The sequence below is a fragment of the Puma concolor genome, chromosome A3 (assembly GCF_028749965.1).
Source record: "Puma concolor isolate L17-30 chromosome A3, mPumCon1.1.hap2, whole genome shotgun sequence".
Classification (NCBI taxonomy): domain Eukaryota; kingdom Metazoa; phylum Chordata; class Mammalia; order Carnivora; family Felidae; genus Puma; species Puma concolor.
The window spans coordinates 15,571,066-15,715,244 of NC_141669.1; the positions used below are offsets into that span (position 1 = coordinate 15,571,066).

Sequence of the window (144,179 nt, forward strand, 5' to 3'; positions counted from 1 at the left end):
CACTGGAGATCCACACAAGAGTAGCCAAAGGTAAGGGTATTCTGGAGGCAAGATGGCAGAAAAAGAAAGTTCTCCATGAATATACCAAATGCTTCCCTTCCTAGGATGAGTCCTTCACCAAGTTCTACAGTGGGGAAATGACACCATGAGTCAGCCATTGGAGTTGGTATTCTTTGAGGTGGAACTAATGAACTTTGTGGATGCCATGGCAGAATTACTCCTGGACAAGTGCTGTCAGTGTCACCAGAATTTGACAGGAGCCCCAAGTGGAGCATCATTGTAAATGGGCAACACACTCACCTAAAAGCTGAGGGGAGCAGAACTAGAAAGCCAATCCTAATGGATATGATAGCCCAAGATTCCGTAAGGACATGTCATGTGTCAGAGCAAGACCCCCAATCTTCCAGTGAATCTCAGTGCCACCTGAGCCTACCAAAAGACCTATCCATTCCTTCTGAGCAATTTCTCAATCAAGATCTTCCCCTGACTTCCAAGTTGTTCCCTCCAGCCCTGTGCAGGCTTCCTTGAGTGAAAAGAAGGGGCCAGGATGGACTGAAGGCAAATGCTGATGGATGCAAGATTTCTCCAGAGTGCCCCACACCTTGTCTCCAAATTCTTCCTGGCAGCTGCAGAGAGTAACCTGTTGGAGGTAGACTTTTACCCTCTTTCCCAGAGTGAGAGTCCTACACCCCTCCTTGGTCAGGAGGCTAGTGGTAAAGCATGTGGCATCTGGACCCAGAAAGGGGAATTCTGGGAAAACCACAAGGGGCCAACCAAGAATCTAGACTCCCAGTTATATGGACAGTTTGGTAACACTGAGGAAAGTCCCTGTGGAGCCCCAGGTCCCGTGTACTTTCTAGGTTTTCTGTAAGAGATCTGGCTCACACATACTGCTTGTGATTTGGCATCAATGTCCAGAGGTCAGGTCCAACAGATGGTAGGTAACTAGTAACTAGGATTAAGCACGGTGGGAGGCAGTCTGCCATAAGTTGGACTTCTAGGAGATCTGCTTACCCAGCTACTACCTGTGTGACCTGGAACAGTCATTTCTCCACTTTGAACCTTACCACCTCCTTCTGCAAAATAGTAACTTGAACCTCATTAAGGTTACTGAAGACTTTAGAAGTGTTGGTAAAGCATTCAATACATTGACTTTCTGTTAGGGAGTCTCCACTGTTCTTCACTCTTGTTCTCGCATATGTCTACACTGCCTGGCCCCAGTCTGCCTATACCTGAACCCTATGGGGCATTTTCCGGGCCAGTGCTCTCCTCAGGGGAGAAGAAGAGGTGAGAGCAAAGCCCTCTCATGTTGTACAGTGGTGACACTGAGAAGTTCTGTCCACAGTCCTCCCACAAACATCTCCCTCTCTCCCTTCCATCCTCCCAGATGAGCCCAACCTTCTGAGAGCTGCCTTGAGCCCTGACTGAACTCTGAACTAACCTTTCTTCAGAGCTCTCTGAATAGCACTCTGCATCAACGCTGCATCTGCGCAGGCCCATTTTGTTCTATCAGCCCAAGGAACTCCTGCTTGAAGGGGGCTTGCATGCTGATCCGGGTGAGTTCTAAAGACTCTTTGGCCAAAACCACTTGGCTCGCACCCATCAAGCTTGTCTAGTGTCTGGCTATGCTAATTTTCAGGCATTTTATGAGACGTTTAACAAGTCTGGTTATCCATCTAGGAGAAGGAAGTCCTGCAAGAAAGTCCACATGAGTCCAAAATCTGTCTTCCTGCCTCAGTGACAGCCCCACCCCACATCCACCTTGAACTCAGGCCAGGAAAATGTACTTGACTATCCATCCTGGGTTCAGTGACTGTGGGGGCAATGTGCCTGCTAGCCAGATGGTCAAGATCTGAGGGGGAGACTTTAGAAAGCATGTCACCTGAGACCCCTGCCAACCCTGAGACCCTGTCTTTTGCCTCTTCACAGAGCAGCACCCAAAAGTCCTGACCGTGGTCCTGGCTGGCTATCTGCTTCCTCATCACAGTGGTGGCCACTGTGCTGAACCTATCCAAGATGGCCTGTAAGTCATTCCATGGATGACAACTGATTTTAAGTATGATAAACATATCTATCCAAGCACACAGTGGCCCCGCTACACCATAGGGATCTTGCCTCCTTCCTTAACAAAGGAGAGCTCTCCATGCTCCATAGCAGAGGCCCTCCAAGTGGGGCTCATGGCCTAGAGGCCATCAGCAGGGGAGAGAACTGCCCAGGAAACATAGCTTCCGATGAGAGTTTTCAGCAGCTTGGTCAGCCTGACCCCACTTTCTCACGACTCTGCCCACCTGTGAGGGACAGTCATGTCCTATAGAGACTACTTATAAGTCCAACTATCCCACTGTTCCACAAGAGTGTTTGCCAGGGGTGCCCACATGACCATCCTCAACCCCTAGGGTCAATATTTAACTCAACTCTGGGAGTTCACGGCACACAGTCTAGCTCTGGAGATTACCTTTGGCATGGCTCTCGCTTCCTGAACATGTGATCTGGTGCCTGAAATGTGGGCCTATTGTTTCTGGGGCCCTTGCTGGCCAGGTCCTGGAGCAGTCTCAGAAGAGAGTGGTAAGAACGTCTCTCTGGGGCCCATTCCAGAGCTTGTCCCACTTCCAGATGATGCTGTAATGGACTGAGCCCTCAACCCGGCCCCCACTCTGCTTCCTGGCTCACGTAACTTTCTCAGGAGGGCAATGTTTCTCACTGTAAAAATGGGTGGTCCATCTTGTTAACCCAGCTGAGCATCATGTGTTGGTTAGCTATAAGGGCCAAGGTGGGATGGCTGGGGGGCAGCTCTTAGCCTTGGCGATTAAGAGCCCTGGCCTCAGAAGTCCCTACTGGGGCTGCAACCCCTGCTGGGCCATAAGGGCTTTAAGAGACTGGCTTCTCCCTGGTGAGGACCTCAGGCCCCCAGGTCATGATCAAAGTTTTAGAAACACCAAAAGCATTGAAGAAGAGAAAGAAGACAGTTTAAGTACAAATATTAGTTTATATAAAGGAGATTCTTACAGGGGCCCTAAGAAGACAGGATTTGCATGTGGTCACTAACACTTGAAGTGCTTTGAAAAGCAAAAGGCCCTAAGTAGCGGGGATAAACCGACAGGTATAAGAACTCAGAGAAGGGAGAAGAGCTCTGAGGAGCACAAGAAAGGCTTCAGCAAAGAAGTAGTAATCCAGAGCCTTCTCGAGGGCGGGGGGGGTGGGGGGGGAGAAGGGGGCTCTAAGCCTGAGGAGGGCCAGGTGAAGCACACCCTGCTCCTGGTGTGTGGACGGTGGCCACGACCCAAGGCTGTTGCAGCCAGACTGCTGGGAGGGACAGAAGAGGCTTACTCCCTGGCTCCTGAGCCCTCCTCCCAGGTGGGTGGGGCCCGCCTAGCAGTGCCCTCCTCACATCCTTCTCCCCGCTAATCTCGTGCAGTGCCCCCACCCCTCAGCCACCTCCCTGAGCAGTGGTGTCTAGAGCCCAGCCATGTCTTCCCTTCCCTCACTCTCTCGGGAGAAGCCCACATTCAGCCTGTGCTTCTCTCGGCCCTCCTCACTGTGAGTCTCACCTGGGACCATAGCAACCTCCCCACCACAGCCTGGCAGTGCAGTGTGGGCAGGTGAGGCATCCTAGTTCTAAGGCTCCGTTGTCGGAAAAGCATTCCACTCTCTCTAAACTAAATCCTCCAACCTAGTCCCTCTTCCAAAGAAGCCCAGCATCCCCTCTGAATGTGCCTGTCTGTCTGATTCGAACCCCAGTGCTATTTACTGGGCCCTTCGGGACACCAGGGATGCTGGGCTGAGAGAACTGGAAGGCAGGCAGGCTACTCCCACACCTCCCCTTCCCCAGGCCCACTCAGGCAGCTTGTTCTTGGACCCCATGAAACTTGTATCCTTAAAATAAAGTCCCTTTTGACTTAAGCTGAATCTGAATAAGTTTTGATCCTTGCACCTAAATTTGTCCCAAGGTGGAAACAGCAGGGGTTGTCTTCCCCAATGGCTGAGTTACTTGTCTTCTTGTTTGTCAACCTCTTAGTCTGGGCTAAAGCACAACCAGACAACACTCTACTCTTGGAGACCAGTGTTCTGCATTAAAATGCAGGGTGATGGCAAAGATTAGTTGGCCATACATTTGCGGGTCCAATTCTAGGTTCTCTATTCAATTCTATTGGTCTATGTGTCTGTTTTTGTGCCAATACCATACTGTCTTGATGATTACAGCTTTGCAGTACAGGCTGAAGTCCAGGATTCTGATGCTTCCAGCTTTGGTTTTCTTTTTCAACATTACTTTGGCTATTCAGGGTCTTTTGTGGTTCCATACAAATTTTAGGATTGTTTGTTCTAGCTCTGAGAAGAATGCTGGTGCTATTTTGATTGGGATTGCATTGGAAGTGTAGATTGCTTTGGGTAGTATCGACATTTTAACAATATTTGTTTTTCCAATCCATGAGCATGGAATGTTTTTCCAACTCTTTGTGTCTTCTTCAATTTCTTTCATAAGTTTTCTATAGCAGGAAAGAGTATCCAATGGAAAAAAAGACAGTCTCTTTAGCAAATGGTGCTGGGAGAACTGGACAGCAATATGCAGAAGAATGAAACTGGACCACTTTCTTACACCATGCACAGAAACAAACTCAAAATGGATGAAAGACCTAAATGTGTGACAGGAAACCATCAAAATCCTAAAGGAGAAAACAGGCAACAACCTCTTTGACCTCAGCCACAGCAACTTATTACTTGACACGTCTCTGAAGGCAAGAGAAATAAAAGCATAAATGAACTACTGGGACCTCATCAAGATAAAAAGCTTCTGCACTGCAACGGAAACAATCAACAAAACTAAAAGGCAACCAGTGGAATGGGAGAAGATATTTGCAAATGACATATCGGATAAAGGATTAGTATCCAAAATCTATAAAGAACTTACCAAAATCAACACCTGAAAAACAAATAATCCAGTGAAGAAATGGGCAGAAGACACAAATAGACACTTTTCCAAAGAAGACATCCAGATGGCCAACACATGAAAAGATGCTCAACATTGCTCATCATCAGGGAAATACAAATCAAAACCACATTGAAATACCACCTTACGCTGATCAGAGTGTCTAAAATTAAGAACTTAGGAAACAACAGATGTTGGTGAGGATGTAGAGAAACGGGGACCCTCTTGCACTACTGGTGTGAATGCAAACTGGTGCAGCCGCTCTGGAAAACAGTGTGGAGTTTCCTCAAAAAATTCAAAATAGAATTACCCTACAACCCAGCAATAGCACTGCTAGGAATTTATCCAAAGGCTACAGGAGTGCTGACTCATAAGGGCACATGTACCCCAATGTTGAGGCAGCACTGTCAACAATTGCCAAATTATGGAAAGAGCCCAAATGTCCATCTACTGATGAATGGGTAAAGAACATGTGGTTTATATCTACAACGGAATACTACTCGGCAATGAGAAAGGATGAAATCTTGCCATTTGCAGCAACATGGATGGAACTGGAGGGTATTATGCTAAGTGAAATAAGTCAGTCAGGGAAAGATATCATATGTTCCCATTCATATGTGGAATTTGAGAAACTTAACGGAAGACCGTGGAGGGAGGGAAGGAAAAAAAAAGTTACAAACTGAGAGGGAATCAAACCATAAGAGACTCTTAAATTCAGAGAACAGGGCGCCTGGGTGGCTCAGTCGGTTGAGCATCTGACTTCAGCTCAGGTCATGATCCTGCGGTTTGTGAGTTCGAGCCCCGCATCAGGCACTGTGCTGACAGCTCAGAGCCTGGAGCCTGCTTCCAATTCTGTGTCTCCCTCTCTCTTTGCCCCTCCCCTGTTCGCGCTCTGTCTCTCAATAATAAATAAACATTAAAAAAAAATTCAGAGAACAAATTGAGCGTTGATGGGGGTGCCAGGGAGAGGAGAAAATGGGTGATCGGCATTGAGGAGGGCACTTGTTGGGATGAGCACTGGGTGTTGAACAGAAGTAATGAATCGTGGGAATCTACTGAAACCAAGAGTACACTGTATACTCTGTATGTTAGCTAACTTGACAATAAATTGTATTATAAATAAATAGATAGATAGATAGATAGATAGATGGATGAAGGCAGTGTGATGGGAGCTGGCCATCAGCAGGCAGCCTGGGGCTGTGGACTCCATCCCATGTCACCAAAGAATCAGGAGGCAGCCACCTGCCCTGGGGCCAGCACAGTCAGCTGAGCAAAGCAGGCCTGACTCAGGCCTTGTGGCAGCCAGAGTGGTTCCTGTCAAGACTGCCTGTACCCTGGGACGAGGAGGAGCAAAAAGAGGAGTAGTTTTGCTCAGATTGAGGGGGTTCCAAGGATGCTGGACTTCCCGTCTCAAAATCAAGAAAGTCCTGGGCAAAGCAGCACAAGCTGGTCGCCCCAGAGGCAGCTCAGGTGCAAGGAGAGGAAGAACCTGGGACTTTCTAAAACATTGACCCCTGCCTAATTAAAGGCTAATTGAAACCTAAGTTAAGTCAGGACTCTTCCCTTTTTGGTAAAATAGAAATACCGTCAGTTTGGAAGGGATATCATGAGGCTTAAGTGAGAACCAATGGAAGATGATAGGCATTTGTTTACTAGAAGTTTCTCTAACTAGTCCTTGACCCTAATCCCAGTAGCATTCCTCCTCTTGCACCTCCAGTTCTATGTGAATTTCCATTCTCCTTCCCATGTTCACAGGTAAAATTATAACCCACATTGACATGGGTGGAAACACCATTAAGTCTCTATTATCCTTTCTCTTCTACCCTCCCGAAGTTCTTTATAGCAGCTTCCTTTCCCGCAGTCCCCAGCTAGGGCCCCACAACTTACCTGGGCCTTGGGGCATCCTTTCTACTCAGGGGTGTGAGCTGGGTCCCTGTGTACATAATGCTTCTTTGCATCGCGTTTCTGAACTCTTGCACGACTCATCACAGGGCTGGGCCTATGGGCTCCCACTCTGGGGATGGCCCCGGGCAAAGAATTGCATCTTGAAGCAGTCTACAGTTGGCGTCAGGATCAGTGAAAGCAAGTATAAACAGAGGTGCTTCACTAACTGCAAGTCACTGTTATTCTTTTAAAAAAAATTTTAACGTGGGCGCCTGGGTGGCTCAGTCGGTTAAGCCACCCACTTGGGCTCAGGTCATGATCTCGCGGTTCGTGAGTTCAAGCCCCGCGTCAGGCTCTGTGCTGACAGCTCGGAGCCCGGAACCTGCTTCGGACTCTGTGTGTCTCTCTCTCTCTGCCCCTCCCCCACTCACGCTCTATCTCTCTTTCCTTCAAAAATAAATAAACGTTAAAAATTTTTTAACATTTTTTTAGCAGAGCAGAGCATGAGCTAGGTTCATGCTTGGTAAAAAAAAAAAAAAAAATTTAAAATTTAAAATTTAAAAAGGCACCATCCTGGTGAGTGATGTCAATCACGAGGGATGCTGTGCATGTGTCGGGGTAGAAGGTTTATGCATCATCTCTGTAGTTTCCTCTTAATTTTGTTGCAAAGCTAAAACTCTACAAGATAAAGTCTTTTAAATAAGCAAATGATACATAAATAAAAATAAAGAAGTAGATGATTTCTCAAGTTCCTTCCAGCTCAAGTGTCATATGACTCCGATTAAAATTATATGCCCATTAAGCAACTCAAAAGGAATGATGTCTAGAAATGTGAAAGCTAGCAGACGGAGGAGGAAGAGCACTTGAGGCAAGGCCCGCCCCCCCCCCCCCCCCAAGGCCCGGGACTGCTGGCTGTGGCCTTAATTGATGATGATGGAACACAGCAGTGTTTTATGAGAGCCCGTGAGTAGGGAGCCTGAGGAGGCTATACATTAGTCATGTCTGAAAATCCTTCTCGCTGATGCTGGAAGCCAACAGAACTAGCCACTGGTACTTGCCCAGAGGAAGGACTTATTGATCCAGTAAAAGGAACAGTTAGCCAGCATTGCTTTATTTGGTCAATAGCAATGACCTTTTTTCCAGAGAGGAAATCCCACATAAAACTATTGGAGACAAAATTTTGGATCAAGGCAGGTCCCGACGTGATAACTCAATATTACCCATTGTGCAAAATTCTGTGGTACCGATTTGGTCTCCAGTTGGAGACAGGAAACAACACCCCACCCTCTCCAAAAACCTGAAATCCGTGAGAGACTCAGCAGAACAAAGGGAAGTCTCCCTCCTCTGTACTCTCCTCCTCTCCCCTTCTCCACATGCTTGAATAGAACAGATGGGGGAGGCGACACTGATCAGTCACCTCTGGACATCAGGCGTCCATGCTCACACCTGGGCCAAGTGCCAGAGACACACACACAAATACAGTTCCCGTCCTCAGGGGCCTCCGCTTGAAGGGGGAGAGAAACACCCAGAACATGAAAGAGCAAAATTAAATGCTGAGCTGAAGGACATAGGCAAGTGGCTCTCACCTTGAGTGGGCAGCAGCCTCTTCCGGGGGTGCCAGTGAAACACAGAAGGCTGCCTACCCCCTGACCAAGGGAGTCGGGTTCAGTGGGCCTGGGGTGGGGTCCAGATGTTTGCTCTCTGACAGGTTCCTTGGTGCTGCTGGTCTGGTGAGCACACTCTGGGAACCCTGAGATACAGACCCAGTTGATGCCAACACCACGGCTGTGTGGGCCACATTCAGTGGCAACGATGCTCCGTCTAGACCATAATGAAACACTGGAGAATAAGGAGAGGAGTCTGGGCTGATCTTGGCAGGGAAGGGCTAATGGTAGTTCTCGAAGCTTAAAGAATGGGCAGGATTTGAATAAATGAGGGAAGCAACACTGAGAGAGAACACTGTGAGCAGAGACAGACAGGTGGGAGTGGGAATAACAAGGGGAGAGAAGTAGACACGGGCCATTGCCACATGCTGGCATCCGCGACAGACACAGGGTCGGGCTCCGCATGCAGACGCCTCACTCCATTCTCCCTCCGCCTCTCCTCCCCATTCAAGAGGCTGCTCCAATTCCAAGCAGTCCACTGGCAGCTGGTCTTCATAATGGAAATGATTATCGTTCTGCGAGCCCCACTGACAGCTCCCAATCCTGCCGGCTCAGCCAACTTGGATGGCGTCTCACCTGGCTTGTTGTAATGGCTTGTTGCTTGGCAGCCTGAAAGGACTCCCACTTTTGTGTTCAGCCTCAATCCAGAGGAGCCTCTGTCCTCCAAGAGTTGAGTGTCTTGAAGGCACACGGGGTGCTTATGGACTTCTCAGCAGACAGCCAGGAAAACCCAGAATGTTTTGGAGGGTGCTTAGTCACGAGCCCCTGTCCTGATACAGCCTGAAGAAAGGGAAGGAAGGTCCCTTTCTTCCCTCCCCTCCCTTGGAAATCTTTACTTTACAGGTTCATTCCAACAAAATGTTTGCTGCTCCTTCTACAGAGTAGAACACAAAGGCATATGTGTAAAACACAGATCATTTGGAAACTGAACTAACAGTCATTAGGTGCTGGCTTAGTTTCCCAGGGTTTTGGTAACAAAGCACCACAAACTGGGTGGCTGATAACAACGGAAATGTATTCTCTCCCAGTTCTGGAGATTCAGCGTCTGAAATCAAGGTTCACCAGGGCCATGCTCCCTCTGGACACCCTAGGAGAGGATCTTTTCTTGCCCTCCCCCAGCTTATGGTGGCCCCAGGCGGTCCTTGGCTTGTGGTCTCTGCTCCCATATTCACACGGCCTTCTCCCCTGTGTCTGTGTCCAAATTCCTTCTTCTATGGACATCAATCATATTGGATTAAGGGCCCACCCAGCTCCAATATGACCTCGCCTTAACTAGTTACATGTGCAACAGCCCACTTCCCAAATAGCTTCACATTCTAAGGTACTGATGGTTAAGACTTCTGCATATCTTTTCGGGGGACACAATTCAACCCATAACAGGTACCTGTTATAAAGCCATATTAAAACATAAAGTCCCTGCTGAATTAACCTTGCGTTCTAGAGGACTTCTTCCTCTAAACTAGAACAGTGAGCTGTTTTAAATAAAATAAAAACAACTATACATCAGGCTCTTTCCAAGATCGGGAAACAAGGGATCAAACACTTGTTCACGCCACACCTAGTAGCCACCAACGAATCTGTGAGAGCTAAACAGCAAGTGAATTAGCAGATTTGATAAGTAATGCATTCGTCCATTCAACACATTGGAGACCCTTCCGTGTGCCAGGCTCTGTTGTAGGTGCTGGTGATAGAGCAGTGGGCAGGGCAGACAAACACCCCTACCCCGGAGGAGACTTACCTTCCAGTGGGAGAAGACTGGGAGGCACAAGGAATCCACACACGGTGCCGGTGCCGGCAGAGAAAGTGAGATGAGGGGGTCAGTTGGACGTGCAGGGCAGATGAGGGCCACCGTGAGGTGAAGTGATCAAAGGCCTTTAGGAGGGGAGGGCCTCAGGATGAGGGGCGGGAGGGAGCCGCAAGCACAAAGTGCCTTTGGGAGAAACCTGCTTTTCTACAGACAAGCCACTGTGGGGTGAGAGCCAAGGCAGACCAGTTGGGAGACCTGCACAGAAAGAGGGGGCAGTAAGGGGGCCTGGAGTGGTAGCAGAGGAGGAGGCGAGAAGCACGTGGCTCAGGGTCTGTGCAGCTGCTGGAGCTGGGGTTCTGGGGTGAGGGATCTGGGGTGTGGGGCGGGGTCTGGGGCGGAGGCGTCTGGAGCGGGGGACGGTTCCAGCACGGGTTTTAGGGCAGGGGCGTTGTGGGGCGGGGTCTGGGGCTGGGGCGTCCTGGGGCAGGAGGGGTCTGGGGCAGGAGGGGTCTGGGGCAGGGGTCTGGAGCAGGGGAGTCTGGGGTGAGGGGGTGGGGTGAGGGAGTGAGGGGGTAGGGTGAGGGGGTGGGGGGGTGGGGGCGGTCTGGGGCAGGGGTCTGGAGCAGGGAAGTCTGGGGTGAGGAGGTGGGGTGAGGGGGTGGGGTGAGGGGGTGTGGTGAGGGGGTGGGGTGAGGGAGTGAGGGGGTGGGGTGAGGGGGTGAGGGGGTGGGGTGAGGGGATGAGGGGGTGAGGGGGTGAGGGGGGGTGAGGGGGTGAGGGGGGTGAGGGGGTGAGGGGGTGGGGTGAGGGGGTGCGGTGAGGGGAGAGGGGGTGGGGGGGTGGGGGCGTTCTGGGGTTGGTGGAGGTCTGGGGCAGGGGTCCGGAGCAGGGGAGTCTGGGGTGAGGGGGTGGGGGCGTTCTGGGGTCGGTGGAGGTCTGGGGCAGGGGTCTGGAGCGGGGATAAGGGGCGGAGGAGTCTGGGGCTGGGGTCTGGCTCCAGCAGCAGCGGGGAGCGGAGTGGGGAGGCTCTGGAGCTCAGACTCGCGCAAGCTCAGGTGCGCCGTGGCAACTGTAACCTTAAAAAGAGCGCTCTGAAGAAGTGGAAATAGGTTCCGGCAGATGTGGTGTCAAAAGGATATATACTCAGAGGTATTCTTGGTACAAACTGGCCAAAACCGCCTCGAGGGCACAGATCCATAAAGGTGGTGAAAAGAACTAAAACAAATGTTTTAAAGATGTGAGCGGCAGGAACAGGAAAGTGAGCTGTTCAACACTGTTTCCCGTTGTTCTGGTTAAGGCGGTCACTTCTGGAGGGGAATGCGGAGGAGAGGGTCTTATTCTCCATTTATCCCTCCGGTGCGCTTTTAATTTTTATTACCATATGCATTATTAATTTTATAACAAAAAATTGGCAAGCATTCTTAATGTGATTTTTTAAAATCATGGGTCCAAGCAGAATGAGGCAGATCTCTGTTCTTACAAAGAAGAATGTCCAAGACAATCAATAATTTAAATTACCTTATAATGATACGTAAGCCGTAATTCTGTACATGCATATGCATACGTGTGTCTGTGTGTTTATTTGTACAACCAGAAAGGTCTGGAAGGATAGATACAATGTAACAGTGGCTCCTTCTGCAGGGTGAGAGCAGGAAAGGACCTGGGGTTGGGATGGAGGATGGGGGGGGGGCGCTTTCCTTTTTTTTTACAACACATTCTCTGCAGCTTTTGCCTACTTTTAAAGGGAGTACTTACATGTATGTGAGTTAAGGTTAGGGCCTTCCCTATACTCCACTTCATTCGGAGCTCACTTAAACCTCAACATAATCCAAACAAGAATTATTGAAATTTCAAATAAGCAGGCAGTAGAAATTTCCAGTCCCTCCTTTCTCGTAGTCCTGCGAGAAATAAGAGACTATATAATGGCAAACTCTATTAAAGTTGGTTTTGTTTTTTCAATAGAAGTGCAAAAATATAAATTGTTTAAATCTATGCACAACTTGGGGTGCCCGGGTGGCTCAGTCGGTTGAGTGACCAACTTGGGCTCAGGTCATGATCTCACAATTTGTGAGTTCAAGCCCGGCGTCGGGCTCTGTGCTGACAGCTCAAGAGCCTGGAGCCTGCTTCCGATTCTATGTCTTCTTCTATTCTTCGTGCTCTGTCTCTCTCAAAAATAAATAAACGTTAAAAAAAAATTTTTTTTATAACTATGCATGACTCTTCTAAGAAAACAGAATGAACACGTGACAAATGTCTTTTTAACTCATGAATGAGAGAAACACCAAGACAGTAAAAGAGCATTTGAGGAACTGAGTATTTACAGTCAATGAAGAAAGAATTGGGGAATAAAGTTACTAGGTTGGAATCAAAACTGGTTAATGTCCGCCAGGGCGATAAAACCATGATCTTTAGGGTTATCATTTCTACCAGACAGAAATCATTTACTTCTCCTCTGGACAGAGATCTGTAAATTACATGTAATCCCAGAGAATTAAATAGTCCCTGGGTGGGTCTGTTAGGCTGTGCTCAGTGTGCTATTGAAAGGACATGCAATCTTCCTTTTGCCTTATTTATAGATGTTGGATACTTTTTCTTAACATAAGATACAAATTTACATATTGGCAGCTGTGGCTTTCCATTTTCCAAATGCAGTTTGCTCATAATATTAATCTGCTTTTCACCATCTTTTGTGTCTGTTTTCAATCAAGAAGGAAAATTACCAACAAGGAACTCTAGAATTGCAGTAATGTTCCATTGTAAAAACCAATGTTAATATTGGTTTGGTACTCACCTTGATGGACACTAAAACAATTTACCAGCGATTTAAATTTTGTAGCAGGCAAAAAAAAAAAAAAAAAAAAAAAAAAAAAAACAAAGAAAAAAATTCTCATGTCTGCTTTGAGTTGATGCTAGCAACAAAAATCAGTTGATAACTAACTGCAGTTTCGAATGTTTACATGGATTTTGGAACATCATTTTGAGCAAGTTACTGAATTTCTCAGCCCCAGCTTCACCCTTTATGAAAAACAAGACCTCCTTCATTGTGTTGTTGCACGTGAGATTATATGCTGACAGACACACAAACCTGGGAGGACACTGCTGTGCTCTGAGTTCACTCTGTTTATGCGTATTCTCAGGTCAGAATTTGTGGGCTTCCCTTTTGGGTTTCTTTTATCATTTGTCTTTTGCTACATCTTTATCATTTGCCTTTTGATGTGTCCTTTCATCTGCTTGTGATTTTAAAAGATACAAACTGTGTTTTTAAATGTTACCAATTGCTTTGCTTCTCAAAAAAACACAATTGTATTTCTCATCTTCTTTCCTTTTTGTAAAGAATGTAATGGCGTTTGTTTGTTTTTAAGCCCTCTGACATCAGATGTGAAATTCAACAAATCTCTCTGTCTCTGACCAAATGCCATTTTAACTGGAATCCCTTTCCCATAATTTATTGTCACATTTTTGAGAAGTATGGAAAACACCAAAACATGAATTCATCTAGAAGCTGTTATAATAACACACTTAGCTCATGTAGCGACTGTTGGCTTTTCACTAGGGTCTTGAAACGTTATACCATGTGTTTGTCAGCACTTTTTAAAAATAACAACCTGTTCACTCAAACACGGTAAATGTGCTGCAGAAGTGAAATTCCGATGTCAGCTTCGGGCAGAGCCACAGCCTCCCATGTACTCAGTTGGCATTGTGCTACTTAGGGGATGAGACGATCCTTCAGGACTCCCCATCTGTTTTGTGTGTAAGCTCTTAGGTACTGTTTAGCCCTTCATTTGCCCAAAAGTGTTTTTCTGTTATAACTTCAGTAAGTGCAGTTTACAAGAGGACCATGAAACCCAAAAATGCTGAAAACTTGCTTTTAAAAGCGGGACAGAAACGGAATATATTCAAAAAAAAAAAAAAAACATTGAATTGTACACTTTAAGGGGGTGAATTGTATGCTATGTGAGTTATGTCTCAATAAAGCTTTTAATAGTACAGGAAGAAAAAAATGAGTATAAGTCAACATTCATGACGTAACACTTGATGTAATTGTTGTAAATGTAATTATGTGATTTCAAATTCCTATTACTTATATAAACTTGTCTTCATTGCTCAATTAATATATTTTTCTACCTGTGAAAACTATTTGGGTATCTTGGGCTAAAATGGAATTCATCATTTTTCCAGTTAAACTTAATGGAATGGATTTTTTTTTTTATAATAGCTTTTCAACTAGAAACATTTTCAGGGACAAATAAACGCTGTTAAGCAAGAAAGAGGCTTAATTAATTACTTGAAACTGAGTTAAAATTTTAAGGGGGATTAGACTTGGTACTGAGATGAAGATCAGTGTAAATGCCAAATTGATTTGCCCTGAAGGCAGGTTGACATCTATCACACCCACTGAGAAGAGACTTAAGACCTGGACGGTGACAGGGGGCCAAGATTTATGTTGAGTGGGGGAAGGGTAGAGAGGCCAGTGAAAGAAGGAAACACCAGAGAAGAGCCAGGAGAGGGCAAAGAGATAATGATTAAAAGCTGACCTGGAAATTTAGTTTGCTGTTCCACTAGCAGACTGTAGTTTGTTGTCGGAAAGTTAAGTCCTCAGGCTTCATTCGGTTCTAGATTTCAGCAAAAATAAATAGTTCCCCGCTTTCAACTGGTGGAAGAGTTATTTTCTAAGCTCAAAAGTAACTTACGTCCATTTATTCTATCTTACCGTACTTTGTAACATATCACAATTTTCTGCCTTGTTTTTGCAGAGAGAAAAACTGGAAAATGACATCGTTTGGGTACTTTTCTAGTAGAAATACTAAAATACGAGAAATCTGAGTAATAGCATACAAAAAAGAATATCTTTAAGGCACATAGCAAAGGTATTATTTAGTCAATCAGAAATTTACAATCTGGATGCATAATGCCTGAAGTTTTGAAGTGATAAAAATACATTATTCTTCAGTTATTTCCAGTAACAAGAGAAAAAGCCGTGCCTGGGTTCTAATTAGCAAGTGCTGATTCAGACCTTCAGTGATTTTCTTTTCTTCCGATAAAGGATGAAGAAATGTTGAATCTAAAAAACCAAATAAATTCTTTTACGGAGTTGGGCGGGGTGGGGGGGGGGGATTGGTTTTTGTTTTTCATATTACTTCTGACCCCAGTCAACAGTAGGGAAAAGAGAATAGAAGCCAAGAGAAAACAAAGTTACTGGAGCGTTATATAAATATTTGATATTCTGGATAGAAGGGCTTGAAGTTCTCCCAAGGCCTACGGACTTTGCTTTTTAAATAAAAGTTTTAAGAGAGATTTTTTTTTTCACATTTTAATGCAACTTTACAAATTGTTTTAAAGACATTTCCAACAAATGGAAAGAGAAGCCACGCTGGAAAATGTGAAGAATTCCAGAGATATGGATACTTTCAGTTTCCTTTCAAACTTCTTTTCAAAAATACGCCTTCACCTGCAGCCCAAATTCTCCGTGTATTTTGTCAGATATTGTTTATGAACTACAAGCTGGGCAATGACTTCTTCTGCTTCACGAGACCTCTTGAACTCGAAACAACCCTTTAAGGCCGATCCGGTGCTTGCCTCTGGGCCGGCCGGAGAACTAACAGCACATCTTCCTCGAAAGCCACCGGGCAAATGCCCTGGCCTTTCTCCTCCCAAGGGTCACTGCCACCCCAAAACGGTTTTTCCCACGGCAACAGTGAAACAGTGTGGGCGATCCCAAGCTGGAGGATATGGATCTTTGAAAGTCAAACCTCAACAATAAAAACAAACAAAAAACGTAGAGGAGATACGGCATTGTCTTGTCTCCCCCTTCTTGCCCATTCTAGACAGCTTTATCAGCCTGTTTATTGACAGCACCCAAATAAATCAGATTTTTTTTTTTAATTTTTTTTTTCAATGTTTATTTATTTTTGGGACAGAGAGAGACAGAGCATGAACAGGGGAGGGGCAGAGAGAGGGAGACATAGAATCAGAAACAGGCTCCAGGCTCTGAGCCATCAGCCCAGAGCCCGACGCGGGGCTCGAACTCACGGACTGCGAGATCGTGACCTGGCTGAAGCCGGACGCCCAACCGACTGCGCCACCCAGGCGCCCCTAAATCAGATTTTTTTTAAGCCTTATGTTTATGAAGTGCTTTTCTCAGTTCCTCACCTCTCTATCCACTCCCTTCCAATTCCTAATTCATTACACAGAGTCTGAAGAGTACTTGGCTTGTAGTGAGTAGTCAATAAATGTTGATGACGATAACTCCTGTCATTATCCAGAGACAGAAGACTTACGTATTTAAATATCAACCTATCTTATCAGTGATTTCTGGAGAAAATCTAGACTGGTTTCAAATTGTTCGCATGTAGAACATGTTTGGTTTTAAGTCCCAATGTGGCATCTCTTTAGCTTAGCTGTATAAAAAAGCTTTGCTCGTAGGGGCGCCTGGGTGGCGCAGTCGGTTAAGCGTCCGACTTCAGCCAAGTCACGATCTCGCGGTCCGTGAGTTCGAGCCCCGCGTCGGGCTCTGGGCTGATGGCTCGGAGCCTGGAGCCTGTTTCCGATTCTGTGTCTCCCTCTCTCTCTGCCCCTCCCCCGTTCATGCTCTGTCTCTCTCTGTCCCAAAAATAAATAAACGTTGAAAAAAAAAAAATTAAAAAAAAAAAAAAAAAAAAAGCTTTGCTCGCCAGGTGAATGCCACGGGGAAAAAATGGCAGGGAACTATTCTAGATTAGAAGAACTCAAAGAGATACAACAACAAAAGGCAACGTAACTTGATTCATTCCAGGTCCAGAAATAAAAAGCTACGTGAGAGGGGTGCCTGGGTGGCTCAGTCGGTTGAGCGTCCGACTTCGGCTCAGGTCACGATCTCACGGTCCGTGAGTTCGAGCCCCGCGTCGGGCTCTGGGCTGATGGCTCAGAGCCTGGAGCCTGCTTCCGATTCTGTGTCTCCCTCTCTCTCTGACCCTCCCCCGTTCATGCTCTGTCTCTGTCTCAAAAATAAATAAACGTTAAAAAAAAAAATTAAAAAAAAAAAAAAAAAAAAAGCTACGTGAGACACGGTGGAAGCAATCAGGTAAATTCGAACATGGGCTGGGTATGGACGATATTATAGAATTATTAATTTTATGAGGTACTATAATGGTATTGCAGCTGCAGTGGAGGATGTCTCGATTCTTAGAAGCTGCAGACTGAAACATTTAGGGGTAAAGTATTGGGATATCTGCAACTTCTTTTCAAATGGTTCAGCAAAATTTATATGTTTAAATACAGAGAGAAAGCAAATGTGGTCCAATGGTAACAACAAGTGAAGAGTTTATAGATGTTCGTTGTATTGTACTTCAACTTTTCTGTAGATGCCAAATTTTTTAAATACAAAGTTGAGAATAGAAAACAACAAAAAATATAGTTTTACTGAAGAAAATGCCACACTCTTCTTTAAATATTTTACTGTAATAACACACTATACCTTGGTATTATTTATTTACACTTTATAAAAAGCAACTTATTCAACATAGTTACTCAATCTGAAATTAACTACTTTAAATACATCACTTAACTTTCGGTGCTAATAATGAATCTCTACCTTAAATATAAATCGAAATAGCTCAACACCTAACTTGACATTACAAGCAACGAGATGCCAGGTATAAGGATCATGAGTTAATATTTCAATTATGCTAAAACTTTCAATAATTTTTTTCATTAATTCTTCTTTGTTTTTCTTCTTTGTCTAGAATAGTCTGTTTTAAGCTCAAGGTAGCATCTTGGAATCCAGGATTTAAGTCTAATACCTTCTTGAAATCTTCCAAAGCATCATCAAAGTATCCTGTACCAGAACGCAAAAAATGAAAAAGAGTAATAAAACTGAGTATTTCTATACATTATTCATAGCAGAGTTCAGAGAACACACACTTTGGCTTTTATATTTACGAGCTTTCAACCACTCCTAGTAAAGGATTGTTTTTCTCTTAGTAATGACATACACATGTGTATATCAAAGTAATTTTGCATGCCCTTATGCCATCATTAAAATTAAAATTTTAAATTCAATTTAAATCAACACTTAAAATTAGCTCTGGGTTTATTTATTTATAGCATAAATCATCATAAAATCTCAACAAAATCCTAACACCGATTTTACACAATGACAGTAAAATTAAAAACAGGAAATTCGTATTCTTTTTAACACTTTAAAAGAGAAACAGTACCTACAGTCCCATTAATGCAAGGATCTAAAACCCTTTCACTTTATATTGTCTCAGGTGCCTTTAAAGACTTTAACTCAGAGGCTCAGTCGATTGAGTGTCACCTCAGATCATGATCTCACAGTTCACCAGTTCGAGCCCCACATCGGGCTCTGCTGTCCGTGGCGCACAGCCTGCTTTGGATCCTCTGTCCCCTCCTCTCTGCCCCTGCGTCACTTGCACTCTCTCTCTCTCTCTCAAAAATAAATAAACATTAAAAAAAAAATAGATTTTAACTCAGACAAGTTTCCCAGGTGGCCGTCAGCACTGCCCTCAAGTAGCAGTTGGGAAGGCACAGGCGCCCAGTGACAGGCTCACCCTCACCGGCCTAGGTCCAATCCCCACCCCAGGGCTCCACTGCGGTCTGTAAAGCCCACCAAAAGCCCAGAATAAAAGCTTTCTTTGTTCCAGGCCCTAAGCCTCAATTTTAACATAAATTGGAGACTTGGTGTTTACTACATTAGTTTCACAACATCTGAGAGCTCTGAACTCACAGAATACAGTCAAAGACAAAAGGGGGAAAAAATTCTTACCCAGCCTATACAATATCAACCCTCTGTTGTAATACGGAACTTCGAACGTGGGCTGGACTCGTATGGCAGATGTGTAGTCATCCATGGCTTCATAAAAATCAACCCTCAAGTACTTGATTTGCCCCCTGTTGTTATACGCAGTAGCCAAGTCCTCGGGGCTGCATTTGCTTTAAACAAAAAGTTCGCATTAAAAACGTGTGTTACCAAATGCCTCCCGCTTCCACTTTCACTCTCTTTTGGGTATTGTCAAACTTCATCGCCTATAACATGCAGTATCTAAACTGGAACACCACGCTGAAGAAAGGAAATGCGAAGAAATAAAGCAGTGGAATCAGTTTTTGTTTAATCCCGTTATCTACGTTGTAGGGAGGTAGCGCTACCCGGTCAGTCTGAAAAAACACATTAATTTCATAGTATGTTCAGAGACCCTGTTCACTGACTACTTGTTTTGCAGAATGTAATATTAAAATCGTTGTTCATTTTCTCAGCACATACCAGCAGGGCAAAGACGACATGCTGAGCAAGGAGGAAAAGCCAGCCTAAAGTTCCAGTCTGCAACAGACATACGGCAGATTGAATCATCAGTGTTACTCTCAAATTTTTAAGTGATCCCCCCAAAAATGAGATTTCTAATCATTTTTCACCAATAAAGAAATACACGTTGACCCTGACCGGAGATTCAGTATGCTGTCCCCCAGGGAGGGCTTCTCAGGACAAAGCTGCCTTCCCTCCCATCTTAGGTGGGATCGCCCCCAAAGCCACACGGGCCTTCTGCTAGGAGGGCGTCAGCCCCCAGAGCTCTGGGGGTCCTGTGTGCAGAATCGGCTCTGCTTCTGAAGCCTCCAGAGGCTGCCCAAGGGGCTCTGAGTGAGCAGACTTTCTTTAAGGGCTTAGCCGAGGCAGCCAGACCAGCCACCAACTCAGCGGGTCACCCCTCCCCTGCCAGAGGAGTCACTTGCACAGAGAACATTAATGGACGCTGCTCCGTGTCCGAGACAATTCTGTTTTCCTTTCTTTTTTTCCAAGGGAATTCTCAAATTTGAGCCAAATAGAAAAGGCACAGGGTACACTCAGCTCTCATTTCCTTGTGATGCCCCACGGTGCAAAGTACAGTCCTCAGAAAACACTGTGACTGCAGTCAGTGATATTAAAAGTGACATTCTCTTAATATCGAGATCCTTGAGATCTGACAGGCATGCAACCACGGCTTCCACCAGAGGTCCTCACGGGGGTCTCCTTCAAAGTCTAAATTCACTAACTATGGACAGAAACACTGCAACATGAGAAAACTTCTGTTTCCGTGAACTATGACAGAGACTGAGTGTGAGAATACTCTGGATGCCACCAGCACCATCGCTGAAACCTGGGGAACAGGAGGGCACGCTCCCTACAACTATCTCTGTTACGATACTCAGTGAACTGCCGCCCAGTAAAGGGTTTCTTTTTAAAAATGCAGCCTCAGGACTCCAGGAAGGTTTTAGTCATTCCATTTTTAAGCTTTAAAACTTTGTTACAAATTTCTTATATTCAGAGGTCCGTAAAATGTTTGGTTCAGAATTAGATCTCATTACAACAAATTCCAAAAATGTACTTTTCATGTGGAAATTGCTTCATATTTTAAACACACGGGCTAACAGTTAAAGCCGAAATTTATTTTCACAATATTGAGATTTTAGTAATGATAGTATTTATCATACTAGAATTTAATTACCTAACACAAATGTGGATTTTTTGCATTTGCACACTTTAGCAAAAATAAAAAAATAAATAATAATAATAATAATACATTTGGAAGTTAGGTTTATGGCTAACACTGCACTTTGGGATATGAAAACAAAATGTTGTAAACCATTCAGAGTGACAGGAATGCAAAAATTGCAAATACTTTTTCAAAATGGTTCAGTGACCTATTATTTTAAAAAATAAATTGAAGCTAAAAGATATATTTGATGGAAAAAATCTGAAATGACAGAATTCATTGTAAATTCATGAGATCCTAGAAGATTTTCAGAACTGTAAGGAAATAAGGTTCATTCAGGCACGCTGACCACCTTCTACCAAATGTTGGCAGATGTTCTGTCCTGCCCTCATTAAGACGCAGATACTACATTTGCTACAAACATAGTCAGTGCTTTTCAGGTTGGATTTGCCAAGGAGACTAGATGGCCCAATATTTCTGTTGCTGATGAGTACTTTTTGAAACCTACTAGGTAAGTCTATTCTTTGAGCTTGAAACAATGATAGAAAACTACATTTTCTATGTTTACTAATCTTTTTTTTTTTTTCCTTGGCTGGCGGGGTCGGGGGAGCTCAGGGAATGGTGCTACTGTCTTCCTGCCTGTTCAGAAATTTCTATTAACTATTACCTTGGTGTGTTATCAAAACAAGAAAGCAAATTCATTTTTTCTGGTTTCATTCCATATGAGTTTAACAACCTGGAGAAGAATCATAAGGCTCATTCAAAAAACAAACTGGCATCCTGTCAAGAAAAACCAAATCCCTGAAGGGAGAGACGAGTGATGGTGCAGAAGACACAAAACTGGCAAAAAGCTGTTCATTCCACCCGTCTGTGTTCTTTCTTTTCTCATCCTCGTCCACCCCACTCCATCAATAAGAACACAGACAAAATTTGGAATAACAACAAATGCTACACATCCAGGTATAAACCCAAAGTATTTGGGGCAAGCAGGTATTAGCAGGTGAGGATGGTAACATCACAAAAAGAAAAACATTATATGCTTTCTGACAGAAGTCCACACCACCACCTGTGACATAGTCTTGCCATAATACAGGATCTGAATTGGATCGAGCCTCGGGATTTAAATGCCAACTCACAAACAGTGCAGGAGACATCAGGGAGATGAATTCAGTAAACACTCAAAACACACAATGGCTTCCTCGACAGACTTCGAGGGAAAAAAAAGAAGAGGAGCCTTATAGATTAAGAGACCTGGTGCATCCTGACTTGAACCAAATGCTATAAAAAACAAACCAACCAAGAAATCAAACAAACAAACAACAGACGTTATTAATCAGGACACAACACTAACTGTGTATTTCACATTAAGGAATTTTGTGACAATAATGATATTATGGTTGTTTAAGAACCCTTAATATTTAGAAATGCATTTTGAAATATCGATGGATGAATGATGTGTGGATGAAATAATATTTAGGCCGAGTGATCTCCAACACCCCCCCCCCCCCCCCCGCAACACACACACACACAAGTGAAAAAGGAAACACCCTCGCTGGGATGTGGCGGTTGGAGTCGCAGTCCCACGTACTCGCGTGGCACTACCCAGTCGTGTCCAATCGCCATCACAAGGTCTCCAATATCCGCCTGTTAAAATGACAGGCGGAAAAGCGTAGCTGCCGCTCTGGGTCAGAGTGAGTAACACAGAACTCCCAGCGGCGGGGGGAGAAGGCAGCGGGTGCCCCGGGTGTCCCAGAAGAACGCGACCCTTGCTGCCCTTCTGAAAAGGCAAGCATCCGCCCCCAGCATCCTCGGTACCCCAAAGTCAGGCGGCTGAGCGCCGGGCTTTGACGACCCCTGCTTCGCACCTCCCCGAGGTGCAGCTACCCCACCTCTCGCGATAGTTACCTCCCGGGCGCAGCTCCCTCGGAGCCTGCACAGGCGCACTGGCGAATGTAAGCGGAGTACAGCGTCTCGGCTTCCGCGTATTCGCCCTTGTTGAAGTGAGCTTGGGCGAGTGCCAGCGATGCTTGGCTTGGTTGCCCTTGCTGCCCATCCATAGCGGTCTGAGGCCTAGCTTTTCGTGTAGAAAAGGAGTTGACTTCTGAACGGTTAGAGGCAGCACCACGGGGCCACTTCCGCACTCCCGGAATTTGACAGCAAAACCTTGGCGCTCGCAAAGGGGGAAGTTTGTGCCTTTCGAGGACCCATCATCTCGCGAGATCGATGACCCGGTGATAGCGGGGAGCTCAGTCGTACCGGTAAAGTTCGGACCGACTGCGGTGAAGTGCGGTTCTGGTGTTACTGCTGGTCCTGCCTGCCTCTTTTTCTAGAAAGCAGTAGACGGATGGTTCCAAACTGGTTTCCAAATCCGTAGACTTATGTTGCGAGGAGCTTGTCCTTTGTTACAGCGAGTTATGGGGGGAGAGAGCCTCACTGTGCCGGAAGCAGAAGAAACCTTGGTTTGCTTTACGAATGGCTAATTGGCCAGCAGATTTATTGTAGCACGCCTTTGGGGTTCCAGCGACCACTCTCAGCCAAACACCCGGTAGAGGATGATCTGAATAGGCTGCGGCCATTCGGACACACTGTCGAGAAGGTGTCCGAATTCAAACTACCATTTATTAGCTCCAAGATCCTAGATTGCAAACTTCTTATATCTGTGGAATAGTGTAAGAATTCATTAAGTAATATGTTGTGCTAAAAATTTGGTCTGTTATGTTAGTTTACATTCTCTGGCTGTTGATGCCAAAGGGAAACCCAGATTGTAATTGATTAAGTACAGTAAATGTTTAGTTCAAGTAAGAATTATGTAAAGTGAACACTCCAGAGAGGAGACTAAGAAAACAGTTCCATTTATAATGGCATCAAAAATGGATAAAATATTTAGGAATTAACCAAGAAGTGAAAGACTTGTCCAATGTAAACTATAAAACACTGCTGAAAGAAATTTCACATAAATAAATGGAAGGACATCCCATGTTCAAGTTAAAAGGACCTACAGATACAATGGAATCCATTTCAAAATGCCGATGATACTTTTGTAGAAATAGAAAAAATCCATCCTAAGATTAATAACGAGATTTCAAGGGATCCCAAATAGCCAAAAACAATCTTGAAAATAACAAAGTCGGAGTACTCACATCCTGTTTTCAAAACTCAGCTACAAAGTTATAGTAATCAAAACACTGTGGTATTAGCATAAAGACAGCCTTTTCAATAAATGTTGCTGAAAAAACTGGATATCCACATGCAAAAGAATGAAGTTGGACTGAAACGCCATATAAAAAAATTAACTCCAAATGGATTAAAAACCTAAACGTAAGAGCTAAAATATAAAATGTTTAGAAGAAAATATAAAGCAAAAGCTTTGTGACACTGGATTTGGCAACTTCTTGGATGTGACCCCAAAGACAAAACATAAATTGGACTTAATGAAAATTTAAAACTTTTGTGCATTAAAAGACTATACAGAGTAAAAAAAACCCAGAGAATGGGAGAAAATATCTGCAAATCATGTTCTGTGAGAGATGCTGGGCTGATGTGTCCATCTACTGATAGGACACACAAGATTCTGAGTTGGTGTCTCTGTCACACTTGAGAAGCTCTGGTCTACATGACACTGGAGGGCCTGCCCTGTAATTTCATTGCTGGCGCTAGGCTCAGTTGCTGTCCCTCTCTGACGCTCAAGTCCGTCTTCCACAGAGTCCACCTGCATGTGGTGCTTTGCTTGTGGGGTGGCATCAACGAGCCTCCTCACCCAGAAATACAACTGCAACATGATAATCTGCTGAATGTGTTATGTTCCCCTGCAACTTCATACTGTCAACTGTTGAAAAAAGTATGGCCACACCAACAACCCAAGCCCTGAGAAGAAAAGTCAAATAAGGTCCCTCAATGGGCTCCTCCTTCCCCTACAGGGCAGCCTCTTGCCTGACCCTATGATCCTGGGGCCTCAGTAAAGCTTCACTTTCATTGACTGGACCAGTTAAAAATATATATACACACACACAAATACATATGTATACATGCATACACACATACACATACATATTTCCCCCCCAAAATATATAGAGAACTTTGGAAACTCAACTCTTCCCAAATGAGTGTATTATTTTGCATTTGCACCAGCAATATATAGGGGTTTCAGTTGTTCCATATCCTGACCAATACTTGGCAGTTTTAATTTTGGCTATTATGGTATCTGTGAGAGGTATCTCATTTTTCTCTAAATTTTACTTACTAGAAATACAAGCTATGCCAAATAATTAGTAGTTACATAAAATATTAACTCCAAGCCTCTTAATGGCTACTTTTTCTCTTAATTTTAGAGAAATTTCTTAAGAACAAGTAGTTCTTATTATGAAGAAAACTTACAATACAGTGATTTCTTCAGTTTCCCCGTTTTTTCTTCTAAATTCAACTAAAATATAAATTAATGCCTCTAATTTTAAAGAGGTTATTAAGACCATTTTCATTTCCCATCTCTCATAAATACCCTTTATGTATTTTTGTAGTTTTCTACCAGGGATATATGTTACTTTTCTAAAAATATGTTTATTTTTTTAAAAAAAGCATTAATTTATTTTTAAAAATGAATTAATCCTAAGAATAGACAGTAGGGGGCAACATAATATTGTCATTTTCATTTTAGAAACTCAGTAGCAATATCTTAGAGCTATAAAATTATCAAATAAGTACTTCTGATTTTCTCTTAAAAATCTGGTAAAAATTTCCCCCATTTCTAAATGAGAACTCTATATGACCTCTAGAGTAATTCACTGCAACCTCCAATCATCGGACATTTGCCTAGTACCTGTCAAAGTTGTTTTTTCTGTTTGGTAGTAAAAATGATATTCTACATCTATTGTACCTCCTGTCCCTTTCTCCTCTTATCCACTCTGGAGCCCAACACCCTCCTAAACAACCCCCACTGAAAAATTTAAATCAAAACAAAACAAATACCACGTTACCCTTAAGTTATACATAGAGGAAACTAGGAATAAATACAAGTCAATATTTAGTCTTTCCTTTTTTTTTTTTAATGCCATGTAAAACCTAAAATCTCAGCTCTTGGAATACAAAAAGATCATTTCAAAGTGTATTTAGCAAAAAAAACAAAAACAAAAAAACAAAAAAAGTGTGTAATAAAATTAGCATTTGTGGCATGATAGCAGGTCAACAATCTTTGTTGCTTGTTAAGCACATTGCTTATCACCATAAATTTTATCAGTTGGTCCCATCATCTCAATACTTTGGCCTACCAAAGTATTTTCAAACTTTGAAATGTAATACAATTATACTTTGAAACCTCACATAATTCAGGCCAAGTTTTATGATAAAAAACAACAGCATTAATTAAATGGAGTCAGTACATGCTTATTACAGGAAGAGAAACAATATAACTGCTTCATTATACTGTTTTCATTATATGCTTCATTCTGTCCAACTTCTCTCCAAGTACTTGTTACATATAGACAATTTTGCTTCTCTTTGCTCCTTTCATCAGGGGAGAGTTTTTTGGTGTTGTTATTCTGAAATTTCCTTCATGCTGAATAAACCAAATTAAGTCAGTTCATACTGTGGGTCTTTAGTCTCTAGTACTATTTTTATCCAAAACAAAGGTCCTTAAGACATTATGGAAGATCACTAAAACTTTCCGAGATATAAATCCCAAACAGGCATAAGATTTTACAATAGTAGAAAAGATATGTCTCTCTCTCTATATATATGTATGTGTTTACACATGTATGTATATATGTATGTATACACATGTAGACATATGTGATAACTAGGTCTACAAGGTATAATGGTTGTTTTCAGACATTGTGGTAACTAACCTAAGTATTATAGCTGCAATAGTAGCGTGGCATATTTCTCTTTATTTATTGCCTCTACTAAACATGAGCCAAACTTGAGCAAATAACTGTGATGAAACAGTGCTAGAGTCTGGCCTGCAGCCACAAAATGAAAGGACATAAATTCATGAGAAAGAAGTGGAGAACACTTCTAGCTATATAAAACAGGTAAGCAATTACCCATTGTAATGCTTGCAAGTTTTTCTTTTTAAATTAATGATAAAACAGACACATTATTAAGAAAGGATCATTGCCCACAGCCCCAGAGCTGTTTAAATGAAGGGCCCTGCTTGGAGACAATGTTTCAAATAAAACTATAACTATAAAATGGATGTTTTTGTATAAATTTATATCATTATAAATACAGCCAATTTTTCTGCACAATATAAAGAGTAATGCCAAATGCCATCTTTCAGATGAGGCTAAAAGGGTAGATAAAAAAGGAAAAACTATATAAAAAAATAAGGCTATTAGAAACAATTCAAATTATAAAAAATATCTTTAAGTGTCTTCTCATTTCTGAAAATAAAATACAGAAGACATTCAATACTTATTTAATTAAATACAGCTAGCAATAGAGCTAATTTTAGTATCACAATTGTTTAACATTCTTCTAATACAGGTTATGTCAACTCCCTAAATTCAACTTTGCCCCACTCCCATGCTTCCCCCACCTGCCCCCTGCCAAGGTTTCTTAATGAATTAGTAACCTTGAAACTGTGAGAAAAATTTCTTATTTGGAATTTTTTCATAGTATTATGTAACCATAATTTATAGACAGATAGATATAGGCAGGTAGGAAATAAGGCTGATTTCCATACATTTTATATGAAAATCAGCATGATTATTTCATAGTTGTATTTTTACACAAAATTGTATGTATACATAATACATATATGTATATATAATATAGATGTTATACACATAATTTGTAACTTTGTGTAAATATACAACTATGAAATAATGGTGCTGATTTTTATATAAAATGTATGAAAGTCAGTTTTATTATATATCCAGTTAGAGCTATGTATACATGCTACATGTATGTTACAGTTAGATACAATCTGTCATTTCTTCATCCCACTGAACTATGGCATAAGGGACAGAAGTTGTAGTTACTGATTTCCTGAGCCAGAACACAGTGCTTGCACACATTGCACACCCAGAACTGATATTCTGTGATTGGGCTTCCCGTGGCAACACATGTTGGCAATTTCCCTTCCCCTCTGTAAAAACAAGAGGAAAAACAATTAATTATACTTTAAAACTTCTAATTACTTAAACTACTTATCACAATTAAAAAATTAAGGAATGAAAAACATCTCAAGGCAACTTTCGATTAAAAACTTTTCTTAAATAAGAAAATAAAGCATTAATATACTCACAAGACTAAATAAAATAGGTTGTAATATTAAGGTAAATTACTTCAAAATTTAGTGCTTAAATTATTATATCACACTACTACACTTATAGAAATCTCAGCTTCTAATAGGGTGTATAACATATCCTAATGACAATTAGCCTACCCTTCAAGAAGGCTGTCCAATTCAGATTTTCTATTATCTTTTGGAGTATGTTTGGTGAAGATTTCCAAAGCAAGATCTTCATATTGCTGTTTCTGCTCTGAACTGAGGGTCTCTAAAGATTCAAGTTTAATAAAAGCTTTTGAACAAGTACCAAAAGCTCTACCGGCACACGCACAGAGTGCTAACAGAGAGTAGATCTCGACGGCAGGGATGATGTCTTCATAGTCTCTCAGGTGAAGAGCTAGAGAAAAGAGGACAACTTAGATTTTGAAAAGAAATCATTAGTATGATCGTGCATGGAAAAGAGTCTATGTTAAGCTGCTTTAGTTTAACCTACATGAACTCTTACAAACTTAAAATAACGGTGGGAGATCGAAGCACTGGTAGAAGGAAGCAGGTTACGTGAGTTCCCAGCTCTATAACGCTAGCTAACAGCTCAGGTCCTACAAAACAACCACCATCAAATGATGTGCACGCTCTGCCATTCAGAAACACACACAAAGACAAAATAAAAATAAAAATTGGTATCAAAACCCACATCTTTTTTTCATGTTAATATATTAGAAATTTCTGTGGCATTCCAGAAAAAAGTAAATTAATATTATACTGTTAGTCATAATACTCAAAATAACATCAGGTTTCTTTTTGATAAAAAAGCAAAGCAGGACGAAATCATGTTTTTTCTTTGCATCTCTTTGAAGAGATTTTTTTGTCTTACTGAATGAAACAGAACTTTGAGAAAAGAGAAGTGACAATGTGCCTCTTAAGTTGTCAGTTCAGACATTTATTTTGATAGCTGCCATATCTTATTTTTACTTTTTCTATACTAGAGATATAATCTTTCTTTAAAATGTACTGTAGGGGCGCCTGGGTGGCGCAGTCGGTTAAGCGTCTGACTTCAGCCGGGTCACGATCTCGCGGTCCGTGAGTTCCAGCCCCGCGTCAGGCTCTGGGCTGATGGCTCAGAGCCTGGAGCCTGTTTCTGATTCTGTGTCTCCCTCTCTCTCTGCCCCTCCCCCGTTCATGCTCTGTCTCTCTCTGTCCCAAAAATAAATAAACGTTGAAAAAAAAATTTTTAAAAAATAAATAAATAAATAAAATAAAATAAAATGTACTGTAGAATTAATAGATTGTATATTGGATTTCTTCACCCAGTAGATGAAAACTCTCAAGTTAAAATTCTAATTTATCTTTCATGTTTAGAAACTGTGTATAAGTTATATGAAATAGAACTATCTTAAACCTAACTGCATAATTTATACCACATATTAATCAGTTAAAATTAAATAAAGATCAGTTGTAAACATGTAAAAATAAAAATAATTCTTACGTATAACAACCAATTAGAAAAAAAACTGTTACAGTCCCCTTGCTAATACAAGTGATAACATGGATCTATGTTTACCAACATGGAAACATGACTGCAATATACAACGGAGGGCATAAAGCAAGCAAGCCCCTGAACAACATATATTGTATGATATTAGCTTAAGGAAAACTGTCCACAATTTTATAGGCATGGAGAAATGTCTAAAATGAAGTTCGCCCAAATGTCAGTAATCATTACTTCTGAGTTATAAGATTATTTTACAAGTTATTAGATTATTTTATTTTTTTCTGTTTTGACTATAATCATTACAGAAGTGACATTTTATTTTTTACAGTGTCATTTTAACAAAAAAACAAGTTAAATACTATAGAAATCTATTAATATGGAAATATTTTACAACATATTATGTTTTTTAAAAAGGACATATGTTATCCTCCTGATATTATAAAAAACACAAACTTTTTTATATATTCAAAACTTTAACTTTTAATGAAAAGAATAGTGAATGCTATAGACATTCTTTTTGCTTATCTCAAACCTCTGACTTTAATGTGAACCGTATGTATTTAAAAAAATCAAAAGAACTTCAAAACAAAGGAGAATGTGCAAAATAGACTATAGACAGCAAATCTCAAACATGAAAATAAACGCATGAATAAAAGTGTTACTGAAGTTAATATATGGGCAATCTGAAGGAGCTGGCTCTTCACATTCAAGTTAAACACATTGTACCCGTTGGGTCAAAGGCCCACCTGTCTTCAATGCAGTGTCAACATATCCCTCATAGAGCTGCCTCTGGGCAAGTGTGAAGAAGTGGTAAGCCTCAGCCCCTCTCCAAGCATTATCTGTGAAGCGACTAGTTGTAGACAGAACTTCCTCTTCCAGCAAACCAGCCAAAGCAGATGTGGCCTATGAGTCAAGCAGAGCCACGTTTTCTGTCAGTGCAACTATGAGTCACCCTAACGAAGACAACTTCTGAGACGGTTTATACATTAAACTAAGGAAAGTAGATTTTATCATTACAAAACTGTCATTACAGACTTCATTTCTCCATTAGAATTCGTATTTTGTTAAGCTGCTGTAATCAAAATTTTCTTTCAGCTTTATTAAACTATAATTGACCAATAAAACTGCAAATTATTTCAAGTGCACCTTGATGTGATCTGACAAACATACACGCTGTGAAACAATTCTCCCCATGGTGTGGTCAAATTTTTTAATAGAACTCATTATAAACTTTAAGTTAGTAAGAGATTCATTTACACATAAAGTAATATACATATTCTAGCAAGGTTTTTAAAACTCACTGGTTAGAAAGGGTTTACCAAGTAAAAAAAATTAAAGCAAAGTCTACAAATTAGTCTTGCAGGAAAAGTTTCCAATATTCCTCAGCAGAAATTTCTAAATTTGAGTACTAATTCCAAGTCAGTCACTCCTTTTCCTCATATCATTTAAGAAAATAAATGCAGACAAACAAATTAAATGGCCTGTCCCTAAAGAGAAGTTTGGTAGTCTTTTTTCCTTAAACACCTCAGATGACTTCATGTTCTGTAATGTTCCACCTTACCTCTGAGCTCTTTCCTTTCACTTTTCCTCTTTGGGCATTTCTCACTTGCTCATGGTACTGCTCAATAAGCAAAGCGGACAGTACGTACAGCTTCTTGACACGTAAAGGTTTGGTTCTTTTCTTTGCCTCTTCATCTGCAATCTTTAAACATTTAAAGAACTTGGGGAAGATATTTCTTAATCTTTATTTGTACACATACAATCATCTCTAAAATTTGATTCTTTAATAAAAAGAAAAAACCAGTAGGATGGAACATAAATACCACCCATTTATGATAAATATTTTTAAGCCCATTTCCTTTTCCTTAGCTTATAAGTACTCAGTTCTTTCCTTGGCATTAGCCCTTGGAGTTACAACTCATAACAAATGCTCTTAAATAAGTAAGTCAAAATGCAGAAAGTTTTCGTGGAAGAGGTAGCATTTTCCATAAGGAGATTTTAAAAACAGTGTTCCAAGTTACTGAGATAAGAGGACTTTAACAGGGTACAGACTTCAGAAAGAAGGATTTATCTAAATGATTGAGGGGGATATTCCCTTTTTTATTAAATCAACGGGAAAAAAATAGAACAGAATATAAAATGTATATACATTAATACTGTATTAGTCCTTTTCCTTCCAAATGCATATTATGAAACAGTAATGTATTTAAAATGTGTACATTTATTTTTTTAAGTTTTTTAATTCATTTTGAGAGAGAAGGAGAGAGAACTCGCGTGCACACATGCATATGTGAGGGAGGGGCAGAGAGAGAGAGCTAGGGAGACAGAATCCTAAGCAGGCTCTGCTCTGTCAGCGCAAGAGCTCCACGTGGGGCCTGAACTCACGAAACACAAGATCATGACCTGAACCAAAACCAAGAGTCAGACACTTAACTAAGCCACCCAGATGCCCCTTAAAATGTGTACATTTAAAAGGACAAAATTCTATTATCAACAGGATTTAATTCCCATTATTAAGGGAATTTGTATTTTATGGTCCCTGAAAATTCTATAACTCTTTGTTAACTTCAGTATTAAGTAAATATTCAATTGTTTAGGGATCAGTAAGGTGCTAACACTAATGAATAGCTTTTTTAGTAAAAGGTAATAATACTAAGATAATGCATAGTTATAGCAGTAATAAAACAAGAGGGCTTTTGCTATAGCAAGTACTTGTTCTCAAAGAAAATGGAAAATGTGTTCTTCAGTACATAAGAAAACATTGGTAACTAGAACATAGCAAATACTCACCAAGATTATTGTATTACCTTAAACATCAGTTTAGCAGCATCATAAAAGTAATTGGCTTTCCGATAGAGTTCTATGGCATCAAGAGTTTTATTCTTTTCCAATAAATGAGATGCATACCTCGCTAACAGGGATCCAATTTCTTTCATACTGTGATTTTTAGCCAACTCAACAGCTTTGTTCCACTGAGGGGGAAAAATATGCCGTTCAGCTACTGAAGCATTTATAGTCATACATGTCATAAAATTCACACAATAAAGATTTAAGTTTATAGTAATAAATAACACTATATTAAAATTAAAAACCAGTATATATTTTTTTTTAATACAGTAACTTTAATTAAGAGTCTCATGCTCTACCGACTGAGCCTGCCAGGCAGTTTACAGTAACTTTAATTAAAATCAGAGCAATTATAAGTTCTATAAGTCAAACATGTCAAAATGATTAAATGGCCCAAGACTGTGATTTGCTTAAGAAGGACATCAGAAAAGGAAAGCTTCAAAGTTTATAATTACAATATTATAATTCAATTTTGCGCCAGCTAGACGTGAGGAAAAGCTATACTTGCTTATAGTAGAACAAAATATGCCATTTCGGTTAAGAAAATGTCCTATCAGATTTAACATTTAAAAGTTATTTTTAAAAACCAAATGGAGCTTTATAAAATACTTCAAGAAAACACTTAAAGGAATATACTGATATTTAACAATTTCCACAATTCTGCACTTTAATTTTAGTTAAATTCCAGCTCCCAAGAATATCAAATATATGTTTTCTCTAAAGAGACAGGAAAATAGATTGCCAAAATAAATACTGATAAGGTAACTCAATTCCTTCCTCTTGCAATGACCATTAACTAGTCCTTCTTTGGAAACAAAACCCTAATAAAATGCAGAAAATTATGAAATTACTTCCAGACAACAAGTTGCCTGACTAAAAAGCACAGGGTTTGTCCCCATATTGACTTAGTTACGAGTGGGTCACCCTTAACGGTAGCACTTCAAGAGGTAAATGCAAACTCCAGTATTTTCTAGGTCCTCAACAAAGTAAGAAAGCATCTAGCTCCTTTCACAAAATCCACCTCAACCCTACAGTGGCAACAGTCTAAAAGGATGACTAGGGACCTTAATTTTCAGTTCCTTACTTGGTTGAGATGTACACAGGTATCTACTGCTGCCTTTGGCTGATTACATTTCAAAAATGCGGTCACTGCTTGTTCACACATTCCAACCCTCACAAACATTTGTGCTATTTCCTGTAAGGACAGAACAATATTATCAGATCGCACAGACCAAGGAAATCACTTATAGTTTAATTTACAAAACTCCATAGGGACATACAAATATTAAATTTATGGGTGGTTACAGTAATTTTTCGTTGCAACATATGCAGGGGCAGAGGCTACAAACCAGAAAGGAAGCTAAGGCATCACTGTCTACGAAACCGGTGCTTCACTGGCTCCGGCTGCAGATCTACTTTTTAACCAGGTCCGGAACGTCCTGCACTCTGCTCCTCTAGTAGCTAGGGCACAGAAACGTCAAGCTGGGGAACAAACCCCATACTGGTGTGTGAAAAAAACATTTAAGGCAACTGATGGTATAACAATGGTAATGTTAGAGGCTTAAGGAAAATCTCACATTCACAGAGCTCTCTAATACCTCTCTGAAGAAATGCCCCAGATAGGCCATTCATTAATTCAGGAAGCCAGATCCCAAACAGAGCTCCCTCCAAGGGTGGTGGGAAGGAAGGAGAACCACAACACAAACCCACCATACCCATACTGGCTCACTCTCCATTTTCAGAAAATCAATTTTTTTTTTCCTTCTGAATATCTAATTGGCAAGAGTTTTCCTCTCCCTACCCTTACTTCTTTTTTTTTTTAATTTTTTAAACATTTATTTATTTTTTGAGAGAGAGAGAGAGAAAGAGCACAAGCAGGGGAGGGATAGAGAGAGAGAGAGACACACAGAATTGGAAGCAGGCTCCAGGCTCTGAGCTGTCAGCACAGAGCCTGTGATCAGGTCATAATCTCACAGTTTGTGGGTTCAAGCCCCACGTCGGGCTCTGTGCTGACAGCTCAGAGCCTGAAGCCTGCTTCTGATTCTGTGTCTCCCCCTCTCTTTCTGCCCCTCCTCTGTTTGTGCTGTCTCTCTCTCTCTCTCTCTCTCTCTCTCTCAAAATAAATAAACATTAAAAAAAATAATAAAATATTTTGGGAAAATCATAAAAGTATGTTTTAGATCCAACTATCTTTTTAAAAGTAATGTTTAGGGGCACCTAGATGGCTCAGTGAGTGTCTAACTTTGGCTCAGGTTATGATCTCATAGTTCATGGGTTTGAGCCCAATATCAGGCTCTCTGATCTCCACACAGAGCCTGCTTTGGATCCTCTGTACCCCCCTCCTCTCTGCCCCTCCCCATTCACATTCTCTCTCTCTCTCTCTCTCAAATAAAACTAAGCATTTAATTAATTAATTAAAGTAATGTTTATATTTTCTGGTTACAAAGTAATAGACTGTAATGGTAAATAAAAATTAGAAAGCACAAAAGTTACTTACAATCTTACTACCCATAGGAAATCTCTCTCAATAGTCTGATGTCATTTCCTAACATCTGTGTCTTAGGAATCTATATGTATGTGTGAGTTGGTGTATGTATTGTGTTCATACTATATATAGTTCCGTTCTCTGTATTTTTCAATTAAACATTATGTAAATTTTACCATATTAAAAACTCCTTCAAAAACTTGATTTAAAATTTGCAATACTAAAAAAACATTTGCACTACTAAAATGTTTTAAGCATTTTAATTATTTAATTATTACTATAGCTATAATAACTTAATATTTACTCAGTAATAATACCATTCTGGATATCCTACAGCAATACTCTTTTCTGCATCATCAGACACACCTAACAGATGACATTAATGCAGGACACACTGTCCCGATCTCCAAGGTTGTAACTAATTTCAGTTTCTTTCCTACTCAAGAAAACACAGGACTGAGAATAAAGTACATGAAAATGCCATTATTACAGGGATAATGGCTCTAATTCACAAGAGACAAAACTGAATTATCAGAATTCTATCATCTACTAATTAACAAACAAAAATTTTGTGGTAGAACTCACAACCGATACATGTCCCGACCCTGCAGTTGAGAGATGCTAACTCTACAGGTACTATACAGCTCAATGATTTACATTTTACATAAAACAAATAAAATATAAACTCACTAACGTCATTCAAGAATTAAGAGGCTTAAAAAGGACATTCAAAACAAATTTCCAGAGAACTCTGTTTTTTTCTTTTTTAACACTAAATACTTTGTTAACATAACCTAATAAAAGTCAAGCTATCTTTTTAAACCTTTATTACAGCAAATTTCAAACATACATACACACACACTAATCCCCAGACCCAGCTCAGATAATTTTGAAGCAAACCTCTGACAAGAGATTTTAACTGTAAATATTTCATGTGTCAGCTAACTTTTAAAAGCAATTTTATAAAACTGACAATACTATAGGAGATTGTGAACATGTTAAAGTAGTGGGAATATGACTAATTTTCCCTCTATTTTCAAGCAGTCTGTAATATTGATATATTGTTTTAACAATTAAAAGTATCATTCCACATTTAAGAAACTATGAGATTATAGATTTTAAATTTTCTTGTGGCAGAAGATATTTCCTGACTATAACACAAAACCTAACAAAAATAACCTAACAAATCTAAAAACTAAAATTTTTAATACCCACTGGAAGCAACTTGTGGTTTTCTGGAAGTGAACTGGCAAGATTCTCCAATCCCTCATAATCTTCCAACATATAATAGCATTCAGCTAAGCGTTCCTGGTTCCGGCCTTGTACATAATATTGTACAGCATTCAACCTATGGGGGAAAAAAAAAGAACAATTTCTAAAACTAATGTGAATCTCCTGATAAATAAACAGTCTCATTAAAAATGCTCATTAGAGGGGCGCCTGGGTGGCGCAGTCGGTTAAGCGTCCGACTTCAGCCAGGTCACGATCTCGCAGTCCGTGAGTTCGAGCCCCACGTCAGGCTCTGGGCTGATGGCTCGGAGCCTGGAGCCTGTTTCCGATTCTGTGTCTCCCTCTCTCTGTGCCCCTCCCCCGTTCATGCTCTGTCTCTCTCTGTCGCAAAAATAAATAAACGTTGAAAAAAAAAAAAAATTTTAAAAATGCTCATTAGAATTACTAGTATTACTCTAGTTACCATCTTCAGTTACAGCATGTCTTTGAAGTGTATAAACTGGAGGGATAAAATCTAAAGACTCTGAAGCACATTTTAGTTGCAACATTCTTTGGCTATTAAGAGAAATTGTTGTAATTGGATATACAGTTGTGCTTCCAAACACGGACATAAATAAGTATATTGATCCAAATGAAAACCTAAGAATAAAAGCCAATGACTTCTGAAAATAATCTACAAGAAAACAAGAAAACATAAAATACTTTTCCTTTTTTCAGAAATAAATCATATGTCTTTGAAATGCACACTGTGGTCTTAAACAGTAGAAACCTGCCTGAAACTAAGCACACGTTTGTGAGTTTGGAAACTCCGAAGTTTTATAACATTTATCAAGGATCTCTTGCTCCCCATTGGGAATTTAAATCTGCTTGAATTTAAGAATCCAGGGGGCCGGCCTTCAATGTCCCCAGCTTTGTGCCAATGGGAAGTACTCAGGCAGCTACCATATCAAGTGCTACATGAACAGATGAAGAGGTTCACATAGGTTGCCTACCACTTTTGCCGATCAGCGAAGTAGTCTCCGATGGCATTGTGGGCTTGTTCAAGAAGACTGTCATCTGCATCACCAGATCCAGTTTTCAAGAGCTGGAGTACTCTAAACCAATCTCCCAATTTCAGCCGGAGGCCGATAGCAAGATCTCTGTAAACAACAGCATACATTCATTCACTTGACAAATACTTGTGAAGTGCCTACCCCATGCTAGGGTCAATTCCGGGGTACTGAGAATACCCAGCAGTGAACAGACGGACAAGTTACCTCCCCAAACATTTTAGAAATTTGACCAGGAAAGAGGCAATGGGGAGAACTTGAAATCAGGAAAAGGAAATAACTTCCTGCCTTTTATTTTCCTAGCCTTCCAATTTTCCTAGCAAAACAATGATTTAAATAATAATAACTTCTTTTCATCAATTATTGAGACATGATCAGCCTTATTTAAAAATCATACATATACTGGGGCACCTGGGTGGCTCAGTCGGTTAGGCATCCGACTTCGGCTCAGGTCACGATCTTGTGGTCGCGAGTTCGAGCCCCGCGTCAGGCTCTGTGCTGACCGCTCAGAGCCTGGAGCCTGTTTCAGATTCTGTGTCTCCCTCTCTCTGACCCTCCCCCCGTTCATGCTCTGTTTCTCTCTGTCTGAAAAATAAACACTAAAAAAAAAAAACCATACATATAAACACATATTTGGTTTTATCTTTCTTTTCAGGGCTTAAGCAGTATTAGGGATCTCCTTGAAGTACAAATAATATTAACAAAATTTAGACATAATGTTTATAGCTGAAATACATACATTATTTTATGCAAATCTAAAATGAACATAAAGAATAAAACTCAATCCCTATATACCGTTCATTTTTATTTCATGCTCCTTGACGACAAAAAATTAAATAAAGGTCTAAATCAAAAAAGAAAACCCAAACGTTGAGCTGCATAATAAACGATAAAAGCCCCCAGTCTCTGCAGTCTTATGTTTTTTTTTCTACCAAATGAGAAAACCTCCCATGGCCAGCCGTTAATATATGTAAAAAAAAAAAAAAAAGAAAAAAAGAAAAAGGAAACTACCTCCAAATTTCAATACATAAATTAATGTAAGGGCCACGTGGAATATCCAGGTTGTAACTAAACTGAGATTATTTTCTGAAAGAAGTGGCATGACACATTTAGTCTACTGTACATTCCTCATTTGTACAGAAGAAAATCATGAATGCCAGAAGTACTCCAGAATGCCTGTACCTTTATTACTCACCTTCTGTCCATATCAAGATACATTCTTTCTGCCTCTTCAAACCTGCCGAAGTAGGCAGCAACTTCGGCCTGCTTCATGGACTCACTCTGTAGATTGCCCAGGCGCTTCACGAACTTAATGCCTTGGTAATCTTTGCAGCGCACAAACGCTTGCTCTGCCGTGTGCAGATCTAGTTTCTGAAGAGCTGCTTCAGCCAGTAGGCGCCTTTATTAAAACAAGAAACAGAAAAGCTTATTGCCATTACTGATAAACAAGTCTTGAACCCGAATTTAATTATTATACCTGTTGTTTCTAGTTAAACATGGTGGGAAGTGATTACTTTAACATATTTATGTATGTTTTACTTAATATTATGCTTATTTTGAGTACTTCCAAATCTGAATTTAATTTCTGTATTTTAAAAAGAAGAACAAAGGGGCGCCTGGGTGGCTCAGTCACTTAAGCATCACTTCAGCTCAGGTCATGATCTCACGATTCATGGATTCCATCCCTGCGTTGGGCTCTGTGCTCACAGCTCAGAGCCTGGGGCATGCTTTGGATTCTGTGTCTCCCTCTCTTTCTGCCTCTTCCCCACTCACTCTCTGTTTCTCTCTCAAAAAATAAATAAAAAACAATAAACATTTTTTTTAAATAAAAAGAAGAACAAGAATGCAAGTCTACCCCCATGAAGGCTACCATGAGAGTGGGAGACAATAGAGCTGAGACTTTAAATGCATACACCAGACATTTTGGGAGGATTTTTTATTTTTAAATACCAAAGTCGGGGGTGTGGATTGTCCTCGATGAATTGAGATGCATCTTCAATTCCAACTTTCTCAATCAATGCTCGACTATCTCGCAAGGACCGGATCTCAAAGTTAATTATATAATCCTTGTTTGGGTGTTCTGGATTCTAAAAATAAAGATGAAAAGAAATGCAAATACCTGCCGTTAGAGTATGTGTTTCTTTTTTACAGTAAAATACATGCACACACACAAACAACTGTATCATGTTGTAAACCAAAATGGGAAGAAAAGATATTCCAATGTGTGGGTCTTTGAGTTATCTGGAAAACAGCCACAATCCACAGGTGAAGTTCCTCCTGAGGTTACTAGGCTGCCCACAGGGAAAAGAGGACAGTGGAAGAAGGGTTGTCTTACAATCATACAGCCTTGTTTCCCTCAGCTTAACTCTCACGTTCCCAGGGGCTACTATTCTCTTCTCGCCCAAAGCGCTGCAGAAAAGACATGTGCAGGGGCCTCTACCAGCTCACTCCTTAATCTACTCTCTCCTTGCCGGGGGGAAATGGGACAGTTGTCCCTGTGCTGTTGGGCAGCAGACAAGCAAATACAAGAAAGAGCTAGTTTTCATTATCTCTTTCCTTTTGTTAATTCAGCTAGCTGACCCCTCCAAAATTTTTTTTTCTGAAGGCCAGTCTTACAGGAAATAGCTAGCTAATGGCCAAGAAAATAAAACAGTTATAATGAACTCACCAATATCCTACATATTCCAAGTAAAGAAAAAGTGAAGCCCAGGAGAAAATTAGAACCCCCCGCCCCCACATACAGAAAACAGCAATGGCTCCCAGAACTAAGCTGCATCTGGCCCTCCCCACCTGCAACTAAACCACTGTACTTAGAAACTGAAAAGTTCTCCCAGAAATCCCTGGCACAAAGTAGAAAGTAGTATGGAAAATGCATGAGGTTTGGATTCAAACAGATCTAAGCTTAGATCCTAATTCCTCAGCCTACTGGCTATGTAACAACTCTTTCTAAAACCTGCTGTACCCCCGTCCTGTGCCCACCCAGGAAGCCAAGGCCATCTTCCCCAAATATAAACCCAATCACATCACTCTCCTGCTTTACTCCCCCAGTGACTCCAGAAGGCAGTCCAAACTCCACAGAAGGCACACAAGGTCTCGTATGACTGGGGCCAACCTCCCCCACGACTGTTCCCCTTCAGTTCCGCCACTGCTACCAATTACATACACCAGCTTTGAAGCCAGACGGCTTGGAGTGAAATCATTCACGTCTCTGCCTACTGCCAACTGGGTGTCACTGGCAAATGAGTTTCTCTCTCCAAGCCTCAGATTCTTCATATGAACAAATGAAGATAATAATCAGACTGGCTTCCTAGAATTGTGAGGATTAAATGAGATAACACGTATCAAACGTTTAGCACAATGCCAGCCTTGTACTACTCATGTGGTTCACAGTCTCAGAACTGTACCAGCGCTCTCTCCCCACAGACCTCTGACAGACGCACCTGTCCACTGAACTGCGCCAGCCCCGCCCCTTTGCTGGTTGCTGAATTTCTTGTCTACCTCCCCAACCCCTCTACTTGAGGCCAGGAACTTGCCTTACTGACTGCCAATAAACATCTGCTGAGTCAGTGAACAGACAGACTTTTTGGTAAATCATTTTACTCACAAAGAGCTTTCTCCACTAAAAATGAGGTCTGTGTATTATCTACCAGGCACAGTTGTAATGACAAATGAAGAGTGACATGCAATGACAAATGACAATTGAACACCTCCTATGAAGGCACTTTAGTGAATGTAAATTTAGTAAATTCCCTTCCTTTTCCTTTCGTATTCCTTCAGCTCTAGTGCTCCAATAAATTTCTCATGGGGGGAAAAAAAAACAGGCTCATAAACAAAGCGCTTTAAAGGGCTACAATTTACATATCAAACCAAAACATGAAACCATGCTACAAATTGCAACTAACTTCAGAAATGTAAAACTCTATTAACCCAATTCCAAAAAATATATGAAGTATACAGAAAAAAGTAAATGCTTTGTATAAAATGAAAGTAAAGGGGCGCCTGGGTGGCGCAGTCGGTTAAGCGTCCGACTTCAGCCAGGTCACGATCTCGCGGTCCGTGAGTTCGAGCCCCGCGTCGGGCTCTGGGCTGATGGCTCAGAGCCTGGAGCCTGTTTCCGATTCTGTGTCTCCCTCTCTCTCTCTGCCCCTCCCCCGTTCATGCTCTGTCTCTCTCTGTCCCAAAAATAAATAAACGTTGAAAAAAATAAAATGAAAGTAAAAATGTTTTTAATATATTCTTAGAGAAAGAAATTCTCAAAAGATAGTCAATGAAGGCCAAAGTAGGGGTTCAAAAAGATAGCTGGAATCAGAACTGGATTATTTTATAAAGCCTGAAAAAAAAATAGGAGGATAGTGGCCCTGCAAACAAAGTTACTCAAGTACCTGTCTTAGAGCTCAAAAGAACAAAGTAAATTAATTGTCAAGTATTTCTTCTCTTTGTTATTGACATAAAAACAATGACAACCACAACTAGCCACCATTTTTTGAGCTCTTGATCCAAACACTGTGGTAAGTGCTTTTCACAGATTACCTTATACAATAACAATCCTGTTAGATAGGAGCCATTATTATCCACATTTTATAGAGGAAAAAATTGAAAAAAATAATTGAGGCTTATAAACAAGAAAGGAAAATGAAGTTCAAAAAGGATGAAGGAACCTGTCTAAAAGTGGTACAAGTGACCAAGCAGGGTCAATCCACATTCCTAACAGGAACACCACACTGCCTGGGCATAAAATAAAACAAATCCCAGTCAAGCCAGCAACAAAAATACAATTGTTTTTCAAGAATTACCTTCAATATCTCATCCAAAAGAACAGATTTAATTTCTAAATCCTCAAAGATACAAATATATCCAGAAGTCTGAATGGGCTCCTTTAAAGATAAAGACAAATGTTATGCTTAATTGTACAAAATTTTCCTTCCTTTAACATATGACTTTGTATTTTATTTTCAACATTTTCAAACCAACAGAAAATTAGAAAGAATGTCATTAACATCCATATGTCCATCACCTAAATATTATTAACATTTTGCTAAATATGCTTCAGTCGATTTTTTGGATGAAGTCTTTTAAAGTAAATCAAATAAAATGTATAGACATCATGACATTTCACCCCTAAATATTTCAGTACATATCTCTAAAGATAAGGATGTTCTTTAAGTGGCCACATTACTATTATTACACCTCATATAATTAATATTAATTCCCTAATAGCATCTAACATCAGTCCAATTTTTCTCAATTAATCCAAAAATGCCTTATACCACTTGATAATTCTTACTCATGCAATGAAACATTAAATTTAATTCTTAATAAAACCAACAAACACTATAGTTGTATGTAAGTACATATATCAAAGAAATCTTACCCCATACTGCAAAGTCCATCCTGTATAAAATTAGCCAGAGAGCATTCCTGATAGATTTTCTACATAAGATTTATTTGCCAAGATGTAAATACACAAGTCTGTTACAGGTCTGTCTCTTTTCTTAGTATTACGCAAGCTTATAGAAATAAAGTGTAGCAAATGCATATTATAATGTAAAGTAGCTGCCCTAAATCTCTAGTAGAAAAAGGAGATATAAATATTATATAAATAACAAGAAATAAACTCTCACTATACTTACTACTTCCAAGAGCACTATGAAAAGGATAAGATAATGTCTGGTAATGGAAATAATACCAGAATGTAATTTTTAATGTTTATTTATTTTTTGAGAGAGAGAAAGACCAAGCTGAGTCAGGGAGGGGCAGAGAGAGAGGGAGACACAGAATCCAAAACAGGCTCCAGGCTCTGAGCTGTCAGCACAGAGCCCGACACGGGACTCGAGCCCATGAACCGCAAGATCATGACATAAGCCAAAGTCGAACGTTCAACTGACTGAGCCACCCAGGCACCCCTGGAATGTGTTTTTAATATGTGTGTGTGTGTGTGTGTGTGTGTGTGTGTGTGTATCATGAAATAGAAAGTAAGCAAAATTCAAAGGAAATAATGTATCAAATTTATAACTCTGATACTTAGTTCTTCATGTGATAGAAACTATAGGAAAATACTCAAAAAGATGGAAATTAGAGGTAAAAATTGAATCAGATTTTTAAAAATTGAATCATATTTAGTTTTAGTATGTCAAGGTTTAAGAATGGGGCTCTGTGTGCACATTATATGCATTTGAGTCTTAAAGTGACATTTTCTCTTAAAAAGTAAAAATTGTTGGGGCACCTGGGTGGTTCAGTCGCTTAAGCATCCGACTTTAGCTCAGGTCATGATCTCACCATTCATGAGTACAAGCACTATGTCCAGCTCTGTGCTGACAGCTCAGCCTGGACCCTGCTTCAGATTCTGTGTCTCCCTCTCTCTCTGCTGCCTCCCCTGTTCACGCTCTGTCTCCGTCTCTCAAAGATAAGTAAACATAAAAGAAATTTTTTTAAGCAAAAATTGTTGATTATATGAGAAAATTTTACCAAATTTCTTTATTTCCTCAAAAAAAGTTGTATTGTGTAAAGGCAGGTATGAGCAATGATCACACAGAAAGAATCAAGGATAAAATTTAATTCAAGAATTAAGTATATAATAACATACTTCTTATAGAGGCCTTTCATATATTTTAATTATTTGAATACAACATGTATCCAAATATACCTGTATAAAAATGTTTATCATTAGAATATTGCTTTATTTTTGACTAGACAAAAAACAAAGCAAGGTAGCCAAAAAATAAAGTCATAAAAGATGATGTGTGGATAAAAAGTTATACCAAAAATAAAGAGAAAGGGAGAAAATAAAGATTGGAAGGAAGGTTAAAAACTAAGAGTTTCGAAAATAATCTATGATTATTGGCGCACAAGTAAATATGCAAATATATTTATATTATTCGGATTTTAAAAAGTCAACTTCTACTTGAATTATCTCATCTAATTCTCATTATTTTCCAAAATTCACTAGATATCCATCCATATTTCCATTGAATATGAAGTTTTAGACCAGTGGTCAACAAAAGCAGGATACACTCCCCTACTCAGTATATAAGAAATTTATTTTTATCAAGAAAGTATTTTAAACTTCACTAATCTATACTGTATTAAGTACTCTTACCCAGTACATACATCAGAAGGTCTCAGAACATGTACAGTATAACAGGTATCTTGAGCGCTTATCCATTTAATTGCAGCATACTGTGACATACCGAAGTTTGTATATACCTAGTTAAGCGGATTCAGGGATTACAGTCTCTAATTTTGCGCTAGCTCTCATAAATTGGACAAGTGGTTTAAAAATATCCCTGGAAAGAATACGTGAATGAAGTGGAATACTGGAATGCAAGCACAAGCAAACAAGACGAGGCAGAACAGTCACCCCCTTTACTCCTGGCAAACTCTGGGGTTAGCCACATTAGAAAGTGAAAACAATCACATTCGAATCAGATCTGACAGAAAGTCAGCTAAACAATTGAAAATTATCAAGAAGACTATTTGAAACACAAGACTTTACGAAGTTAATAATTCAAGTGTGCACGATGCTCAGACACTAGCTAATGGCAGTGAGAACTACAGCACCCTGACATTTCAAAATAAAGTTCACTTCAGCCTGTTAAATGTATTTTTTTCCTCATTCTTTCAGAATTTCTATTTTAGGGACATGATTCATACAGTACTTGTATTAATATGGTAAGTCACATATATCATTTCTAAATAAATAATTATGCATAGATGAAGATATGGATTCAAAAATTTGGAAACTTCTTGTTTGGTAAAGAAGTGTATAAAAATGAGCTGAGTGGTAAAAATATGAGATATGAAAGGAATATGAATATGAAGTAGTACCAATGAAAGGGAAGATCCAAGAAAAAGACTAGAAAAGCTGAATTGGTACCTTTAGAGGGTCACTGGAGATAAAAATGACCAAGCAGGGAATATCAACATTAAATACTCATTTCCAAATTCTCAGAAAGTGTGCTTTATCAGTGAATTACAACTTCACACACAAATGGCACCCGTTTTTCATCTATAATCTGAAGAAAGGTTTACAACTTAAAGGAAGGTATGAATCTAGAATTCCTAACACTCAAATGGACAAAAATGGATTCAGTATTAACTGTCAAATAACAGCTTATCTCCTGAATTGTAAAAGAATACTATGCCCTAAAGGAGCTCCAGTAAATCCTGTTTTAAAGAGTACGTCCTTACATAATCAGTCAATGAGCAGCCAAAGAAATGAACAGCAGAGCAACTAACCAATAACTAACCAAGCAGGGACAACAGCCAGCCAGTGTCCTCATGAATGAACAGAACAGCACAGCATGACTTATAAAGAAATCCAGTCAGTGGTGAGGTTGAAAGAAATCCATCTAGCTTTAAATCCAACAGAAATTGAACTACTTGCCAAGCCTGAAAATGACTCTAAAAAAGGAGGGGAGGGGAAGGCTATTCTGTTAAAACTACTCAAGAAGCACTTTGCACCAGGCCAAGACGTCCCCTGGTGCTAGACTGAGCGTGTGTGCTACACACACGTTACAAACAGCCAGGAACAACACTCGCCCAGGCATATGATTTCTGACTTAGTACGCATGGGGACACGGATGGAAAAAGGACCCTAACATTCAAAAAGTATTCTCCCATCCTCAAGGTTAGCCTGTGGTTACCTGTCAAATTTTTACACTTACTTTGTGGCAAGTGTCAAATTTCCCTTGGAGCCTTGAAAGAAGCCCCTGCTTACAAGTTAAATGCAGCAGCCCTGAATGCCTTTCCTTTAAACCCTACCCAGGGGCTAAAAATTACAAAGATCCTTAAAATTCCTGACAAAGCCTTTGAGAACAATTCACATGAGGTCATTTCCCAGCCCAAAGATCCTGAGTAGCACTAAAATGGGGAAATGTGAAAATAATTTAAGATATTAAAGGGACAGTGTAATAGTTTACCACTAAATAAATCACTCTAGAAGATTTTTGGCAGCTCAGTGGTCCAAGCATGCAATTTCTTTCCAAAAAGGAAACCGCAAACCCATACATCAATTAATGATATCTATCAACTTATTTATTATTATTTACATTTGTTGGGTGCAACAACCATACAGAAAATTCCCAACTGGAAACCATTAATTATTCAAAAATTACATAAAAATTTATCTCAATGATGCTTTGATTAGGCTACCACTCAAATTACATTGAATTTCCTAAACACAAATGCTAACAGTTGGTCCAGAGCAGACTGACAGGGAAGTTCTAAACTTAAAAATTAGCTGATGTGGGGCACCCCAGTGGCTCAGTCGGCTGAGTGTCCGACTCTTGACTTCAGCTCAAGTCATGATCTCACAGTTTGTAGGTTCGAGCCCTGTATCGGGATCTGCGCTGGCAGTGTGGAGCCTGCTTGGGATTCTCTCTCTGCCCCTCCCCTGCTCTCTCTGTCAAAATAAATAATCTTAAAAAAAAAACAATTAGCTGATGTGAGCCACAAGTAGAAAATCAAAATATAACTTTAAAATTAGTGAGCAAGTGGCTTCCTGATACTCCAGAGAGGACAGATTAATCAGTCCACACTTGCATATTCATAAAATCATCAGAGTGAGAAAGACCAGGATTAGTGGCTGATAGAGGTCATGTGAACATAAATAAGGAAGCACAGATTAAGGTGGACAGGGAGGCAAAGGAGAATAAAAGCCTACACTTCTTTGGTTAGGTTGTTTTAAGCAATTTTGGTAAATATTACTACTGATTTTCTTTTTTTCTTAACTTTGACAAGGAAAAAATAAAGACTATGTATTAGAGACCATGGTTCCATCTTTTAAAAAGTACAGATAAATGCTTAGGAAGTGCCTTTCAGAGAAAGCAGAGACTTTTTAAAGGATGGGTATTATTCCCACTTATGACCAAATATTTTACAAATCCACAGATATGTTTCTATTTATTTTCAGAAATTTACGCCTCCAACACCAACAAACCTCTTAAGGAAACAAAAGGGAAATAGCCAGGTTTTCACATCTGGCTCATTATTTATGTACTGCTAATACTCATTTCTTGTGTTTACCTCAGGATCCAAGTTTCTGAAAATATACATTCTTGTCTTCTCCATCATCGCAAACAAATCTGGATTATCCTTGGCCCACTTCATATCCCAGACATCTTTACGCTCCAATTTTAACAACTCGCCAATGACCTGCTGTCCTGTGCTGTCTGTTACCCGAGCGTCCAAGTCAAAGAAAGTTAGAACTCCTGAGATATCTATGATAGCAAGACGACTACAAATATTGAAATTGGAGAAAGGAAACAAGATGGTAAAATGACAATCAGCAATCACGAATATAATTATTACCCTTCTTGTGCAAAATCAGTTCATCCAAATCTGGGAAGAAGGCAGAAATGACTTTAAGGGGCACCTGGGTGGCTTAGTCGGTTAAGCGTCCGACTTCGGCTCAGGTCATGATCTCATGGTTCGTGAGTCCCACATCGGGCTCTGTGCTGACAGCTCAGAGCCTGGAGCCTGCTTCAAATTCTGTGTCTCCCTCTCTCTCTGACCCTCCCCTGCTCATTCTCTGTCTGTCTCTCTCTCTCAAAAATAAGTAAACATTTTTAAAAAATTAATAAAAAAAGAAAAAGAAAAAAGAAATGGCTTTAAAAAAATAACTGGTTTTAAAAATTTCTTAAATTTGATAGAAGACATAGACTACTCTCCATTTTGCTTCCTTGTGAGGAAAAAGTATCCAAAGGAATTAAAGCAACTGGTACGCAATTTAAAGTATTACATTTGAATTTCTATATTTTGCCAATTAGAGAAAAACATCTAAATACCGTATAATAAACATTTAAATATAAATATAGTACAGTAAAACCACACTGAACCATAGACAAGTTTAAAACAAATACACATCTTTGTATTTATTACATAAATCCAACAATCCAAATTGATAACTTCTAAGCCCAGCATCTATATGAAGAGAATTTTCAGACTTACCTAGAATTGCAATTCAAGGATAACTGGTAGGCTCGACAGTTAAGGGAATACTTTTGAATCAAACCAACATTAGGAAGACTGTATCTCTGAATGGTGCCAGATTCACGACCCTGTGGAAATTACTTTTGATTACTAAAGCATATTTACAAAATAACATTAAATTACAACTACACATCTCTCTATATGTTCATACATTTGTTTCCAAACCAAAGTGAATGTGTCATAACTAATTCCCAATTCTGATACTAAATCACGTTACCGAGTACATATTTATCTCCTAATTTAATTAAACCCCTTTAAAAGTGGTTGAAGGTGATGTAATTTTTTTTCATGCAGCATTCAAGAAAGAAGTCAGAAACTTAGCTGTTCAGTAATACATAACTCCTTATATCACAAGGAAGAAATAACAAGGGTGACTTACAGTTGTTGTCTAGGTTAATATTTAAGGTACATTAAAAGCTAAAATATAAAGCACTTATTGCATTAAATTTCACCATGAATGAAAAATCAATATAAGATCACCATATGAAACAGTGGTTTCTGAAAGTCCACGTTTTTATCCTATAGCCATCTACCTGATACTAGTTAGTGGCAAATGGAGATGATCAGAAGCAGTGATACAATGAGTATTAGTTTAAATGTGTTAGAATGGCTAAAATTAACTCAGGAAAAAACAGATGTGGTGAGGCTGCAGAGAAAGGGGAACTCTTTTGTGCTGCTGGTGGGAATGCAAACTGGTGCAGCCACTCTGGAAAACAGTATGGAGGTTCCTCAAAAATTTTTTAAAGATTAAAAATAGAGCTACCCTACAACCCAGCAGTTGCACTACTAGGTATTTATCCAAAGGATACAAAAAGACTGATTTTAAGGGGCACATGCACCCCAATGTTTATAGCAGCGCTATCAACAATAGCCAATTATGGAAAGAGCCCAAATGTCCATCTACTGATGAATGGATAAAGTAGATGTGTTATAAGACTGACACTTCTCCTGGTCAGAAGGGGCCCACGGCCTGCCAGATGAGGTAGGTCAATAAACTGTTCTATGAATAGTGGAGAAAAAAAAAAAAAAAAGATGTGGTGTATATATATACAATGGAATATTACCTGGTGATCAGAAAGACTAAAATCTTGCCATTTGCAACAATGTGGAGGTAACTAGAATGTATAAAGCTATGCGAAATAAGTCAGTGAGAGAAAGACATTGCATGATTTGATTCATATGTGGAATTCAAGAAACACAACAGATATACATAAGGGTAGGTAAGGAAAATAAGATAAAAACAGAGAGGGAGGAAAACCATAAGAGACTCTTAAATACAAAGAACAAACAGGGTTGATGGAGGAGGTTGGTGGGAGGTAGGCTAAGTGGGTGATGGCCATTAAAGAGGATACTTGTTGGAAGGAGCACTGGGTGTTATATGTAAGTGATGAATCACTGGGTTCTACTCCCAAAACCACTATTACAATTATGTTAACTGACCTGGATTTAAATAAATTTTTAAAATTTTTTTTTGATATTTATTTTTGAAAGAGAGAAAGAGAGACAGAGTATGAGTGGGGGAGGGCAGAGGGACAAGGAGACACAGAATCTGAAGCAGGCTCCAGGTTCCGAGCTGTCAGCACAGAGCCCAACGCGAAGCTCGAACCCATGAACAGTGAGATCATGACCTGAGCCGAAGTCAGACACTCAACAGACTAAGCCATCCAGGTTCCCCTAAATAAAAATTTTTAAAAAAAGAATATAAATGAGGCTCGGCAGAAGCTTAAAACTAACACACCAAAAGCATGATCCTTAAAAGAGAAAACTGATACACCAGAATTCACAAAAATCAAAATTTTTTCTCTGTGAATGACCTTGTTAGGAGAAGAAAAAAGACAAAGTACAAATTGGAAGAATATTTGCAAATCATGTACCTAACAAAGTGGGCATCTCTCTAGAATATGTAAGGAAGTCTCAAGACATAAAATATTACATTAAAAGCTGATTAAAGATTCCAAAAAATATGTTTAAAAATAAAACAGTCAGGAATGCAAGCTGGTGCAGCCCCTCTGGAAAACAGTATGGAGGTTCCTCAAAAAAACTAAAAATAGAACTACCCTATGACCCAGCAATTGCACTACTAGGCATTTATCCAAGGGATACAGGTATGCTGTTTCAAAGGGACACATGCACCCCCATGTTTATAGCAGCACTATCAACAATAGCCAAATTATGGAAAGAGCCCAAATGTCCATCGTTGGATGAATGGATAAAGAAGATGTGGTATATATATATATATATATATATATATATATATATATATATATATATATATATACAACGGAGTATTACTTGGCAATCAAAAAGAATGAAATCTTGCCATTTGCAACTATGTGGATGGAACTGGAGGGTATTATGCTAAGTGAAATTAGTCAGAGAAAGACAAAAATCATATGACTTCACTCATATGAGGACTTTAAGAGACAAAACAGATGAACCTAAGGGAAGGGAAACAAAAATAATATAAAAACAGGGAGGGGGACAAAACAGAAGAGACTCATAAATATGGAGAACAAACTGAGGGTTACTGGAGGGGTTGGGGGAGGGGATATGGGCTAAATGGGTAAGGGGCACTAAAGAATCTACTCCTGAAATCATTGTTGCACTATATGCTAACTAATTTGGATGTAAATTTTTAAAAAATAAGAAATAAGGGGCACCTGGGTGGCTCAGTCGGTTAAGCGGCCGACTTCAGCTCAGGTCATGATCTCGCGGTCCGTGAGTTCGAGCCCCGCGTCGGGCTCTGTGCTGACAGCTCAGAGCCTGGAGCCTGTTTCAGATTCTGTGTCTCCCTCTCTCTCTCTGACCCTCCCCCGTTCATGCTCTGTCTCTCTGTGTCTCAAAAATAAATAAATGTTAAAAAAAAAATTTTTTTTAAATAAAAAATTAAATTAAAAAAAAAGAATACTCAAAAACAATAAAAATAAAAAATAAAAGAATAGAAGTTTCAGTGTAACTCTGTGTAAACCTTAATGCTGACAGATCAATAGTTGGTATAACAGACAAGAGCGAACTCTGGTTTCCAAACCCTTCTGTTCCTCTGGCCATGGCAATGGGACAAAGCGGAAGGCTCGGCTCAGGCCATCTTTCCCTCTCCCCTTTTTAATCAGTGGAGCACCGCTTTTGCAGCGTGATTCTCAAGAGGGGCCTATCAGAAAGGGTGGAAGGAGGAGGGGGAGAATATTGTTTAGTGTATAAAAGGGAGGTATGGGTTTTGGAAGATTTACCATATTGGGGTAGGAAAAAAGATTTTGTTTTTGAAAAAGGGGGCCCTTTGGCTTTAAAGGTTTGAAAAAGTAATGATTCTAAAACCTTTTACATTTCAACAGTGAAATTTTAAAGGCAGAAGATATTTTCTCCATTACACTTTCTGGCTGGTATTAAAACCATTCAAGTGTGTATGTTATAGGTAGACTGTCATTTGGGAATTATGTCAATTTTCGTGATTGATAGGAGTTGCATGTTACTTTATTTTTGCTAATGTCAGAAACACCACTAGCATAACCAAAAACCCCTGCCATTGAGCAAAGACTCTAAAAAGAAAAAAGAGGCTCCATAAGACAAACTCCTTCAAAAATACACCAAATTTACTTGATGAGGAAAAACAATAATACATTCTTAAGATTTTGTCCCCCCAAAAATTATCTAATGGCTAAAGAACATAACTAGAACTGTAAACATACACCACTAAGGCTATGTTTACACAACTGAAATTCAATGACTCCACCACCATTATATTAAAGTAAACATTTAGTTCTAAAATTAGTATTTTCAAACGCCAGAGCTCAAGAAAAGCCACCATTACATTCATTTTATTTGAAAAATTCAGCAAAAATTTGCCCTAGACTTTTTTTTTTTTTTTTACTGGTTAGCAAACACACCACCTCTTCATTTTAAGTCTTATGAAAATAGCTGAGCCAAAGCACTTTCTCCAACACCAAATAGTGGGCCACATACAGAAGGAAGCTTTCTAAGACCTACTACCGCTATCCAATCCACTCGACACCTGCCAACCCTTGTGTGGCTCATGCAAGCCGGTGTCAAACTCTCCCCAGTTGGCCACTATTCTACTGCATTTATTAATAGTTATTTTTGCAAATAATTAACAATTTGTGAGGCAGTCTTTAAAAATTTCTTATTTACTACTTTGGGCTTAGAAAACTGGGTGCCCACAAGATGATATTCAAATCCAAAACATATTACTTTACTCTATTTTTATAATTTAAACAATTATTATTCATAAAATCAGTTTTTTAAGAACTTACCACGATCAGTGTCTTATCAGATGCAGTTATGGCACAAATTGGATCCCGGGTGCCCTAAAATAAATCAATTATTATTCTTTAACAAATACTTATTGAGTGACTAATCTGGTATAAGGTAGTATGCAATTCACTAAGAAGAATACTTCAATATATTTATTAACTTAAACATTCACTTACTGAGCACCTACTATGTGCAAGATGCTGAACTAAGCACCGAAGACACTCGAATAAAATCTTTCCCCTCAGGGATTACTCAAAAGCCTACTGGGGAAGAAAGCGAGCTGAACACCTAATTAATAAAAGTAGCGGTACACTCAAGATCTAGGAGAGCAACAGGAAGGAACATCTCATTTACACAGAAGTACGCAGGGAGATGGAAACCTGAGCTCAGTCATAAAAGATGAACAGATGACAGAAGGGCCAGACCGTGCCAGAATGAGGAAGGGGAAACAGCATGGCACAGCAACAAGCTGGACGAGTCTCAAGAGCTTATGCTTAGTGAGAAAAAGCCAATCTCAAAAGGTTACATGCCACATGATTCCATTCATTTAAAGAATTCTCAGAGTGACAAAACCAGAAATGGAAACAGATGAGTGGTTGCCAGTGGAGCAGGGATGGGGTGGAGAACAAGTGTGAAAATGAAGAAATAGCATGAGGCAAGTTCTTTCATGATGGTAAGATTCCATAAAACCACACGCACACATGTACATGCATAAACTAGTGAAAACTGAGTAAGGAATCCGGTGGGAGTCCAGTTAATGGTGTCATTATCAATGTCAATTTCCTGTTTTTGATATTATACTACAGTTACAGAAGATGTCACCATTGGGAAGTGGGGTAAAAAGGTTCTAAGCTATCTGTACAACCTCCCATGAGCCTATAATTATTTCAAAAATGTTTTTAGGGGCCTCTGGTGGCTCAAGTCAGTTGAGTGTCTGACTCTTGATTTTAGCTCAGGTCATGATCTCATGGTTATGGGATTGAGCCCAGCATCATGGATTGGAGCTCCACACTCAGCGTGGAGCCTGCTTGAGATTCGCTGTCTCTCTCCCTCTGCCCCTCTCCCCCTCTCACGCTCTCTCTCTCTAAAATTTTAAAAAAGAATAAGAAAAAAAACAAAAATGTTTTTAAAAATCAAAAGAAGGAAAAATCACAGCACACCTAGAAAAAGGTTTTCAGAACAGAAATTTTTTTTAAGAATTACCAGAATATGATGCTATTCACTAAAAACAAATTCTTTTTCAGATCTTAAACTAAAATTACAGTACTTCCAAATCTACAGATATTAACATTTGCTGGCAATAAGATCACTTACTTGAATGGCTTTACTATAGTCAAGCACCCCATCCACTGATCCAGAAGGAGTATCATCCACATGATAAATTCTGGAAAAAAAAAGTCAGAATTTCAAAGATAGTCTAAGTACAGGTTATACCATTTCATAATCTCTAGAATAATTAGGTTGAATGTCACCAATGAATACTGTTATGTAACATAAATGTCCTGATTATTTTAAAGAGTTCTTGACACAACCTGGGGCGCCTGGGTGACTCAGTCAGTTAAGCGTCTGACTTCAGCTCAGGTCATGATCTCACAGTTCGTGAGTTCGAGCCCCGCATAGGGCTCTGTGCTGACAGCTTAGAGCCTGCTCCAGTCTTCAAATTCTATGTCTCCCTCTCTCTCTCTGCTCCTCCCCGTCTCATGCTCTGTCTCTCTCTCCTTCAAAAATAAATAAAAACATTAAAAAAAATTTTTTTTTAAAAAAGAGTTCTTGACACAACTCAATCGTATAAAGGTAGAAACTACCTACCAGGTGTTTCCTAGTTATGCAAGTAATATGTTCCTGAAAGCTAGGTCGAAAATATATTTGAACATTGAATCACATATTTTCAATGAATTTCATTAAGACCCAACAGCTATTTTACCTTATTCTCCAAATGAATGTCAGGAATAACTTCTGATACACTAAGTAAGTTTCTCTGTTGTTTCTCCGTAATTTCCTGTCTAATAATGTGCTCAATGAAGGTGAAGCCTAGGGGCGTCTGGATGGTTCAGTCAGTTAAGTGTCTGACTTCGGCTCAGGTCATGACCTCACAATGCCATGGATTCAAGCCCCGCATCAGGCTCTGAGCTATCAGCACAGAGCCTGGAGCCTGCTTCGGATTCTGTCTCTGTCTCTCTGCCCTTCCCCTGCTTGCTCTGTCTCTGTCTCTCAAAAATAAATAAATGTTAAAAAAAATTTAGGGCTGCCTGGGTGGCTTAGCTGGCTGAGTGTCCAACTTAGGCTCAGGTCATGATCTCGCATTCGTGGGTTCAAGCCCCCATCGGGCTCCGTGCTAACAGCTCAGAGCTTGGAGTCTGCTTCGGATTATAGGTCTCCCTCTCTGTCTGCCCCTCCCCTGCTCGTGCTCTCTCTCTCCATCTCTCAAAAAATAAAATAAAACATTAAAAAAATTAATAAAAATTTTAAAAAATACATAAAGGTAAAGCCTAAATGTATTTGGGAAGCTCTAATTAATGGAATTTTTGTTCTGAACTAAAGAATTGTTCCCTATGTTCCCTGTGTGATGATGATGATTACTTTTGGACTCTGCCCATCTCTCTGATACCTTCATTATAATACTATTCACACCATAGTATCTCCACTAGTTTACCTCTCTCTCTAGTTGGTGGGTTTCCCGGAACCAAAGGCTGTATCTCTAGTGCCTAGCACAGTGCCATATACTGCCAGGTGCTCTATGTCTGCTGGAAAAACATTAAAACAAGTGGAGGTGAACAGGGAAGATACAACATAGAGTAGCTATGAGGCCCTGGGCAAGTCACTTAACTTCTCTGATCCTCAATTTCTCCATGTGGAAATAAGGGCAACGTTTTGCAGGGTTTTTTTTAAGAGGCATAAATAAAATGATGTTTGTAAAGTACATATGCACAAAGCCTGATCATCAAGAAATCATAAATGTAATATAATCATAAGAAAATCAAGCCATTTTCTATCTCGAAAATATGAGATTTTATCATTGTTAAACTGAAATCATAATTGTACTTTGATCAATAAGGAGATTAAATGTTAAATTTAACAGAAATGTATTAAAGACAGAAAGAAAATATATTTTAAAAAGAAATAATTTAGAGGTGCCGTGCTTCTGTATTTTACTACATTTCTATTAAGTATATCCAGCCACTATTTCTACTAGTTATCACAAAATAAGAGTCAACGGTTAGAATAGGAGGGCTCTCAAGAGATCACGTGACCCCCTTCCCCCTCTTAAAACAAGCAGGGTACTACAAGAAAGGCGAATCTGAGTGAAGTGCTTCAGAGCCAGATCAACCTGGCTTTATGTCCCATCTCTACTTATCAGCTAGTGACCTTTGGCAAATAATTGAAGCTCACGTGTCTTAGTCTCTTCTCTGTGAAACAGGATTAATGAGAGTACTCACTAGGCTTACTGGAGTATCTGGCAGGTAAGAAGTATTCAGTGTTGGCTGTTATCACTATCATCAAAGATATTTTACAGATGAGGAAAGTGAGGTCCAGAGAGAACCTGCCCAGTCATATCCCACATAGAAATACAAGGAAATGCTGCCATCTTAAAGCCAGAATATCTTCAGCTGGCTCCCAGGACACTCACTCTATGGAGAGGCTAGACTTTTCTGTCCCAACTTTGTCCTTAGATCTACCTTCTCCCTGCAGATGGCAGTTCTCTTGCTTATTATTGCTACCACTGCCACATGCTGTCCTGAAAAAGGCCAAAGATTTTTCCTATCTAGACTTTCAGAACTACTGAGAAGATATAGTATTTTTCAATTTTTTGTTGTTGTTGTTTTGCTTCCACATGAATTCATGCATCCAGAATATTTTTACTAGGGACATTTCTCCTATCTTAGTACCTGAGTGAATCTTAAAGGAAAGGGAAGATTGCATTAAGACAGCAAGCATGTGTGAGGGAAGATGATCTGAAAAAGCAACCCAGGGTTTCTGACATAACCCCCAGTGCCCACTCCCAACAGAGGTCTAAGCCCTGATTAAGAATGATTAGGTTAAAGCACTCAACAAAATGCTTTATTTAAAGGTTTAGGGTGGGGCATCTGGGTGGCTCAGTCAGTTAAGCCTCTGACTTTGGCTCAGGTTGTGATCTCAAGGATCATGGATCCAGCTTGTGTAGGGCTCTGTGTTGGCAGTGCATAGCCTGCTTGGGATTCTCTCTCTCTCCCTCTCCCTCTCTGCCTCTCCCCTGCTCGCACTATCTCTCTCAAAATAAATAAACTTTAAAATACATACATACATACATACATACATACATACATACATACATAAAGGCAGGCTTAGGGTAACAACAAGTGGGTAAAATACAGAATATCACCAACAGAGATAATATAACTTACAAAAACTCAGGAAACACATCTACACCTTGAAACTTATCACAGGAATCCCCCCATCCTAGTCCTAACTTCTCTATGTAGTAGAGCCCTCTCTATCACTTAACCCAACTCCCTGGAATCCAGGGCAAGAAAAAGAAGCCCAAGTAACCAGTTCACCCTACCTGAAGACCTCCTCCTTATCTGTGTCTAAGAACCTGCCTATCCTATGGTGGCTGACACTAGGATCACCCCCACTCTCCCAGAACAACCTGTGCCACTAACCCATAAGAATGAAGCTTTGGTCAGACATTCAGTTGAATAATCGTATTTCAAGTATAGCATAATAACCCTAACATGGTGAGAGTAGGTGCGAGAGAATAGCTATTTCCTTATAAAAACACAGACTTCTGGGGCAGCTGGGTGGCTCAGTCAGTTGGGCGGCCGACTTCGGCTCAGGTCATGATCTCGCAGTCTGTGAGTTCGAGCCCCGCGTTGGGCTCTGTGCTGACAGCTCGGAGCCTGGAGCCTGTTTCAGATTCTGTGTCTCCCTCTCTCTCTGACTCTTCCCCATTCATACTCTGTCTCTCTCTGTCTCAAAAATAAATAAAACGTTAAAAAAAATTTTATAAAAAAAAAAAAAACACAGACATCCAGTTTTAATCTCTAAGGGCTTTCTTTTATTATACCACACCCCTTCTTATTTATTTTGATCAATGTAAACAAATAATTTGAAAGATTTTGAAAGATTTTGAATGGGAAAGTATTATTTCTAGTAATCAAAACAACTTACAGTTCTCAAGCATGACAATTTAGAATTAACTATGTCTGGTTTAAATGTGATACGGCTGAGCTACTAAAAACCATGTATCAAAAGATATACCTTTCTCTCCCTTCTTTCCGAGACCGCGTGATCTGATTAATTTCCAATGCTGTGAGCTTCTTTGCCACACGATATTGCCAGGTATAAAATGCTTCTTTTGAAGCTGCTATCACATGGGTTTTGGTCATTGCAACAAATAATGGTACTATTTAAAAGAGCATTAAAACAATTAGGTTACAGTTACACAGAATCACAGAATGTTTGTGCTGCAAAGGAATTCAGTGACCACTGTATTCAACTCCTCATTTCAGACAATATACCCAACATGCAGTCTCTAAAATCAAAAAACATAATCAAAAGCTTGTAGGACCATACAAAAATATTACATGAAAATGGATCAAAGACCTAAATGTAAGAGCTAAAATTACTGTAGAAATCTGAGGGGGGCTGGGGGGGGGGGAACCTTAGAAATAAATCTTTGTGACCTTGGATTAGGCAAGAGTTTCTTAGATATGACACCAAAAGCACCAGCAACAAAAGAAAAAGTAGATAAACTGGACTTCATCAAATTTAAAACATTTGTGCTTCAAAGGACACCATCAAGAAAGTGAAAAGACAACCCACAGAATGGAAGAAAATGTTTGTAAATCGTATATGTGATAAGGAATTATTTCTAGAATATATAAAGATCTCTTACAACTCAATAATAAAAAGACAAAAAACCCAATTAAAAAATGGTCAAAGGATCTGAATAGACATTTTTCCAATGAAGATATACAGTCACTAAGCAAAGGAAAAAGATGTCCAATATCATTAGCCATCAAGCAAATGCAAATCAAAACCACAATGACATACCACTTCAAACCCACTATAATGGCTACAATCAAAAAGTCAGCCAATAACAAGTATTGCCAAGGAAGCAGAGAAATGGTAGGGAAATAGTGGTGCATCCACTTTGAAAAATAGTTTGGCAGTTTCTCCATTTGCTAAATACAGAGTTACCACAGGCCCCACCAACTCCACTCCTAGGTATATACCCAAGAGAAATGAAAACAAATGTCCACACAGAAGCTCACACACAAATGTTCAGAACAGCATTGTTCATAATAGCCAAAAAGTTGAAATAGCCCAAATGTCCAATTAACTGATGAAGAGATAAATCAAATCCCACTACCTCCTCCCATCCCCATTATTATTACTGCTTGGTTTGGGCCTTTATCCTTCCCTCTGACCTCACATCTTATAATTCCTCATTAAGTTATAAAAGAAAATTCTAGATGGCTAACAAACACAGGAAAAAATGCTCAACATCACTCATCATCAGAAAAATACAAATCAAAACCACAGTGAGATACCACCTCACACCTGTCAGAATGGCTAAAATTAACAACTCACGAAACAACAGATACACTGCTGGTGGGAATGCAAATTGGTTCAGCCACTCTGGAAAACAATGTGGAGGCTCCTTAAAAAATTAAAAATAGAATTACACTACTAGGTATTTATCCAAAGTATACAAAAAGGCTGATTTGAAGGGGTACACGCACCCCAGTGTTTATAGCAACACTATCACAATAGCCAAATTATATACACAACGGAATACTACCCAGCGATCAAAAAGAATGAAATCTTGCCATTTGCAACAAAATGAATGGAACTGGAGTGTATTATGCTACGTGAAATACGTTAGTCAGAAAAAGACAAATATCCTATGATTTCACTCATATATAGAATTTAAGAAACAAAACAGACGAACATAGAGGAAGGGAAGGAAAAATAAGATTAAAAACAGAGAGAGAGGCAAACCATAAGAGACTCTTAAATACAGAGATCAAACTGAGGGTTGCTGGAGGGGAGGTGGGTGGAGGGATGGGCTAAATGAGTGATGGGCATTAAGGAGGGCACTTGTTGGGATGCGTATGGAGCGTTACATGTAAGTGACGAATCACTGGGTTCTACGCCTGAAACCAATACTACCCTGTATGTTAACTTGAATTTAAATAAATAAATTTGATTAAAAAAAAGAACAATTAGAGATTAAAAAAAATAAAATCATGAAGAAGAGAAGCTAGATTTAGAGTACTGTATGGTAAAATCTGTGTACAAGCGGACCCACACAGTTCAAACCTGTGTTGTTCAAGAGCCAGCTGTATCATTAAAATTAATTTTTGTCTGTTTAAAAAAAAGAAAAGAAAATTCTCCAAAGTTCCTTCCTAATTTAGGAAAATATTCTCCTAACCATATAACTTTGTTCATCTATTCCTTTTCTTAGAGAACATTTAAGCTCCTACCCTTTGTAGGACCTGTGTACCCTTTGATCACATAGCCTTATAAAATCTAGCTTAAAGATTAAAAAATAGAGCAAGAAGTAAAATAACTTGTCCAAGGTCACAAAACACAAACTAAATACCATAAAACTAAGCAAACACATTCACACAAACTATGTAAAAACAAAACAAAACTCCATCATAAAAGATCATTTTAGTACCTATTTTCTAAACTCCTGAATAATTAGAATAGTATAAAACTTGTGTTTTATTAAATATTAAGCTAAATAATTATTCATATGGCCAGAATAAAGGAATGGTGTTAACAGCAGCTACCATTTATGGAGTTCTTGCCATGGTCCAAGTAAACATTTAAGGCGTTAAAAGACTGAGAAAATGGACAAAGAATCAGAAACCAGGCTAATGATAAAATAGTAATTGAGTAGATTACCAACTTTGTGATTCAAATTCAAGAATTTTTATATACAAAGTAATTCAGTATAGTCGAATCATGCTAAAAACATTTTTCATTACAATTGTCAAGGTTTTTCTATTTGAAACACGTACTATTGTTGAACTCTAGAGGGAGCCAGAAGCCTTTCCTGTAGGGAACAAGTGGTCGAAAGGTGATCCTGGAAAAGTAGCAAGGGCCTGGGGAGCGCTGAGTGAGAAGAATGAGCATGCCAGGCCCAGGCTTTGCTCAGCTTTCTCTGACCCCACTCTCACTAAATCATAAGACATTTGCTAAACGTTTAGTAAATTCTACCACAGACACTCTAATGCTGATGAGTATAATGCCTTTAGTGGGATTTGAAATAAGTTCACAACTTTAAACTATTTTCTAATATGGGGCACCTGTGTGGCTCAGTGGGTTTAGTGTCTGACTTTGGCTTAGGTCATGATCTCGTGGTTCCATGAGCTCGAGCCCCGCATTGGGCTCTCTCTGCTGTCAGCACGGAGCCCGCTTAGGATCCTCTGTCTCCCTGTCTCTCTACCTGTCTGCCTCTCTCCCTCTCTCTCTCTCTCTCAATCTCTCTCTCTCTCTCAAAAATAAACATTAAAAAAAATATTTTCTAATAAAATACAATTTTTTCTAAGCATATATAAAAGCATTCCTCTAACCAACATTTACATACAACTATAAATTATACTCATGTTCCTCTCTGATACATCCTAAATAATCACAATACCTTATCATTAGCCTGGTTAAATTAAAATGTTAGTGGTTCATGGAAAGAGTCAGACTTTTGGATTCAAACTACAGGTACTTGCTTAACTCTGTAGCCTTAGATAAATCACTTATTCTCTCTGAACCTCAGTTTACTTACTGCAGTTGGAAATAATAATATCTTATACAGCTGCTTTAAAGATTAAAAGAGATAACAGGGGCGCCTGGGTGGCGCAGTCGGTTAAGCGTCCGGCTTCAGCCAGGTCACGATCTCGCGGTCTGTGAGTTCGAGCCCCGCGTCAGGCTCTGGGCTGATGGCTCAGAGCCTGGAGCCTGTTTCCGATTCTATGTCTCCCTCTCTCTCTACCCCTCCCCCATTCATGCTCTGTCTCTCTCTGTCCCAAAAATAAATAAACGTTGAAAAAAAAAATTAAAAAAAAAAAAAAAAAAAAGAGATAACAAAGCATGGCAAAATCTCTGGAATAGAATAAACACTTAATAATAATTTCAAAGCCAATATTTATTAACTTAAATACATATATTATATATTACATATATTATATATATTATTTATATATTTAAGTTAATAAATATATACATCAGGTACATATACCATATACTATAAATACATTAACTATAATTATTTGGTTCTATATAATATATAATTGTGTTAATATATAATGAAAATATTACATAGTATATATTCTCACTCACACTCACAACTATTCTATGAGATAAGCATTATTACCCCACTGGGCAGATGAAGAAACTGAAAGAGGGAGGGGTTAAATAACTTGCTGAGGTGCATGGCTAGAAAGCCGGAGGTGAGACAAAAGCCCAGTTAATCTGGCTCCATAATCTGTGCTCTTAACCACGATGGCATATTGCTTCTAATTAACAGTTAATAATAGTATTAGATGTGGATACTAGTATTGTTTTTATTTTTATTACCTATATAGGTTTTTATAATAAAGTCACATATAAACCCAACAGTCAAGACAAAAAAAAATGCAAATACAAATATATCTAAAACATACATTCTTTGGATCAGTATGGGAGTAAATTCAGCAAATTCATATGGGTAGATAATCCTGTCTACAAAAACTATGCTAGATTTTCATTAAAAGATCCATCCCATCCTGGTGGATTAGTTCTTAGTTTCCTAGAACGAAGCCCCCAGGAATAAGTTAGGAATCCAAATTTTAACAGACAGAACGTTTTAGAAAAAGAACACAACCAGGATAAAAGCATTCCATGTTCCTCTCAACTACTCATTATTTGGAAAGAAAAATTTCAAATATTTAGAATGATTATTGGAAACAAAAATTTTTAAGGAAATAATTACGCTTCCATTAGCTGAACTTTGTTAACACTTATAGGTAGAAGTCACTACGCAGGCAAAGGATGTAAAATAACCTAAAACAACCTAGGAATTCATATATAAGTAAAACTTGCTTGTAATATTTTAATGCTGAGGCCTGAAATAAATGTCTACATCTGTAATGTTCCCTTACTTTCCTACTTACTAATTTCTCAGCCTCTTAAAAAATCTGGTAAACTGAAATTGCACTGACATGTTTTCATCAAACTGCCATTCTCTAGAATCTATGCATGACTCCAGGCATGTGGTAGAGACCATCATTAGAAAGCCACCTACCAGCTCCCACCAAAATGGCTAAAGCACAGGCACCTGGTACTTTCCAGGCACTTTCCATGCCTTCGTTTCTCTGCAAATGCTGCTTTCTTTCTCTCCTTAAAATGTCACCTGAATAAACACTTATCCTTCAAAATTCAGCTCAAATGAAACCATCTCTAAGTAGCAAAGATATGTCTGATGTCCTTACTCACTAATATCCACTTATCCAACACCTAGCACGATACCAACCTAGCACACAGCAGGGAACAGTACACCAGTGTCAAATGGATTAACTACATTTCATTATTTGTTTAGATATCCTACAGGAAGTTTCATAGTCAATTTTTTATAACTCCAGATACCCAGTACAGTACCAGAAACTCACTGAAGTTTTGCTAAATAAATGTGTCATTTTCCATTTTCATGATAGAAATAAGTACTTTCCATATGCTCAATAAGCATTTGTTATAGGGCAGGCACAGTGTTAGAGGAATACAGAAATTAATAAGGCATAGATCTCTAAGGAGTCCAAAATCTTGTGGGGAAGGCAAACGAGAAAATCAGTAATTGTAGTGCAGAGTAAAAAGTAGTACTCTGAACAGAAGTGCACCTTTAAAATACCTCTTAAAGGTATTTTAAGAGCTCAAAGGAAGAGCACCGGAAAAGGGCACGTAACTCCTCCATGCATAGTACAAAAGCCCCACAGACTAAACTTGTATAATAATGCATAAAGTTCTTTTAAAAAGTTTCTACAGAGATTGGCAGGAGGAAGAGCAGCACAAAAATTACACTTTCCAGAGCAACATCAGTTACACACTTTTTTCGTTTTACCCTCCAGTCCTCACAAAAATCTGGCATACAAACTTAAAAAGGGAATTTTACAGGATATGTATGAAACAAAAATGTTGAGTCCTTGGCTCGGTTTACTGCAAGCCAATGAAAGAACTGTTTGTTAAAATTTCAGCCAGCGAGACTGCAAAAAAAAAAAAAAAAGTTTCAAGACTCAAAAATACAAATAATCATGCCCTCAAGTATTTGCCATTTTATGAAGGTGAAGGATTTACATCTGGCTTTATGAAAAAAAAAAAAAAGACTACCTATGATTAAAATTACTTTGAGGCTAACCCTACCATCATTATTCTGTTAAAACTTTTGATATCAAAAGAAAAAACATATAATCTAAAGACTGACATAATTCATCCCTTAAGAGACTGTTATGTTTCCAATACAAGATATTCCTGTGATAAGAGTCTGTAATAATTTTAAGCTAAGCCTTTTAACAAGGAACACTAACATATATACATATATATGCAGGTACAAATATTAACATACCTCTATAACAATGAACATAAGATATGAAGTTGAAAAGTGTCAATATATAAAACTGAGTTACCAAAACTCTAAACAGACAGCATAAAATCTTGAAAGCCCATTAAGTATTTCTCACATTTGCTTGTATCACCCAAACAGTTTAGCAAAATATATTTAGAAGGGAGACACTAACATTTGATGAAGGTTAAATATGAAATCTGAAAAAAAAAAAATGACTAGCTCTCAGATTCAGAAAATTCAATGGGTTTTCAATTTTTGAAGTCTAATAATTTTTCTAATACCATATCCAATAAACTACCACACTTAAAACACATTACTTTTGGAAGTTAAAGTGAAATCACCACAAAATATTTGGTAATGATTTTTAACAAAAAAACTTAAGAGTTAGATGAGAAATTTTTTAATGGTTACTTTCATAATTGTTGGATAGAGGGAATGGTAACTCTAAAGTAACAAATGTCTTCTGAAAACAAACAAAAAAAAAATCAGGAATTTTTGAAAGCTGTCTCTATTAATAGATTGATTTCATTAGAAAAATCTGGAAAGAGAAAATGCACTTTTACAAGCAGCTAAAGTGTTTTTATAGAAGAGAGGTATTTGCAAGCAGCTTATTAATAATAAAAGTGGTTTAACAGCAAAATTGTTTCTATAATCCCATTTATTACATGCTAATCATTACATTGCATACCAATTCCTACACAAGTATATTTCCCATTGAAAGCAAATAATGGCAGTTTAACAGTCATGAGATTACTGTGGCTTTTAGAGTAAACTTATAATTTATTGTATTAAACAGGATATTTATATGGTGAAGTGGAGCATTATTGATAATTTGACTACGATAATTGGCATAAACTGGTGCTGGACTTGGCAAACCAGGAAAAATGGTCATTCTTGTTTAGAAGACCATTTTAATTAATAATGCCATAGCTAGGTTTTTAAATTAGTTGTACAAATAAAACTTGATTAAAGAGGGAATAGACATTAACATTTCCTTACCAATATCAATATATTTGGGATCCAAAGGTGTGCCAATAGAATTACAAAGAACTAGCACAAACTGTGAACAAATAAAAAAAAGAGTATCAGAATTCCTGCTTCTGTACAATGAAAGAAATAATGCTTAATATATCATGCTTATCTCTGTAAAGTATCACAACAGGGAAATAACTGATAAAATTGTTAAGTGCAAAGAATAGCAGACAAATATAATCTACAGCATTAAACATAAAGATATATGAATTAAAATTAAACCAAGGCTGATTTCTCAATATAATGGAACACTGTCATTTTTAAGAGTTCACCTAAGAAACACAAGTACACTGGCTACGTTTCATTATTTACACTTCTAAAATTCCTGATCAGCTCTAACCTCAAAATTCATTTTTATCTTATAATCAGCTATATAAGAACTAATTTGTTACCATTGCACCAAATGTTTCCATCTCGTTCTCCTCCTTTGAAGCAATATAAAAATGACATGTACACAATTAATTATCAATAATTAATATTCAGTAAAATAATCAAGCATAATGCACACTTTACACCATACTAAAGCGATAATTTCATTCTTCTATTGTTAATCACCTTTTCTATATCTTGTGCTAAGAATACTATTTTACTTATTCTCCCGATTGGAATAACGACTTCAAATAAACTAATTCTCTACGTACTACTTACATGCAGACTTTCTCTTTCTTTTTTCAGCTTCTCAAGAAAAACTTCTTTAATTTCATAAATATAAATTAAATGAACCCTTGTGCACTGTTGGTGGGAATGTAAACTGATGCTGCCATTGTGGAAAACAGTATGAAGGTTTCTCAAAAAGTTAAAAATAGAACCACACTATGATCCAGGAATCACATTACTGAGTATTCACCCAAAAAACACAGAAACACTAATTCAAAGGGATACATGCACTCCTATATTTACTGCAGCATTATTTACAATAGCCAAGCTATGGAAGCAGCCCAAGTGTCCATCAATAGATGAATGGATAAAGAAGATGTGTTATACACACACACACACACACACACACACACACACACACACATACACTATTCAGTCATAAAAAAATTAAAACGTGCCATTTGCAACAACATGGATGGAGCTAGAGAGTATGATGCTAAGTGAAATAAGTCGGACAAAGACAAATACCATGATTTCACTCATATGTGGAATTTAAGAAACAAAACAAATAAGCAAAGAAAAAAAAAGGCAGAGAGAGAGAGATACCAACCAAGAAACAGGCTCTTAACTATAGAAAACAAATTGATGGTTACCAGAGGGAAAAGGAGTGGGGATGGGGGAAACAGGTGACAGGAATTACACATCAAGAATACACATCAGAATGAGCACTGAGAAATGTATGGAAGTGTTGAATCACTATATTGTACACCTGAAACTAACATAACACTGTATGTTAATAATGCTGGAATTAAAATAAAAATTTAATTTAAAAAAGAAAAAAATTTAATTTTTAAAAAAACAAACTAAATGACAAAAATTATACTAAAATATAATTTACTTTTCCACTATTTAAAATAAGCTGTTTACTGCCACAAAATACCACAAGTAACTTGTATTTGTTAATCCACATATCATCTACGTGCTCATAGCTTAAAGAATGGAAGAGTTCCTAAGAACTCTTCTTACTGAAGAGTAAGAAGTCCTCCCCTAAAACTTCCCATTTTCTGCTCCCTGGAGTAATGACTTTCAGCCCCTTTAATTCATCCTTTTGATATTCATCTCCACAAACCTAAGTAACACGTTGATAATGCTACTTCTTATTTTGTTCTGTTTCGATCTGGAGCAGTAGCTACTGACTTCTCACTATCACTTCCCACTATCTTTAAGTCCCCTTTCCAGCCTCCCATCACACAGGGGTACACTTCCACCATTCCGGCTTTCCAGTTACAATTTTGTTAGATCGGGATTTTAGGGGTTATTATGGTTATTATACTTTAATTAAAAGTTTTTTAATTATAATATCTATTTAATTACAAAATTAATTTAAAAAGCATCATTTTGATTATGTAAACGCTATCCACGGCTGAGCTGTAAGTACGTCACGATTTATTCTAAATCGCCTTTTGCTTTCCCTGTAGTTGGTAACTGCCTTTCTTTTTTCTCTTTGCTTGGTTTCTCTATACCCAATTACCTCCCAGTTATGTACATCTTCTCTCAAGAGTTCAACCACATTAAGCCTTCTATTAATTTCATCTTGAGTTTCCTCTGGAGCCACGTGATCTGCTGTCATCTGATGACTCCCTAGGCATGCCGCACACTGTCAACTGGTACCACTATGCACCACTGCTGTCAGGTTATCCAGTTTCTTCCTCTTGGTCTTTTCCTCATTTTGGTAGGCCATATTCTGAAGTAACTAAGAAAGCTTGGGAGGTAAGTTTTTGGTGACCTTATACATCTAAAAATGTCTTTGTCCTACCTTCATTTTATCTTTTTTCCACACAACACAGAAAGCTCTATTCATCCACACTAGTCCAGAGAAAGGCAGGTATGCTGTTTAGTATGCTGTTCTCTTGGTCTCCTGCCGGTTCTCTCTCCATCCATTTCCACTCAACCTGCTTCTTTTTATCCTCGGCTGCTATCCTCCTTTCCTCTTCTGCCCAAGGCTTCAGATACCTATAGCACTTGGTTCTGTAGGCCACACTAAGGAGCAGGGCCGAGGAGCAGCCGAGCTCGAGGAGCGGTCAGACCTGCACCAGCAGCACAATCTCGTCCATAACCTTCATGCTGGAAGCACTGTGCAATCAGTCTCCTTCTTTCATTTTAATTAGTCTGCTGCAGATATGGAATTCAAGACGGGAAATCATTTTCCCTCAAAATTTTGAAAGCAATTCTCCAAAGTATCGCTGTTGACAAGATGAATGCCATTATGATGCCTGACCGAATGAAGTCTTTCTGAAAGCTTATAGGGTCTTCTTTTTATCCCGTGTTCTGAAACTTCACAATGATGTGTTTTGATTTGGAAATATTTTTATTCACTGAGGTAGACACTTTCAATCTCGAAACCGAAGGGAAATTTTCTTGAATAGTCTCTTCTCTCTTTGGATTACTCCCCTCCTCTTTGCCTACCTATTCACTGAACTTCCAGGGCTGGTCCTCTGATTTTCTTACCTATTCACTCCTGTTTTCCATTTCCTTGTCTTTCTGCTCCACTTTATAGGAGTTTTCCTTGATTTTATCTTCTAACTCTTCTGCCAAATTTTTCATTGCTATTATCATATTTGTAATTTCCAAAAACTTTTTCTATAGTATCCCTTCCTTGTTTTATGGATGTAGTATCCCTTAACTCTAATAATTTGAAATGACTCTTCTGAATTGTTCTTCTCCCTGCCGAATCTCTGCTTCCTCCCCATTCTTTTCTCCTTGTGTTTATTTTTGTGTGTGTCTGTTAAATGAGATGCTTTCCTCAAACATCTGACAATCCTTGTCTATCTGTTTCTATTTCAGAGTATGGCACTGAAAGCTGCTTGTAATCTATTGGTTTATGGGTGAGCCTCATGACTGGTCTTCACAGTAAGGTGACGAGGCAGGGATATTTCCTTGGGAACTCCCCATAGGAGAACTTTTAGAGGTCTTTTCTCTAGAACTGGTCAGATTCTCCAGACAGGACTCTTTATATGCCTTTTTAATTTTCTCCTTCCTGCATAATCTCTGGTACTTCCAAATTGTTTTTCCATTTGTTTCTTTCTCCTACCAGGTACCATTAAGTCCTGTGTCTCTTCAGGATTCTGGGATGAAAACTGATTACTTCTTTGCTTTCTCCATTGATGACTTAGGATTCAGCTTTCTTAGGTCTGCTAAGGTAATCACCACTAATCCACCCACTCTTTAACCCCCAAAACTATGTTACCATTTCCTTTCTCTTTCTGGTCCCTATGGGCTTATGACTTTTTAAAAAATACCTTTACTGTTATTTTAGTAAGTTTCAAGAGAGAACAGAGCCAAAGGTGGCTGTTCAAATGGCCACCTTAAACCAAAAACTTTATGCTTTTTAATGGAATAAAATCATTTGTAACACAGCCAAAGATAATGATAATCCTTTTTTGAAAAATGTATATGCTTCTGCAAATATTTAAATTGTTTCATACTTTTTAAGGCATTATTTATATTATTTATTTTACACTATGAGACGGTTATTTTTAAAGCAATGTAACTCCAAATAAAAGTATACTTCTCAATGTCAAAACTACCCAAAGTGTTATAATGATCATAGTTACATAAGTTCTTGAGCATTTATACTAGACATCTGGATATTCATTTTTCCTTGTGGAATTTTAACTTGGAAAAAGACAGTAGTATTTTAAATATGTTTCAGAGACAAAAAGCTTCCATACTGAACTGGTGAGTATGAAATGCTAATGGATTAGCTAATTGGAAAAAAAAATAGAGTCACAATGGAATCACATAATTTTCCAAAACAGAGGTCCAGACAGACATGGCCAATAGAGCCAACACTTTGCTGTACTGCCAGTAGAGAGGCTATACCTGAGAAGGAGAGGTTAACCCATACCCATCTTAGCTTTAACGTATGAAGGAACACTGACCTGAGGATGATTTTCATCAGCTTTCGTAGCCAAAATGCAGAAATCTCCACAGGTAGTAATAGAAATGAGACTCTTCACATATTTAACATATTTCTCATTGTTTTTTGTATCCCAAAAGATAACACAATACTCGGGACGATCAGGTCTGGTATAAGCATATACTACAGTATTGGAGCAATAACCCCACTAGGAAAAAAGGAAGGAGCAAAGGGCCAGAACAGGAGGGAAGAAGAGAGGGAGAGAGAGAAAGAGGAAAAGAACACTTAACACTGGGAACAAAAAATCTTATTATGTACTGCAGATACGTGGTTTTTTGGTGCTGACAAAATATATTCTTCAGGAGTAAAAGACAGAAAGACTGAACATTCAGCACAATACCTTTTCTCACTAAAATAACAAAAAATCTAAGAGAAACACAGTTATCAAACAAAGAATGTACTGCAAAAATAAGTTTAGTTTAACTTTCCTTATTTCCATTTGTAAGATTCACGCTTCAGTGGTGAAAATCTCGGATTTTTCAGTAGTCCGTAACAGCTGCGTGAGGGACAACAGGAGGAGTGACCCCTGTCAAAAGCTTAACTTCTGGGTCCCCAAGCCAAATTTCAAAAACAGATGCTTTGCTTTTTCTCCCCTATCTACATTTTCTACATTTGTTTTTACCAGAGTAACATATGCACATAGTGTAGAGTCAAATAATTCTACATAGCTAAAAATTATTTATTCTACAAAAATAGAATGCAGACCCCACTGACTAATTTCCTCCCAGTGGTAGCCATTTGTAACTCTGAGCTTTGACTCTTGTTATCTACCTCCATATCACGTATGTATTGATTACGGCTTATGGAATGTCTTTCTCTTGGGCTAACTCTCCCAATATATTCATAATGTGATTTTGAATAAAGCAATATTCAAAGTTAATATTATGACTATGTTTACTATTCAAAATTAAGGCATATTTACTTTTTATAGGATGGTTAGTTTTTTAAAATAAGCTTTTTACTTTAAAATAATTTTAGATTTATATATAAGTCACAAGGATAATACAGAGTTCCCTATAGTCCTCTCCATTTCCCCCTGCTGTGAGTACCTTACACTGCTGTGGTACATTCATCACAACTAAGAAGCCAGCACAGATCCAGTACTATTAACTAAACTCCACACCTTATTTAGATTTCATGAGTTTTTCTCCAATGTTCTTTTTCTATCTCAGAATCCTACTTGGAATACATTATGTTTAGTCACCTTGTTTCCTTAGGCTCCTCTGGTCTGTGATGATTTCTCAGTCTTTCCCCATTTTTAATGACCTAGACAGTTTTGAGGAGTACTGGTCAGGTATTTTGCAGAATGTCCTTCAATGTGGGTTTGTGTGATGTTTTTCTCCTGCTCAGACTGGGATTTTCAGAACGACCATCAGAGAAGTGATGACCTCTTCTCATGTGCCACATTAGGGGTACGTGGTATCTATGTGACACCGGTGATGATGCTAGCCTTGATCACCTAGACAATGTGGTGTCTGCCAGGTTCCTCCACTGTAAAGTGACTTTGCTTTTCACCCTTTCCATACTCTACTCTTTGGAAGTGAGTCACTAAATGCAACTCACATTCAAGTTGGGGGGCAGGGGACCAGCTGGGGTAGTGTCTAAGTAACTCAAATACTTCTGTAAGGAAGATTTGTTTCTTCCCCCCCCATTTATGTATTTAAATAATCTATTTTAGATCAGGTTTTGCTTGTGGACACTTATTTTTATAATTTGGGTTACAATCCAATGTTACATCATTTATTTTGTTGCTCAAATTGTTCCAGTTTGGGCCATTGGGAGCTCTTTCAGGTTGGCTCCTTTGTCTCTTTGGCATGCCCCCATCCTTTTGTTTGAGACTTCCTTACTTTCTGCCACTATCAGAGGCTCCAGGTTCATCTTGCATTTTTCCCACCCTAGTCCTAGAATCAGACAGCTCTCCAAGGCGCTTTGCCTTCTAAAAAATGAATTAAGTTTTTCACACATAACAAATATTCTTAGTATTTTGCAGCTCAATTAATCTCATACTTCTGAATTTGTTTTGGGTCAAATGTTAAATTTAGGATAAAGTACTGATTAGTATTATGCTGCTTATTTTCATTTTCCTCTTCCGATCCATCCTCTCCCCCTTCTTTACCCTACACTATGCCCTGGAAACTAACGTCTATGAACTCCATCACGTGGGCTACCTTGCCTTCTAGTTTCCAGCTGGGTCTGGCCAATAGAAGGCACCAGCAGGCGGAGAGATGGCTGAAGTACTCCCTCCCCAAAGCTGTCTCTGTCCAGCCAGTCAGCAGAAGCTGCGCTCCCACAGGACAGTCTCTCTTGTATACCCACAGCCCCAGTGGGTTCCAGGAACAATAACACTTCCTTATTTTGCCCACCATTGCTAATACCTGGATGCTTGCCTTGTCAACCCTTACTGAACCCCTTAACCTTGCCCACACCTCTGAAATAAACCCTTCATCAATCTGTTTTCAATTATTCTTTTGTGTGTGCCGTGCATTTCCTGCTGACACCCTGACTGTTGGGAGTATTTTATTAATTATATATAGTATTCTAGAAAAGCTTTCTGGTTCTAAAGTCTCCACACTAAAAACACCTCCTTTCATCTGGTTTCTAAAATAAAGTGGCTGTGAATACATGCAAGAAACATATTATACTTCAAGCTACAACAAAACTATTTAGTAAAAACAGCCTTTTTTTTTTTTTTTTTTTTTTACAACTGCTCATAATACTCACCTTATAATCAGGTCGGATGTTTGCAAAATATATAAAAGAATCAACAGCTAGTGCAATTTTCAGTCCTCCTCCTTCCCAAGATAGTGCAGACATCTGCTTTCCAGGAACCTTCAAAGTACCCAAATGCTGAAAAAAATGATTATATTTAACCTAAAGTATTGCAATTAAATAAAATATAAATTACCACCCACCACTTCATAGACATCAAGAGTGGCATAAAAATTATTTTGTGAAAGGTTACCACTCACTTCATAATCATTTTCCTTGAATTTTTATAATGAAAAACATACATACGATAGGAGAAATTTATGAACAATAACCAAAGAATTCAGTATCAAATTTCATCAGATCTAAGATTTGAAATCCAGAGATTTAAATATGCATCTTTACTTTTATGTACAACTCAGGAAAGAAAAAAATACATTGTTAATTAAAATAGAAACTCTGACTATACGATGCATCCCAATTTTGAAGTTGTTAAAAAAAAAAAAACAACTGCGCCTCCTGGGGGTGCCTGACTGGCTCAGTCAGTGGAACACGCGACTCTTGATCTCAGGGCCGTGCCTCGAGCCCCACGTTGGGTGTAGAGATACTTAAAAATAAAATTTTTTTTTTTTTTAATTTTTTTTCAATGTTTTTATTTATTTTTGGGACAGAGAGAGACAGAGCATGAACGGGGGAGGGGCAGAGAGAGAGGGAGACACAGAATCGGAAACAGGCTCCAGGCTCTGAGCCATCAGCCCAGAGCCCGACGCGGGGCTCGAACTCACGGACCGCGAGACCGTGACCTGGCTGAAGTCGGACGCTTAACCGACTGCGCCACCCAGGCGCCCCAAAAAATAAAATATTTTTTAAAAAACTGTGCTTCTTGCGTCCGACTTCAGCCAGGTCACGATCTCGCGGTCCGTGAGTTCAAGCCCCGTGTCGGGCTCTGGGCTGATGGCTCAGAGCCTGGAGCCTGTTTCCGATTCTGTGTCTCCCTCTCTCTCTGCCCCTCCCCCGTTCATGCTCTGTCTCTCTCTGTCCCAAAAATAAATAAACGTTGAAAAAAAAAAATTAAAAAAAAAAAACAAAAAAAAAAAACCTGTGCTTCTTGGAATCAATGAATTGTGTCAGTAAACACAATGCTTAAGGCTGGCCTCTCTTTCACCCCCCACAGCCAGTGGGTCAGTAGTCCCATCGCTTCCGCTCACATCCATCCTCCACTGCCACGGCCTCTTTTCCTGAGTCAATGATGGTAACGGTCGAACTGCAATTTTTACCTTTCACCTCTTTCCTCATTCCCAGCCTCCATCCCCCAAATTCAATTCTTCATTTTACTGTCATAATTACCTTTCTGGGACACAAATCCAATCATGTCCTACCCTGCTTTAAAAAATGTTTAATAATTTTTAAAAATCAATAGCTCCCCACCATCACATTCTTTAGCAGAGTATGCGATGCCTCTTCCCATCTGGCCCAAAACCATACTCTTGGGTTCAGTACCCCACTATCTGGCCATAATGCTTGTGTTCTCACTCATGAGAGGACCACTATGCCTCCAGACCTTTGGCCCAGATAATATCTCTTCTGCCTGAAATCTCCCTTTCCTCTCCCATCCTTACTCTCCCTTGCCCTACTGCAGCACCGCTCTCCATCCTCCAAGACACAACTTTAGTACTGCTTCCTGCCTTCTCCCTCCTTCTGTGGGTCCAGAGAATTCAGATAGTGAGCAACCTGAGAGCCCTAACTTCATCATGCTTATATCTATGTCCCTATCCCTTAATGGACTGGTTGGTAAACAGGTACTCAATAAATATCTCTTAAGTAAATAAATGTATCATGCATCCAAATTAATGTCTTCAAATATGACAACATGCTTGATACTTTTAATTACAACTATACCAAACCAACTTACAGTTTTCAATTTAACATAGCACATTTTATGGCTAAGTTAACAGTGAATAAATGAATACAAAGACATTTTCAGGTGGTCATAAAAAAAGAAAATATTTTAAATCTATGCTTTTTTGACAGACCTAAGAATTTTAATAAGTTGTACCGGTATCCTCTGTTCTTTTTTTAAAAAAAATTTTTCTTAATGTTTATTTATTTTTGAGAGAGAGACAGAGCATGAGCAGGGGAGGGGCAGAGAAAGAAGGAGACACAGAATGTGAGGCAGGCTCCAGGCTCTGAGCTGTCAGCACAGAGCCCGATGCAGGGCTAAAACTCACGAACTGTGAGATTATGACCCAAGCTGAAGCCGGACGCTTAACCAACTGAGTCACCCAGGGTGCCCCAACAATATCCTTTGTTCTTAAGCAGATATGCTCGAAAGTCAAATTTAATGTATTAAACTCCATTTTGTCAGGAAAACGGATAAGGGTAAAGATGTTTTAACCTAGAAAGCTCCACTCTATCTGTCCTGCTGCCTGTAGGAAACCAAAGGGAGCAAGCAGGCTCTCATGACAGCACTCTTTGTACTGACAGCCTGCGCTGGAAGAATAAGGCTATCTCCCCACTCTGCAAACCAGCCAGGTGATGGCAGCAGCAAGGAGAGATAAGCTGACTTGTAGTAAGCACAGTGCTAGGCATTTTCTCGTTGTTACCTCCTTTAATTTTTGCAACAGTGCCATGAAGTATTACCTTTATTTCAGAACATAAGTAAATTGAGTCTCAGAGGTTAAATAAGTTCGCTAAGTAAAACTACACTGTGGAAATGGAATTCAAAGCCAAAGCCAGGCCAACCTGACTACAAATCGCATGCTCTATTAGCCCTTTCCACGGCTGAGACCACAGTATAAAAACCAGAAGACTGTGGCCTTCAGGATCAAAAGCAAATTGCTTCTTGAAGTTTCCTTAAGTTTAAGTCTTTAGATAACCTCCTTCCAAGTTATCTTCATAACATAAATCCACAATAAGTCCCCCATATATTCACTCATTCAAAAAAATACTAAGTGACTAATATACCTCGAGGAACTACGCTAGATACTTTTAATTACAACCATACCAAACCAACTTACACTTTTCACATTAACACATAGCACACTGTTTTGCAAGGTAAAACAAACAGGCCTTAGGATCCATGTTTTTCTACTTAGAGAAGGCCGAGCTAACAAAAATAAGCAGATGAAACAATATAACAATAAGCCAATGCGACAAAAACAACCAATAAAGAACATCAATTAAAAAGGAGGCTGCAACCATTGAAATAACTGGAATTCAGATTTTTAATAGTTAGGAACCTTGAGAACTATACTTCTGTTTTCCTTACCTTTTAACATCTACCAGAAATATTATCAGGCAGCAACGTACGGAGAGTACCTACTCTCTACATCACACTCTACTGCATATTTTGAGATACTGATACGAAAGCATGAGCTGACACCATTTTTTTCTTTCACAGAAATTATTAAAATATATTTTTAAATATTACATAAAAATATTAAAACAACTGAGGAATGCTTTTGTACAACAAAAACACATATTATTGAAATCTACGGTGAATTTATAAAATCCAACAGGGACTAAATGGAACCTAGAGTTAGAAAATAAAACAAGTATAAAGTTATTAAGCTTAGTTAATATTAAGTTTTCATTTCCTAAATTCTTCCAAATTCGCAATATATTGGGGAGCCTGGGTGGCTCAGTCAGTTAGGCGTCTGACTTTGGCTCAGGTCAGGATCTCGCGGTTGGTGAGTTCAAGCCCCGCGTTGGGCTCTGTGCTGACAGCTCAGAGCCTGGAGCCTGCTTCGGATTCTGTGTCTCCCTCTCTCTCTGCCCCTCTCCTGCTCATGCTCTGTCTCTGTCTCAAAAATAAATAAAACATTAAAAAAAAATTTACAATATATTAATTCTCCTTTTGATATTTTCCATTATGACTTCAACAAAATTCTCCTTAAAAATTAAAATTTATTAGTAACACTATTGAGAAGGATAACCCATGCATTTATGAAAACAATGCTTGTATTTTAATGTAGCGTCACCTAAGATTAGTTATTAAAATAGATTTTCTTAAATTTTTTTTTAATGTTTATTTATTTTTGAGAGAGACAGAGACAGAATGCAAGTGGGTTAGGGGCAGAGAGAGAGGGAGACACAGAATCCAAAGCAGGCTCTAGGCTCTGAGCTGTCAGCACAGCGCCTGACGTGGGGCTCGAACTCACCAGCCATGAGATCATGACCCAAGCTGAAGTTGGACGCTCAACCGACTGAGCCACCCAGGCACCCCAAGATAGATTTTCTTAAAATAGTTGATTACTGCACAAATTAAAACTGTTAGAAGTTCGTGGTAAGGAGAGACAGTTATGGGTGTTTGATATCTATGTATGTTTTAATACGTCACATTAAAAATCCAAAATATTAATCTGAAACAATTAAGTCACATTAAAAACAACTCAAGAAAACAGCTGGGAAAAGAGATACGCATTCAGATCATAGAAAAAATACCCTAAATAGGTACTGCATAGTGATTTCTTATGTGAAACAGCTGATTTTCTAAATGTTCAGAGTATAAACTAAATTCCATGATAAAATACAACTATTAAGACTTATAAGTGAGAATATTATTTAAAGCAAGATGCCTGATATTTTTCATCATTTTTACTCAAAAGGTCCCTTTTCAACAATGTGACAAGTTTATACCTTTTCCCCCATTCTTTTTTACCCTACCACACTCACTACATATTTAAATGGAAAGAAAAAAAGACATTTACCTCACCAAATGGAGTGTAAAACTGCACAGTGTTTACATCTTTATCCTGAGTGACAACCTTCTGGGAGCCTGCCACAGCCAACACGCTGCCAGTGTGGTTCCACTGGATACTTACTACAAACATGCCAGTATCAATTAAAACGGGATCTACTCAAAAAGAAAAATGAAGTAACTGTGGTAAAATACTTAGCCTCAAGAACTTTATAAAGAACAATTTTAAAATATTTTTTTTAATTCTCCACATTAAAAAAGAAAGAGAGAAAGAAAAATGACATACTCTGGTCGTTCTCATGTCTCATGATTTGGCACCTCCCATTGTCAAAACAAATAGCAAGGCAGGGGCAGTCTGGCTCCACGTAGCCTTCTTGGCCATGGTACCAGTGAATTCCAGCAATACTGATTGCTCCGGTGACGTTCACCAAACAGTTCAGTTTCATTTTCATCTAAACAAAATCAGTTAATACTTCATATTTTAAAACAGATCCGTATAGACTATTATAGAAAGAACACTGAAAATGAGATTTAAAAATCTGGTTTCAGATGCAAGTTCCATCACTTACTGATTTACCAGCCCTGGACAAACCACTTCAAGCAGAGTTTCAGTTTTCTTTATTTGCAAAATAGGGATTAAAAAAAAAAAACCTCACAGAGAATTTATGAGACTCAAATGACAAGAGGTAAATGAAAGAACCTCAAGAACAGCGGTGTCAAGGAGAAGTCGGCTATTATCACTTACACCGGTTAAGTGCATTTGTATAATGCCCTCAACCTCACTACAAACAAAACTGCCCCATAAGTAAGATCAGAGATCTGACATAGTTCAGTCTCACAAAGCTAGAGTTTTCCTTGAGATCATGCTATCTGAACCTATTCTATTTTGCCTTCTTTCCAGGACCTGACTCTTATCCCTTACTGTTTAAGTCTTCCATTCCTTTTACAATCTTGAGTAACTTGCTATAAAAATATCATTGGAAAAAAAAATATAGCATTGGTATCTCATATAAACTTTGGCTTCTGCTATCAGAAGACACAAAGATTTGGGGTGCCTGCGTGGCTCTGTCAGTTCAGCATTCGATTCTTGATTTTGGCTTAGGCCATGATCTCACGGTTCATGGGTTGGAGCCCTGCGTCTGGCTCTGCATTGACAGCACAGAGCCTGCTTGGGATTCCCTGTCTCCCTCTCTCTCTGCCCCTCCCCTGCTTGTGTTCTCTCTCAAAATAAATAAATAAACTTTAAAAAGAAGAAGAAGAAGAAGAAGAAGACGACGACGACGACACAAAGATTAAATTGCATATCATCTGACTCATTATCCCTCAGCTTCAATACACTGAAATCTTGTCCTTCCCAGTTACCAGGAATTCAGAACTAAAAGCATTAATTTACCTTGAAGAGACCCAGTATTTTTTTAATTAAAAAAAATCTAAATAATTGGGAAAAAACATGAATTGAAAACTTTCTTGATTACACAAACCATCATAATAAATAAATGTACATATACATATATAACATAACCATATAAAGTTGGGTAACTAAAACTACGAATATATATATACTTACTATAAAATTCCCTTGATTATCATAAATGTGTATTTCTCCACTTGTCATTCCAAAAAGTAGGATTTTACTATCTGCAGACCATGCTACATGGCATAACTGTACACCCTTCAAGTCTTTTCCCCAAATGCGATTCCCTAAAGTAAAACATAAAACAAAATTATTTCATTAAAATTTCAAGGTCACGATTCTCCAACAACTGCTCTAAAACTGTGTTTCTCTAAAGAGCTCTCACATTCTTCACAGAACCATGTGTTTGTTCAATTTATTCAGTCAATAAATATCTGCTGAGCACTTACTATGTGCCAAACACCCTACTAAATATTTGCAATAGCAGCTGTTTCCAACTTTCTCCCTTCTCTTCAAAACTCTGACCCAAGACCTCACTCCCAATTAGCAGATAAATTCATCTTCAACTTTGTAAAATTAAATAAACACTTTCAAAGAAGAAATCCCTCATTCCCACTTTCAAACATTCAGAACATTAAGTGAATCCACACCGACCCTTTCTGCTTAGCCCCCCCATTACAAAGGAAAGAGTTTTGTCCCCAACCAGACACCCATCTAGGGCTAATCCCTCCACCTATTTTTTGGTCTAAGCCCTTCCCAGCTTTGCAAAGATCTCCCTCTACTGATTATGCACATTTTCTCTTTCTCTTTAAACTCTTCTAAGCCCTTTCTTACAAGTATTTAAACATACTCAGATCCATCCTTGAAAACCAGCACCTCAAATAAAAACAAACAAAACAAAGAACACCTCCCTCTACCCCAAGGTCCCCTCTAGTCACCATCCTATTTCCACCATTCCTCTACCATCCTCACTTCTTAAAAGAGCTTATGCAGGCAGTCATCACTTCCTCCCCTCCCATTCAACCCTCAGTCCAACCTGATCTGGCTTCTGCCCCACACCTGCACTGAAATGGCCTTCATGAGGTTGTTAATGACCTGTTGCTTTTTTTTCTTTTCTTTTTTTTCCTTCTCTTTTCTCTTCGTTTCTTTTCGTTTTTTTTTTTAACCACCCCTTCCTTCCTTCTTGGTTTCTGTGAATCTGTTTACTCCTTTATCTCCAATGCTTGTAATTCAGTATGCTTTACAGAATTCTCTTCTGCCAACCCATTAAATGTTGCAGGTTCTTATTCCAAGATGGCCCAGTTTTCCAGCTATTCCAATGGTTTAAATTACCATCTACATGCTGGTGATTCCCAAAATTATGACTCCAGTCCAGATGTTTCTGAGCCACAAATGTATATATCTAACTACTTGGCTGTCCTACAGCATAACAAAGTCAACATGTCCATAACTGAAATCTTCCTTCAAAACCAGTCTTTCTCCCACATCCCTTATTTCAATGGCATCACCATCCACCAGCTGTCAAAGTTAAAAACCTGGCTATTCCTCTGAACACTTCCATCCCCTCAGCCCCAAACTCATCAATAATGAGACCCCATCTATTTTACCTCCTAAATATCTCTAGCATATGTCCACTTACTTCCATCCTCTTTGTCATTTCCCTGGTTCAGCTACCATCCACCATCACCTCTCACCTGAATTACCATATCAATTTCCTAAGTGGTACACCTGCCCCATCTTTCTTTCCTTCCTCTGCAATCACAGAGATGCTTCCAAAGAACAAACCTGATCACCCTGCTCCCATTCTTAAAACCTTTCATTGTGCCCTTAAAGTTCAAACTTCTTAGATAACTTACGATCTACATGATCTGTCTTTACTAATGTCTCTAATTTCATCACATACAACTCTTTTCCTTTTAGTATTATAGTACACTGACTCTCAAATTTTTTTCAATACCCTAAACATGGCTAAGTTCAACCCCTGTGGACCTCCTCAAGTGCTATTCCTTAGGCCTAGGACATTCTACAAACCCACATTCCTGGTGGCTAATGCCTCAGCAGACATCACTTCCTCCAGGATGCCTTCCCTGATCCCTCCAAGTCTGGGTTAGATACTTCTACTACATGTTTGCTGTATTTTCCCATCTCAGCACTTATCACAAGGCACTGTAACTGCTTGGTTACTAATCCACCTCTCCTGCTCTAGATCTGAAATACTTTTTATCATACCTAGTGCCTAGAACTACAGCTGTCACTTTATGAATTCTCAGAAACATTTGGGGAATAAATGAAGTTACAACAGAAAAAAAAAAAACAAATGGAAAAATGAAAATCATTTTGAAATAAATTATTTCTCTATAGAGAAAATTTCACATTAAAACAAAGGTACAGACCCTCGGAAGCCCCAGTGTTAGCTATGAATTAAAATTTGAAAGACCTAAGTTTTAAAGCTACAAAACACATGTAGCAATAACAGATTCAGTTCTATTAAAAAATGACCAGATGAGGGGCGCCGGTTAAGCATCCGACTTCGGCTCAGGTCATGATCTCACGGTCCGTGGGTTCGAGCCCCGCATCGGGCTCTGTGCTGACATCTCAGAGCCTGGAGCCCATTTCAGATTCTGTGTCTCCCTCTCTCTCTGCCCTTCCCCTGTTCATGCTCTGTCTCTGTCTCAAAAATAAATAAACGTTAAAAAAAATTAAAAAAAAAAAAATGACCAGATGATCATTTCGTGACATATAAAAATATCAAATGATTATGCTGTACACCTAAAACTAATGTTATATGTCAATTATACTTAACAGTTCAATTTTTTCAAAATAACCATAGATTGTTATATCTCTATATACTTGAAAGTAAATCTATGTATTTATAATACAGTCTAATACATACAAAATAAGTTACATAATTAGGCAGACATATTTAAAATAATCCTGAAAAATTAATTTACCTTTTTTCTGTGTCACTGTAGGAAATTTTTTAAAAATAGAATTTTTACTTGGAACACCTGGGTGGCTCAGTCAGCTAAACATCCAACTTTTTTTTTTAATTGTTTTTTAATGTTTATTTATTTTTGAGAGAGATAGACACAGTGCGAGCAAGGGAGGGGCAGAAAAAGAGGGAGACACAGAATCTGAAGCAGGCTCCAGTCTCTGAGCTGTCAGCAAACAGCCCGACGCGGAGCTCAAACCCACAAACCATGAGATCATGACCTGAACCAAAGCCGGACCATTATTAACGGACTGAGTCAACACAGGTACCCCAGCATCCAACTCTTAATTTCGACTCAGGTCATGATCTCACAGTGCAGGAGATCAAGCGGCACCCCCCACCCCTGCATCAGGCCCTGTGCAGACAGCACGAGCCTACTTAGGATTCTCTCCCTCCATCTCTTTCTGCCCCACTCCCAGCGTGCATGCATTCTCTCTCTCAAAATAAACAAATAAAACATTAAAAAAATAATAAAAATAAAATAAAAAACGGGTTTTTTTACTTGAGTATACTTAAAAGTAAATGTTTCTTGAATGTTATTAAATTGTATATCAACCATTTTCTCTGTGTTTTTCTGTCAGCAGACTAACATATGATAATTAATTAAACCTCTAAAGATAAAAATGCCAGCCAAATCCTGATCTCAGTTCTGTGTGCAACAATGTATTACCATCCACCGAACCAACTATCACAGCCCCGTCTTCATACACAATGCAGATCTTCTGTCCGTCAGCATTCCAGCTCATACTTCGAACCACTGATTTATTTCTGTTGTTGATCATCTCCTCGTACCAAGAGCCTATTTGCACACACACACACACACACAAAAATTACAAGTCAAAACTTTCACATTAGAGTTGAAAACATTCCACAAAATGCACTGTGGGATAAATGAGTGCAAAATTTTCTACAACATGAGACGTTAAACAATAAAACCTTCAAATCCAACATAAACAAACAAAAAAAAATTAGCTGAGGCCTTGACCAACAATTGCTTCAAAGATTATCACAGAAAACACAATAAATGCCCATCTTTTCTCTCTTTCTTCCTTTCTGTCCATTAAAAAATAAAACTCGGGGCGCCTGGGTGGCTCAGTCAGCTGACCGTCCGACTTCGGCTCGGGTCATGATCTCACGGTTCGCAGGTTCGAGACCCGCATCGGGCTCTGTGCTGGCAGCTCAGAGCCTGGAGCCTGCTTCAGATTCTGTGTCTCCCTCTCTCTCTTCCCCTCCCCTGCTCATGCTCTGTCTCTCTCTCAAAAATAAATAAACATTAAACAAAATTTTTTTAAATAAATAAAACTTTATTTGCTTTTGAAGGGCCAAAACAACTGACTTTTCTCAAAGCCTAACTTTTCCCACTTGAAAATCTTCAGATGAGGGGCGCCTGGGTGGCACAGTCGGTTAAGCGTCCGACTTCAGCCAGGTCACGATCTCGCGGTCCGTGAGTTCGAGCCCCGCGTGGGGCTCTGGGCTGATGGCTCAGAGCCTGGAGCCTGTTTCCGATTCTGTGTCTCCCTCTCTCTCTGCCCCTCCCCCGTTCATGCTCTGTCTCTCTCTGTCCCAAAAATAAATAAAACGTTGAAAAAAAAAAATTAAAAAAAAAAAAAAAAGAAAATCTTCAGATGATAACCAAGAAAAAAACAAAATAACCACAATAATTTTATACGTATGCATAAACTCTCCAGTGATTAATTACAAGTATATTGAATATCAGCATATTAGGTAAAAACTCTAAGCCTGCTTGACAAAAATTTTCAACAGTTCAAATCACTTTAGTGATTTCACATCACTAATGCTGAAAGACAAAACATTCATGTACACAGGGCTGGGGTGACAGGTCTCAAGGTACAACCAAATGTGAGGCAAAACACAAGGCCATTTTGGTATCAGAACTCTGGCCTGCAGCCAAGCAAATAACCACGTAATTTGGAAGAACTAGTCGAGCAGGCATTATCAGAGTCTGAACTCAGGACCTGAGAAGACCCACAGAGGAAAAATACAGCTTATCTTCATCTCCTATACTCTCACCTTCCATCCCTACACACACACATACACACATAAACCTTGAGAAACATAAATAAAACTCAGGTACCAAATTTTTCAATTAAGAATTTTTAAATGGTATACCCTGAATGTTTTCAAAACACCACACATGAACTAAGGTACTCTTCTCATTTAAATATGAGACCCCAAGAGATCATGTATTGTGAGTTATTTTTCTGATAATAGTGATGTGCCTAAATTAATCCTTCTCTCGCTCTGTCTTGTAGGCAAAAGGCACAAATCATGAGCCAGTAGAGCAGAGATAAAATCTATATCCATGAAAGAAAGGATGCTAAATGGCTCAATAAGGGGAATGAATTATTGCCTCTGACTTCTTAATGTTTTTATGTACTGGACCAACTCTAGCCACTGATCACACAGAAAATAATTCTTATCGGAAACCTGGCAAAAAAAGATCTCAAGTAGAAACTATCCAGCTAAGGGCGTAAATTCATTGTGGAGATAACCAACAGTCATCTAATTCACTTTCTTCATGCAAGGCCACAGCTCAAAAAAAAAAAAAAAAAACAAAAAAACAAAAAAAAAAAAAACAAAGTTAAAAGGAAAAGTAGGCAGCAATAAATCCAGAAATATTACCCCTGTGAGGTCAGGATGAATTCCTGCTGCTGGTTAAAAGGAGTCTATTTCAAATATATTGTTTCCCCATACAAATACTGTAATCCGGACTCTAAGCTGTGAAAGATTACATAAACTCTCCTAGTGTACCTTTATATAACATCCAAACAATGATAAGCCCATTTTGATCACTGGTAGTCAACTTCTGATATTGTTCATTCCATGTTACAACTTGAACCGAACCTAAAAAACCATAAAACAATTCAGAAACTAAAAAAAGGCTACAATTTCAAATTTGTATTTTTATAATAAACACCAACAGCATGTTAAAATCAATATGGCTCCTGTGCAATTAAACAGGATTTAATATCATTCCAAAATATTCACAGGATGCAGTCACTATTATCACTCATTTTCTACAACAATGTGTGATACTAATTTTCATGTTTATTCCTATTTCAGGCCAGCAAAGGCACCTATTATGGTCAAATGCAAAAGCTGCCATATATCTGATGACAGAAACAAATATAAGTAAGATTTACCCAACTGGCCTGATTCCCAAGGATTATAATTCCCAAAGGACAATATACTACGAACTTGGGGTTTCTTTCCAGGGGTGTAGAGGTTGTCTGTGGTTGATATATGCCGTAATATCTCTTCTTTCCCCCTCTTGTTTTCCATTCTATTAGTAACACACTCTTGAACATATCTTAAGCCTCTGGGTTATATGAACAACTGATTCTTTTAGTTTTTTTAATCTCTAAATGCTTTAGTGTATATTTCATAAGAAGACATTCTCTTTCATAACCATATTACAAATTAGGAAATTTAACACTGATATAATATTACCTAACCCTGGTATACATTCAAATTTTATCAACTGTCCAAATATTGTCCTTTATAGATACTTGTTTTTCTCATTCCAAGATCTAGGATCATAGAATACATTCAGTTGTCGTGTCTCTTTAGTCTACTTTAATCTGGAAACATGGGATAGATTCTAAAAAAGGATTATGTCCTACCCATAGACAGCAGTATCTTTTAATATATAAAAGAACTACTCAGTTTTAGATTTATTGAAGATGTTGTTTAATCATGTAAAAGTTGTTGAAGGACTCTAAGCTCAATTAACTATGGCTAAACAGAAATGATTACTTTAAATATTATCATTATAAAAAATGATATCATTTCTGCAATAAGTAGATGGTTTCTCAATGTCTAAAAATAAGACCATTCAAATAGGATTTTAAAAATTACATGACTCACCACTATGACCTTCTAGATTCTGATTCATAGAAAGGTTACTAGGGACTGCAAGACCTCTCAATTTTGCATCATCTAGGAAAAAAAGACATCATGGCAAATACATTAAAGTAATAGATTATATGACTTTGACATTTCTTCCTGGATGATTTTAGAAAAAATTTTTTAAGAATGCCTCATTCTGATCTATTTTTCTCATGGTGGAAACATGGACAGTAATATATACCCCCTTGCAGAGATATTATTCTGACAAAATAAAGCAAAATGTATTTTAAAAACATTGTTTAGGGGCGCCTGGGTGGCGCAGTCGGTTAAGCGTCCGACTTCAGCCAGGTCACGATCTCGCGGTCCGGGAGTTCGAGCCCCGCGTCAGGCTCTGGGCTGATGGCTCAGAGCCTGGAGCCTGTTTCCGATTCTGTGTCTCCCTCTCTCTCTGCCCCTCCCCCGTTCATGCTCTGTCTCTCTCTGTCCCAAAAAAAATAAATAAACGTTGAAAAAAAAAAACATTGTTTACCCAGTATATGAAATATACTGGTAATTATTATTACTGCTATTCCTTCCCAGAAGATCACAAACAGAAATATTTACGATATATAGAATGAAAGCTCTAAAGCATAAGAGGGCTCAGAAAGTAAAGACTTTGGAAACTGGTTTTTACTACATTTTGCAGAATCTTATATGCATTCATTCATTCATTCATTTATTCATTCAATGAATGTCTACATTGTGTTACGCACTGTGGAAGCTTCCGAATATAAAATGATAAAATAGTTAAGGCCTCTCCCCTAAGAGAGTTTGTAGTCTACTGAAGGGACAGATATTAAACACACACTCACCCACCCACATAAATATATATGCATATATGTAAAATCATAAATTGAGAAAATAAAGCCATAAGAAGAGACAGTAACAGAGGGAGACTGATTTAGATTGGAGGAAGGGAGAGCCAGGGAAGGCTTTCTGGAGAAAGGAGGAGGAGGAGTCCAGACTCAGAAATACCAAGTGCAAAGACCCCACGGGTCAAGTGTAGAAGCTCTGAATCCAAAATGTAATTTGCTTCAGCCCTTTATCTTACAGAAGAGTGAACTAAAGCCCAAAGATAAACACCAACTTGCTGAAATTCTTTCAGTATGGCAGAGCTGAGGTTCCAACTCCAATCACCTTACCTACATCTCCAACTTAGATTGGGGACTGTCTAGCTCTCCATTCTACAGCAACACTAGGGATGCTAAAGAAATGTGAAGCTGCTATGATTCCAGAGAACTAAAAAAAGACAAATCAAGCTGTAAACACAAGGAACTTATAAACAAAAATGTTTTTAAACATCTCATTTTCTGTTCTCCGGAACTAGGTGAATGATTATTAACATATCTGATAAGCAGAAAAGATGACACCAGCCTGCAAATGTGACAAAATGTGAGATTTTGTGACCTTATTAAAACTCAAATTGTCATTTTTCTTAAACTCTAAATAATAGAGCAGAATAGATAGACATAGCACAAGGCAATGTAGTGACTTAGTTTGCATTCTTCATTCTTTTTCATTTTCCATCAATAACTTGAGTAAAAGCCATCTGATATTTACATTCGATGTTCTCTGAACTTTACTGCAAAAATACTCTATAAAAACAGCACTGAATGTTTGGAGTCTTGTTTGTTTTTCATTTTAAAAGAATTAGAACTGCATAGTGACAAATACCAAGAGCAAATCTCACCGAACAAATGATACTAGGCAATTTTCCATCTAGTTCAAACACTTGGGCTTGCTTTCATTTACCTGTCTGTGTCTCTAATTTCAAAACTTTCAGTAATCCGTCTTCACCACCACATGCTATGAATCCTTGGTCCTTGTTCCAAGATACACATTTCAGCTTTACGTTATCGGGAATGGCGACCTGAAAAACAACCACAGCCACTCTCACAGCTTTTCATGGAGGAGCTGGAAAGTGAGTTACGGATGCAGGCTGAAGAAGTCCCCCCAAGAAATAAAAAATGGTCAGCCTTGCAGAGAGTGTACTGTTAGGAAAATGGGCATGGCACGATCCCCTGAACTGCCCCGCGCCCTACCATTTTCGAAAGGACGGCGGGGGGAGAGGGGAGCACACAAGAAGGGCACTGACTGCAGAGGAACCCAATGGGAGAGTCACCTGAGAAATTTTAAAGGAAGGAAACGGGGAAAAGAGGTATAAATCCATACCATTGATCCATATTCCCTTTCCACACATAACACTTAGGATACCCTTTTGTTATTACTTTTCTCTCGCCCGCCAGCCCATGACGATCCAGTGAATTGAAGTCACCTGGATCAACAGGTGGAGAAGGAGCGGTAGGGAAGCACGCAGTGATCTGTCCTGCTGAGGTCCCCAAAAAGACCCAGGCAGGGGGCAGGAATGGGAGAGAGTCGTGCGAAAGGGCTGTTGGCTCCGCCGAGAATTATCTGGGACTCGGGACCCGAAGGAGGAGGTCCGAGGCTGGACGAGGCAGGAAGGTGCGAGGTGGGAAGGCGAAGGATGCGGGACAGGATGCGGGATTCTCCTGCAGGACGCGAGAACAGAGGAGGAGCTAGGGCGTCAGCGGGAAAACTCACTTTCTTGCTCAGGTAAAAGAACATCCTGGGAACCCCGAGAAGACGACCCCAGCCGTCCAGGCCCGCCAAAGGAAACCTTTTTCTAAGTCTCCAGTCGCGAGTACCAGAAGCTCTTGGAAGCGCCTGTCGCCCTGGCAACCACCGCCGCCCAGGCGCATCCGGGGCGCTGAGAGACACTTCCGGCGGCGGCGTCGCACTGCCGGGCGTCGTGCGCCTGCGCGGAGATCGGGGTGTTGGAGTAGCAGCAGACAGCAGACGGTACTTGTGGTTGGGGCTGGTTGCTTTGTTTCTGGGCCTTTTTGCCCTACGCCTGGGGGGCCAACACGGTGTCCCTCAGCGCCTTGCCTTAACCGCAGCTGTCTTCTTTTCGAGCGGCTCGGAGAGCAGGCTAAACCTCAGTAGGTCGCGGTGGAACTTGCCTGGGGTGTTAAAATCAACTCAAGCAAAGGCACCTGAGGTCACGGTGATTGGGGATTTTGTAAGCCCCAGAGACCCAGAATTGTGGAAAGTCATTTACTGTGTTTGGCCGGCTGGCGCCGTGGGCCACAAGGAAGCGCCAACGTACATTTTTGAAGTCTGTAAACCTTCCCTTATTCCTGAGGATTGGAGAAACCTCTGGAGCAGTTTTTAGGAGATTGCGTTTATTCTGTTTGTCTTAGAACTTTTTAACAGCTTATTTCAGGTGTTACTGCAGCCCAGTGGTACATGTCAAGGAGTATATATATGAGCTTTGGGCCATTGCAGCATGTGATTGCCATTTGGGCATAGCCTTCCGTTTTTGAATAATTAAAGTTGGTGTTTGATCCCTGGCCTGAGAACAACTATTCTGTATTCTCTTCTTTTTCTACCTTAATTCTTTAATCTCCCTTGTCCTTTTTGAATGCTTGGAGAGTTACAAAGCACAGCAATTTGGGCACGGGGTAGAAAATCCCACGAAATTACTTAGTCTAACCCATTTTCTAATTTATATCTGATTTTTCCTTTTACCATATTCTGCGGCCACTGCTGTTGAGTTGTATAATCTAGAATGTACCTTATGCAGCAGCAGCAGTAGCTGCAGCAGCTAATTTCCCCACCTAGTCTTTCCCAATTTCAGGCAAATAATGTTCAGATCCTTTGAAGGGAGTCTGTTGCCTCACCCAGCACATTCAAGAATTGACAATGGTCCCAGTGCCTTTCCTATCAAATCTAAATCCCAGCTAAAATTAGATTTTCCTTGGATACCGAAATGTCTACTATCGTGCCCCCATTCTAAGCAAGTCCATATGCTTTCTGCCTCCATGGCCATCTTATATATCCCCTGGTGTTCCTGTCCTCTCTGCCAATTGTGCCTAGCCGAATGTACAAATCAGGTCTCCCTGAGAAATTCTTTCCAAACGTAACCCCCATCCCATTCAGACAATATATTTGCTTTCAAATGTGTGTATCTGTTTTTTCAGCATCAAGCTGAATTCGGAAGATATGTTGGCACCTGTGCACAAGCTCCCTATTCTGGACTCATGAAACAAACCAGAACTGTCTAAGTCAGGGGATTCCAATCAACTGGTCAAGTTTAAGAGATGGTAAGTTGAAACTGGTTGTTGGTGGTCACACTCGAAAAATCATCTCTTTAAATACTTTCCCCTAGTGCTTGCAAGTGACTTCTCATTTATTCCTTCTATAGCATCTTTTCTCTATGATATATTAATAGATATTACGGATTCTGTGTTGAAATAAGTTTGGAAAATAATACTGCTCTAAGTCATCTCCTTTCAAAAATGTTGAGAAATAACCATGTATGTTTCATATACTGTATACTGCCTTGATATATTTATTTTTCATTTATTCCTTTTAAAGTTTCTGTTTTAGATTTTTGACTGATTTTGGGCTTACATCTGTAGGTGATATTTATTTTTCAGGTGCTTATGTTAATATACCTTCATTATTTTATCCAAATTTAGATAATTTTGTTCTATTCCCTCTCCCAAAATATTCTCAATTAAAGCTTATTTAACCTGAATTTACGTTTTTAACCTTAAAAGTTATGAGATTATAGGAAGAGTTACCACATTGTGTCCTTTGATAAGAAACTGTTATATATTCAAAATAATTGTTAATTCAGTGTAATTTAAGGAAATATGTTAATAGACAAAATTGATATGGGTTGCCAGAAAAAGTCATGACAATAATATGTAAAGATAATAACATTTTATTATACTGAAGACAATACAAACCAAAAAAAAAAAAAAAATTCAGTAATACACAATTTAAAGGACTGTTTCTCTAAAAACTATAAGCTTTCAAGCTGAAACATAAAATACATATATCAAATGTATAAGTGAAGAATGGTTACGCTTATCACTAAAATTTAAAAAGACAACATTACTTTTGTTACTTGTTAGAGTGATATTTATAAAAATATAATTTTATTGATTGGATCCTAAGGTAAAACAGTAAAGATAAAGTAGGATAGTTTTTCCTTGGTATAAAGTTATAACACTCTTAATTCAAAACTAAAATCTTTAGTTACATGTTTCTTATAATGTTTCATTTAATGTTCACTTGATCTATTTTTAGAGATGTGTATTACAATCCCCTGATCACAGCTTCAGTAATACTCTAGCAAAAAAAAGAGCAAAAAATAAAGTGTTAAACAGTGCTAAATTATATTCACCTCAATTTAGTTATATGAACTTTTTTATGTGTAAATACTCCATACAATTTACACTCTGAGTAGTAAGTCTGGTTTATACTATAAATACTATCAAGAGAAAATAGGTCAAAAGTTCCCATTGTAAGTATGGTTATCTTACTAATATAAACATTTAAAAATTAAATGGCTCAATTGGTAAATAAAGAAATATTAAACTTTTCATTCTATTTCCTACCAATCATTTCACAGTCATAGCTTCGAGACACTAAAGTTTGCTCTTAAGGATGTGAATGTTTATTTCCTTTAAAAAATGACACTGATTCTCTAGAAGATCCTCATACTGTTTATCCAGTAATATTCAGGCAATTGCAAGGGCAGATATTAGCAGGAACATGGAAGTATGCAAAAGTATCAAACACACCAAGCTCTCCGTATTTCCAGGTGAAAATTTTGAGTAATTTAATGATGTATTTGTCCAGATTCATTTTCTTGCAGCTTCCCTAAAATGTCATCAAGTGACTGGTTGTTAAGGCCAATGTCTTTTTTTTTTTAATGTTTTTTATTTATTTTTGAGAGAGAGAGAGAGAGACAGAGCATGAGCAGGGGAGGGACACAGAGAGAGGGAGACACAGGATCCGAAGCAGGCTCTGGGCTCTGAGCTGTCAGCACAGAGCCCAACATGGGGCTTGAACCCACAAACCATGAGATCGTGACCTGAGCTGAAGTCTGACGTTCAACCAACTGAGCCAAGGTACCCTTATTTTTAAACATGAGAAAACAGAAACACAGTTTCATACACTTAAATACAAGATAAATGAGAATAATTACATTCTATTGTAAATAAAGAAGAAAAAGAGTGAAATTATTTTCTCAGCAAAATCTAATTTAACCTAAAACTCCTAAGTTCTGTTCTTTAGAGTCCTGTTACAAAGCAGTGGTCTTCAGAGATGATACAGAGCCCTTGTCTTCAAACTTTTTGCTCCGATCCCCTAAAATAATTTTGACAAATAAATGCTGCCTTGTGCATATTTAAATTAGATGAAAATTTTCATCATAAATTTTAGTTACAAAATATGTAATTTCTGCCATTTTAAAAATGCTGATTTTTTAAAATAAAATCTAAATTAATTTTCCAAATGTCCTATGTAATATTAATACCATACTGAATCAATACCTACTATCATTCTTCCAAAATAAAATATTTAAAATAAAGGAATTTGTATTTCCTTGACTTTATATTTACTTTCTACTTTCTCCACAGAATTTTATTCTACTTTGAATCTTGGAAATCTTTTCTTGATCTCTATTAACACTTCTTTGAAATAAACTTAACACAAACAACAAGCACATAAACATTGATATTGAAATTACCTTTAAATTAATTTTCTTTGACCATAAGGCCTCCAGTATTTTTAATCATCTGGATTGAGTTATCATTACAACTAATATGAGCATGTAATTGATCAAACAACAAATAAATTACAAATTTTGGCATAAAATTACTAAAAATGAAAGATGAAAGGCAAACTTTAATTGGAAAAGTATCTCTTAATGGAATAAATTGGGGGAGTGGTGTTTATGAGGCCTTGATTTAAAAACTGTTGAACATCCATCCCTTTGTTGGTTCTCTGGAGATTTTACTTTTCCAAGAAGTTCACCTTAGAAGATTGAGGCTGGTAGAAGATTGAGGCTGCCTTCCTGGTGTAAAGTCAGGAGAACAGCAATGTGAAGTGAGAAATGGGAACAGAGAATGCCAACTGAGTCCCTGTAGCATTTTAGGCAGGTCAACTTAAGGATTTGCAAATGAATTTGGTACAACTTTCTGTGCACCACCCCCATGTCCCTATCACCATTTGAATACCATTCCTCTAAGATCCCTAGAGACAGTGTTGTTAACTTGAGCTGTCTAAGAAAAAGTACTTTTCCTGAATTACTCCTTTGGTTAAAGAACTGATTTTTAGGGGTGCCTGGGTGGCTCAGTTGGTTGAGCGTCCGACTTCAGCTCAGGTCATGATCTCAAGGTTTGTGAGTTCAAGCCCCGTGTTGGGCTCTGTGCTGACAGCTCAGAGCCTGGGGCCTGCTTTGGATTCTGTGTCTCCCTCTCTCTCTGCCCCTCCCCCACTCATGCTCTCTCTCTCTCTCTCTCTCTCTCTCTCTCTCTCTCTGTCTCTGTCAAAAATAAATAAATATTTAAAAAATTAAAAATAAAATAACTGATTTTTACAGTTTCTTAGATGGTACATTTTGAAATCTTACACATTTCTTACATGTTACATTTTGAAATCTGCTTTTGACCACTTGGCTAGCCAGTATATGTGCTGTCTGAGCTATTGCCTCACTAGTCAGCTAACTCATTCTGTACATGCACAGATTCTGAACTGAGCCATATTAAGGGATCCTAGCATAATAGCTCCATCTGTTAATAAGAACTCAATTAGCATATACTACTGGAAAAGCACTAGAGAAACAAATAGGCAGCTTTTAACATGTAAATACTAACTGGGCAAAACAGTCTATTAAAATATTTTAAAAGAACTCTAAAAAAATAAACACTGTATTACTATTGCTCATCTTAAAATGTAATGAATAGGGCCCTTATCCCATGGAATGTCCTAAAATGTTTGGCTCAGTTGTACTACCGAGGGTGGCTTAAAGCAGAAGCAGAAAACCTTCCAGAAAGGATATGTTTGGCGTTCAGTCTCTGCAGATAGGAGTTGACCTTATCCTGGAATGCCAGAGTGGCTTCACATCCACAAGCATCTTCTGTGGAGATGAGTCTTCGTGCTTCTTGAATGGCTGATGATGACAGTATACAAAATGTTACAGCTAATTAGAAATCATAGCAAGTCAGGAAATCTACAATTCAATACTTCCATTTTTAAGACTTACCTAAATGCATTTTCCAGGAGGTAAAAGGGTATAAGCACACAGAAAGAGGAGAAAATACTTTGGAATGCTAATGTCACAGAAGAAATTGAATTAGATGTTGGGAAGTGCTTACAGTTGCCAAAGCTGGGTGTTGGTTATATGAGAGTTCACTATATTCTCTATACTTTTGTGATCTTTGGAAACTTTCTGTGATATGAAGGAAAATTTTAAAAAGTTGATGTAGGCGCAAGCCAAACATACAGAGCTAAGATAATTAATCTTATTATGATACTGTGTCCTTATTAAGACATGAAAATGAGGAAAACAGTTCTCTCTTTGGCCAAAATATTCAAGGATTAAATGAATAAAATGAAATAAAGGGATTAAATTCAAGGATAATTCCTGATGTCCTATACAGACTCTTATTCTATTGGATGGTCTGAATTGAGAGTTCTAGTTCTTACCCATAAATACTTTGGAACTAAAAACTTCAGGTTGGTATCAACATTTAAGCAAAGAACCTGGGAGAATGATAATGCTAACTTCTAATTCTCTCTGAAATACAGTGAGGCAGCTATTCCTACTCAGTATCACAGCCCCCAAAGTTGCCTAACAGAAGTAAGAGTAACTTCCCAGGTCTGAAGACTGGTATACAATCTTGCAGTCGGGTGGTACCACCGCCTGAGGACAGGGAGTGGTCCTTTGCTCCCACATTTTCTCCTACATTCTACAAAGATAGGCTATTGAGGGGACCATAAATTCACTTGATTAAATATAATCTACCTACCTGTCCAAATCCTGCTGACTTTTAGGGATAGCCAGTCCAAACCAGTCAGTCAGTAAGCCAGAAAGTAGCTAGTGAAATTAAGTACATGCCCATCATCCCTGTACCGAGCATATAGTTGGCACTTAGAATACTTTTCCAGTGTTATCTCGCCTGATAGACTATAAGCTCTATGAGGGCAAGGGCTTAGCGGGGTATTCTAATTAAAACACTCCACAGAAAATTTAAAACTAGGATATAGCACAATTGAAAGTTGAGAGATAGATCCATTCACAATATCATCAAAAAGAATAAAATCTTTAGGAAAAATTTAACAAAAGAAGTACAAGACTTATACACTGCAAACTACAAAAACATTGATTTGTCTCCCATTCCTTCCTCAGGACCTGACAGGGTACTAGATATATGAGTAGCTCCACGAACACTTGCTGAGAAAATAAGTGAATGGCTAGACAAGTGAGGTCGTTACCTAACCCGTCATAAATTATACTGGAATCCCCATTTTCCAGGAGAAGAAAAAATGCCCAAGACTGATGTTTCTGAGGATTAAACACCTAGATAGGGTGACAGTACCCTGACATACTCAAATTCTAGAAGCAAGCTGCTCCCTATTACCCTCGCCCTCCTCAAGAAGCTGATCCATCCGTACTTCAAATGAAGAAGTAATTACCAAGTAACTGTCAGGGGCCATGGAGGATGCTAGGAATACAGACATCTACTATTTTCAGGGATTGGAATTCACAGTCTACAGGAGCATAAACATACAAGTCCCAAACTCTGACTTTGCTCCCCAAATCTGCTTCAGCCTCAGTCTACCTCACCTCAACGGAGATACCCCATCCTCCTCCCAGCTGCTCAAGGCTGAAATAGGAAAATCATCCTTATTCCTCTCCTGCCCTATTCCCTGGTTCCTGTTCATTCTGCCTCTGAAAAGTATCTGAAATCATCTTGCTTCTGTCACCACTGCCACCCTCCTCACCAAACTGGGACCACTGCAACAGCCTCCTACTGGTCCCGTCTTCTGCTTTTCATCCCCTGCAATCCACACAGCAGGTAGGGTGACTTGTGAAAATATAAACAGAATGCCTCTGCTGCTTAAAACTCTCCAGGGACTTCCCATTTCCCATAGAATGAAATATAAACTCCTTGCCCTCACCCCAGTAGATCAGCAGGACTTGGCCCCTGCCTCACTCTCCCAGCTATCTAATACCACGCTTCTTCTGGCTGGTCATGCTTCCCTCACACTGGCTTCTCTCCCCTCCTCTCCCACCAAAGCCACCACCGCACAAGCACAGACTGTGGCATTGCTCTCCCTGCATCCGCCAGCCCCCCAATCCCAACCTAACTATGGCTGATGCTCGGGTCTCAGATGTCACTTCCTCATCCAGGCACTCCCCCAACCCACACTGTCTGAGGACCCTGTTCTTTACCCCTGGCTCTTGTTTCATTTATAAATTGTCACTTCCTTGTCTTTTCCCCTTAGACTATTATCGAAGACCATACTTACTTTGTTCACAATTATATACCTAGTGCCTAGCACATAGTAGGCACTCTATTTGCCGAATGGATGAAGGAATGGTTGAAGGAACACACAAGTAATCACAACACAAGGCATCCCGCGTTGAAAGAGGGCGGAGCTCAACAGAAATAGAAGGGTAACCCTGGTAGAGGGGGTAAAATTAAAACTAGGCCTGGAAATTAAAGAAACAAACAAACACTCTTTTGCAGTATTCGATTCACACAAAGTAATTTAGAGAACACTTATGCAGGTAATGAAGCATATTGAAAACAAACACTAATAAAGTTACTGCACTAATGAAAATATTATGAATACTGCTGTAGACACATCCTTTAGTAAAAATATAAACACAGTCTAGAAGATATTTCCAACACACACAAAAAAAAAATTTATATCCAGAGATGTGAAGAGTTCCTTTGAGTCAGTAAGAAAAATACAAATAACCAGATAGAAAAATAAGGGCATAAATAGCATTTCCCAATAAGAAACTGAAATGACCAAAAAATACAGGAAGAGGTGCTTAACATCTCTAGCAACCAGGAAATGAAAGAAATAAAGACCACGGGGAGATACTTTTTTGCATCGATGAGACTGGCAAAAAATTAATGCAACAAAACCAAATGTTGGCAAGGATGCGGTTCTTGGATTTTGACGAGCAAAAGCGGCAAGGGAAGGGGATCCCAGCAGAGGGTGGAAACGGGCAGGGCATGTTTCCGGAATATCCACGTGGTGGAGCACAGGACGTAGAAAGGAACGAATCTGGGGATAAAGGGAGTGACCGGGTGAAGAAGAGAGGTCACCAGGGGCAGGGAGAGAGGGGACAGGTACAGAGCTTCAGTTTGCAATGATCAAGTGCTATGGCTGGAGTGTGGGATGGTTGCACAATAGGAATGCACTCCACTTAACTATACTTTTAAAACATAAAATGTTTAAAATGTGAAGTTGTATGTTATGTGTCTTACCACCACCACAACAGAAACTCTAACTTAGGGCGGGACTTTGATTAGAAAGAGAAACAAAGACAGAGGAAGGACCCACGAGGGATGAATGGCCGTGGGCAAAATGGTTTCGTTCTGAAGACAACTGGGAGCCACTGGAGGATTCGGACTGGGAGGAACAATCAGGACTGTGCTTCAGACTTGGAGAGGAAGGCTTTCTCCTGGAGGATTGTCCTTCCAAATGACATAGGCTTGAAGTCCAGTCTTTACCTGAGCACGTCTTCCTGTCTTCATTCAAGGTGTAGCCGGCATAACACTCGCAGTGATAGGCCGCTGCCCCGTCATCCACACAGATGTGCTGGCAGCCGTGAGAGCCCAGAGCACACTTGCTGAGAACTGGCCAGGAGCACGGCAGGAAAGAAAATATTCCCAAGTTACAGCAGGAAACCAAACGCAGATTTCTGGGTGAGAAAAGCTTCGGTGTGGAGGCAACAGATGCTGAGGATGAACCCTTCAGTTGTCAGCAACAAATCTCCCACTTTTCAGGAGAAAACCTGTTTTCCTGTTCTACATCTCACATGCCTCTAGCCTCGCCTTTTCCTGGCTCCCCCCTTTTCCCTTTCATTTCTTGCAGATATCTAGGGGGTGCCTTCTCTTGCTTTCCTGCCTTGCTCCCGGCCAGTTCTGACTTTGATTACATGGCTCAGACCTTACCTTTGGCTTTTCCTGATGACCACAAATGCCTCCAACATCTCCAGCCACACGTGGATCATCATCACCATCACCAAAAATAATGTATTAGAGACCTACTTGCACATGGAGCTAAATTTGATGCTGTGTTGACCAACGGCCTGGCCTTAAGAGTGTACAAAGTGGGAAAAGGGTGCCTGGGTGGCTCAGTCAGTTAAGCGTCCAGTTCTGGGTTTCGGCTCAGGTCATGATCTCATAGTTTGTGTGTTCGAGCCCCGCGACAGGCTCTGCATGGACAGTATGGAATCTGCCTGGGATTTCTCTCTCCCTCTCTCTCTCTCTCTGCCTCTCCCTGGCTTGCACTCTCTTTCAAAAAATAAACATTAAAAAAAAAGTGTACAAAGTGGGAGAGAAAACACGAGCCTGAGCACATATGCACACATACACAAAGAGATAGCAATAACAGTGATGATGGTGAGGAGATGTGTATGTTTGGATAGTGAGGGGTTTATTATCTGTCACAGTAAATATATTACAAGGAGGTAGATGGTTTGCCCAGATTTGAGTGGAGAGCAGACAAAAGTGCTGTGCTTGTCTGGTCCCATGTCCACACTGGCCCAGGACAAATGAAAACAGCAGGTCTCCCTTAATAAACCCAGAAAGTCTTTCATGGAAACACAGGTTCTTCGTCCAACATCACAGGAGACCAACCTAACTGGTTTGTCCCCCTCTAACTCTTAAGTGTTCCTCCACACTCAGGAAACTTCCATGGCTCACTATTGCCTATAAAAGAGCTTTGGGGCACCTGGGTGGCTCAGTTGGTTAAGCGTCCAACTTCAGCTCAGATCATGATCTCACCGTTCATGAGTTCAAGCCCTGCATCCGGCTCTGTGCTGACAGCTCAGAGCCTGGAGCCTGCTTCAGATTCTGTGTCTTCCTCCCTTTCTCTCTGCTCCTCCCCCACTCACACTCTGTCTCTGTCTCTCTCAAAAATAAATGAACATTAAAAACAATTTTTTTTAATAAAAGAGCTTTGAGTGAAATGCAAGTCTCTACATAATTTATTCATAGATCATCTTTCCAGCTTTAACATTGATATTCCCCTTCATTACTTCAGATTTTTCTAGCAAAATGCCAAATAGCAGAATGTTTCATTTTTCCCCTCATCCCAGGCTACCAGCGGCTCTACCGACAACAACGGGCCATGCCTCCACCCCCAACCCCCCCAATCTGGGGCTCCACATTTAATCTACAAGCCTTGCTACCGGCCAGCAGGGGAAAGCAGACCATTGGAGGGGATGGGACCCAGGTTACGTACCCCAGCTTTAGAACAGTATCCATCATTACTTTAAAATATATAAACACTAACTTTCCACAACCTGGCCTTGCTCTTCTAGCTACCTTTGCAACCATGAAACAGTATGGCTTGGTGTTTGAGAGCATGTGTAACCACCAGAGTAAGGGCCTGGGTTCAAATCCTCACTCTGCTACTCACTAGCTGAGTGACCAGGGCCAAGTTATTCAACCTGTCTGTGCCTTGTTTCCTCATAAAGTTGCTCACAGCAAATGCCTAGAACCATGCACAGCATACAGCAGGCACTGAAGAATGTTGGATATTGTGACCTGGGAGTATTGCCTGGGGTAGTCTGCCCTAACGGAACACTTTCTTTGATTTTTTCAAAATAAAATGTTCTACTTTATTCCATAATATCTGTTAATTTAAGTGTACATTTGTTTTAGTTTCCTCTTTCGAGGTCTTCAGTGTTCCTGGTGGCTTAAGGTACCAAGTGGGATATTTGTAACCAGTTTGAGAAGTACAGCCATGAGGCTTCTCCACCCCAGGGGACTTAGTCCTATCACTGAGCAAACCAACACAAGCCACTCCCCTTGGCCATCTGGCTCTCCAGTCCTCTGTCTAAACCTTCACCATCCTCACGGCTCACCTCCTGCCCTACCCACTCCATACCCTTCTCCAGGCAGCCCACCTCCCCAGCATCCACAGCCCTCGGTTACTGTCTATCCCTCTTCCTGGCTAGTCTCTGCTTTCTCAAGGTGTTGGTTCTCTTTGCACCCAGTCTAGAAGTTGCTCAGAGACACAAAATGCATTTCTTTACATCCCCACAGCATTTTGCACAGTCCTGGAAAAAAAATAGGTACTCGGTATTCTTTAATTGATTTGTTTTGTTTTCTTTTTCTTTTTTTTTTTTTAAGTAGGCTGGATGCCCAGTGTGGAGACCAACATGGGGCTTGAACTCAGGACCCTGATCTCAAGACCTGAGCTGAGATCAAGAATCAGACGCTTAACTGACTGAGCCACCCAGGCACCCCTATTTTTCTCATTTTTTTTAAGTTTATTTATTTATTTTGAGAGAGAGAAAGAGAGAGAACCAGAGAGGGGCAGAGAGAGGGGGACAGAAGATCCGAAGCAGGCTCCAGGCTGACAGCAAAGAGCCCGATGCGGAGCTCGAACTCACGAGCAGGGAGATTATGACCTGAGCTGAAGTCGAATGCTTAACCAACTCAGCCACCCAGGCGCCCCTCTTTTTTTTTTTTTTTTTAAAGGGAATTGGTGATTTGCCATTTCCCTTATTCTCTCTTCAAAAGGTCACATAATATCTCTCCTCAAGGGATAGGAACATATACATAAAAATCTTATTTAAAAGTTTGAATATGCCAAAATTAAACACCGCCTTGAGAGGCACAAATTTCTCTTAGAAAGTGTTTTTACATTATAAATGCCACCCTGTTCTGCCAGTGAGTTTAAATCAAATTAATGAGGATTGGCCAAGTCATAAGGCTCAGATTCACTGAAGATTGATCATCTAGAAACTGTCAGGGAACAACTTACTTCAAACTTACTGGAAGATCTGTGTGGGTCTAATTTAGTCATTGACAAAGTCTCCTTTACTAAAAGGATCCAGCTTTAAGATTAACACTACAGAAAAGTTCCTGGCCAAGTTTTAATTGGAAAAAGATCAGTTCAGCCTATCACACCAAATAGTTACTGTCCAACTGACTTCCTCTAAAGTTCCCATTTGCTTTACAAGTCCCCAGTATACAGAGCTATAAAATTTTCCTGGATAAAGACCCTGCATTCAATTAGCTCTTCTCATCTCCCCCCCTCCCTACCCATTTCTGAAGTGAGCTATATTTGCAAAATGAAGCGAGCTCACTGCTGTCTGAGCTATGTGTGTCTTCATCTATAAGTACCGTGGACGGTCGAAAGTCCGACTCTTTAAACTGTCTTTAAGAATCGCTCACTACGTGAATTGGAACTTGGTGTCCCTGCCATACAAAGAGCCAACAACGAAAGAATTTGTTCAGTGGACCTTACCGGAACACGTTTTATTATCTGTGTTCAGAGTGTAGCCTTCGTAGCATTCACAGTGATGAGACCCACCTCTGTCATTCACACAAATGTGCTGACAGCCATGTGTACCAAAAGCACATTGATCTTGAGCTGCCAAACAGAAGTCCAGGAGAAGAGAAATGAAAAGGAGAAAATTTTTGTATTACCCGTATATAACAATCTTCTTACTTGCAGCTAGAAATATATAAGAGGCAAACCTATTACAAACTTTCCACAGCCATCCGTACTATTGGCTCATACTGGACGTTGGCTGAGTTAAACAAAATCCTGCACACACAGTGCTTATTCTTCATCTTTCCCCAACTGATCTTCAAAATCACCAAGAAGGAGTTTTTATAATCTAAGTATCTCATAAATACTTTCTAAAGCGTTCCTTCAGGACTTCTTGTTTTTATGCTGAATCACAGGGATACCAGCAAATATGGGGCTAATTACACTAGATTTAGAAAGACATCAAATTTGAATCTGAAGAAACTGTAATTCAGCCCTCTCCTGTTAAAAGTGAGGAAGCTGAGGGGCACCTGGGTGGCTCAGTCAGTTAAGCGTCTGACTTCAGCTCAGGTCATGATCTCGCGATTTGTGGGTTTGAGCCCCATGTCAGGCTCTGTGCTGACAGCTCAGAGCCTGGAGCCTCTTTCGGATTCTGTGTTTCCCTCTCTCTCTGCCCCTTCCCCGCTTACACTCTGTCTCTCTCTCAACAATAAATAAACAGTAAAAAAAAATAAATAAGTGAGGAATAAGCTGAATCCAAATAAGCTGAATCCAAAGGAAACCAACTGACTCAGAGCAGCATCAGAACTCAAGACCCAAACTCAGTGCACTTTTCTGTATGCAGACAGGATACTTTTCAACTACTTTTTATCTTTAAACTTTTCACTTTGAAATCATCGCAAGGCATATGAAAAAGTTCCAAAAATAGTACAAAAATTCCTGTACTCACCCATCTCCCCAAATGTTAGCATCCCATACAACAGTGGTACAATTATCAAAACTGGGAAATTAACGCTGACACAGTACTATTAATTAATCTACAGACCCTCATTCAAATTTTACCATTTGTTCTACCACTAATGTCCTTTTCCTGGTCCAGGATCCAATCTAGGACTCACATTGCATTTCATTGTCACATGTCCCTAGCTCAGTCTTTATCTTTCATGACCTTGACACTTCTGAGAAACAGTGGAAAATCACTTTGTAGAATGTCTCCAAGTTTAGGTTTGTTTGAAGTTTCCTCATGATTCTGGATGTTTAGCAAGAATACAACAGAAGTACTATGGTGCCCTCAGGACATCATGTCAGGAGATGCATGATGTCACCGCAGGGCATTACTGGAGGTGTTCACTCTGACCACTTGGTTCAAGTAATGCCTGCCAGGTTTCTCCACTATGAAGTAACTGTTTTTTCCCATGGTAGGTAATAAATACCTTGTGGAGCGTTCTTTGATTTTAACCTACTAAAAACTGTCTTCAGCATCTGGAAAGCACTGAAAGGGCTGGGTACAGAGATGGAAATGAACAACACACTCATGCGTGTGGCCCATGATACATACATCCTGCCATTTCTGACTTGTCTAATAAGACTGGTCTGACTTACTAGACAAGGCAGAAATGGGAAAACCCCAAGAGAGAAAAACCAACCAAGTGCCTTGTCAGCATGACCTACGCCTCCAACACCAGCTAGGGAGGCATATAGGTAGGGAGGTAGCAAAAGTAAACCCTCCTCTCCCACTTACCTGAACATGTTTTCTTGTCTTCATTCAAGGTGTAACCTTCATAGCACTCACAGTGATAAGAGCCAGTTCTATCGTTCACACAGATGTGTTCACATCCATGAGTGTTAAGAGCACACTTATTGATAGCTATCAAAAGATGATCGGGACAAATGTAAACACACAGAAAACGTGGTAAATTAATTGAGCCACTACACACACACACACACACACACACACACACACACTGCTACTGAAACAAGGCAGCTCAGCACAACAGGAAGACTACAGGACAGGAGGTTGGTAACTAAAGTCCTGTGTTAGCTCTTTCACTAACAGACCCTATGACATGGGTAAGTCTTCTTCCTCTGTTGTGTCTCCATTTCATCGTCTATAAAATGAGTATGTTGAATTAAATAATCTCTAAGTTTCCTTCCTCTCAAAAACTTTTTTCTAGGATTAAAAAAAAATAGACCTAATTCCCATCTTTATTGATTATATGTGAGTATTCATATACTAGATGAATGAGAACCTCCCTAAACTTTCTTCTGTGTCTAAATTCAATAAGCAGCTTTGGTCACAGGGACAAAAGGGAAGCTTGTATTTAATTAAGTAAAATCCAGGAAAAGTTCCAAATCCTCAAAAGGACCAAAAGTGTTGGCCCCCTTCCTTCCTAACCCATTTCCCTACTAACCCTTTTCTCTAAAACTAATAATAAGTACTATAAATAAGCTGATTAGGTATTACCTCACTTTTCTCCTCTCACTTTTCTGCAACAATTTTGGAGGAAAAACGTGGATAAGCAAGAGTAAGCCAACCAAAAGGCAGTCAGGAGAAAAGCATACGGCCAGTCCAAACCCTAGAGAGTAGGTCCCTAGGTAAGTAGCAGTCAGACACCATCCCTGAGCAAGCCTCACCTGAGCATGTCTTCATATCAGCGTTCAGGGAATATCCTTGGCTACACTCACAGTGGTATCTGCCTTCCCCATCACTGATGCACACGTGCTGGCACTGGTGTGTGCCAAGTGCACACGGGTCCAGGGCTGTGCACAGGAAGTTTACAATAGTCAGTATCGACACGTAAGACACATTCCAGATAACTCTCTTCCATGTCAGAGAGACATCACTCTCTGGGTTCCTCTCCAATTATAGTTCACTATAAACACTGGGTATTTGTTTTTGGCCTCTGGCTTATTAGAAATACCACTCTTCAACTAATAATGTTATGAATTTAAAATTACAGATTTTATTGTCAACTCTCTCAAAGAGAAAGGAAATTTTGAATTGGGAGCCAAAGCCAAGTACTTACATGGGTCAGGTCTTCAATTTATCCACCTGTTCACGAAAAAAGACTTTTTACTTCCCAACTGCAAGACATGGGGAGAACTACAATGTACTTCTTGAAGGTCTACGAGCTAGCTGGCCTATTGCAGCCAGAGATCTGGTTTCCAAGGGCTCTATCATTTGTGTCAAAACAGAAGTCACAGGCAGGCATCCCTCTGGGCCTGGAACTCTCTCACTCTTGGGCGGCAATACATATTTGAACATGCAAATGGTGGAGGGCAATGCCTGAATGTGCAGCATGGAGCTTGAGCCCAAATGTTTATGTATGAAACTTCAGGGCCTCTAATATCTGCAAGGAGAATAAACTCACATGCTTGATGCAAGCAGGTGAAAAGAAAAGGAAGACCAGAATAAATGAGATTATGTTAGCTAAACTCCATACCCATCGTTTCACTCCTGGAGTTGTTAATATCTCATTGGATTTGTTTTTTCCCTAGTGACACACCTTGAAGAAGAATCAATGAATTTAGTCATTTCTGAGAAACCAAGGAGGACTGTTGGAGGAGGCTGGCATCCCTGGGCAGGTAACCCAGCCTCGACTGCTTTGGCAACAGGTCAAGGCTAATATTTGCCCAAGAAGGGCCTTTTCATGGGATGATCTTTCCAACCCGTTGACTACAACAAGCTGGCCCTCAGTCTTTTTTCCATAGAGAGGGGATTTTTTCCCCCAGAACAAGCAGGCCTTTTGTACCAGAAGGAAAAGATTGCCACTCACCACTTGCTACTTTATGGCCTTCAAGCCCAAACCCAGGTGCTAGCTGTGAGACCCAACTCTGCCACAGACCAGCATCTTTATGGAAAAGCTCTCACCCACAAGCATAAGGGGTTTTCCTGGGAGAAAGAAAGCCATGTTCTTTTGAGAAACCAATGAATACTAAGTAGATGCCACCAAAGCCAAGGATAGCTTGTGAAGGCCCAGTGTCTTGGGACAGGAAAGACAAGGGGCCACCAGCCAGGTCTGGTTGAGATGAGGCCAAACTTAGCTCCAGACCAAGACTTCATCTCCCATTTCCTGACAAACTGGTGATTGCTGAGTTCCACATTAATTCTGATATAAAGACTCCTTGAAATTTGCAATTGTAATTATTGATTCACTTGTTTGTCTCATCACCACCCCCAAACTATTTTTATTGCTTGATAGTAAGGAAGGAATATCTTTATCTTCATATCATCAGTGATTAATGAATACACATCAAATAAAGAGATGGGGAATAGATTACACAGCAAACGGTATCTACATTTTAAAATTCACCTGAACCAGGGGCACCTGGGTGGCTCAGTTGGTTAAACATTCAACTCTTGATTTCAGCTCAGGTCATGATCTCATGGTTTGTGAGATCGAGTCCCATATGGGGCTCTGTCCTGACAGCATGGAGTCTGCTTGGGATTCTCTCTCTCCCTCTCTCTCCACCACCCCTCTGTTCATATGCACGCGCGCGCACACACATACATGCATGCACTCGCTCTCTCAAAATAAATTAAAAAACTAAAAATAAAAAATAAAAATAATAAAATTCACCTGAACTAAAAATTTGCCCATACCTGTTTGGATAACTCCAGGGAGGGCTTTGAAAGACTATACCTCTTCATGATTTTAAAAACTAAAGCATGAATATAGATAGAGAAAGATAGACAGATAGATAGTAGAAAAAAGAAACTTAAAAAAGTATGAGTCTCACACATTCATAACTCTGATCAGTGACTAAAAATAGAGCCCAGCCTTAAGTAAATTCATATTCATGGATTTGACTGCTAAAAGTTCCAATTAAATTAGCATGCTCAGGGGTGCCTGGGTGGCTCAGTCTGTTGAGCATCCAACTTTGGCTCAGGTCATGATCTCCCGGTTCGTGAGTTTGAGCCCTGGGTCAGGCAGGCTCTGTGCTGACAGCTCAGAGCCTGGAGCCTGCTTCAGATTCTGTGTCTTTGTCTCTCTCTGCCCCTCCCCTGCTCATGCTCTGTCTCTGTGTCTCTGTCTCAAAAATAAATAAATTAACATTAAAAAAAAATTTTTTTTAATTAACATACTCATATTCAAACTCCATCCTAAAGGGAAAAAGACAGAAGGACAATAACAATGATTTTTTTTTAATCTGCTTCTTGCTACCTCACAAGTGAGCTGAAATCCCAACCTCCCTAATTCCTAATCCCATCCCTCCATGAAGAATAGTCAGAGGAAGAACAAAATCTGAAAACTAGTGTATCTAGGGAATAAGTAGAACCCTGACTGCCAGTTACACTGGAAAACAGGCCAGCTGATCCTTCCATGGACAGACAGACAGCTGCTGCTCCTTGTTTTCTGCAGGAAAACAGGTAGAATTCTGTGACATCCAGAGATGGTAAAGCTGAAGAAAATATCTGGGGAAAATGGAGTTGTGGGCAAAGGGGAGAAAAGAGGTGTCTTGAGTTTTTTATTTTTATTTTTCTCTGACCCCATCAGGGAACAGCAGGATCATTTATCCTGGATATTTCTAGACCTTCACATTTCTAATGCAAACATGAAGATTTTATGAGCAAACCAAGTTACATATAAAGCAACTCTATATTCCTAAACCAACAAAGTGTGTTTATGTTGGTAAAAAAAAAAAAAAAAAAAAACAAGAAAAGCACTGCTTATATTTTGGTTTTCCATAGACTTTCCACCCCCCCCCCCCAAAAAAAGAATAAATCTTTTATTTCTTTTTCTTTGGATACACAGTGTCTGAATACAACATCTTTTCTATTTAGGAGCAAAGACTTACCACAAAAGGTCTCCTGGAATCTAGAGGAAAGTTTCTCGATGACCCCATAGGTCTCCACATAGAAAACATGCTCATCTAGGGGCTCACTGGCGATCATCTTGAGGGACTCCATGTCTGCCCGGTCCACGCCCACGGCATAGAGCTCAATACCAGATGCCCGGGCCCGAGCGGCCACCTCATTCACCTGGTCCTGAGGTCTTCCGTCTGTCACAATGATGGCCACCTTAGGGATGTTGGATGTGGGCCCCCGAGCTCCTGCCTCCACCGTGAAGGCCTCATCCATCGCTGTCTGGATAGCCAGACCCGACATGGTGCCTGTAGACAAGGGTGTGATCCTGGCCACAGCCCGCTTCAGCGACTGCTTATCCGAGTGGGTCTGGAGATGGAACTCAATCTTCACGGTGCTAGCATAGTTCACCACCGCCACCCGTGTGTCCGCCGCCCCAATGTCCAGAGTGTCGATTATCTGGGAGACAAAGGTTTTCACCTTGGTGAACTCCAGAGGCCGCACACTGCGAGAGCTATCAATGATAAACACCAAGTCCAAGGGCTTGCTCTTGCAAACACCTGCAAAGGAGGGTGTGGGAAAACAGGTATGACTAACCAATAATCTGATCCCAATCAGCAATGGAGTCATCCTCACACCCAGAGAGCCCTGGTGTTGGAGACCCCACTGTCTATTATCTTCCCCCAAGACCATCCTCCCTTTAGACGTTGAAAACTCCAAGGCCGTCCGAATTCCTTACTAAGAATTCACATCGGGGGGTGAAGTTTCTCCAAATATCTCACCTACAGGCTGGCTGAACCCCAAAATTTCACCTAGAACCTCATCCCTCTGCTTCAAGTTTTGTTCCCAAGATTCCTCTTGACTCCCAGGAATGAATGGATTCCAGCTCTTTCTCAGGCACCTTGGCCATGAGCCAATGGGACAGTGTCCCTAAATGGTGTGAAAGGTGAGCTCAGGACAGCCTACCTGCACACTGTCCAGGCCTCACAGACACCTCAGGCAATGTTGCAGTTCAAGGCGAGCACACTACTGCTTTTCTGGAGATTTCCTTCTCCTACTCCAGTGCTAAGGAAAAACTGACCCAAGGGAAGCCCTAAATGCCCCCTCCTTCTCATCATTCATCAGGTTTAGCAAACTCTGGGGCCCCACAAGCCTGAGAGTGGGAAGAATGACAACAACTTAATCTGACCCATGTGGGATGCCTGGGTGGCTCAGTCGGGTAAGTGTCCAACTCTTGGTTTCAGCTCGGGTCATGATCTCACGGTTCATGGGTTCAAGCCCTGCATTGGGCTCTGTGCTGATGGTACGGAGCCTACTTGGGATTCTGTCTCCCTCCCTCTCTGCCCTTCCCCTGCTCGCTCGGTCTCTCTCTCTCTCTCTCTCTCTCTCTCTCTCTCAAAAATAAATAAACATAAAAAAAATTTTTTTTAAATCTGACCCATGTCCGCTGTGCTTCCAACTCTGTGCGTGTATCTGGTTTTCAGAAGCAGAGACGTCCACTGGTGCCCACCCTCTGCCCCCACCAACCTCTCATGGTCACCCCCTTTTCACTTTTTTCATCCACCAGATACTTTCTTGAGGGCCTCCCACGTATTAAGCCCTGGGGCTACAGAAGCAAAGGAGATTGTATCTTTCCTACTTAAAAGTACCAAGCAAGTTGCAGTAACACCGCAAAGCTTTGTTTCCATCTCTGCCTTCTTCTCTTTCTCCCCCAATCTCATTCTACACTCCTCCCTCTCCCAGCCACCAAAATCAAGTCATAAAGTCAGGACTGGCTGAGAGAAAAGCCAGGTATTAAACATCTTTTTCAATTCATTCCTCCTCCTCCTCCTCTACACACACACACACACACACACACACACACACACACACGCACACACGCATGCACACCACTCATCATACACACCAAGTCCTAAATGGAAATGTAACTGATGCTTGAGCATGAAGCATCAACCAGGGTTCTCGCCTTTCTTAGCAGGGGGCTGGAAGGTGATGCTACTGTAAGAAGGCAATTTACACAGTGATCTAGGGGAAAAGATGGATTCAAAACAAACTCCTAGGCAAGACAGGTTGTGACAGAAAAAGCCCAATCTGGAACAGGATTGATGCCTCTATATAGTTTTCTTTAAAAACTGAAAATTATCGGGGAGCCTGGGTGGCTCAGTCGGTTGGGCGGCCGACTTCGGCTCAGGTCACGATCTCATGACCCGTGAGTTCGAGCCCCGTGTCGGGCTCTGTGCTGACAGCTCAGAGCCTGGAGCCCCTTTCGGATTCTGTGTCTCCCTCTCTGTCTGCCCCTCCCCCGTTCATGCTCTGTCTCTCTCTCTATCTCAAAAATAAATAAACGTTAAAAAAAATTTTTTTAATAAAAAAAATAAAAACAAAATTATCCTCTTGGTTTTATCCAGCTTCCTGGAGGTATTCAATTAAAAAAATAAACCATACCTTATTTTCAATAACATCTTAGAGATCACAGTTATTGTACCAACACAGTAACTCTGTGAACAACCTTCAGAGGTGCAGAAGTTGTTTTTATACCCATTTTACAGGTGAGACGACTGAGGTTCAGGGAGGTGTAGGAGTCAGAAAACAGCAGATCATGGACTAGATTCCAAGTTTCCTGACTCCCAGCCTAAAGGGGCCTTTCACTGCATGGCTTCCTCTTTCTGAGGCAGTATTTTCCACCACAAAAAAATCAACATTATCTCATGTACCTAGTAAACATCCTGCTTTTTGTCTCTGAGTCACCACCCTGAAATATGCTGTATGTCATGTATTTAGTTAAGTCGAAAGGAATTAAGTCTTTTAAAAAACAAACACAAAAAACCCCCAGAATTTCATTTCATCCCTTGATTACCATGCATCAGGAACAAGGAAGAAGAATCATACTGAAAATCCTCCATGGACATAGATATAGGTATTTCTGCATAACTGGAGTAAAAGGATAAATACATGGTGAGCCCATATTTGACAATGATTTCACTAACACCCAAATGGTGTCCTTACTAATGCCACGGTTGTGTTCTTTTAGTAAATATGCATGATTCCTTCCTTCTCACATGGAATCCTGTGTCAGAGGGATATGGTGGACAGAATCATGCTCCCTCCCCCCAAAGATGTCCATGCCCTAATCCCCGGAACCTATAAGTATGTTACTTTATCTGGGAGAAAGACTTTGCAGATGTGATTAAGTTAATGACCTTAAGAAGGGAGTTCATCCTGGACTATTGGGGTGGGTCTGATGTAATTACAGAGGCCCCTAAAAGTGGAAGAGAGGCAGGAGAGGAGACTCAGCCTGCCTTTGGTGGCTTTGAAAATAGGGAAAAGGCCATGAGCCAAAGAGTGAAGGCAGCCTCTACATGCTGAACCAGGCAAGGAAACAGTCTCCCCTAGACCTTCCCCAAAGGGAAACAGCCCTGCTGACACAATTTTATCCCTTTGAGACTAGTGTGAGACTTCTAATCTATAGAACACTTACTTAATACATATGTGCTGTTTTTAAGTCATGAAGTTTGTGCTAATTCATAACAGTATCAATAGAAAACTAATACAGGGAGGCTCAACGTCGATGGCAAGACATTCTGTGAACATCTGGTTACTTCCTGATTGGATGCCCTCTGCAATATCACTGGTTTTGAATCTCACTCCCCTTTACTAGATAGATGGCAACGCTTTGATTCTCAGAAACCAAGAAAGTGAGAATCCGAATTTCCTAAAAGATTTCCATACTTCCAATTTTTCTGATTTCTGATAGTCCTGCTAGAAATAAAAGCCTATAGCAAAGCGTAGCAATTTCTGGGTGCAGAAAGAAGGCAATTTGAAAAAGGGTGACATGTGATGTTTATTAAAGGCTTAGCATTCAAGATCAGTTTGGATTTCAAGTAATGCAGGACCAGTGCTGCTTTGGAGGAACATGAACACCCCATGCAGAATCCCTCCTCCCTCTCCCAGTCCCATCCCCAAGGGAGGTGGGTCAGGACCAAGAGGTAAGGTTACCTTTTAGAAGAAAGGCTTCCCTACACTCCCAACCCCACCCTTCCTCCCATCCTGGAGCAACCAGCAGGCTACCACTGAAATTAACCTTTGTGAACCCTGGTACTCCCTGGTTCCAATGCTGTCACCATTTCAAATCCAGCCCACTGGGGCTGATGCAGGAATGAGTCCTTTGGCTCCTTTTCAACATTATCCAGAAAGGTGCAGAAGGGGAGAGACAAAACAAATCAACCTGAGGCATAAAGCGTCACTGGGTGAATGAGACTGGAGACCCAGAAAATGGTTTGATGCAGCCTGTCTTCAGCAAGACTGAAACTGGACATTTTGGTAATGAAGATAAAGTTGTATGTAAACCATTTTAAGAGCTTGGTAGACTGTAGCAGTGGAAAGACCCTTGTGTAGGATTTTAGAGCCCTCAGGAGTTTTATTCTAGGCTCTGACACTGATTTGCTCAGCCATTTGATAAACCTCTGTTTATGTGCTTTTCGAGGTTGTGTCAAATGCTCTTCCAGCTCTGCTGTACTAGGAAGCTCTGCCAGAGGAACCAACTACTGACCAATCAGGGAAACGGAATCGCCAAAGACCCAGTGTCCTGGTGTTTGAGGATCTAAGTGAGTAAAGGTTGGGATTGGGACCCAGTCAGTTGGAGCAGAACACCTGGTCTTGGCAGAAGAAGACGTGGAGACCAGGATGATTACAAGACAGGTCTGGGGCCATCCAGGGGGCCTCTCAGGTTTCCTTCTTAGACTCACACCCCCACCCCACCCCCACCCCCGATATCCCCCCCTCCCCTGCCTCCACCCCGTGTGAAGTCCAGTTTGATTTCTGGTCCAGATCCTAGACTGGATCAAGACAGCCTGAAGGCTGTGGCCAGGGGAGGAAGGGTCACACACACAGAAGTGGGGCTATCGATGAAGTGATTTCCAGAGAACTAAAGGCAGAATCTCAGGAAGAAAAGGTTTGTTCAGAGGTAGGGGCTGGCACCAGAACGCTGAGAGGCGTTCCCGCGCTGCCCCATCCTCCAGGCCCAAATTGCAGACGGAAGTGCCTGGACTTTGAGCTTCAGGTGACCCAAATTCTAGTCCCCACTAGGAGTGACTTTGGGCATCGCCCTTCCCCTTTCTGGACCGGTTTCCCCCACAGGCTTCATCGGGGAACGGGATTCTTTGTCTCGCATCGCAGTCTGGCTCAGGCTGGGATGGACGGAACACTTGGCGGCTGCACGGGGCTTCTCCAGGTCGATGCTCCGCTTCCCTTACCACTCATCCTTCCCGCCTGGGCCTCCCTCCTTCCCTCCCTTCCTTCTGCCGGCTGTCCCTGCCTGGTGCCCGCTCGCGTCCCTCCCGAGCCGGGGTCCCACTGCCGCCCCCGTACCTGCGCCGCGGGCCCCGCCGGGCTGGCCGGTCCCGGAATAGGGCGCGCCGGTGGGGGCAGCGGGGGCAGGGCGGCGCCCGGGGCTGCCCGCTGGGCCGCGCATCCCCAGCCTCCGCGAGCCCGGGCGGGCCAGGGGGCCGGGGGCGGCGGGGGTCGGCGGCGGCAGCAGCAGCAGCAGCGGCCAGAGCAGCAGGAGCAGTCCCGGGAGGTGGCGCAGCATGGCGGGCTCTGTACTCCTGCAGGGGTCTGTCGTCGAGGGCTCGCTCGTTCCTGCAGCTGCGGGCCTGAACCCCGCGCCAAGGAGGCCAATTTAAAGGTCCCGCCGCCCCGCGCCCCGCCCACCCCGCGGCCCCGCCCACTCCGCCCGCCGGGCCGCCAGAGCGCGGGAGGAGCGGCCGGGCGCCGCGCCCGGGAGGAGCGGCCGGGCGCCGCGGGAGCCTGTGCGCGCATTCCGGCGGCAGAAACGGAATGTCTGGGCGAGCCGGCGGCGGCGCGGTGCCCGGAGCCCGGCCCGCAGAGGCCCCCGCCGGGCCTCGTCTGGGTGGGCTCGTCCGGGCGCCTCCTGCCCGCGCCCCGCCTCTCCCGAAACCTGGGTCCTGGCCTGCGAACCCCCTCCCGGCCGCAGCCCCGCCGCCCTGTGCCCTCCTCCCGCCCCTGCAAGGCCTGACCCCCGGCCCCAGCCCAGGAGGCCCAGGGCTCTGCCTTCCCGCTCCGGCCAGGGGTGCCTGCGGCGAGGTTTCATCTCGCCCCTCACACTGCATTCCTTTCCCCAGCCAAGTAACCCAAGTTTTTGCTATGGACTCTCGGTAAAAAGAAAAAAAAAAGCCTCAGATTCTAGCAGCGTGAATAGAAATGCTTTCATCCCAGCTTCAAACATCCATAAACATTTGAACTTATATTACCAGGAATAGAAAGTCAAACATACATTCCCCAGGGAGCCCCCTGCCCGCTTGGAAGGACCGCCTGTACCCACAGAAGCTTCGAAGGCGCTCCTATATCGCATTTCCTCTCCGGAAGGGAGACGGTGGCGGTGCAGGGCTGGAGGCCACCCAGGGGACCCTCCAGGAACTCCGTCTCCTGGAAGAAAAAAGGCATAAATGGTCTACCTGTCTAAAGGAAAATGGTGAATTTAGGAAAAAGAGACTGAATATCCCTGAAGGAACCAGACAGGCTTCTAAAAACAGGTGAGATTTGAGCGGGATCCTAAAATGAAACCATGAACATGAATTCCAGCAGATCCTATCTGGTCTTCCTGCTTCCACACTATTAGCTCTCTAAAATCCACACTCCGCGCAGTAACCTTAAAATCACTTCTTTTCTTTTTTTAATTTTTATTATTTATTTATTTTTGAGAGAGAGAGGGAGGGAGTAGGGGGGAGGAGAGGGAGACACAGAATCCCAAGCAGGCCCCAGGCTCTAAGCTGTCAGCACAGAGCCCGATGTGGGGCACGAACTCACTAACTGTGAGGTCATGACCTGAGCCAAAGTGGGAGCCATCCAGGTGCCCCTAAATCACTTCTTTTCTTAAACCTTGCAACTTCGCTTATAGAAAAATCCAAATTGGGAGTGGGGTGGGGTGGGGGTGGCTGGTGCCTTGGTGACTCAGTCCCTTAAGTGCTGGACCCTTGGTTTTAGCTCAGGTCAGATCTCATGGTTTGGGTTGGTGAGATGGAGTGCACACTCACACACACACACACACACACACACGCACGCAGTAGGGCTCTACGCTGATAGCACTTAGGATTCTCTCTCTCCCTCTCTCTCTCTCTGCCCCTCCCACACCTCTCAAATAAATGAACTTAAAAAAAGAAAAATCCAAATTCTTTTTCATGGCAAAAAGAGGGATTCAGTCCCTCCTCCTCTGCAGCACTGACCATATCCAGAACTGTATTCCTGTTCTCCATGCTTCAAACAAGCCAGCCTTCCCCCTGTCCTGGAGGACGCCAAGCATGTTCCCACCTTGGTTATCAGCGCGATGTCTTCCTCAAAGCAACCTTCCCTGAGGCCATATCTTAATTAGTTTTTCAAATTTATTTTTACCACCATCCATTGTAACAACTACATTTTAGATTATGAGCCAAGAACTACATAGATAACATACACACAACAAAAATGACAGTTGCATGAAACAATATTTACACTTACCACATGTGATGCTATTTTATTCACCTCCAAACTCAGTTCTATCTCATTTTTTTTAAAGATGTGATCATGAACATCTAAATAGAGTTTGTGGTTGACTAATGTTCCCCAGTTGGCAGTTTTAAAATTCTGTTTTAAATAGATTCTTGCGTACCGTCCGTGCTTTTCCAATCCATCACAGCATCCTGTGTGTCTCATTTGGAGGACTTACCCAATTTGTAATGATTCGATACATAATAAATTTATTTATTTCTAAGGGTATCTGGGTGGCTCAGTCGATTAAGCATCCGACTCTTGGTTTCGGCTCAGGTCATGATCTCACGGTTTCGTGAGTTCAAGCCCCTTGTCAGGGTCTGTGCTGGCAGTGCAGAGCCTGCTGGGGACTTTCTGTGTCCCTCTATCTCTGCCCCTCCCCTCAGGCTGTCTCTGCCTCTCTCAAAATAAATAAATAAACTTAAACAAAAAAAAGTTTATTTCTCTACGCCATCAGACTGTAGGCCCCAGGAGGGCAGAGCTGATGCCTGCATTGTTCGGTGCTGAATTCTGTAAACTCCACCTTACGGCCTGCAGGGTCCCAGCCTGTGGTGGGACTGAGGCTTTAGGAAATGGAAGATCAGAGAACAGGGCTGAAATCCACCCCTGCCTTGGCAGGACAGTAAACAGGCACGACAGACTGTAAGAAAAGAAAGAACTTGGCATTACTTTCTCCAACGGTCTAACAATGCCAAGGAAATAGATTTGCTCAGTTTCACTTCTCTGCCTCACAACAGATGGCTCTGTGCTGGTCACTGGCTCCACGGACAGCCCTTTCCTCTGGCCTCCTCTAGTGGGGAGTTGATCCTCCTCCACCACCAGGCTCCTTCTCTGAAGAAATCCAAGTGTACAAGTAACATAAAGTGCAGTGGTCTGTTTCAGCACATTTCCATGTAGGCATATGTAAACATTAAAACTATTTGGTTAGGCTAAGGAATAAATATGGGTAGTTTTCCTTAAAAATTCATTGGAATACTACTGTTTTGTTTTCACAACCCTAAAAAAACTATTTCTTTACTGGTCAGCTCTGACTAGGTTGGGCTATGGTAATAATGACCCCAAAATCTCAGGGGTTCATTTCTTGCTCTGTTATGTGTCCTTCAGAGGTTGACTGCAATTCTTCTCCACCTCTTTTCTTTTCTTTCTTTCTTTTTTTTTTTAAGAGAGAGATCACATGCAAGTGGGAGAGAGAGAGAGAGAGAGAGAGAGAGAGAGAGAATCTTAAACCGGCTCCACGCTCAGCACAGAGCCCTACCTGGGGCATGATCCCACCACCCTGGGATCATGACCTGAGCCAAAATCAAGAGTTGGCTGGTTCAACTGACTGAGCCACCCAGGCACCCTCTCCACTTCTTCATTCTGGCACCCAGACAAGAGGCAGACCCAATCTGAAACATGCTGGTCTTGCGGCAAAGGAAGGAAGTGAGAGATGGCAGAACCAGATGACAGATCTTAATGTTGCTGCAAGTAAGTGGCTTACATCAATCCCGCTCACATGTGCTTGGCCAAAGCAAGTCATGTGGGCAAGCCAGTGTCAGCGTGTGAGGAATAGGATTTTACATCAAATCCTTGGAAACCATAATACAATCTAGCATATACCTTTTATATACCTTTTATAATGGGATGGATGGGTGCCCCCTGAGGTCTCCTGTCTAGATTCAGGAATAATCTTTGGCCTCTGAATCCTGATCTGCTTTTCATCAGAGGCCCCTCCCTTTGGCCCATCTAACTCTGACTTTTTTTTTTTTTTAAGATTTTATTTTTAGGTAATCTCTACACTCAATCCCGAGATCAAGAGGCACACGCTCCACCGACTGGGACAGCCAGGCACCCCTACTCCTGACCACTATCTAACAGCTTTCCAGCTTCACAGGTGGAGTGCCTCAGTGGATTGATTTCTGCGTTCTGGCTGCTTGGGCCTTTGAGAATGGAGCTGCACTAGTTCTCAGCTCAGACCGATTGGGAAAAGTCTCTGAAAGCCTCTCCTGACAAGTTGTCACCAGGGAGAGCCACGCCCATTCTTCCCTTCCGGTTGTGTACTGAGGCCCAGCTCCAAAAGGCTCCCAGGACATATGCAAGGCCATGGTGTCTGTTGAATTCAGAAAGTTTTTTCTCATATCCTGGAATTTCTGATGCGTGACCGAAAGACTTAGTTGTGCTAATTTACAGAAACGTCCAGATTCAGTTCTCTCTGACTCTGTGTGCCAGAAACCTAAGGGAAGGAGGTTTATTGCACTGCACAGGCCTGAATGCAGAGGTCTGCAACTTGAATTCCTAAGGAGGCTTATTAAAAGGCAGATTCCTAATACTCAGGATTCACAAGGCAGATAGCCAGATACTCTTATTCAGATGGTTTGGGACTGGGCCTAGGAATATGCATTTAACAACCTCTGTAGGAAACTGCTACCTGAGGGGCTTTGCAACATCCTGGTTCTCGACAACAGGCCTGGACAGGGATCCGATGCAAGGGCAAGTGCAAGGAAGTGGCCACCCAGCCCAGAAGGTGCACGGTGAGGCTGGATCCCCGTGCAAGACAGGCCTCTGAGGGACTGACTGTATGATCATAAGACCTCTTGGGCCAGGGAGTGACCACTCTCTCCATCACGCTTCTTAAGAGCAGTCACAAAAACTCAGAGCACCAAATCCAAAGCCTCTTCCAGGAGTTCAGACAGCTCTACTTTGGTAAGTGTCCCAGTGTCAGCCCCTCTGGCCAAGCTGGTATGTAATCCTGATTCTCCATGAATTGTCTGCTTCCTTTTCCGCTCCCTTTCCTGCTGGCCATCCTCCACACAGTCTCGAAATCCACAAGAGTTCTTCTAGGTCAGTTTTTAAGAAATTGTCATAGATTTTTTCCTAGCTGTAGAAGTCATGCTACTTACTGTGGAGAGTTTAGCAAATGTAGATAAGCAAAAAGAAAATAAAGACCATATATATTTTTTATTAAAAATGGCATCACACTGTATATTGTGATCTCATTACTTGCTTTTTGTTTGTAAAGTGAACATTTTTTTGTTATATTCTTCTAAATCATCATTTTTAATGGGTATATTGTATCCTATCGTATATTCCACTTATTTATGCAATTCTCCATTGTGGGACATGTCATTTCTAGTTTGTTTTTGATTATAAAGAGTGCTTCAATGAATCTCCTTTTATGGATTGTTGTGAACTATTAATCTTTTCCTATAATAAATTGCTAGAAGTAGAATGTCTCAATGACCAGGCCTTCTTTGGCCTCTTCTTTGGCCATCATGTTAAGAATTCCACCCATTGTGGTTTCAGCTGCCACCTCTCTACTGGTAATTCCCAAATCCGGGTCTCTTATCCCAATCCTGTTCCTGAGCAATAGACTTACATTAATAACTCTGCCTGCTGTACTCTCTAGTCACAGGTCACAAAAGCACCTCAGGCTCAACCATAGAATGAACTCAACTTCCTCTTTTTTAAAAAAGAATTATTTTTAAGTAATCTCTACACCCGACATGGGGGTTGAACTCATAACCCTGAGATTAAGAGTCACATGCTCTACCGACCGAGCCAGCCAGGCGCCCCTCAACATCTTCCTCTTTAATAAACTCCATTAGTCCTCATTTCTGCCTGTGGAAACAGTATTCTCCCAGCCACACGGGCTGAGATTGGTGTCCTCTTTCCTCTCTTGATCCCCTTGTATTAAATGTGTTATCAAGGGGCACCTGGCTGGCTCAGTCGGTTAAGCGTCTGACTCTTGACTTCAGCTCAGGTCACAATCTTATGGTTCCTGGGTTTAAGCTCCACATGGGGCAGTGCAGAGCCTGCTTGGGAATCTCTTCCTCTCCCCACTTCGTGCTTGCTCTGCTGTCTCTCAAAATAATAAGTTATCAAGTGTTCTACCCACATCTCCACCAGTTCAAATCCTGGCCAATTCTCAAAGCCTATCTCAAATCGCTTCATTATAGGAAGCTTATCCTTATCTTTCCAGCTGTACATAATCCCTGAAGGAGAAGGAGAAGACAGAAGTAATATGTGAAGAAATAATGGCCGAAAAAAAATTGAAACTTGATGAAACCTGTAAGCCCAATGAGCTTCAAGCACAAGAAACACACACACGTAAAACCTTACATCTTTTAATGTACATTGTACATTTAAAAAAAATCAAGGAACATTATTTAAAAATTGCTTGAAACCAGTGACAGAGCAAAACTTTTAATCACCAAAAGTTAAAAAAAAAAAAATGAACAAGGGGTACCTGGGTGGCTCAGTCGGTTAAGCGTCCAACTCTTGATTTCGGCTCAGGTCATGATCTCATGGTTTGTGAGTTTGAGCCCGTGTTGATGTTGGGCTCCATGCTGGGTGTGGAGCCTACTTAAGATTTGCTCTCTTCCTCTGACCCTCCCCACCCCTCAAAAAAAAAAAAAAAAAAAAAAAAGAACAAAGTTAAGGATGATGGAAAATTTCTCAGTAGAGACAATGTGTACAAAAAGACAGTGCAGCAACATCTTCAAGGTACTGAATGAAAAACAAAAACCTGACAATGTAGAATTCTATATTGAGGGACAAAATCGGCCTGTGTGAGAAAATAATTGAGAAGTAAAATGAATGCCCAAGCAACATGGGATTCAGGCACACGAGAGACCCAACTTAGGGCTGATGGAATGAGCACACACGCTAGAGTCAGAAGATTGAAATTTCAGCCCTGCCTTCACCAAGCTATGAATCCCTTATCCCGGGGAATTTAACTCCGGTCCGAGATTCAGTTTCTGCATCCATAAGATCAAGAAGATGCAAACCCCTGACCTAGGCATTTCTTGGAGTTGTTCTTAGGATCAAGTGAGGTAACAGACACGGAAGAGTTGGCAGCTATAGAGCGCTGTGTAAATATTGTCACGAGGGGGTGTGTGAGCAAGGAAGGAATGGAGAGAGGAAGGACTGAAAAGGAAGAAGAGTTTCTGACCTGGAAACCAGAAAGAGTAAGAGTTTCCGGTCTGTTTGAAAGGAGTTTTGTATCTGTCGTCATTCAGTTAGGTAGCGCAAAATCTGGACAAGGCATCAGGAAACCTGATTTATATTCCCTGGCCCTCCTGCCAGCTGAATGACGGTTAAGTAACTCACTTGCACATGAGTGGATGACTAGATTCCTTGTGTCGACTCTCTGTGACACTTATTTTTGGTTAACAGTTAATTATCTTTTAAAGAAGATAATGTTTTTCAATGTTGTTTTAGAGAGAGAGAATCTCAGGAAGTCTCTACGCAGAGCATGGAGCAGGAGAGAGAGAGAGAATCCTTTTTTTTTTTTTTTAAATATATATATATAATTTATTGTCAAGTTGACTAACATACAGTAAGTAGTGTGTTCTTGGTTTTGGGGATAGATTCCCGTGATTCATTGCTTACATACAACACCCAGGGCTCATCGCAACAAGTGCCCTTCTCAATGCCCATCACCCATTTTCCCTAGAGAGAGAGAATCTTTTTTTTTTTTTTTTTTTTTTTTTTTTCAACGTTTTATTTATTTTTGGGACAGAGAGAGACAGAGCATGAACGGGGGAGGGGCAGAGAGAGAGGGAGACACAGAATCGGAAACAGGCTCCAGGCTCTGAGCCATCAGCCCAGAGCCTGATGCGGGGCTCGAACTCACGGAGCGCGAGATCGTGACCTGGCTGAAGTCGGACGCTTAACCGACTGCGCCACCCAGGCGCCCCGAGAGAATCTTAAGCAGGCTCCACTCAGTGTGAAAAAATGATACCAGATGGAAATGTAGATCTACAAAAAGAATGAAAAGCACCAGAAATGGTAACTGAATGGGTATACTTGTAATTTTAAAAATTATCTTCTTCTTTATGGCGCTCCAGGGTGGCTCAGTCAGTTGAGGGTCTGACTCCTCATTTCAGCTCAGGTTATGATCCCAGGGTTGTGGGATAGAACGAACCTCCCACTGTGGGGCTCCGCAACAAATCATTTTTCAAAGCTAATTCATTGGTAGCCCATTTGCCAAATGATTGGAAGAGAGAATGGCCAATTTACAAAATCTACCTAATTTACTAAAACCGTCTAATATTTAAAAATTTTTCAACATCTATGGATGTATTGAGGACTTGCTGTAAGTCTGCTGTTGTGCTAAGCACTGTACACACTGCCTTCTCTTATGAAGTCATGTTGCTACTAAAGCTCACAGAGGCCAAGTGACTTGGCCAGACTCACGGTGTATCAGTGGCAGAACTGAAATTGAAAACCAAGCCTGCCTGAATCCAGTATCTGATTTCTCAACAACTCCTGTATGTAACCCAACCTGTTTTATAAGAACTACTGACTTTTTTATGTGCCAGGCACTCTAGATTCTGCACATGAATTGTATCACTTATTATTTACAAATCTGAGCCATCAGAGACTTTTCCTAGAGAAGATTCAGAGAAGCTATACCACGAGTCATTTTAGGACTCTCATCTGTTCGGAACCCTCCAGTAGGCTCCCCTCCTACTAAAAGTCTTCACGATGAACTACATACAGCGGCCAACCCAATACCTCCCTGAGCTCACGGCCCCCTGCTCTCCGTGCTGCTCCCTTTCTACTCTCTTCACTCAAGCTGGCTATTCCTTGAACACTCCAAGGGTTCTCCTCCAGGTCCCTCTAAGATGTTGTTTCTCCTTCAGGTTTCATTCACATATCACGTTATTCTAAGTGTGGCCTTTCATGACATCCACAAAAATTGTACCCACCCCATTCTTTTTTTCTATAGTTCTATCACTAATTTACTATGTAGTTTTAAATTGCCTTTCCCCACTCAAAGGAGACCAGGGAATTTTTACTACTATGCCCATCTCTATGTCTCTTGTACCTGGGACAAAATATACACTCAAAATTTATCGGTTGAATTAAACATTTGCTCAAGGCCACAGAGTGTGAACTGGGTACTGAACTCAGCAGATGATCCCTAAGACCATGCTCTTTCCATTGCATAAAATGTGCTAATGATGCCAGGAAAACACATGTTCCAGTGAGCTTGGTTTTGGGAACAAGGGCCTCACAGGACCCGAATTTTGTTTGATAGGCCTCAGAAACACTTGGGACGTTATGGAGCTTCTACAGCCACATTCATAGCAGTAAGTGCTGAGAATGTGTAGAAGGCCAAAACCAGAGCAGAGTGGACAGAAGCAGATGGAAGTGGAAAAGCGACAGAAGCAAATTGCAGATGATGAAGACAGGCGAACCCCCACAAAAAGTTGTGAAAGCCAAGAGGTTGGGTAGTCAACAATGTTGGATGATAAAAACCAAAACTGAAGTTAAAAAGCATAACAGGACTTTGGGATTTAGGCCAGCATCAGGATCTCAAGAGACTTTTTTGTGGGAATTTCAGAGGGAGTGCCAAACTTAGAAGTCAGAATGCTGACATTTATGAGCTACTTAATTAAGGCAAAGTTGCTTCCTATTTAGAAAAAAAACAAGGCCAAATGTTTAAACGTTTATCTTCAATGTTCTTTCTACCTGAATTTTAGAATCAAAAATACTAAACTACTACTGTTTTTCTCCAGAACTAGCAGACAGAAGAAAAAAAAAAATTACCTTTTAAGGCAAACAATTTTGGCATATATTCACTAGGATATTTAACTGTTCTGTGACAACAGATTTCCCTTTACTGGAAACATGACCCCTTAACAATCAAGTTTTTTCCCCTTCCTTAGGGGAAATGATTGGGATTAACACATTGTTACTGTTCTCTATAAACTCCAAGGCCAGTGTCCTTTCCCACAAGATAAAGCTGCTTCAAATGAAGTCGTGATTAAAGGTCATGATGGCCCATTTCCACTCCAGGAGGAACAATGCCCAGTTGGGCCCACAAAGCTTGGCTGTGGATTGCAGGCAAACACCACCCCCACCCCTAAAATGGGCCCCACCAAGTCAGGGACCTAATGTGTTCACATTTTGATGTAATTTCACTACTGAAAAATAGCTATTAAGTTTGGTTAATATCTAAATACACCTTAGCATGACCTTCAACAGAGAACAGAATTAAACCAACTAAGGAAACAATGGCTCTCTTGCAAAAGTTCAGCTTTTTTTTTAAGTTTGAGAGAGAGAGAGAGAGAGAGAGAGAGAGAGAGAGAGAGAGAGAGCAGGCAAGTGCACACACAAGCTAGGGGAGAGGCAAAGAGAGAGAATCCCCAGCAGCCTCCATGCTGTCACAGAAGCCTGACACGAAGCTTGATCCCAGGAACCATGAGATCATGACCTGAGCCAAAATCAGGAGTTGGATGCTTAACCAACTGGGCCACCCAGGCACCCCTCTATTTATTTTTTAACATTTATTTTTTGAGAGACAGAGAGACAGAGTGTGAGCAGGGCAGAGACAGAGAGCGAGGGAGTCGCAGAAACTGAAGTAGGCTCCAGCTCTGAGCTGTCAGCACGGAGCCTGGCGCAGGGCTAGAACTCACAAACGCAAGATCACGACCTGAGTTAAGTCGGATGCTTAACTGACTGAGCCAACCCAGGTGGCCCTCTATTTCAGTTTTTATACAGAAACAAAGCGAGGCCTAGCTCAGAGAAGTTATCCCTGATTTGGAAATCTTCTAAAACGATAAAGATATCAGTAAAATACCCTCTACTACCCCAAACTGGGCATACCCCAAACACAACTGTACTTTCCTAGTTTACGCTTTACTTTGGTGATGGGTGTTTATAAGTGAGATTGCAGCCAAACAATTGTTCTCCCTTTAAAAAACGTGTAAAGTATGTTTTTTGGTTGTGTTAGGTCTATATGATGTATGTGTACATGGTCACTACTGCTACATTCTCAGCAAGATGCAGAGTGGTGTATTTTCAGGAGAAAATTTTTAGTCGTGTGGTTTATAAGCCACAGTCTGCTTGCTTTCTCTTTGGTTCCCCTCCAAAGGTCAACAGACACGTCTTACCTTGAATTATTCTTTTTCTCCCCCTCCCCTATGTTGAATTATTCTTGATGAACTCATTACTTAACTACTAAATGATCTTTACATAAAAACAGAGTTTGCAGGGCACCTGGGTAGCTCAGTCGGTTAAGCGTCCGACTTTGGCTCCGGTCATGATCTCGCAGTTGATGGGTTCAAGGCCTGTGCGTCCGACTCTGTGCTGACAACTCAAGAGTCAGGAACCTGCTTCGGATTCTGTGTCTCCCTCTCTGCCCTTCCCTCACTCACGCTTTCTCTCAAAAATACACAAATATGAAAAAAATTCTTAATATTAAAAAAAACCCCACAGCTTGCTACCCTCATCATATAACTTTTCTAACAAACCATAATATTAATTCCTGGCCAGTGAGTCCAGTAATATATTAACTTTAAATAATATTTGTGTTACTGAACTAAAGAAATGCTTTCAAGTGAAATCTAGCATTGTGTTCTCAAAGTACCAAAAGATCCCAATAGTCTTGACTTTATTGTAAAGGAAAATGTGAGGTTCTAGCTACCAAAACAGGGTAACAAATCTTTTTTCTAAAAATGACAACAGTAAATATTTAAGAGATTTATTAAAGCATCTTATCACAAAGATGGAAACACATACAAATTAGAAACGTGCAACCGTCATCTTCCACAGTCAAGTTAAAATGGTATAGATTTTTCCTGTTTTCATAGCCGAAAACTTCAGATCTTATACCCAACTTACTCACCCTGAATATTTTAGTCATTCTTCCTGAAAGTACCCAGGGCAGCAAATAACCAAAATGCAAACTATTATATAAAGAAAGTGCAAAGTTACAAAAGAAAATGTGTAGAGAACACCCCCATCCCTCCCCCCTTTCAAGGCAAACAATGGCACTTTGCTCTTGCTTAACCTAGATTGTCTTCAAAAACACTATTAAAATGTAATAGACATAACGGTAAAAAAAAAACCCAAAATAAAACCGACTTCGAATAGATGTCAAAAAAGCTTGTTAGTGTTTGAAAATAAATGCTTAAACAAAGGAAAGTGTATTTTATACCAAACAAGTTTGAAGAGCCCTGTATTGCAGCATTCTGTAAAATAAACAAGACGAAAAGCTGGTATAGGGTTTATTGACAAAGGCAGAACTTCTTCAGGCAGGTATGTAAGGAGGCGGTGGCTCTTTCTCAGGCATCTTCACTGCCATTTCATAGGTTGGCAAAACATACTGAAGAGAGAAACAAATTGTATCAGACTTAAATCACCTTGAAAAATTCCTGTCTGGAATAATTCAAATGCTTTCCGAGTTTAGCTGAAGAAACTATTAGCTAAAAAGTTCCTGAGCGTAACTGAGGTGATCCAAGACTGCTAAAGAGGGAGGGGCAAAGGAAGGGAAGATGGAGTTTTGCTTCTGAACTGACCGGAGGCCACCAGGGCACCTTGACAGGAAGTAGGTAGCACCGTTCTCCCCTCTTCCCTACAGTGTGACTGACAGAACCAGTGCCTCAGGGGCTGCAAATCCAAGTTAAGGGCACCACTGACCCATGCTAAAGGAAGCCTCCATTAAGATCCTGGATCCTGAATTTCATCAGAATCTGTAATTCAAGGGCCAGGTACTTTTATATCATTTCTTCTAGGGTAAAGGGCACATCTATGTAAGAGTAGCATTCCAACCTAAGTGACTCAAGTGTGAGAGGCGGGCCCTACATGGGCCACATGTATTCTACATGTTGAAAACCTGGAAAGATAATACAGCAGCAACTAAAGGGTCCCAGGAAGGAGACCTCCCCACAGACTCCTGGAACCCACTGCATTCATCTCCCCACAGAAAATTCAGCTCCCCCTTTTGATCGTGTGGATGTTTTTTTAAAAGCAACACAAGCTGTAAATGACAGTACCCCATCCTTAGAGGTTCCAGAAGCCACAAGCCTGGCATGGCTCACAGGGCTGTTTCCTGTCTGATCTCCTCTGCAAAATGCAACCCTTTTCAAGACTACCTACGAGTCCAACCTAACAGTCAGACTGAATGAGCAGAGCAGTGCAGGGTGTCTCTCACCCATGTAGCCAGGTTTCCAACTGGGAAATGTTACATCTTGTGGATTTAAACTATTTGTGTCCTAAACCACATACACGGCATTGAAGAGCCAGTCAAGACCTAGGCTCATTAAGAATGATCAATGACAACTACTGAAGATTTAATGTATTAAAAGATCGTTCACCTGTGGAGGTGCTTCGAAGGCAGGGTACACAGCAATCTCCGGCATGTTCCTGTTGTTGATGTATTTATAGCAGTTCCAAACACAGTTGATTAGATATGCCTAAAAGAACACAAACAAAATTGACACATGCCAGAACCTCAGCAGACTACCTGCTCTAAAATTAAGGTGACTTCTAATGCTTTTCCGTGTACTTTCTCCCTGGAAAAGGGAATGGACACCCATTTGGACCTAGCACAAGCCAGGCCCTTTGCCTACTTGCCCCCACTCAAATATCCCAAGCTTTATTAATATCATTTTACAGAGAAACCAGAACTGGGGTTGCAATTCAGGTCTGATAACCATTGTGCTGCCAAGGAAATTCTGTCTCTGAACCTTTGGAATGTGAACAGATTTTCAATTAAATCATGAGCTACTTCTAAAAACATAATGATGTTCTTTACACTTAGGAAGGATCCTGGTATTTCCAATCACTCTCTGGAAATGAGAAGGACATCACCTAGGTGTTATCTTTACTACTATGTCCGAATAAACACTATCACTTAACTGTTGGAACTATGAGGAGAAAAGACAACAAAAAGGTTTAGATGAACAGTGTCACAGCCCAAATATTTAGTTCAGCAACTCACCTTAAAAATGATGAATAAGACAAAGAACACAAGAACAATGAAGAGGAGGCAGCTGGAGTCCAATGCCAAGAGGTCATCTTTGTAGGGAAAATCAGGCTATAAAAAAAGGGGGTGGAGAGGTGAACAGGCAGAGGAAAGAAGATATTTAGGGCAGGGACACTACCCTCTAGGATAGCGCAGTGATGAATACACATCATTACACACTTGTCCAAATCTGCAGAATGTAAGTGAACCCAGTGTAAACTAGGAACTCTCGGTGATAACGATGTGTCAGTGTAGGTCCATCAATTGTAACAAATGCACCACTACGGTCTGGGATGTGGACAGTAAGGGAGGAAAGGGCGTGCTTTCTATTCGATTTTGCTGTTAACCTAAAACTGCTCGAAACCATCAAGTTTATTAACCAAACACATACACATTCACTCATAATTCAGCTATGGCAGCTGCATGTTGTGACAGTCTAGAGAGCATCTTAAAAATACAAACAGAAAGGCACCAAAATCAGAACTGATATTCTAATAAAAACTAGTAAACAGAATTGAACTCACTGTACCTTTAAGCCTCATCATCATGAATGCATGCTACTGAACACCTCAAATGCATTTGAATTCTGCTGTATGAGCTGAGCTCATCTTTCCTCTTCCCTGTTTTACATTTTGCTGGCCTTTGGAAAAAGATGATCTCCTGTATGCGACTGCAGACTTGTCCCTGAGTTGCTAAGTTATGAAGTGCTAAGGCTTACCTAAGTTTCAGGGGCCATTTAGTCCTACGTGGGGAAATTAATTTTTCTAAGAGCCAACTGTCAGTCTCAATGCTCATCAGAAAGGGGCAAAAAGAAGGCATGCCCCTGGTTATAAAGGCAGGTAAGATTCTGTGGCTTACTGCAGACTTACTATGTTCCATTGTGAAGGGTTCAACTTTATTTACTCATTAAGCTAGGTTCCAGGAGAAGGGTACTACAAAGGAATAATTTATGATTTATAAGCTGGCCAAAAAAGAAAGTATTGCCACTCTGAGAGACCAAGTGAATATAATGACAGAGTGGAGAAACCACTGGGGTCTATAAAAGGAATACTAAAAAAATTTCACCCTAAAGTTTTCCTATAAAACTCATTTAATTTTTAAAAACATATCTGTTTTTAACGGAAATGTAAATACAAAGGCCCAAATAATTTTCAAAAATAAGCAGCATGTAAAAATCCCAAAGGACTGAAAAAGAAAAAAGCATCCACACACCAACTCCAAACACAGCTGTCTCCTTGGGACAAAACTGTTCTTTAAACCTTTATTATAAATAAAAGGACAAAAATTGAATGAGACCAGCTCATGGGGAACGCTACAGATTTTATTCAGAAAGCTTGCAATCTTTCAGCCAAACACGACATGACAAGACAAGAGATCTAGAATGAGGAAGTTTCTGACCACAGCCAACCAGGACACCAGGCCCTGCCCCCAACCCCTTCTCTCTAGCTCATCATGTACGTGCTGCTTCCCTCCCTTTCTCTATGTGGCAGGCACCATGGTCCCCTTTTAGTCCTCTGACTATACCATGTTCCTTCCTGCCTCAAGGGGTCTCTGACCTGGGACATTTGCTCCTACATTTTCCCTATCTTAATTCCTACTACACTCTTGAGTGCAATTCAAGTCTCGCTTCCCAGCCCAGGTCTGACATCGGTATGATATCCACTCACGCAGCCAATACTTTTCCTTCACAGTTTTACTGCAGTAATTGTCAATTAATTTTCCAATCCCTTTACTAGCAAATGAGTTCTACTGATGTATCCCAAGAACCTAGCAGAATGCCTTGCACAGAAGCAGCAACCACCAAATGTTTTCTGAATGAATAAATGTGGTGGTACACAAGATACAATAGGCAGGATATCTGCCAAGTCGGGAGAAAATTCCTAACGACAGCATTTTTGAAATGAACTTCCATTTATCTGGACTTCACACCTCCTTGCAGACCTTACTCCAACCCAGAGGGTTCCCTACCCCTCCATCACAGGGCACTAATCTAAGCTCCTCACTGAATGCTGTGTAACAGTTATAGTTCATTAACACAGATAACACCTTCATGTCTTAACTCCCCCAATTCATGTCTGCTCGAGAGAGAGAGGAAGTTATGTTTATGTTTGTATCTACACCATTCACCAATAATTTGCCTTGAATGGAGGGAAGGATACAGTAAGCACTCAAATATTTGCTATTGATGCCGGCAAATTAAAAAGGGGAGAAGCAGAAATGGCATCCAGTGTTTGCATTGCAGCAAGCTGTTGTAGAGGCCGAGCACACCCCAAGCAGCTAGAGGGGCCTTACCAAGCTCCTCCCCTGGGAACTACATTCAGCAGCTCAGCATCCAGCCTGAACAGCTCTGAACTGGGTGTGTGAGCCTTTGTGCTTTACCTCTATTTATTTTGGGCATCTGTTAGCAAGACGTGCCCTTGGGTGTCAGAAAAGACTAAGATTACTTTTGGGGTCTGGGAACAAACATTTACAACATTTCAGCTTACAGAAGATTTTAAAGGAATGCGCTTTTGGATAGAAGGGGAAGCCTGTATAACCAAGTGATTATAGTACCGGTATACTCAAAACAAAAGTTGAACTACTCCTTAAGTTCTATGATATCCACCTTTAGAGGCTTTTCAAAAAAATATTTATTTATTTTGGGGGAGGGGTGAAGGAGCAGAGAGACAATCCCAAGCAGGCCCCACTATCAGCACAGAGCCCAATGTAAGGCTTGATCTCATGAACCATGAGACCACAACCTGAGCCAAAATCAAGAGTCAGAAGCTCAACTGAATGAGCCACCCAGGTGCCCCATATTTAGAGACTTTTAATACTAGAATATCCAAGTAGCACGGTAAGAAAATATCCTATGTATATTACTGGCTTTAACAAGGTAGTTAAGAGGAGCAATAATTATTTTGAAACACTTTTAAAAATAAACAGGGTAGATTAAAATAAAAATAGCACCGAAAGCTGACTCAAAATTTTGATTTACATACTGTACTTAAAATGAAGAGAAAAAGTTTAATTAGTATACACACTTACTAATTGATCCAGATACTCTTTGATTCTTGGCAAGTAAGTGAGAGAACTGATAGCAACCAGACAACTGAGAACGAAGTCAAAAAGCCGGTAGCAGAAGAATGGAATCAGCCAACCCACTTGATACTGAAGAAAAAAAATAATCACAACATCACAACACAAATATGAAATATTAAGTGCCACTCAGTAAAGGTCAAACACAAAGTCAAAAATATAGGGTACTTACAGAAATTGCTCCATATACCAGCATTGAACTGATGATAAACATAAGAACAGAGACAGCAAAAAGAACACAGGCATTATCTAAGAAAACAAAAAAAAAATCTAATTAAGCTACTTATGCACCAAAAAAACCCCAAAACTCTTCATGACAAAATGGTTTTTGTTTTTTGGGGGTTTCTTTTAAAGTTTATTTTTATTTATTTTGAGAGAGAGAAGAGACAGAGAGCAAGGGGGAGAGGGGCAGAGAGAGAGGGGGAGACAGATTCCCAAGCAGGCTTCTCACTATCAGCACAGAGTCTGATGTGGGGCTGGAACTCACGAAACCATGAGATCATGACCTGAGCCAAAGTCAAGAGTCAGAGGCTCAACCAACTGAACCACTCAGGCACCCCAACAAAATTACGTGTTAAAGCTAGCTTAAAAAAAATGAGTATTTTCCAGAATGCCTCCGAAAAAAACCTAAAGCCAAGAGAGTTAAAAAAAAAAAAAAAAAATCCATCTCAGCATTAAGTAATGAAGTTTTGAGGAATTCACCCCTTTGTTTTTGTTTATTAAATTGCTACAACTCATTGACTCTTATCATCAACCAGTCACTCTGCTAGGGAGACAGGTCTCTGCCCAGAGCCTAAGAGTCTGAAGGCATGCAGATAATGATAATCCAATGTGGCAAGTGCTACATTGGATTAGCTGTCCTTGGGGAATCAGGGAAAAAATATGGAAGAAATGACACATGTTGGGTCTTGTGAAATGAGCAGGGCTCAAAAGGAGGGAAAGGCTGGTATCTGCTTAAAAGACACATAAACTCAGAGCACTACAGCTGCCCTCTCTGGCCTCAAGAGAAAATATAGAGATTCAAGGTTCTCCATTAACCTCCTCTCTCTTACGCCAACATGGGAACTCCCTGCTCCCCACTCCTTGCCCTTGATTTCTCCACTGCTTTAACAAGCCCATTTTCTTCTTTGTTCTTCACCTGTCTCCTTCCTCAAGGTTATCCAAATTCATTAATTACCTCACAAAACACCTGAGTAATTTCAACACTACTAAGCCACACTTGAGAGGTTTTTTTTTTTAGCAGATCTAAAGTTAATTCTTTGACTCTGGATAGATATTAAGAACCAGAAAGGCACTAATGATGATGGATGATTAGAATAACTGCTGGATATCACACATGATATCATGTATCATCTTGTCACTTGGAAGTATAAACATCATCAGTATTTGGTGCTAAGTTAAGGGCCGTCTTTAGATTTTTCTAGAGGATATAGGATATCCTTTAGATACCCTGTAGCAAAAAAGGGGAGAAATGGAATAACAGGTGAAAAATACATACACAATACCTAGAGCGAGACACTCCAATATTTGTGACTCAATAAAGCAAACAAAATATGAGGGCTAAACGCACAGATATGAACCTCAGGTTTCCATCCACCACCACATTCAAAAACCTCCTCCAGGGGGCCCCAAGTGTTCACCCGTTACCAAAGTGAATAAAATTAAGGTTAAATTCACATTTGAAAAGCAGCTTGTATATGTTGCAGAAGCATTTCATATATATTGAGGGTCATATTCTGTTTAGCTGACTAACTGCAAACCTCATTATTTACAATCAGCCGCAGGCCAATGATCAGAAATTAACTTGACATTTTAACACTGCGCCTGTGGGAGGGTCAACGTTCCACTTCCGTTAGAGACACAAACTACTGTATGACCAAGAACTACACATTTTTATGTTCTCTCAAAAAAGGTTTTGGCAGAACTAGAATCAACAAAAGTATGCTAACTCCGTATCTGATTCCCACTACGGTGGCCACGGCAGCCATGCAGCATGCAGTAAAACCTGTGGCTTCATCCCTGCAGCTCCAGCCACAGCATAAGAATGTCAACAGCCATAAATCTTTTTCTACACCTTGATTTAAAGAGAAACACAAGCTGACACTGCATGCTGAAAAATGCCAACATTAGCAGGTTTTATATAATTTTACAGCCTAAAATACCAAAAACAGGCATTAAAAACTAAAGTTTTATTCATCGTTGTATTTTGGTTTTTATTTTAAATAGAGAAACAGACTACTTAAGAAAAAACAAACTCCAGAAGGGAGGTTTCTAATATGCTCTTGGTATTTCTTTTACCACACTTGACAACATAATTAAAGGATTATAAAGATCTGAATGGACACTCAGTAGACACATTTTTATTTATTTTTTTTAGTAGACACATTTTTACAAAGCACTTAAAGGGGAGCCTGGGTAGCTCAGTCGGTTAAGCATCCAACTTTTTGTCTTGGCTCAGGTCATGATCTTGCAGTTTCATGAGTTTGAGCCCCGTGTCAGGCTCTGTGCTGGCAGTGTGGATCCTGCTTAGGACTCTCTCTCCCCTGCTCTTTCTGGCCCCCCACTACACTCACACTGTCTCTCTCTCAAAATAAATAAACTTAAAAAAATTTTTTTAAAGCACAGTGTAAAAAACTGTTAGTGATTTCATACTGTAATGTCAACAGATGCCCACAGAACTCTACTTGAATCCTAGAAAAGGCAGCTGGCCCTGTAGACAGTGAATTATTTAAATTAACAACCAATTTTTATTTATTTTTAAGTAGGCTCCACACCCAACACGGAGCTTGAACGACAACCCTGAGATCAAGAGTCACGTGCTCTAACAACTGGGCCAACTAGGTGCCCCCACAACCAAATTTTTTTAAAAAACAACTTCATAAGCTTATGGGAAGACCATAAATTTAATGAAGCTCAAGAACTTACAATAAAAGCTAATAAAACTAAAAATATGGTAACTTAAATCCTATAATATTATAAATACAACTTACACATGAGAACTCAGAACATTTTTCTGAAGTGAAATTTAAAAAAATCAACACGCAAAAAAGCTGTTCATACTGCAAAGTTTGAGGCATAATTTTCTGTTCGAACATTAAATTTCTATTCATAATATACAATCTTAACTAAAATATTTCTGAACCTGTATTTTAAATTTTAATGCTTATTTATTAAAAAAATTTTTTTAACGTTTATTCAGTTTTGAGAGACAGAGCACGAGAGGAGCAGAGAGAGAGGGAGACACAGAATCTGAAGCAGGCTCAAGGTTCTGAGCTGTCAGCACAGAACCCAACGCGGGGCTCAAACTCATGAACCATGAGATCATGACCTGAGCCCAAGTCAGCCGCTTAACCAACTGAGACACCCAAGTGCCCCATTAATGTTTATTTATTTTTGAGAGGAGAGAGAGACAGAGTGAGAGCAGGGAAGGGCAGAGAGAGAGAGAGAGAGAGGGAGACACAGAATCCGAAGCAGGCTCCAGACTCTGAGCTGTCAGTACAGAGCCCCATACGGGGCTCGAACCCACAAACTAGAAGATCATGACCAGAGCCGAAGTCTGACACTTAACCAACTAAGCCACCCAGGCACCCCTGCTCCTGTGTTTTAGAGAAAGATAAATAATGAAAATGTTACTGGAGAGTAAACAGGTTTAAAAAGGTAATTTACATGAATGTCTTCTATTTCTAACTCCAACAGTGTCTTTCTTCATCTAAATGATAGATATATATTTAGAATTGTGACCCTGAGCAAAAGATATCACCAACTATTCCAATAATTCATATTTCACATGTTCCTGTAAGCCTATTTGCTCCCATCCTCTACTACACTTGCTAGCTGACCTTCAGAGTCTCACAAGTCTTTTTGTAATTTCTTCTTATCATCTCCACAGCACCAGATAGGAATCAAAGGTATACAATGTATATTTCTCAAAAATCTAGTAGTCCATAGCATTTTCTGGGCAAAAGTGCTCAATTATAATTCTCACTGAATAATTTGAAAAACCCACAAAAACACTTTTATGCCTCAGCAAGTAAAATAACTTAACAATAATTTAATCAATTCTCTGAATAGTGTGTGTGATTAAAGGATATATTTTCACCTAAAAACATACCAGCCATTCTCTCGGATGAATAGTAATTGCCAATGACTTCATACTGAATGTTGACAGCTGGCATTGAGTTTGGATGAGTTACTTCCACAGTCAGCAAAATTGCCATCAATAGGTTTACCACCTGTGAAAGATAAGATGTTTGGTATCTGTTATATTATTCATCAGGAAACAGTCTTCACAATCTTCGGATGTCTTTCCATATTTAAACTGTTTTACTTGCAGTAACAAAGACAGAAAATAACAGATTAACCTGTAGATAAAATAGTATGCAATACCATAGAAGAACAGCTGAAAAATAATTATTTCCTAAAGTATAAACTTAATTGTTTCAGAGAAAAGATGTATTGCCTGAACTTGCGTTAATATCAACAAAATGGCAAAATGATTAAAAGGAATCATTACAGATTGTTCATGTTTATTCATACACCGATCTCAGAATTTCTGAGTTTGAAGAAGCCACAGTTCATCCAACATTACTTATGTAATACCATCAGTTAAGAATATAGTGATCCAGCAGGCTTACCTCACTACCTCCTCTCTGCTCTCCTCTATACACATGCTCCAGTTTGTTGGACATACCATTAAAATGAGGTTAAGATCAGCTTGGTCAGAGCACAGCAGGGTCTCAGCCGCTAGAGCCTAAGCTAACAAATTTCAATGAAAGCCAATTCGCACTGGCTTCATAAATTTTTGGAACGTTACATGACAGCAACTCCCTAAAACCCTTCATTCTTTTTCACACTTGATCCTGCTAAGCTACCACCTGAACCTGTACAGTTAGTTGGATTCTAATCTGTACAGTTAGTATAAGGGCTTGATACATTTGCAATGGAATTTCATCTTATATTCTTGCCTGTCAAGATTTTCTGGCGGACACCCCACAGATTTACTATCTTGTTTTTTAGCTTCCAGCATTTAAAAATATGATCAGCATGTAATCAGTATCTCCACCTCAGTCACTGGAAAAGAGAACCGGGCCAAGCACAGGAGGCGTCCTCTTCCCATTAATCAGCAATCTTTGAACAGAATTCTTGATCTCGTTCAGAGAAACATCTTGAGACTTTGTCAAATTTCCTGCTGCAATTCCATCATAGTATCTGTTGAGTTTTTCTAGTTTACCAGGGTTGTAACTCTATTTGAAGCGGTAATTATTTATGCCTCCAGTGGTTAAAGAATCCCTGCAGTATGCCAGGAGGCACCGCTTCTTGAAGTGCTCAAAAACAGTCCTGTTAATGATTCAATAGAGAAAACCACCTAGGCTTGGAGTTAGGCTTCCCTATCTAAAGTGCACAGAAACATATCCTCCTCCCTTTGTAAAAATCTGAACATTTGATGCTTTTAAGGTATGTTAGAGCCTTGACCATCAACTGTACTTTGAACAAACTCTATTACATAGCTCTCTCCTATCCACCATGAATGATAAATGATTTTATCAGCTGGAGGCACTGCACATTCTCTGTGACATGCACACCAATTTTAATCATTCAAAAAGGTTAGGGGATCTAAACAATACCAAATTCAGAATCAACTGACATTTATTGAGAATATACTGTATACTAAGCATATTCACATACAGTATATTATTTCACTTATTCCTCCCAACCACCTGCTGAAGTAAATATTACTAAAGCCCATTTGCAGATGAGGAAACTAAGTTTCAGCAAGAGAAATAACTTGTGTTACAGAGGACAAAGGTTAGAACAAGGACACAAACCTGACTCCATTTAAGACAACCAGCTTCTTAGCACCACAGGATTACTTATACCAATTCCTAAGCAACTCCTGTTTTGAGGCCTTTCCAGAAGACGCTATTATCTAAGGCTATGTTTATACTTTACTGTCCAAATAAATATGTTCAGTAACATACCTTTTCCCTTGCATTGCTCAAAAGCAAGGTACTTTATCCTTCAACTCTTGAAAGGTCTTACACGGGACAATCATATTTGCAAGGTGGCTCCCCAGTTGAAGGCTGATTTTCTTTGCGGGGCGGGGGGGGGGGGGTGCATTTTTACTGCAATGGGTTTTGGCTAGTGTGTGGTATAGGAGTAGGAGCTAATACAACTAGGTGAATTAATTATTGAACAATCAGATGTATCTACTGAAGCCTTATAGAAAGCAGTTTGAAATCAATCCAGCAAATTATTCTTTGCTAAACACTATACAGTCATAGTTAAATAGCTCTGCACAGGGACACCTGGGTGGCTCTGTCAGTTAAGCATCTATCTGACTCTTGCTTTTGGCTCAGGTCAAGATCTCACAGTTCATGCATGAGTTTGAGTCCCATATCCGGCTCCATGCAGACAGCAAGGTGCCTGCTTGGGATTCTCTCTATACTTCTGTCTCTGCCCCTCCCCTGTGAGCTCTCTCTTTCAAAATAAATAAACTTAAAAAAAAGAGTAGCTCTGCATAGTACAGAAAAACAGTCTCATGTCAAGAAAACTATGCAAACTCAATTACTAGATGAAGGAAATGACACAACCAAAATATTTAGGAGTTTAATTTTCCCTTCTTAAATATTTTTACTGCATGTAGGACTTATAAAAATGTATTTTTCTGGAGCACCTGAGTGGTTCAGTCAGTTGAGCGTCCAACTCTCAGTTGCAGCTCAGGTCATGATCTCATGGTCGTGGGATGCAGCACTGTGTTGGGCTCTGTGCTGGCAGCTGCGGAGCATGCTTGGGATTCTCTCTCTCCCCCTCTGCATGGCCCTCCCCCTCTCGTGCTGTCTAACAGAAAAACTTACAAAACAACTTTTTAAAAATCTATTTTTCTTCTCATAGATAAGCCACAGACTCGCAGTGACACTTCAAATCTCATTTCACTGTCACAGCCCTGAGTATTAAACAAAAGTCAAAGATCAAAAGGACGAAGAAAGGATAAATAAAATAAATTGCAGTGCTACTTCTTTAAAAGCTCACACTTCTTCAAATCTTCACTGAGTTAATATATTCTAGGGGCGCCTGGGTGGCTCAGTCAGTTGGGCATCTGACTTTGGTCAGGTCATGATCTCGCGGTTCGTGGATTCGAGCCCCGCATCAGGCTCTGTGCTGACAGCTCAGAGCTCGGAGCCTGCTTCAGATTCTGTTGTCTCCCTCTCTCCCTGCCCCTCCCCTGCTTGCTCACGCTCTCTCTCTCAAAAATAAAATAAACATTAAAAAAATAAAAAAAAAATTATATTCCATTATGTCAGTATATTTCATTAAAATCTCAACTTTCATTTTAAATATTAACCTGGAAAATCCATCCTTGTGATCTTAAAAGACTTACCACTGAGCACCCACCCTGTGCTCATATTTAGGCCCTGTGCTATTTAATTACAGTCCCTCGAACTGTAGCATTTTAAAAAAAATATATAAAATTGACTTTACAGTTTTGCAATATAAAATTTGGTATAAAATTTCTCTGAATAATAGCAAGTATGTACAATTTGTTAATATTTATTCCCAATTTTTTCCTTTTACGATATTCAGGAAAAAAACCAAAAATGTAATTTAAATAATGATTAATTTCTAAACCTCATAATATGGAGGTACAGAAGACAGCAAACATGTTAACAGCACGAGCTACAAACATACCATTCAATGTAGAAGCAGTCCTGTGCATTTATTAGGTTAAATTATGTGGTTTACATGGTTTTTGCAAGCCTTCTGCACACCTTGTATAAGTAAACAAAGAATTAACAAAAGCCAGATGTGTTGGATTTTACTTGTTACAGAGATACGGTTACCAGGCTACCAGGCCCAGGCCCACGGAAGCCCTGGGCCTCAGAAGAGGAATTCCTCTTTGCTTTCTCCTCTTGCTGCCACACCCATCCCAGATGATTCTTTGGGGGCTGGTTTTTGTTTTAAATCATTATTCTTTAGGTTTGCAAAGCACATTCTGCCACCACCCAGTATCTGCTGAGACTATAAAACAAAGTGTGTGCTTCAGGCCATCCTGATAAGGGTCTCACAGGCAGAGAGAGTCTCCACTGGGAGCCAGTCAGCAAAGCACTGCCAGCTGATAAAGATCAAAATGGCCAACCTCCAAAAATTCTGTTACATGTTTCACATATATATAAGCCTCCTGTTGTTTACTGGTAGTTACAAATGTGCAGTACAAATGAGTTATTCCTACTATATTTAAGAGGTGGCAATTAATTTAACAAATGTCTAATGAATACTTCAAATGTTCTAATTAACAAGCTAGCTGCTATACACCTTTATAGAGAAAGACCTATCATCTTTCTCCCTCAAGAACATCTTGTGGGGGAGAAAAATGAAAAGATAATCATTAGTAATCATGTAATAAGTAGTATTTAATAAGTACATACAAATAGTATAAAGAAACTTTTCCAGGGGCGCCTGGGTGGCGCAGTCGGTTAAGCGGCCGACTTCAGCCAGGTCACGATCTCGCGGTCCGTGAGTTCGAGCCCCGCGTCGGGCTCTGGGCTGATGGCTCAGAGCCTGGAGCCTGTTTCCGATTCTGTGTCTCCCTCTCTCTCTGACCCTCCCCTGTTCATGCTCTGTCTCTCTCTGTCCCAAAAATAAATAAACGTTGAAAAAAAAAAAATTTAAAAAAAAAAAAAAAAAAAAAAAAAAAAAAAAGAAACTTTTCCAGATACACAGTGAGGAAACCAGATCCCTCTGGCTGAGAAATAAGAAAAGCTTCACCAAGAAAACAGCTGGGCTAACCATTAAAAAATGAAATGGAACTGGCAAAATGCTATTAACAGTGGAAGCTGGGTGATGAGTAAATGGGAGATGTTAATACTATCTCATTATTCTTTAGATTTGAAATTTTCCTTAATATATTGTTTTTAAAATGTGACTTGGGGGGAGAAAAAAAAAGCACATGTCAAAGTACCGAGGCACAAAAAAAGTGTGTTTGAGGAAAGATATTAACTTCAAAATATAAATAGGTTATACTCTTATTTAAAGGAGTCAGGGGTGAGGGTTGGAAAAGAATACAGTTTGAGGACACCTGTCTTCACCTCTCTCCCAGTCACCTAGCTTTAGATTATTTATGGCTGAGACATTCATGAAAAATTAGCAATATATTAAATCTTTCCAAAACAAAATTATTACAAATGCTCAAAATGTATTCTTTTTATTTAACGTTTATTTATTATTGAGAGACAGACAGACACAGAGCATGAGCAGGGGAGGGGCAGAGAGAGGGGGAGACACAGAATCCGAAGAAGGCTCCAGGCTCTGAGTCGTCAGCACAGAGCCCGACGCAGGGCGGCTCGAACTCACAAACTGCGAGATCATGACCTGAGCCTAAGTCGGCCGCTTAACCAACTGAGCCACCCAGGTGGCCCCTCAAAATGTATTCTTGTAACACACCATCAACCATGAAGGAGGACACCTACTCATCAAGACTATTTTCAATTATTCAATGAACATTTGAACTTCTATGTAACAAATCGGTTTGAAATCATCTGGCTTCAGATTCTTCAATAAATAACAGAAAACAATTTTAGGAATGCCAGAATTTAAACTAGAGCTCATTCTGAAACTTTGTATTACTTGACCAGGGATTAGGCCACCCATGCTTCTTTCAAATCTAAAATGCCAAAAGCTAACACTTCAGGGCTGGTACCTCTGGTGCACAGAACTGGCTCTGACTTCTCTATGTCCTATTTAATACCATAGAATTAATACTTTAGTACACCGTGTTGGAACGGCCTGAACACCAGACCAGTTGCCGGAAAGCAATGACACTGTATCCGATACATTCACTGATACAGCCTCTAGGCCCAGCAGGAGGGAGAGAACTGCACCCCCTACCCCCGAATTCCAAACAGCACAGAGGCCATCATCATAGATATTCTCCCACCTGAAACTTAGGAAGGGAGTATCCTGACAAGGTACTGGAGGAGGAAGGGACGTTCTACCTCACTCAATCCCATATTACTTCTATTTTAGTAAAGAAGCTTCTAGCAACAAAATGCACTGTTTGGACAAGTCCTTTTTGTTTAGAGATATTACCCTATACTTTACCTGGGTGGTCTTGTTTTCTAAAAGGTTACACACCTTCCCAACTAGACAGAAATTGTGTTTTTTAATACTGCCATGGTACGGAAGCTACACTTTTGAAAGTCACCAACAAAACCAATGTCCTTTGTCCAGTCCTTTATCCAACTAAAATTTGATGTTACCGATCACCTTCCCCTCTCCTTTGTCACTGTACTGTTAAGTCTCATTTTTGTATATGTGCTCCAAAAACCTCTGTAATACCATAAAATAAGTGCAGATACAATTTTCAAGACAGAACATTTGAGTGCCTCTGTGTGGCAGATAATAGAAACAGAATAGACAATGGCATATGGTCCCTGTGATTTACTCTCTTTCTGTGTCTACCAAAGCCTTCTACATTGCAGATGACCAATAAATCCCTTATTTTAAGGCAGATTAATTGATTTTAGAAGCTTATAATGTTCTATTAACCTAAAAGCCCATGCAATGAAAAACAGCTATGGCATCCTTCTAAAATTGTGAAAACTAAAACATGGAAAATAAGGAGATGTAAAACGTTTTCACATCAAGTGCCTCCAGTGGGGAGTAAATTTAAACTCCTCACTCCCTATTTTGGGAGAGTAAATACCCTTACTAAAGTTTTACTCCCTGCATTTTTGGTTTGCTGTTTGTAACTCATATTTTCCCCTGCAATTCCTTTCACTTTTATGAGCTGATCCCATAGCATTAAAAAAAAAAAAAAAATCTGCCTAGAAAAGACTGGAAAGAAATACCGCCAATTACATTCAGATGGTTGAAATTGGGATGGTGGTTATTTCCTTCTTGAGGAGGAGTTAGAAATCCTTTGTTCTGTGAATGGAGGGAAGGATCTGAGAAGAAACAGGACGATTAGGTTTTCAGGAAGAGTCCCAGCTGGTGGACACACCTCAGTTTAGTAGGAGGGAGGGTTATCTTCTAGGGACAAGGCAGACAGGGTAGAGTAAGAGGCTTGAGGACCCTTGTATGATTCATTTAGGGGAATGGAAGGCAGAGCTAAGAACAAAAGAAATGGAAGACCCAGACCCCTGGCAAAATGGAGAATAAATAAAAGGAAGTTAGGAATACAGTGCTATTACCGTCCATTAGCTGATTAATGTCCAATATTACAAATCAGTTAAAATATAAAACAGAGTTTCTGAGGGGAAATTTGATATAATTTTATGCCAGTAAGATGAGATTTCTGAATATGGAAGTATAGGAAACATTAAAACAAACCTAGAAACTAGCAAATAAGCCTACACATCGAAGTTTTGTTTTTTAAAATGTACATCAATAAAGCAAAACTGTAAAAAAAACAAACAAAAAACAGGGCAGTCAGGAATAATGCGAGGGTCCGGTAGTCCCCTGGAGGTGGGCCATGAAACAGTATCTACCTAAGATTATTGTCATCTGGTGTTTGTCCAAATACTAATGATTTCAAGGCACTGGGTAGGGAAGTAATGATAACACAGAAAGGCAAAAAAGAATGTGTGAAGTTTTTTTTTTTTCTTATAGTTCACAGAAGTTAACTGAAACAATACAGTATCACTAATACCACAATTCTCCATACCAAACCAAACCAACAAAAAAACCTCAAACAACAACAAATCAGTCATTGGTGAGAACCGCCAATCAAGTCAACAATATAAGAAGTTTGTCAAAGCTTCAGTGAAGTCATTATAGCCTAAAGCTATCCCAACAGGGTCATAATTACCTTCAAAGTGTAGGAATACTGGAGATGGTGGTTAAGAAATCACAAAAGTATTACTGGTGAACCACCAATCAATAACACTGTCAACTTGGTTTATGATACAGACTTACATGGATCTTGGAATCCAGGAAATGCTACCATATGTGGCCAGAATAAAGGAGGCTCTCAATAAAGGTCTCAAAAACCGGAATGGGTTTGAAATAAAAAGCGTCTAATGGGCAAGGGGTAGTTGAATCAGGAAAAATCAGATCGCGTGTAAATCCTGGCAAAAGGTATTGCCTCTAAGAGAACCTCCAGATTCACAACAGAGGCCTTTCTGCCTACATCACACACACACATATTATAACAAAATAAGGTCCAAGAACCACAGGCAACTGAGTTATAGCTGGATCTTTCGTTTTCCTTTCCGGTAAGACAATGTCGAAACTGGGCTACATTTCTCAGGATCCACTCTTAATTGTTTTGTAGGGAACAAAATTCCAGGGAGTGTACGTGGAAGAGGGTTCTTTCTGATCACGGAAGTACAAAAAGGGCCTAAACCGGGTACTTTCCAGAACTCCTTACCAAATCCTAGTACCATTATCCCTCCTACCCACCACCCCTACTCTCCATCCTCCCCACCCCCCGCCCACAACTCCTCCGCTTCTCCCCACCCCGACTTTCTCCTGTAATTTGTGCCAAGGAACAATCTCCCCATTCCTACCCACCCCACGCTGATTCAAGGCCACAGTCTCCTCTCTCAAACTTACAACACCCTAAAAAGAGTCTCCCCTATGCCTTCTCGCCCCACCCAACACCCCCTTTCAGTCCCACCCTCTCCCAGTGAACACTCCCTACATTTCAGACCCGGCTCCCCCACTTCCCGCTCATGCGCATTCCCCCAGGGCCCCAATCCTCCCGCCCCGCCCGCCCTTACCATATACCAGGTCCCCAGGATGATCGTCCCGGTGCGGACATGGCAACAACCGCAGCAACGGGTGCTGTAGAACCGGTCACTGCGGCTCCGCTTGAAAGTCATGGACACCATCGGGAATCTCTCAGGCTTCGTTCTAGGATGGGCCCCTGACAAACGCTTTTCGCCCAGAAGTCGAACCCAGATAGCTTTGCCACAGTCTCCAAATCCAAACGACGCGTCTTCAAGCCCTCCCCTGGCCCGGGCCCCAGTCAGCTCCTTCGCACCTGCGCACTAAGTGCCGAGCGCCGCTCTCGCGCGACCTCGGTTTACCCCTCTTCCTCCACCTTCCCCGCACACAGGCCAATGGAAGAGCGGAAAGCTGGGTGGACTCGGCCCCTGATTGGACAAACATGGAGACTGACAAGACGTCACGCCCAATCAGAAGTGCGACTCGCCTTAGCGCTAATGAATCCCCGCCTCTTACTAGAGGGCCGGAACTGGCTCGTAGGCCTAGAATAGGTCGGGAGAGGTTGGTGGTTTACCATACCCGAGACGAGAGCGACAATAAAAGAAGCATTTAATGGGGAGAAGCAGAGACAAGATGGGTTGGTGGGAGAAAGCGGGCACGAAGGACTTTTCTGTGTCTCCGCCACGAACGGCTTCGGAGGCGTCACGGGACCGAGGCTGCTCACGTGACCTTTGCGCGCAGCTTGATTATTTGGCTGACCGGGGGCGGTGCCACTGGGAAAGGGGTGGGGCTAATCCCCGTTCTGGAGCCTTCCTCGATGCAGGGGTGGGAATTGGGGACTTCTTGGAAGAGTACAGTTTTAGGTTTCCACACTCCCTCACTTTGAAGACTTCTTTTTGGGAGCAAAGAAAAGACCACCTAACTCTTAAGCAACTAAGAAGCAAGAGGATTGAGAAAAATAAAAAGATAAAGTAGAAGAACTGTTTAGTTTCTGGGTCTTTACAGATAAGTGATTTTTATTGGGAAAAATTGTGAAACACGTTGAAATGGACCAAGAGATTCCTGGGTTCCTAAAGTGAAAAACCAGCCATAGTCTGACACACCTTTCTGGGTACCCTGATTCTATGTGGGCTTTCCATCTTTCTTTGCGGAACTCTGTACAACTCTCTATTGTAGATAGCTAATAGCAAAAGGAAATACTCCTGTCCATTGAACTTGACAATGAATCTTAACGCTCCTGGGAGAAAGCCATTTTGCATCTATTTGTAAATTCATCTCCCATTCACAATTCAACAATATAAGTGAGTACTTTAAATTCTCCTTTAAACTGGTACTATCATGTTAACTGGTTTCCTCATTGAATAAATAAAATCTTTGCCACTTGTTTATTTTGTATTTGTGTGAGACTTAAGGATTTTACTTTAAAAAAAAAAAAATACATGGTTCAACTGTTGGGAAAGTACACTCCCTTTTAGGGAAGAGAAAGGCCTCCCCCAACCCTGCCAAGTGTATTCTTAGCTGGAGACCACAGTGAATTCAGAGTAAAGGTTATTGCATTGACATGGCTTCAGTGAACACCGCTTGAAGTTATACATTGATTTATTGATTATCTCTCCCCACTAAAATGTAAATTCTAGAAGAGCAGAGACTTTGTTTACTTCTGCAACATGGAAGAAATTGTCCATGGACGATTATCCTGGTTTGGATAATACTTGCAATATGGGAGGCCATAGTTAGGTGAGGCTACACTGAAGGATGGAGTGGGGTGGAAGCAATTTGACTCATAATGAATTGACATATCTCCACTTTAGTCCATACCAACACTCCCCTCTCCCCTTCAAAATTACATAGCCCTTACTGTGTTCTGTGCAGGGGTTCAATCACTATTTTGAATCATTTCATCCTTTCAACAATAACTATAGGGAAGGTGATTTTATATTATTTAACTCCACAGAAAAGTTAAATTTCACATCCAAGGTTACAAAGCCAGGATGTGGAGAAATTGGAACCTTCATAAATTGCTGGTGAGAATGTAAAATGGTGCACATGTTGTGAAAAAGTTAGTTTCTCAAGAAGTTAAACACGGAGTTGCCGTAAGATCCAGCAATTCCACTCCTACGTATATAAAGAGAATCAAGTTCACACAAAACCTTGTAACAAATGTTCATAGTGGCATTACTTATATGGAAAAAAAAATGGAAACAATCCAAATGTCCATTAGCCAATGAATGGAAAAGTAAAATGTAATGTATCCATACTAATGGGATGTAACTTAGCAATAAAAATGAATGCATAATCCACCTCAGAAACACTATGCTAAGTGAAAGAAGGCAATCACAGACCACAATGTTTTGTTGTATAGACCATTTTTATGAAATGTCCAGAATAGTCAAATATATAGACACAGAAAGTATATTAGTGGTTGCCAGTGGCTGGAGTCAGTGAGGGACAGGGATGATTGCTAAAGGGGATGGAGTTTCTTCTCTTTTCTTTTTAATGTAGTTTCTTTTTCAGTGATGATAACGTTCTTTTTTTAATGATGAAAATGTTCTACAACAGGTTGTAGTGATGGTGGCACAACTATGAATATACAAAAACCCATTAAACTGTACACTTTAGGTGAAATGTGTGCGAATGTGAATTATATCTCAATAAACTACTAAAGGAGGGGGATGGGAGAAGGGACTGGTTGCTGAGCCCAAATGAAGGGTCAGCCTTAAGAGGAAGAGGAACCCCACTGAAATGGAAAAGTATGAAACAGACAATGAAAATCTCAATAGATTGGATAAACTCTTGATTGAGTCATTTTGAGAGAAAATTAGTGA

The 144,179-nt window shown here is 40.3% G+C and overlaps 4 protein-coding genes, 3 long non-coding RNA genes and 1 pseudogene across 11 annotated transcripts; 3 read left to right on the forward strand and 5 right to left on the reverse strand.

Annotated features, from left to right (window-relative positions):
- The first annotated feature begins 14,256 nt into the window (after window positions 1-14,256).
- LOC147582271 (uncharacterized) lies at window positions 14,257-16,098 on the forward strand. The gene is made up of 2 exons (XR_015248911.1): window positions 14,257-14,901; window positions 15,701-16,098. It is a non-coding gene; the product is annotated as an uncharacterized LOC147582271 (long non-coding RNA).
- A 1,573-nt stretch (window positions 16,099-17,671) lies between these two features.
- Window positions 17,672-22,854, reverse strand: TTC32 (tetratricopeptide repeat domain 32). The gene is made up of 3 exons (XM_025927362.2): window positions 22,588-22,854; window positions 18,984-19,150; window positions 17,672-18,032 (listed from the first exon to the last, which is right to left on the reverse strand). Exons 1-3 carry the CDS (start codon window positions 22,737-22,739, stop codon window positions 17,893-17,895), a joined length of 459 nt encoding a protein of 152 aa, XP_025783147.1. The 5' UTR covers window positions 22,740-22,854; the 3' UTR covers window positions 17,672-17,892.
- Window positions 19,257-22,168, forward strand: LOC147582272 (uncharacterized). Its single transcript, XR_015248912.1, has 3 exons — window positions 19,257-19,366; window positions 19,472-21,193; window positions 21,410-22,168. It is a non-coding gene; the product is annotated as an uncharacterized LOC147582272 (long non-coding RNA).
- A 4,013-nt stretch (window positions 22,855-26,867) lies between the features above and the next one.
- Window positions 26,868-87,905, reverse strand: WDR35 (WD repeat domain 35). 4 transcript variants are annotated; one of them, XM_025927128.2, is made up of 28 exons: window positions 87,737-87,902; window positions 86,927-87,044; window positions 85,154-85,225; window positions 84,038-84,130; window positions 81,936-82,064; window positions 78,427-78,560; window positions 77,146-77,311; window positions 76,870-77,015; window positions 72,176-72,301; window positions 69,417-69,602; window positions 65,271-65,303; window positions 64,846-64,906; window positions 57,504-57,648; window positions 53,580-53,649; window positions 52,265-52,318; window positions 47,958-48,067; window positions 47,034-47,244; window positions 41,804-41,884; window positions 38,961-39,097; window positions 38,206-38,409; window positions 36,954-37,100; window positions 35,947-36,079; window positions 33,331-33,441; window positions 32,207-32,371; window positions 30,961-31,101; window positions 30,146-30,302; window positions 28,064-28,304; window positions 26,868-27,763 (listed from the first exon to the last, which is right to left on the reverse strand). In XM_025927128.2, exons 1-28 carry the CDS (start codon window positions 87,758-87,760, stop codon window positions 27,613-27,615), a joined length of 3,546 nt encoding a protein of 1,181 aa, XP_025782913.1. In that variant the 5' UTR covers window positions 87,761-87,902; the 3' UTR covers window positions 26,868-27,612. The 4 variants fall into 4 exon arrangements, with proteins under 4 accessions (XP_025782913.1, XP_025782914.1, XP_086556204.1 ...); XM_025927129.2 differs by lacking the exon at window positions 65,271-65,303; XM_086700080.1 differs by lacking the exons at window positions 26,868-27,763; window positions 28,064-28,304 and having other exon boundaries at window positions 30,165-30,302; window positions 32,307-32,371; window positions 87,737-87,905.
- On the reverse strand, window positions 65,292-69,406 carry LOC147582273 (ATP synthase F(0) complex subunit e, mitochondrial pseudogene; annotated as a pseudogene).
- A 7-nt stretch (window positions 87,906-87,912) lies between the features above and the next one.
- LOC147582274 (uncharacterized) lies at window positions 87,913-104,805 on the forward strand. Of its 2 annotated transcripts, none has more exons than XR_015248914.1 (3): window positions 87,913-88,134; window positions 89,176-89,298; window positions 104,027-104,805. It is a non-coding gene; the product is annotated as an uncharacterized LOC147582274 (long non-coding RNA). The 2 variants fall into 2 exon arrangements; XR_015248913.1 differs by lacking the exon at window positions 104,027-104,805 and adding an exon at window positions 94,404-95,489 and having other exon boundaries at window positions 87,914-88,134.
- MATN3 (matrilin 3) lies at window positions 89,975-111,996 on the reverse strand. The gene is made up of 8 exons (XM_086700081.1): window positions 111,702-111,996; window positions 106,328-106,894; window positions 103,163-103,288; window positions 102,270-102,395; window positions 100,502-100,627; window positions 96,748-96,873; window positions 93,054-93,164; window positions 89,975-90,883 (listed from the first exon to the last, which is right to left on the reverse strand). The coding sequence occupies exons 1-8, from the start codon at window positions 111,919-111,921 to the stop codon at window positions 90,828-90,830; spliced, it is 1,458 nt and encodes a 485-aa protein (XP_086556207.1). The 5' UTR covers window positions 111,922-111,996; the 3' UTR covers window positions 89,975-90,827.
- Window positions 111,997-123,334: 11,338 nt separating this feature from the next.
- Window positions 123,335-141,689, reverse strand: LAPTM4A (lysosomal protein transmembrane 4 alpha). Its single transcript, XM_025927227.2, has 7 exons — window positions 141,408-141,689; window positions 132,803-132,923; window positions 128,864-128,940; window positions 128,641-128,763; window positions 125,590-125,685; window positions 124,964-125,062; window positions 123,335-123,972 (listed from the first exon to the last, which is right to left on the reverse strand). The coding sequence occupies exons 1-7, from the start codon at window positions 141,516-141,518 to the stop codon at window positions 123,898-123,900; spliced, it is 702 nt and encodes a 233-aa protein (XP_025783012.1). The 5' UTR covers window positions 141,519-141,689; the 3' UTR covers window positions 123,335-123,897.
- Between the last annotated feature and the right edge of the window lie 2,490 nt (window positions 141,690-144,179).

Bases quoted from the DNA above. Each gene is read 5' to 3' on its own strand.
- TTC32 (XM_025927362.2), bottom strand. From the start codon at position 22,739: ATGGATGGGCAGCAAGGGCAACCAAGCCAAGCATCGCTGGCACTCGCC. The intron at 19,151-22,587 runs GTAACTATCGCG...TTTTGTTTAAAG, and splicing joins GAGGGAGCTGCGCCCGGGAG to CAAATGCAGCCCCGAGGACT. The intron at 18,033-18,983 runs GTAAGAATTTTT...GTTCTGGTACAG, and splicing joins GTTGATATTGTATAGGCTGG to GATACTTTGATGATGCTTTG.
- LAPTM4A (XM_025927227.2), bottom strand. From the start codon at position 141,518: ATGGTGTCCATGACTTTCAAGCGGAGCCGCAGTGACCGGTTCTACAGC. The intron at 128,941-132,802 runs GTATGTTTTTAG...TTGTTTTCTTAG, and splicing joins TTCATCCGAGAGAATGGCTG to ATAATGCCTGTGTTCTTTTT. The intron at 128,764-128,863 runs GTAAGTACCCTA...TTTTTTCTTCAG, and splicing joins TGGTATATGGAGCAATTTCT to TATCAAGTGGGTTGGCTGAT.
- WDR35 (XM_025927128.2), bottom strand. From the start codon at position 87,760: ATGTTCTTTTACCTGAGCAAGAAA. The intron at 77,312-78,426 runs GTAAGTATATAT...GATTTTGTTTAG, and splicing joins ATAATCAAGGGAATTTTATA to ATGAAAATGAAACTGAACTG. The intron at 65,304-69,416 runs GTCAGTGTTCCT...ATTGCTTCAAAG, and splicing joins CTGATGAAAATCATCCTCAG to GAGGAGAACGAGATGGAAAC.
- MATN3 (XM_086700081.1), bottom strand. From the start codon at position 111,921: ATGCTGCGCCACCTCCCGGGACTGCTCCTGCTGCTCTGGCCGCTGCTG. The intron at 102,396-103,162 runs GTGAGGCTTGCT...ATCTTTTGATAG, and splicing joins TGATATGAAGACATGCTCAG to CTATCAATAAGTGTGCTCTT. The intron at 90,884-93,053 runs ATATCCTTTCTG...ACAACCAGTCAC, and splicing joins GCAGAGACTGAACGCCAAAC to TTGATGACATTTTAGGGAAG.